The 136,353-nt window shown below is 37.9% G+C and overlaps 4 protein-coding genes and 1 long non-coding RNA gene across 9 annotated transcripts; 2 read left to right on the forward strand and 3 right to left on the reverse strand.

Annotated features, from left to right (window-relative positions):
• Window positions 1-4,522: 4,522 nt before the first annotated feature.
• Window positions 4,523-59,258, reverse strand: igl (IQ calmodulin-binding domain containing protein igloo). Of its 3 annotated transcripts, none has more exons than XM_018010634.2 (3): window positions 58,370-59,258; window positions 19,732-19,926; window positions 4,523-6,416 (listed from the first exon to the last, which is right to left on the reverse strand). In XM_018010634.2, the coding sequence occupies exons 1-3, from the start codon at window positions 58,674-58,676 to the stop codon at window positions 6,190-6,192; spliced, it is 729 nt and encodes a 242-aa protein (XP_017866123.1). In that variant the 5' UTR covers window positions 58,677-59,258; the 3' UTR covers window positions 4,523-6,189. The 3 variants fall into 3 exon arrangements, with proteins under 3 accessions (XP_017866123.1, XP_089325599.1, XP_017866125.1); XM_089469473.1 differs by lacking the exon at window positions 58,370-59,258 and adding an exon at window positions 44,745-44,858; XM_018010636.2 differs by lacking the exon at window positions 58,370-59,258 and adding an exon at window positions 43,479-43,697.
• On the forward strand, window positions 47,055-50,795 carry LOC149268589 (uncharacterized). The gene is made up of 3 exons (XR_016270391.1): window positions 47,055-47,683; window positions 49,507-49,640; window positions 50,045-50,795. It is a non-coding gene; the product is annotated as an uncharacterized LOC149268589 (long non-coding RNA).
• An 8,779-nt stretch (window positions 59,259-68,037) lies between the features above and the next one.
• LOC108615824 (U6 small nuclear RNA (adenine-(43)-N(6))-methyltransferase) lies at window positions 68,038-70,290 on the reverse strand. Its single transcript, XM_018010627.2, has 4 exons — window positions 70,071-70,290; window positions 69,797-70,007; window positions 69,327-69,744; window positions 68,038-69,256 (listed from the first exon to the last, which is right to left on the reverse strand). The coding sequence occupies exons 1-4, from the start codon at window positions 70,185-70,187 to the stop codon at window positions 69,082-69,084; spliced, it is 921 nt and encodes a 306-aa protein (XP_017866116.1). The 5' UTR covers window positions 70,188-70,290; the 3' UTR covers window positions 68,038-69,081.
• Window positions 70,291-70,336: 46 nt separating this feature from the next.
• Window positions 70,337-70,973, forward strand: Polr2K (DNA-directed RNA polymerases I, II, and III subunit Rpb12). The gene is made up of 3 exons (XM_018010646.2): window positions 70,337-70,497; window positions 70,632-70,724; window positions 70,803-70,973. Exons 1-3 carry the CDS (start codon window positions 70,440-70,442, stop codon window positions 70,823-70,825), a joined length of 174 nt encoding a protein of 57 aa, XP_017866135.1. The 5' UTR covers window positions 70,337-70,439; the 3' UTR covers window positions 70,826-70,973.
• A 1,977-nt stretch (window positions 70,974-72,950) lies between these two features.
• On the reverse strand, window positions 72,951-97,052 carry chn (zinc finger transcriptional factor charlatan). Of its 3 annotated transcripts, none has more exons than XM_018010611.2 (7): window positions 96,464-97,052; window positions 79,879-80,192; window positions 78,910-79,436; window positions 77,828-78,847; window positions 76,740-76,940; window positions 76,209-76,541; window positions 72,951-75,258 (listed from the first exon to the last, which is right to left on the reverse strand). In XM_018010611.2, exons 2-7 carry the CDS (start codon window positions 80,095-80,097, stop codon window positions 73,299-73,301), a joined length of 4,260 nt encoding a protein of 1,419 aa, XP_017866100.2. In that variant the 5' UTR covers window positions 80,098-80,192; window positions 96,464-97,052; the 3' UTR covers window positions 72,951-73,298. The 3 variants fall into 3 exon arrangements, with proteins under 3 accessions (XP_017866100.2, XP_017866099.2, XP_089328439.1); XM_018010610.2 differs by lacking the exon at window positions 96,464-97,052 and adding an exon at window positions 90,084-90,421; XM_089472313.1 differs by lacking the exons at window positions 76,209-76,541; window positions 76,740-76,940.
• Between the last annotated feature and the right edge of the window lie 39,301 nt (window positions 97,053-136,353).

A 136,353-nucleotide genomic window follows, 5' to 3' on the forward strand; every position in this document is an offset into this window, starting at 1 on the left:
ATAAGTATAAATTTAAAATTTTGAGACTCTAGCGTAAAGTGTGTAGGAGATATAATTTTATAACTGGGTTTCGATAAGGTTTTTATCGATACAAATAACGGAATGAGTTATCGATTTTGGATAAACTTAATATCGCTGTATATGCGCTCTACATACGGGCATTAAAAAAAATCGAAGTTTCTAGCTCTTATATCTTCTGAAGTCGACGCGTTCATGCATACGGACAGACGGACATTGAAAATGGGAAATCGGGGTATAATGGTTTTGTGAGAAGTATGTATGTAAAGAGCTACAGAGCTAAAATTTGGTATGCATACTCGTGTGTACCAAATTTAGTACAAGTTTATCATATTATTTCGGTAACTCGTCCGATAATTTTTTATCAAGAGTAATCGAAAAATTAATTTGGTTTTTTGCAGCCTATTTTGAACACATTTAGACCATGATACTTCAGATTTACTGTGTTTACACATATGATGAATACGAAAATTTTGTATTTTATAGATTTTGGATACGACCTCCCCTTCGCCACCAATTTGTAAAAAAGTACTAGAGACTTGTGCTTTGGAATGTACACACATTTAAATTATATAATCACAAATCTGAAAGTTTCATAAAGATAGTCTTACTACAAGAGAAATTATTCAACAAGTAAATTCTCATTCAATTCTTGCTGCGCAGTCGCTGCTTACTGCGCAAATAGCAGAGCGCGTGATTATAAGTATGTATGGATGCATGTGTATGTATGTGTGCATAAAAGAAGTGCAGAATGAGTAGAATATCAGCTTGGAGGGTACAGGGTATCTCCTAGTCGAGCAGTCTCGACTGGAGCCTTCTTGTTTTTTTTTTTTTTTTTTTTTTTTCAAGGCAATGACAATATAAATCAATACGCATGAATTACTTTACGCTTGGCGTAAATATGCATAAGAAATGGCTAAACAAGTATCCATAGCTGTAAGGAATTGGTTTTATTTATTATATTTATATTCAACTTTGCTTGGCTTGATTGACTAGTACAAAATGCGCCATCTACTTCATGTCATCCCTTGGTTGCTTCTGCTGCTTAGTCTGGCGTCACCACGAATAAAGTGCTATTGTGAGTAGAAATTGTTGTTGTCCATAGCAAAACACAAACAACATCATTTCGCTAATCGTTGATCGTGAAACAGATACTTGGGGTTACGACCCCGTTATTAAGAGATGCGTAGAGCCTTATCCGTATCTCAACTTGGGCAGAATAGGTAATTTGCCACCCACTATACTTATAAAACCTAACTGCGCTGATGGTCACGTCTGGCAGCAGGAACTAATGACCTGTGTGAAATGTCCGGAAACGGGCTGTAACCATCGTGTGAATAAACCACAACTTGTCTTCGAAAAAAATTGCCCTGATATGCAGTATCTGGACTTGGCGACCAACAAATGTGTAAAAATAGTACCACGTGTTAGTACCCATAAAGGTTGATCAAAGTATGGCTGTTCTTCAGACGTGGAATATCAATAAACTAACTGAAACAAAAAATAGCAAACAGATAAATATTTTCTATAATTTGTGACTTATTCAGTTTTGCTCACAGAGTCTGCAAAGGCAGGAAAATAAAATTGATTTCTGCTTGGGGATAAAAACAATTGCTTGGCAACTAATGAAAAGTATATATTTTGTACAGAGTATAGATAAAACTGAACTGGAAAATATATTCCCATGCTTATATAATTTAGCTCCAGGCACAGTTGTCAGACGAGGCGGACAGTCAGACAGTCAGGCAGGCAGGCAGCGTAATGAACAAACTGGTGCGCGTAGCAGGAGGCAAATTGTTTACGAGAGGAAGTGCCCTGGTGGCAGTTGTCCAACAAATTACGTATACGCCATGCTCGCCACGCTCGCCGCTAGCGAGTTGGTGTCAAGTGAACTGCGACAGGCGGAATGGCCAGAAAGACAGCTAAAGGACAGCTGTCGACCATGGAGGGGCTAAAACAAATGAAGTCGAATGGCAATTGCAGCGAGCGTTCGAATTGCACTGCATTACACTTGAGCGTGTTCTCCAAAATGCTTTTAGCTAAAAATCCGCTAACACTTTAGAGCAGAGCGAACTCGGCTAGTTTCCATATCTCTGACTGAGTGGAAACTGATTTTGGGGACTGCAGTTTAGCCATTTCTCATGGCAGTTGCAGTTGGCATTTTAATGCGCTTAAGTGCAACGGTTACAGTTAAACGAATATACTCTTATGTGTGTGTGCTCTGCTGGCATATTTTGCGGTTGCTATCCACACAAAAGGTGTGAAAAGCAGCAGCCAGCATGCGGCCCTTTTGATTGGATGCTGTTGCTTCTTTGGCACGGATTTCATTCGCCTTCCGCTCTGTCCCCATTCCACTTAAAGGGTTTTTTTTTAGAAATTGAAAGTTGACGTGTGCTGCATTTGCTGCCACTGCAAATGTGCGATAAATGTTGAGTGCAGCTTCTAGAGCGAGAGAGAGAGAGAGAGAGAGAGAGAGAGAGGGGGAACGATAAATGACTGTATGCAATTCCACACACATCCATTCCAAAGCTTAAATAGCTTTTCAAGTGTTGAAAAGGAAACAAAAATATATTCAATTAGCCCAAAGGCCCCAAAAGCCAGTGCTGAGTTCTAAGTTTGTTTTTTATTTTTTATTAACTCTAATGTCTAATAAAACGAAATGCTGAATAGGAAATCGAGGTGAAATTGCAATTGTAATAAACTTATTAGATATATATCTGCTCTTGATGCATCTGTTAAGTTCCTAATATTACCTCTCAAACTTTACTAAATAATAATAATTTGATTTAAATTTGCTGTTCAACAATCCTTTACCCTACTATCAACTATTCTCAAATTTAATCATCAACGAAAAATTCCTATAACTAATTCAATTGTAAACACAATCATTTGATGTACTTTTAAGGACTCCAATTACTTTCCTTTTACTATTGCCATTTCGTTCAATGTGCTTGCTAGTTGTGATCGCTGCTGGGTAGACAGACGCATTGCTCACTTAGTTGCCGGCTTTTGTTTATGCCCCGAGCACTTATACAACGCTTTGTTTTTAGAGCCTCATAAATTGCGCATACGCCATGCTGCACACGAGCAAGCCATATACACAGCCAGATAGCTTACAATTCGTTTTTCTCTCCCCCCTCTTTTTTGTCTTTTCGCGTGGAGACGGAAGCGCATAAATTTACCGTTGAAATATTTGTGAGCCGTGAAAAAGTCAGTAAAAAAACAAAGAGAAGAAAAAAGAGAACAGGTTTACTGAATACCAAACGCTTTCGTCTGTCCTCTGGTGCATAAAGAGGAGTGTTGGGAGCTCAAATTGACATGCAATTGCAATGGCATGTAAATTGCACCTGCCCCTGGGCCCCCTCCCCCCCTCGCCGACGCCACTGTCGACTGTCGACTGTGGCAAGTTCAATTTGGCAGTCACACCTACGTCATGTGGCACTCGTCCAATTTTGATGCGCTCCCCGCGGATTTGTGCATTTTGTAAACTTTATTGTTGCTGTTGTCGTGGATATGCACATTTTGTTGCCCAAGTGAAAGCAACTTAAATATATATAAAAAAAATATATATATAATATGAGAACAATTTTCATTTGTTTGTCAAATGGCACTTTTTTAAAGCACTTTAACTTTGACGTCTCAAGTGTTTGACTTGCCTGCATTTTGTGTGCTCACAGCTGCTCAGCGCTTTCTCTCTTTTTTGTGGGTCAAGCTGTCATACTCATTATGCTGTCTCATACTTTACCTTCCATCAGCATCATCTCCATCATCATCATCATCATCATCAGCATGAGTGGAAGCGGCAGCAGCAGCCGACGTGCTCTATTGTTGTAAAAGGACCTCGTGGCAACAGTGTCCGTGAAGTTCGCCTCGCAGCTTGTTTGTCTATCCTTGTCCAGCCTGCACTCGCTACCTGCACAACTTTCATCTGGCTGTTGCTGTTGCTGCTGCTGTTGTTACTCCTGTTACTCCTGCTGCTGCTGCTGGCAGTGCTGCAACCCACTTGGCAGCGTCGAGCTGTGTCTTTTGTGCCATCAATAAAATTACCAACGCTGATGATGGCCCTTCTCGCCCCATTCCAACTGAAATCAACGAGCAACTTTTGCATATTTATAGCACTCAACGAGCTGAGCTGAGCTGAGCTGAGAGAACATTTCCAAACTGATTTGTTAATTTTCTTATTTATAAACCACAAGCCTTAGCAGGAGTAGATGCATCAAAAGCAAATGTCAACTGCAGCAAAAAGACCTTGAATAGCAGCAGCAGGAGGAGGAGCAACAGCAGCAGCTACATCAGTAGCAGCAGCAGCAGCAGCAGGAGGACAAATCACTTTCAAACGTTGCCTGTGAAAATCCGAGATGTCTGACAAGTAGCTCTGTTACAGTGAACTAAATATATAATGCTCAATCAAGCAGCAAAGTGCAATTGCTTGTGGACTGTGAGAGAGCGGCAAGGAAAAAGAGAAATAGATCTTCCTTCAGTTGAATAAAAAAAATGTTCACAATTTTTGTTGCATTTTCTGAAGTTTTATTTATTTTTATTACTCAATTAAAATTTAGTTGGGACATTTTGTTGTATGTTTTCCATTTGCTGTTTTTAATTGTTTGGATGTATATATGTATATGCCTTCTGGATTTATGCTCATCAATAAGTTTTAGTCTCTTACAACTATTTACTTTGGTTTAATGTAGCTGTGTGTTATGCACTTTTAGTAGAATTTTTACTTTGATCTCTAATATAATTTAATGCTCTTCTTTATTTATTTATTTATTTAGTAGTAATTAATTTGAATTTTAAACATTTATTTGTAGTTTGCATTTTTGTCTTTGTTTATTTATTTATTTATTTATTTTTTTTTTTTTTTGTAACAATTTTTCTTTGCTGCAATTTCGACAGCATTTGAATTAGTTTTTAGTTGGTTTTAAATGTTGTTTTAATTTTGGTTTTTGTTTTTTTTCTTTCAATTCTCTATAATACTCGTACGTATGTTTATATATAAATATTTGTTGTTTGATAATATATATATTTGTTTTGAAGTAGACAAACTTGTAGTACACTTGGTAGAAAAACAAAAAATTGTGCCACCAGATTAGTTTTGAGTTCTTGTTGTTCAGTTTTTAAGTAGCTCGCTGAAAAAATTTGTTGACGTTTCGTAGCTGCTGTCGCTAGAGTACCCCTAATGTGCCTTGCGGGCTTGTTTCAATTTATTAACATCGAGTGTCAGTTACAAATTATGTTTATATATTTTTTATATTACTTTAATATTTTTTTTACTTCTTTTTTTTTAGTTTATCCTTATGTAGGTACAACAATACATTGCATTTGGTTTTTGGTTTTGGCTTTGGCCAGACAAACCGTTTAAATTTCAAAAATGTTTCAGCATTTTCCTTGGGTTTGTCTTCATTGTTTTGCCCTACAATAAATTTTGGAACATCGTGCCATTTTTTTTTTTTGTTCATAATATTTTTTTGTATTTTTTTTTTTTAATGCTTTGCAAATTAATTTTTAAAAACTGATTCGCCTTTGCCTTTTGTTTATTTGGATTTACTTAAGCAGAGTTTAAACAATACTCTAGAATATGAAATGATTTTAAATGTTTTATTTGGCAAATTATAAATATCTTGTTTTCTGTAGGCAAAAAGCTATGCATTTTTTAATTTTTGAAATATTTATTTAATGATGGAAATTACTAAACAAGGAAGTTTCCATTATAGGCTTCAGTTATAAGCTAATAATTGGCTCGGGTCGGCTTTACACATCATTTACGAATGGAATTCATATAGAGATACATATATGTATAGTTATACATATTCTAATTGATCTCTAGCAAATCCTTCCATACAACAAATCCAACTAGCTTATAGAATAAATCGATTGATTCTCTGACAGATTTCATTTAGTAGTAGAAATGAAGAACTCAAAACTTTCAATCAATTTAATTATTGCTTATAAAATAATGAATTATTCATATTATTAATTAATTAATTAACATATTTTCTAAAAGTTTACAAGAGTGCAGGCTTCATCAAACACTTTGCACAGTTACATTTTACCAATTTTTGTTTCTTGTTTTCTGTTTGTTTAATCAATTTTTTTTATGTTTTTAATATTTGTAGACTGCTCTGTGGTCAGCCGACACCAACAAATTGAAAAGTCTGCGCATTGGCCAGCTTATTCGGGATTGGTTTCCCTGCGGATCTTGTGGCCGCGGAACGATGCTTGGATTTTGGTGGCGGCCTTGTTTAGTTCCGGATCGGTTAGATCAATGTCCAGCTCCTCGGCCACCTTCTTGGTTATCTCCTGTATGTCCTCGTCCTCCGGCACATCCTTGTTGACCAGCTTGCGTGCCAGATGGCCACGGAAAGTGGACTGAATCTTCAGCGCAGCATGGCACAGCTCTAGAGCGAGAGAGAGAGAGAGAGAGAGAGAGAGAGAGAGAGAGGGATCAGAGCAGAGTCGAAATTTTACGTTAGTTGTATTTCTTTGCTTCTCATTGTGCTGACAGCCAAGTGGCCACTTGGCCAGCGCTTAATTGAAAAGTTTTGCCCCGCCCCTGAGTGCTTTCCCTTGACCACCCTAAGTACTAAATTAGTATTTGCTGCTCTGCCCCAATTGAAACTTTGCGCTAAACTCAAACAATTTCAACTAGTTTTAATTAAGTGCTGGTAATGTGGTGGCGCCAAACATGAACTAGTGGCTATTTATTATAGTTTTAATAGCTAAGCATGCGAGGTCTGTTTGAAAAGTTTCGCAGATGTTTTTTTTTTCCATTTGCAGTAATTTTTATTCAGATTTTATGTAGCTATACTTACTTATAGTTAATTATTTAGCTTCTTCAGCTTCTTCCTTCTCAATTCTAATGTATCCTCGTCTTTTCATTGACCTGCTGTAATACTGATGTTTCAGTTAGAGTCAAGCTTGTCCTCTTATCTCATATCAGTTCGCTTGAATCAAAACTGCCATAGTAAATTCAACCAAATTCAAATCCCATTGAAATTGCATTTGACACCCAGTTCATCTAGCTTAACTTAATATCGGACAAACCTATGTCAAATTGTCATTTGTCAGAATTTTAGGGGGCAAGCACAAATACAAACAAATGATGCTGCGTATCCAATTCCCCTCTGGTCCACGCTGGTCATAAATTTCGAATATTCCCAAATACATAAACACACGCAAAAAGAGAAGAAGAAGCACGCAATCAAAGCGAACAGCTCCCTAAGCGCTATTCAGAACTAGACAGAGATATGGCTGCCATGGCTGTAAGCGCGGTCAGGCTAATCGCATTACGTATACGCAATGTGTTCGCGTCGACGCTGTCCCCAAAGGGACGAGAGTGAAAGTTGTGCACTCCGTCGCATGTTGATTGCATATTTAATGCAAAAAAAAAAAAGTCGGACAGCAAATTAAGCTCTGCATTTGCAGGGCTCTGCGTGTGAATGTGGTTGCGGGCTCGGTCGGAGTCAGTTTACGTGCTTTACTATATTTTTTATTTGATAAAGATGCCTGACGGATGCAGCGCTGCCAAATGAGCTTATTCATTTGCGCAACGACGCCCCGGGCTAATTAGCAATTAACTGTGTCGAGTTGCCCAACTGCAGCTCACCAGGCGAGGCAGCCGTGGGTTACGTGTGATGCGATTTAATATGAGCTAATTGGCTGCGCAGGAGCAGCAGTTGATGGCAGTTAGGCGATTCTTTACTTGGCCAAAAGCTGCTCAAATCAAGTCTTAAGTCTGACAGCAGATTTACTCGAGTCACCTAAGGGCAACTGTGATAGACAAATGCAAAATGCATTGTGAATTGCTAAAGTGCAAAATCATTTATGTGAGATTTAATATTTTATATATGTGAATTAACGTCTCTCGAATGAGCTCGCAAAATAAAGCCTTTAATCGTAGTTGATAAAATAATCTAATTTTGGTTTTTGTCTTTGACAATTTATTTTGTTTTTGCTTACATGAGTTAAATCTTGGTATTTCCACTAGAAAATTAAAATTGTTTATATTTTATAGAAATGCTTGAATTTGATTTTGGTTGCGCAATATATATTGTGTTTGTGCTTGGAACGGCTGGATCTTATATGTAAGGCCAAAGAGAGACTGAAGAAGAGTGCGAGCGAGAGAGAACAATGATTTTTAGTCAGAGATTAGCATGAAAAATGTTCGCTGAGCAATTGCAATGATTGCAGGGAGAGTGAGAAAGAGAGAGAGTGTAAGAGAGAGGGAGAGAGAAATGAAACTGCATATTTAATGTTTGGCCTCAGATTTGCATGAGCAATGCTTGCTGAGAAATGGCTTTGGCCACAGAGAAAGAGATAGAGAGAGAGAGAGAGAGAGAGAGAGATAAATGGTAAATCTGATGTTTGGCCTGAGATTTGCATGAACTATGCTTCGCTGACCAATTCCTGTCTGAGGTTGACTCTTAATTCTTGTCCTGCTGAAGCCATCGTTTAACCTCCAACCTTTTAAATGGAAACAACTAACGAATGCCCATTAAAAATCGAAATTGCTTGAATTTGAATTTTGTATACACTCCTGCCTAAGTTCAATCTAAAAATCTCTTTCAGTTCTTCAGCCAACATTTTAAGCCAAGCGCAATTTGGGCCTTGCCAATAGCATTATTTCATATTTAACTACAATAAATTGCATACACATAAATTTATAAAATAATTCCTTTGTAAAATAATTCCCAGGCACGCTTTGTGTTCCAACTGTCAGCTGCAGCAGCAAAATAAATTTCATTCCGTTGTTCCATCCGTATGTACAGCATTTCTATTTTTTTTTTTTTTTTTCTTTTAAATTTTTCCTGCAGCCCAGAGAGACATTCGTGTCGCGTCAGATTTGCATTCATTTCGTTTACTACAAAATGATTTAGCGCTCATGCAAAATTCATCTTGTCCTGCTCATGACTGTAATCATTTCTTAGCTGCAAGTAACGCCTGCCCAGGTCCAGAGCTGCCTTCGCCTGCAATCTCTAGCTTATTTCCATTACTTTCTCTTTGTAGCTTCTTGAGTTTATGCAAATATTACAAAATTCTCATTTAAAATGTTTTGATTACATTTAGCTGCTGCTCGTTGGGATTTCGAGAAAAAAAGTGCTGAATTTTCGAAGCTCCTCTGGCTGCCGCTCAAGGACTCAAGGACTCGCACATGACAACGTTAAACGCAATTAAGCGCAAAAACTAAATTGGCTACTGGACTTTCATTTCTGGCTAACACTAATGCGTTAAGGAGCGACTGCTGCTAATTGTGGCTGAGTCATGACAGCACGGGCCGTAAATGTTGTAGAATTACGCATACGCAGTGCTGGCCACGTGCCCGGCTCCAGAGTCACGTGCCGCGTCAGGTTGTGCTGCGTTTGTGTTTATTTATAAAATATTTAAAATAAGCCCAAGACGTGCAAATAGCCAGCCAAGCCGAAGGGCCGCAGCTGTGACATCATTTACAGGCCAGCGGCAGGCGGAGGGGCAGCAGCTCATGTGCTTCAGCTTCTGAATATGCATGACATTCGTGCAGTTGCCACTGCCGCTGCCTCTGCCACTGCCACTGCTGCTGCTGCTGCCACTGCTGCTGCCACTGGCGCTGCCTCTACCACTGTTGCTGTTCTGCATAACTTAAGCCCACGTATGCTCTGAGGTGTTATCTTCAAATTATTTTATAAAAAAAGTTACGTATTTGCCAAGTTTTAACTAGATTCTTTTTATTCCGGCTTTATCTCACTTTCAGCTGGGCGAAACGAAGTCAGAATAGTTTTCAAGTACTGAAATTAGCCCTTTTCGTGCCTGTGACGCTATGGCAAGGGATTCGACTATGGATGTATCTGCGCGACTGTCACACACACACACACACACACACACATTTTTGGTATTTGCGCACGTACCGAGCGTGTCCTGTCACAGGACACGGCCCTAGCCAGTGTTGAACACTGTCTTAAATCTGAGCATGCACATGTGTGTGCTGTCGCCTCTGCTCAAGCTGCATATCAATTGAGTTTGCGTACCTGAGAGCGGGAGAGTGAGAGTGAGAGAGAGGGAGAAACAAAGGCGAAACTGCAAATTTGATGTTTGACCAGAGATTTGCATGAGCAACGCTCGCTAGCCAAACGCTGTCTGAGGCTGATTGAGTGACTATCACCAGAGCTCAAGACTTGCCGTCATCTCCACTGGCACTTGGAAACGACTGTCAATTAAAACTATGCCAGACTGCCAGCAGTAAAAGTCCACATCAATAAACATTTGATGGCCCTGCCCAGAGCAAAGTTTTAGAATGAGTCCAACTTTGTGTCTCTGGAGTATGCACATTATTGATTTACCTTCACGAACTCAATTAGCTGATTGGGCAGGCAGGTAAGCCGCATTTTCTCCCATTCTGCAATGCTCAACTATTCATCAAAATAATACGTCTGCCTCCATTTGACTCTATCGTAGTCATATTCTGGCTCTCCGGCTTGTTGATGGCGCATCAAAAAGCCTTCGTAGCTTTTCTGACCTTTTTTTTTTGAGATTTCATCACAGACTGCCCAATGCACAAAAGCAATCAATCATACGACGTGTGTGCGATTTGCTCTCCATTTTTTTGCACATGCCGCTGTCCTTGGCTACGATGATTATTGGTATTATTGAGAGTGCTTACGGGTTGCAAGCGTGGCTGCAACAAAACCAACGGCTCTTGGTCATGTGTTGGCACTTCTGTGTGGCATTCAATGCTCTTGACCCACATTCCACAGCAATGCGCAACAAAAACAATGCAAATTTTATATTAAAAATAAAACAATGCAAATGCATGAATGGCGCACACATGTCTGCGCGTGTGTGTGTGTGTGAGCGTGTCTCTGTGTGGGTCGCCGTGGGTCGCCGTGGGTGGCATTAACAAAAGTGAAAATCTGTGACGTGTGCTAAGTAATTGTGTCATATATGTATGTAGCGAGCACACACACGCGCATAATATGCGAGCATAATGAAGTAGATAACATTCCGCCAGGCCAGGCGCAACGAATTATGAATGCTCTATTAACAGTAATGAAAGAGTGCTTCTGGACAATCGGCCAATATTTATGATATACACAAGTTGACATGAGCCCCAGCTGCCATTTAGCCGAATGACCTCAATGTCCAACTGCTTTGTCCATATATAAATGTCTATATATATATATATGTGCATACTTAAAGGCATTACGCGTGTCCGAATTGTCAGAATTGTTATACCCCGTCCTCACAGACTGCCGAGTGTCCCACATAATGACAGGCTAAGTGGCTGTGTGGCTGCTGTCCTTGCCGAGCATGTTGTACTTAATAATCATTCGCGCCTCACTCACTCACTCACACACTCACTCACTCGCTCACTCACTCACTCAGTCTCGGCTAGCTGCCATAATAACTTTGTTAAGTCTTTGTCATAAATCTGAATTTTAATTACTTCTTGCCACACGTGCCCACAGGCGACAAAAACCAACACGTACACACACATACGCAGCGTAGAGAACAGTAAACGACTCCATTTTAAGCAGCTGCACAGGATATAATGCTCTCGTTGACACTTCCTTGACATTGCCAAAGCAGAGACCAAAAAAAAAAAAAAAAAAAGGAAAAAACAAAAAACCCAGAATTTACACTCTCATCTCGGCTTCAGCTTGAGTTAAACTTTTTGCGGTGAATAAATTTAGCATAAAAAGCAGAGAATGTTGAGAATTTAAATATCGTAATTGTTGCGATTTCTTTTTTTTTTTTTTGTGGGCAATGATATGCGAAAATATTTTAAATAAATAATGGATAAATATTAATGGAGGGAAATCTTGATACTTTAGCAAGATGAAGCAACTCATCAATATATGGGAGTATTTCAAATATTCATTCTTTAGCTACATGGAGACTGGCGAATGGACAGACATGGATATACAGCTGGGTGGGTTTTACACACAGCCAATTTGCTCAACTGACTTCCTGAATGAGCATACAAACATAGATTAAATAAATTCAAAAATTTTTGTTACTTATTTATTTCTTTTTGATACCTATTTCACAGCACCTGCAAAGATGACAAATTGTGAAAAATTGAGCCAAGACAAAGAGCTGGCAATGAAAGGAAGAAAAAACAATTGCTTGCCAAAGTTTTTGTGACCACACTCCAAGCAGAGAAAATGCCTTCGTTATGCCTCGCCACAGCTTGACCTTTTTTTCACTTTGCCCGAGCTTTGCGGTGGCCCAGAGCTCGCATTCTTAGACACTCAAACTGAGCCCATTTTTCAATTTCCGTTAACTAAGTCTTGTGGTTCGCCGAAGAGGATTCGTTGGCCAGCGAAATGGCCTTTTCATTTGCATAAGGCCATAAGTCTTGGCTGACAGTTGGGCTATCCAAGGATAACCAAAGATAATTGCGCATACGCACTGTGGTCCAAACAAATGATCGAAACAAGTTCGCAGCTTGGCATTAATGAATTCCAATTATTCATATAAATTTGAGCGTGCGACTAATTAAACTTCAAACAAGCATAAATTCTCTTGTGGTAATCGCATTTAAGCCCACAACCGAGCAATATTCACCCTCAGTCTCATCGGTGATTTGTATCGTCGAGCGGCTGGCTAACCCACAAATCCATGTGCGTATTATGGCCACAGCAAATCAAACAAAAAACTTTAATTAATATAAAGCCAGGCGCACAAAAGCGGCTTATTGGGAATGCTGCACCACACATGATGTGGGGAGGGGAACGGGTTGGGGTAGCTCTTCTGGGTCGATGCTGTGGCTTGGCAAACTAATTAAAAGTCAGCGGTGCCTTAAATAGAATCGCAGCCATAATTCAGCACTGGCTTAAAGATTAACAGCAAATTTATGATCGAGGCGTATTCAACTAGATTAACGAGATAATATTCTACCAGGTAAAGTCTACAAACAAGATTTATAATTTATTACAATTAAATTGCAATCATCTAGCGATTAGCATTCGGCTTAAATTTACTGCAAATTAATTTATAATGGCTATTTGAGTTAACATTTAAAATGACTCGGTCCAAAGCAATTTCGAGCTTAACGGACTATAAAATGGCTTGAGGCCAACTTTGGCTAACCCATCGAAAACACGGCAGACAGGTAAACAAGCCGAGCTCCCATTTGGCTGGCAACTAAACAAATAAGAGACTTAAGTATTGAAGCCGCAATTAAATATTTACAAAGTACAATTTTCAAGTCAACAATAAACTCGTTTATCTATGTGGGTGGGCGAAACCCAACTCGAAGAAGCTGAAGAAGAAGAAGAAGAAGAGGTGGCAAGTTGCTAAAATATTTAAAATGGCGACTAGGCGACAGAGCCAAGAAGTTTTGCCAACCGTTTAGTGGTTACTAAATAAATACAAAACAAAACTGTTTTGCAGTCACAGGAAAAGGCAGACACATACATGCACACGCACACTCGCATGCTTATCTGTGGCAGTATTTTTTGTACCCACTGTAAATTTACGGACCGACAACGAAATGTTGTTTGTTCGCATTTATTTTTAGGCTGCAAGCATTTGCGTCGCACCTGAGCCTAAGTCAAGGGGCACATGTGTGTGTGTGTGTGTGTTTATGGGTGTCACCGTGGGCACCAGAGAAAAGCGCCAATTCAGCGTCCAAAATGTGTTTGGTTCATGCTGCTTATTGCGTGTTCCATGTCGTTTCGGTTGTTGTTCGTTTTGTACTCCTTGCTCTCTTCATTTTGTTATACTCGTGCAGGTGGTCATAAGGGTATATTTGTTTGTGTTATGTGTGAGCAGCCTCACTGTCTTTAATTTATTAAAAATATGCGTACCTTTTGCTTTATTGCTTTACTGTTTGTTTTCATCATTGATTTCATGTGCTAGAGAGGGACAACTACTTTGTGTGGCTATCCACCACAGGACTGTTAAAGCTAGGTATGAAACTGTTAACAACATAGTGATGGCAATGTTAGCAGAATGGTAAATGTATTGAATGCTATTGGCCTGCATATATTCCCATTTTTATTTTTATTTTTGTATTCTGATATATATGCGTATTGGCAAAGGCAAATATTGAATGAACGCTCTTATTTATTTTAAAATTTCTTGTTTTCTACCCATCTACAACACTCTTAATCTATCAATCAACTCTATGCATCAGCACCCTTTCAAGGCTCAATCCAATTGTATCTTTTACAATTTCAAAGCTAAGACCCCCAAATATCGCTGCTCACACTCACTTCTTCTCATTCACTCACAATTGAATTAAACATGTTCACCCTTCTCCAAATAAGAACGAGTATTGTCAAGTCCAAACCGCCCGCTTGCAATTGTTTCACTTGTTTTATTTTATTTTTTTTGCTGGTGTTGTCTTTATACGCCGCATTATAGCGCGTGTTTTCCGTTTTCCGCCTTTTGTTTGTGCTGGCTGCTTGCGGCACACAGCTGTGAATAAGCAACAAGCCTAACGAGAGCTACAACATCCACGCACACACAAACACAAACACACACTTAACATTGTACTCAAATGTCTCGCCCTGTGGCTATGCTTGTGTGGTGTAAATGAAATTACAACTGCGCTTAAAGCCGAAAATCCAATTAGAAAAAGCGCGTTGCGCCGGGGCTTTATCGCAGATGTTTCCTTCATTTTTTTTGTTTTTGTTTTTTTTTGTTTGCTGCTATTGTTGTTATTGTCGACATCCGGCAAAACACGCACCGCAAGCCAGCTGTCGACCGAACGAGATTCATGCGTGACAGCCGAGACACCATAAACAAATGTTAAATGCCTTTCTAGGTAATTCTCAAAATGGTGCAGGTTTCATAGATGAGCTATCGATACCATAAATGAGTATTGGATCATACTAAAAGGATTTTTATGTTGATTGGAATTAATGTACATGCTTTTAAAGCTTTTCTTTGCCATATTATTTAATTAGGGTATAAAGTTGGTTTCTTTAAGCAGTATTTCAAAATTGATATTCTGAGGACTTTATATTTTGGAATTTATATTTTCTAAGTCAAAAGAGAGACTCTTTTCGAATATTTTGAAACACCTTTAGATTTTTGTTATTATTTATTCAAATATAATTTTCATAAATTTCATTCGGTTTAAAATTCCATAATAAATGAATGCGACTTAACATATATGATTCTCTCTCACTAAACCCATTCAAGCCACATTCATACATAATTGACCAGCCCTAATCAAGCTTATAATTTATAATAAATGTCATATGAAATGGCTTTGAAATTGAGGGGAAGTTGCTTGAAGCACAAATTATTGTGTTTAATTATTCGTGCTATTAGCCGTTGATATTAAATGAAATATGTTGTGTGCTCTTGCTTTATTGGCCAACCAATATTTACTTGGCTATCATAACAGGCAAACACACCAAGTTGTCATAGTTAACCATGTGCAGCACAATTGGCAGGGGACTAGAGCTCAAATGGCATTTAACATCACAGAACTTTGCCTGCAGTAAACAACAATTAGTGAGCGATGATTATGCAAGTGAAATGAGGTCAAAACTGCAATCGGCCTGGCCTGGCCGCAAAAACAAATTGGCAGACAACGGCAGAGTACGACCTTCGAAGGCATTAGGCCAAATGTTCTATGCGTTTGGCTGCGTAATGTGTGTGTGTGTTGGCGTGTGTGTTTGTGCTTTGGCCTAATGAATGTGTTTTATGCACAAAGCAAATGCTCGAAATACCAGAAAAGGAAAACACGCCAAAGCCGCAATATTTGGCCAAATATACGAATGCAACAAGAAAATATCCTTTAAAACCCCTTTGGCTTTCAATATTTGGGTGTGTGAGTGTCTGCGAGTATATGTGTGTGTGTGTGTGTGTATCTGTATTTGTGTTCATTTGCATATGCCCGGCCGCAAAGCTTTGTTGCATTCGCCTAAGCCAAACACGGGCTATATAATTTGCTTCGGACCCAATCTTCTCACTATTGTTGCTGTTGTTGTTGTGGCTGCTTGTTTATTATCGTTGTTAGCTACACATTTTAAAACTAGGCCAAAAACCAGCTGCTAGTCCATTGTTGTTATTGTTGCTAGTTTTCCTGCTGCTGCCAACTCTGAATAATGATGAAGTTCTAACTGTCGGCTTGCGTGGGTGCGGTTGCATTGCAGCAGGTGCAAAGCAGGTGTGAAATTGTTGTTGGCTGCAAACCGAAGGGAAGTGTAGCTGCAGTTGGGTGAAAATGTAAACGGAATTTATGTGCTGCAACACAGCAGAGAGAAATAATATAGAACAAAAAGGGAAAATGGAGAGAGACACAAAAGTTGATAGTAAACGAATCTTTAAATTGAAAAAGTTGAGATTTGCTGCAATTGTTAATGAAAACAAGAACTTTCTAAGGGTGTTGAGCTGAGTTGAGAAAACTTTGATATATCAATTGCTGAAGATTTGGATGTAAACTCTGAGGAGATTTGCATTATGTTGCAGTTGTGTTTGAAATTGAATTCTTGACGTTGGCAGAAAAATAAATAAGAAATGAAATAAAATGAGCTGTTGAAAGTCCCCCAATCGGGTGAATGATTGGTACATGAATGGTACATGATTGGTACATGAATGGTACATGAATGGCACATGATTGGTACATGAATGGTACAAGAGAACCAGAGATATTGAAAAGGTTCTACGGGCTCGTAAGATGTAATCTTTCATTTCAGTTTACCTTTCTGGAATGTTTATCCATGTACACCTCTTTCTACCCCCTCTAGCCATCTAGCTCTAATTTATGTATATTTCTTGAATAAAGTAGCTAGACAAGCGCATCAAGCAGACATGTGACACTCTCCGGTTGACTAGAAGTTGAAAAGTAGACCACATGCCACACCGGCTGACCTTCTTGACGTGTCTCTGGTTGCGCTCGTTCTTATGCAACATCAACTGTCTGCTCATGCATTTTCCCTGGCTTTGACTTGTGAGCCACGACTAATTAGCCTTGCCGTTCATTGTGGAATGCATATGAGATGCGCCCTTTGCCGTGCTGTTGAGCGGCATAATTAAGCTCAGCGGCAATTGCGCGCGACAGTGTCAGAGGCATGAGCCGAGTCCTTCTGTCTGTCTGTCTGTCCGTCTGTCCGGGTGTCTGCCTGTCTGCTTAGTTGTGAATTTGAGTGTGGAGTGTGACGTCGCCTTGATGACAGCCTCTAAGTTTTTAATGAGCAGCCAGCCTGCCAGCCTGCTAGCCTGCTAACCAGCTAACCTGGCTAAAAGCGCTCAGTGTTGGGGCTTAACAGGGTTAAATGTGCCCTGAGCAGATCTTTATAGGCAGTCGACACGGGCTCTCCTGGGGTTCGCTGTGCCAGTGTTGCTGGAAGTTTGTTGCGTTATTTATGAGCGTTGCGGATCTGTCACTGCCACGATTAAATACCCAATGGGGGCGTGGCCGGGCGGTGCTGTAAACTTTGCATGCCCATGCGGGCGTCGTTGTCGTTCGCAGGCCAACCTTAAGCTGCTGCGACGCAACTTTTGTTGCTGTGCGTTGCCAAGTGACAAATTTTTTCTTACACTTGAAAATTTATTGCGTAACGGTAATGCGAAAGTTTGCACTTCGCCCGAAAAGTTGTGGAAACTGTAATGCCAGCAGCGTGTAGTAAAGCTGTTTATTTGCCAACAATGTTTGCCCACCCCCCAACTCGAGTGCAACTCGTGTGGGGCAAGTGTCAAATTATGTACAGCGAAATTTTGTCAAGTGTAGCCATGATTAATGAGCGTGCAGTGTGTAAGCAGGTTAACAAGATAGCACTTAGTCAAAGGACTCGCATCTGTGTCACGGCTCGGGCTAATAATGACCAAAAAGCATCGCGCATGAAGTTCTCAAGTGTCTCTCCCTCTCTCTCTCTCTCTCGAGTGAGCATCTCACTTTCGCTCTGTGCATGAATGAAAAATGAAGACGCTCTCGCCTTGTGACACATTTCATTAAATTAAGTGCTACCCGAAAAAAGTGAAAGTCATTCGACTGACTTTTATGCAGCTCAAGGCAACGAACGCATCAACAAGTGAAAAGTGCTAAAAAAAAAAAAAAGAAATGACAAAAATGTTTCGATAAAAGTAACTATCCCTTTGAGTCAGTGAAAAGCCGAAATGGAATCTAATATAAGAAACATTCTTAATGTCTCGATGTCACATGCGGGCCATCTTGATGATGAATACAAATGATGCCAAGCCTGATATCTACATTCATTTATCTATTGTTTTTGGCCTTGCGGCTGGAGTTTCTGCTCTTGAAGTTTATTTTGAGCCTATCAGATCTGTGGGAAAACTATATTAATTGTGATTTATGTTGGTTTGTTTTGGCAGCTGCTTCAAAGTAAATTAAATTTGAGTGTTATTGTTAGTTCATATTGTTCTTATTATTATGAAATGATTTTATTATAGTATTATAAAATACATTATCCAAATTATGCTCAATAAATTGCTATCTCACTCTATCGAGTATAAATATTTATTATTGAATATTATTACATTTCTGCATTTTTATATGGAAACTATATTCATAAGTCGAATCAGACTGCACAGATCTCGGTTTATTGACCAATTAGCATGGTCCGAATGTAAAATAAATTACATGCATACATATATATCAAGTCAATAATATATGCATGTTTATAATCTCTGTGAGAGAGAAATATATACTATTTTACTTTTCTAATTATTTTATTTAAAGTAATGCAGTAAATAATTATTTATTATATTAATTATTAATATAACGAGGTAAGGAATAATTTATTATATTAAAAATTAATATAATAGTAAGCGTCTAGGAGAAGCAGCTTCGAGCGCCGACAGCAGCTTGAGATGCTTCCCAGTGGAAATTTGGCTTGCCTTTGGCTTTCACTTTTCACTTGCACATGCCTGAACTTGTCGACGGCTCTAGTAAAAGGGAAAGTATAGCAGCGCAGAGTCTTGCAGCGATGATTTCGTCTCTCGGGAAAATGCTCCAGCATGAGCATGGAATTTACATAAGTAATAAGAAAACCTTTTGTGCCCTACGCTTCACTTATACAATGTGGCCAACCATGGCAATCTAAATAAAATACTTTTATAAAAGGGTTTTATTTTTATTTATTTATTTTTTGTTTTTAAGACGGATTTTGCTTATTAGAGCTTTAAATAAATAGAAATTAATTTTTAATGAATGGAATTAAATGCAGCTGCAGCTAAATAATCTGATTTTAATATCAAAACTATTTATTAATTTTTTATTAAAAATTAAAAAATAAATGGCAGCAAATTCTGTATAGCTTCAGCTCCTTCTCTCATTCCAGTTTCTTTCAAGCTTTCCCATTTCAAAAAATAACTCAACAGATTCATCTACGTTTGTCATCTCATTCGCAGCTCTTCAAATGTTTCCTCACTATTTGTAGCCTTTCTTAAATTACTTAAGCCCTTTTCAGTTTCTAAGAACAAACTGTGCCACTTTAATTACGGCTTTCATTCAGTATTCAAATATTCAAGATCTTCCCATTTCATAACACCAAAAAATAGTTTTAAATTTCTTAAATTTTCATCAAGGTTTACTTTTTTTTTATCATTTCCAGAGTCTTGTCATACATATCCTATTACAAGAGTGCTGCAGTTTTCATTATTTTTTTTTTATTTGTATTTCTCTCAGGGCTTGCAACGCTTTCTCAGTTCGTGGCTTTGTCAAAGTAAATATTTGGCGTTTGTAAACGAATACCGCAGTCTCAGTCGGCTTCAGATATCCTTCACACTTTAAGAACTTCAGCTTTGGCATTCACTTACCTTTGTCGTTCGGATCGAACTCAGCCTCGAGCTCTGCTTTGGTGGGCTCCGGCTCGGCGGCAGCAGCAGAGGCAGGGGCAGGGGCAGAGGCAGAGGCGCTGCCATTGTTGGTTGTAGTTTTGGTTTCCGATTTTTTCATGGTTTCTCTCACTTTGTGGCCTCGAAATACGGCTTGAATCTTTGTGGCGGCTTTGGCTGCAATCAAATGTATCAAATCGCAAAAGATATTAGGGAAAAGTCTCATCTATTATGGACAACTTTAGAGATACTTAAACTGAAACTTAAGTAAAAAGTTGGATTTTAATAAGACGCGGCACAAGTTTCTGTCAAAACTCTGTGACAGCTTTTCTTCTACCAAGCATTCGTTGTTGTTGTTGTTGTTCTTTTTATTTTATTTTTTTTGTGCTTTCCTTTGCCTTGTAATAACTTTTGCGCTTTCAAGTTTCGCAAAGCAATTAACTTCTAGCAGCGGACAGCCCACAGCAAAATCGATCGATTTCTGATTGAGCCCGCAAATTGTTGGAGCGTTTTCTTTATATTTTGGGCTGCCTGCCAGCTTGGCTAATATACTTGAAGCGTAACATCGTGTGCGTGTTCGGATTTTTGGGCGGAGACCATGCATTAAATGGCAGCTGTAGAAAGTTTACTATAGTGCATGGAGATACCCTGGAATGTGGCGTGCGTAAGGGGAGTTTCTATTTTTTATTGTTTCTTTATTAAGTTTGCTTTCAATATAAATTGGATTGTTTGCTTTATCACTATGTGTGTGTAGCACAAAGGAATTGCAATATATACATATATGGGATATCTGAGGCTTTCCATGTGGCGGCTTTTAGCCGGGTCAGCGTTCAACTTTTATGGCATTTTTCACGCAGAAACAGATACCCAAATGGCTGGCCTTGAATAAGTTATAATAAATTGACACGTAAGGCCTTTTTCGCCAGCACTATCACTAAAAGCAGCAGCAGCAGGAGCGGCAGGAGCAGCAGCAGCAGCAGCAGGAGTAGTAGCAACAACAGCAGCAAGCCGAAACAGAAACAGTTTTGTGGCTTGAAAAATGGTGTTGTATTGTGCAAGGCTATGTGAAACTGTGTCAGGCAGCCGGCCAGATAGCCTGGCCAGGTGGGTGGCAGGTGGCATGTGTCAGGGCGTGGCCAGGTGATACAGGCCACATTTTGCTGATGGCTTTGCCGGCCCTGTCAAGTGGCAGCCAGCTGCCCAAAGTGCTCCAGTCGAGCCATTAAATCATTCAATGGCCAGTCGTTTTTTTTTTTTTTTTTTTTTTTTTGTTGCGGCCAGATGCAACTATCTGGCTCAGACAGTTAACCAATAAACAATTAAAATAACTTACACTATTTGTAGGGGAATTTAAAGTCAATCGAAGTGCTGTCGGGCATGAATATAAATATGTAAAATTCACTGCATCGAGTGATATGAAATATGAATTGCTGTCAGCCCTAATAGCTTGATAATGGAATTAAATATGAAATAATTGCATTAGCTCTGGGCCACTCTAATGAAATAAAGTTGGAAATTGCAGCGATGAGAGCTGTCTCTATACATGATTTATGTCAATTTGGAATATTTAAGCAGTGCATGCAAAAAACAGCTAAAAGCCCGACACATTACATGAGTCCAAATGAAATTTTACAGTCAGCTCGCTCCAGTTGATAGCCTCGATTTTAGGGCAGCCATAAAGCTGAAGGTTATTAAATAAATTTTGCATGCGGCTCATTAAACCTGGCAAATGGAAAGCAAAAATGAGCCGCAACCGAGTGCTGCCAGTTGTCAGTTGCCATTGGGACGGAGCACTCGAGTGGAAATTAAAATGAATAACCACAGACACACAGGTAACAAATTTACACGTGTGAACGTATACACTCCTTTCTAGAATTAAATGAAAAAAAAAAATAATAAAAAACTTAATGAACTGTATAAGAACCTAAGTAATGCCATGTTCACTTTGCCCAAGCGTCCAATTTCAACATTTTTCCGGCTGTACAACGTGGCGTATGTGCAATTTGCTGTGCGTAAAGTCAAAGCACATCAACGTCAAAATATATTTAATGCCTAATTAATGTCCAAGTATATTTGGGCGCCAGACATGGTCGAAGAGAGAATCGTTTCCGCCTCCTGCTGTCAGCATCTAATTCAATTCTGATGCCAAGTGGAGCTGCTGTCGCTCGTGCTGAGCTTTCTTTGTTTATTGTTGTTGCATTTACATTTTGTTGCTGTTTTTGCAACCACTTAATGGGCATAAGCACGCTTAACTGGCAGCGCGGAATGAGTGCGGCGAACGGCCAGCAACTCTGTCCAAGTTAACTTATTTACATAATTAAAATTCATTAGCTAACGTGCGCTTGTCTCTGGCAGCAGCCTCGCAGTTAGTTTTGCTTTCTCTCTCTCTCTCTCTCTCTCTCTCTCTCTCTCTCTCTCTGAAGTTTGCTTTTAGTGGACGTGAATACGCAGTATAAACAAAAACACAAACTCTGATTAAAATGCAGTTGGCAAATGCGATTTTAGGTCCGCTGTGCGTAAATAAACTGTGGCCAAAGAAAAATAAATACCAAACGGAAGCATATTTCAAATAACAGGATATTATATTATATAAAAATATAGTTGTAATCCAGCAAAATAATTAATTATAATTAGCAAGAGCTAGCTTTGACCTTGGGCGAGCAGAACTTCACCCAAGACTAGGCTTAAGCTGGAACAGAATTTAAATCGCTGAGCCCCTCCAAGAGCAGAGCAACATGTAATATCTCTTATATAAGTATAAGCCTTTCTTTGCCAAGTCGAGTTTGTATATCCTTTGCTCGCTCTACTCGAACTCGCCTCCTGCCAACTGCCAACTGCCAGCTAGATAGAGCCTTATTTGTGTACTGCGCCCTGTAGGATGGCAGGTGATACTGGACTTAAGCCTGTAATCGTTACTCAGGCCCACTAACTGTCTCGTTTTATGGCCAATTTCACAGGGCTGGCTGCACAAATGACGTGCAATTTATTACTTTAATTAAATTGTAGACGTTGTTGGCGCTCGCGTTGCATTTTTATTGTGATTTTGTTTGCGCGCGGCACGATTTTGCTTAAAGTTCTATCTGAGGAAGAAGTAACTGGAGAATATGAAAACGAATGAGCTATGGAGGAGCAAAGTTGAGGCAGTGCAGCAGCAAACATCGAGCAGCTGTTTCCTGTTCGTGTTATTATTCTACGACTATGAAATCACAGTCATGGCCTTACCCATAAACCGTATGCTCGGTCGTGCATGCACCTTAATGACAGTCTTAAATAAATAAGCAGCTGCCCTTAGCCACAGCAGGCAGCAGGCAACTGGCATCAGCTAAATGGCCATGTTTTAGTCCAGCTGCCGGCCTGGCTTGCACGACAAGTTGCGTGGCAATGCCAATTGATAAATTTTGAATATTTCATTGGCGAGCAGTTTGCATTTACAATAATTTTGCCATATCACGTTCTCATGCGATCAACTACATCCACAGACCGGATGCATATTAAAATTTGCATTTCATTTTCCATTTAATTGATTTATATACATTTTTTTCGCTTTAAAGTTGTCAGATTAAAAGTTGAGTTTGCTCGGCGGCACGTGCTGTAAATCCAAATACAAATAAAATTCATACATAACCAGACTTGGCCACGTTTCACTCTATTATTTGATACAGATTCAGCTGTTGTTCAGCTCACGGAATTCGATTATAATGACACACGGCCAGCTCCGTGGCAAATATTGGCACAGCTACTGCGACAATAACAATCCAATAATAACAAACTGTCGATGAAGCAACTATTGATTGCATTCATGCCGTGAGCGAATTTTTATGAGAGCTGCAAATGGGGCATAGAATTGATAAACAACAACGCCAAACAATATCTGAACTTGGCAACACTTTCGCTACTCGCCCGCTCATAAATTAGCAAAACTCGGAAAACTATGACAAGTTGCTCCCATAAATACTGAGCTGAGTTATTCGCTTAAGTCAAATTATCGACCTTAATATCTATATGTACATATATAAATATATACGAGTGTCCGTTAATGAAATTGCATGAACGTCAACGAGGTGTCATAGCGCTGCGTGCCACAAGTTCATATATATAATTCAGAAAAACTCTTGCCCCATGCTTCAAGCATGTCCATGTCGCTCGCCCCTTAAGTGAATCTTTATGGCTCCAAGTTTTACTCTCTGTTTTGTTTATGTTTTTGTTCTTCGCTTTGCTTAAGGTAATTGAGCGACGGGAACTTAAATAGCTCTGCTGGGATTAAATCAGAGCTGGCCGTGCGAGGGTACGTAATATCACAAATGAGATGCGTTTAAAAGTGAATAAATAAATAAATTGGAATGTCACCCCTTATCCAATGGCTTACAATTCTTACTATATTGATTTTGTATTGTTATATATTTTTGAGAGACAGAGCAACGAATGAGTTGTAATGTGATGGGAATAGTCATCTATTATATATGTGGGAGTTGAATAAAAATAGAAGTTAATTGACAGCATGTTCAACTGGGAATCAATTTAGATAAGTCAGTCGCTAAGTGGTAAAAACTGATGATAAGTGAGGACATTTATTGATAGCTGGGATAATAGGAGAAGACCGTTGATAACTATAGTTAGCAGCGAATAACCGTGGATAACATCGAATAGCAGCGGATAACAATGGACAACAGCGGATAGCTGCGGCTAACAGTGGATAAGCGCGGAAGCTAAGGATATCCGCGGATAACTGACTGGGAATAACGTGCTAAATATGGATACCTCAGGATAACTAGAGATAGCAGAGAGTAACAATGGATAAATGAGAACAGCTGCGGATAACTCAGGACAACCGTGAATTTCAGGGAAAACCGAAAGACATACCAATACTAATATATGTTGACTCTATTGAAATTTGTTTACAAATTCTATATCCAGACATGTTGCTCTTTACTTCCAACTGAATATGATATTATTATGAAATGAATGCGCATTTCATTATGAAATTGTTCATTGAGCATTTCCATAATTGTCAATGAAATAGAATGAAGGAAATACATGAATAAATTACAGATAAATAAGTAAGAAAGAAATTTTGCAGGAGAAAATACCCTGTAGCTTAAGATAGGAGTATATTGACTTGATGGTGTAAAAAGTATTTTTAGTAGAGATAATACTAAACTATAGCAACTAACTAACATTTATATATAATTCGAATAAAGAATAGAAAATCTATCTTTGTATAAACATAAATTTTATTTCATATATCAGACAAAAGATATACCTATGCTAAAAGTAGATAATAATTTGCCTCTCATCCACTCATTCCAGTGTGCACAAAAACAATATACATGCAAACCTATGTGCAGACAATCAATTTCAATTAGGCAGCAAGTTGAGCGCTTAATTCGACAGTCAACACTCGATCGATGCGCTGATTGGCAGGCTGTGTAAACTTTCGACAGCTGCTCGAAACGGGCTGCCCGTTGGCATTTAAATGCGCATACGCTCCGTATGCCAGCCAGCCAGCCAGCCAGCCTGCCTGCCACTCTGTCAGTCAGTCAGTCATAGAGAAGTTTCGAAAAGCAAACAAATGCCAGAACTATTTGATATGCAGTGCGCATGGTTTTATATTTTATTTTTGTTGAAATTATGAAGATGCCTCGGCGTGCAGGCAGCAGCTAGAAGCCTATTGGGCCAGGGTCACGTTGGTCACGTGCCAGGCCAAAGAAATCCATTTGTTGACAAAATTTGATTACGTGTTTTGGGGCGCTAAGCCTTAGCAGTTTTCTTAGCGATTTGTGAGGGAATATGGCGAAAAGTTTTCATTTTAACAGAAAACTCTACTTAATTTATTTTCGAACTGCAATTGCTTTGTTTAATTAGCGAATTTCGCTTAGAGTTTTTAGAGCCCACGCAAATTTAAATTTAAATTTATTTACTTTTCTTTTTAACAACTTTATCTACTTTAGCATGCGCAAAGCTGTTGCCTGCAAACCGAACGGAACTTTTTCCACTTCCTTGACCGTCCATTACAACATTTCCGGTCTATTTATGAACTCGGCAGCAACTAGAGAACAACAACACAACAACAAATGCTCGCACATATTTATTATTAAAATGTTGTTGCTCAAACCTCGCACTGGCAAAGTTTGCTGCCAAATTAAAAATGCCCAATGGCCAATGGGCAACGGGCGATGGGCGCCAGCGCTGCAAAAAAGTTGCCCAAAAACGAATATTTCGACAATTTATTTCCATTTCTGTGCTTATTTTTCCTTACTTTTAACTTTTTTTTAAACAACACGCGCTCGACCTTAGCCAAACTATGTGGTCTAAAAAGCGCTCAAACTTCAGTGGAAAAGGAAATAACATAACATAAAAGGCTTTGGGGCAGAGCTGGACGTAGACGACTTGCAGATACTTTGTAAGTGTGGGTAAAATAAAATAGAATTGAATGTTGAATATTATCCATAATGAAAAATAATAATAATAAAACTAAATAATATTAATAAAAAAAATAATAAAATATATAAATAAATAATAATTTTATATAAATATTATAAATAGACTAAAAGTTGTTATAAGTACAAAAAAAGGAAAAAAAAAAAACAAATATAGTTCATATATAACATATATATGTATATATATGATATAACATAAAGAACATAAAAAAAGTTTTTTAATTAAAAACAAGTAAGAAAGCTCCAGTCGAGACTGCTCGACTAGGAGATACCCTGAACCCTGCAAGCTGATATTCTAATCATTCTGCACTTCTTTTATGCACACATACATACACATGCATCCACACGCACGCATAAGCCTGCGCTCTGGGCTGCGCTGCAGTGTTGGCAATATTATGAGAATCTATTTGTTAAATAATTTCTTTTGTAGACATACGATCTTAATGAAACTTGTAGAGCGTAATCATATGGTGAATATGTTTGTATATTCCAAAGCCCAAGTCTCTAGTATTTGAAATACGCTTTTTACAAAAGTGATGGTGAGGGGGTGAATTTAAGGGTGGGGGGTAAATTTTAACAAAAACCGAAATTGTATAAATTGCATATAAGCATACATTAAAAATTTGGAGACTCTAGCAATAAGGGTGTAGAAGATATAATTTTATAACTGGTTTTCGATAAGGGTTTTTATCGATAAAAAAAGATCGGGATGAGTTATCGAATTTTAATGATAAACTTGATATGCGCGCTGTAATTACGGACATTTTAAAAAAAATTTGAAGTCTCTAGCTCTTATATCTTCTGAAATCGACGCGTTCATACATACGGACGGACGGACGGACGGACGGACGGACGGACGGACGGACGGACGGACAGACAGACGGACAGGGCCAAATCGACTCAGCTCGTCGCCCTGATCAAGAATATATATACTTTGTTGGGTCTGCCACGCCTCCTTCTGCCTGTTACATACTTTTAACAAAACCATTATACCCTGATTTCCCATTTTCAATGGGTTCAGGGTATAAAAATTGTATTAATAAATAAAATAAATAATAAGTAATAACTTGGCATAATAAATATTATAAATAAAAAATGTATTTTAAATAAACAATACAATTTTTGTTTAATTTTAAAATTTATTTATTTTGTTATCAAAAATAAAAAATAATTAATTATATAATAATAATTTTTTAAATATATCAATATATATTGCTTAATTTCAGATTTGTAGAATAATTCAGCAATTATTAAATAAATAATATTATAAAGAAATATCATTAAAATGTTTTATTATTTTGACTTATAATGTATGATTTCAAAAAATTTCACAATATATCATAATGAATATTCACACTCAGAAAACCTAGCATCAGCTGAGTCTCAGTTATACCCTCAACGCTCACTCAAAGGGTACACAAAAAAAAAAAAAAAACTGGCAAACAAATGTAAAAAACACTTCTGCTTCTGCTTTTGCTGCTGCTGTTTCTGTGGCTCTTATTAATAAAGAATACACTCAAATGCAAAGAGGGAAGTGGTTACGCTTATGACTGCTGTTGCTGCTGCTGGAGCAAGTGCCATTTGTGCTCCTCGAGCTGTTGGGCGTTCGTTGTTGGCGCGTTAAGGACAATTGAAACTGAAACTTATGACGCCGATGACACCAGCAGGGCCACATAAAAAGCAAAGTGCAGTGCTACAAAGGCCAAAGTTCAAGTAAAGGTAAACGTGCGCCAGGCATGCCAAAATGCAATTTGCTGGCCAGTTCTCATATTACCGTAATGTTTATGGAATTCCGCGAGAAAATTGCAATTGAAGCCTTTCGGCGGCTCATAAACGAAATTGTGCGACAACTGTTCCAGCAATCGCAAACTGCACCATTTCGCCAACTTATAAAATCAAGTTTTAGACTAATGAGAAAACACACAATTCTTAGACAATATTTACAAAAGTTTTTACTAAACCTTAAACTACATTTAATTGAACTTTAATATTTTTTTTAGAATTTAATTTTATTAGAATTTTTATTTTATTTATTTATTTCAATTTTCTTCATTAAAATTTGGAATTTATTCTTGAGTATTCAACGAGTTTTTATTATTAAAAAGTTTTTCAATCATTCAAAACGAACTGTCAACATAATTTAAATCCCAAATTCCATAGCTTCAGATTATAATACATGAATTCTATTTAGACTCCGATATAAACTGTCGCAACTTAAGAGTCGTTCTACCTGTCGCACCTGTTGATACACAAACTCATTGTGCCATCGAGCAGGTGAAATGGCTTCTCATTACGTAATGAGGGCAGCAAGAAAAAAAGTAAAGAAATGAAATTAATTTAACGCTGACATGCGAAAATTTAATTTTCACATCGTATAAAACTTACGACACGTCACGCTTGCATTGAAAATATGTTCTTCCTCTTCTTCTTCTTCTGCGTCACTTTGTCGGTTGCTTTTCATTTTCATTGCAAGCTGTAGAACAGTTTCCGTGGATTCTTTGTTCTTGCGGCCATTTCAGGAAAGGCGCTTGTGCGTAAGCACTTGGTTATTGTTGCTGTTGTTCTTGTTGTTGTTGCTGTTCTCTTACAATAGTTGCTGCCTTTGTAGTTGTTCAGCATTATTGTTGCTCGATGACCAAGTTTATATTTATTGTGGTAATTTATACCTAAACTTACAGCACGCGCACAGCTTTGCATTTCATTGTTTTATACCGCCATTTTGTATAGTCAGTGGCACGTGTATTACTGAATATATTACAGGTGAACATACACACACACATGTATGCACATACATATATCCATAGGCAAATGTGCCTACATTTATCAGAATGTGATTGCAAAATAGTTCTGAGCATATAATAACCTCTCCACTGAGGTTATTAAATCAAAGTTGAGTAACAAAATGCTGACAAGTGGAAGCAAGTGAGCATGACTGGTCTAAAAGAGTAGATTAAGTGGCTAGAGCATGGGTGAGAGCTTCAAGTTGATCAATTTAAGAGAGTCAAGGCTCTATTACAGACTTTTCTTTTTTTTTTTGCTCAATATTTTCCTTAATCTATTCTTGAATATAATGAATATATTATTTTATTTTATGTATTTATTTTTGCTTGTTATTTTTAACTCTTTTAAATAAAATAAAAAATATATATTTGACTCTCTTAAATATAATATAATATATAATATATAAATCAACTGTTTAAAATATTATATTACATATAAAATTAAAATTAACTTATTTATTTATTATTTATGAATTATAATTGTTTTAATGATTTTTGGAATCTATTAAACGATTTATAATGGTGTACCATATGATTAAAAAAAAAATTATTTTTTAGCTTTGACCACAATTATGAGTCTAAATGAGCCTGCCATCTCTCAAGCCAATTCAGATGAAATATGACATATCAAAAGCTGTTTACAATATGTTCTCAACAACCCTACTTATCCTTCCCTAAACTACACACGATTTGTATGTATGTATGTCTCGTTGACATAGACCCCATTGAAATGGTAACTAAATTAGATTAGCCATAGGTTATACGTATATAGTGTAAAGAGAATAGTAGAATAGTAAGCAGCCGAATGCCTGTTAAGCTTGATCTTGAGCCAAGCTGAATTCTAATGCACAATTTTGTTGTTGCGACATTTCAATTGCATTTGCTTTGCTACACAAGTTATATGGCTTGACCAGGCACTCAATTAGGCAGGAACACGGAATTAAATTAACTCGACGCTGTTTCCTGTGCCCCAAAAGAGTCATATCAAAAGTGCCAGCCATTCCGCTAAAACCGAGCGCCATTCGGGCCCTGATGTGGGCCAAGGCAAACATTGAAGTGTAAACAAACGTGGGCTGGCAGTTGAGAGCGGAACAAGTCTCAAGTGTCGCTTTATGGGGCATGCTACAACAATGGAAATGAAAGAACAACAGCTCATCAATAGCCCAGGACAATACTAACATCAAAATGGAATAGAGTGAACCATGGCAAAGGCAAGTGAAAGACGATGAAATACCCCGTACTTAAACGAATCGTATATTTTAAAGAATTTTAAAGTAAATATTTAATTTGAGTTAGATGATATCAATATAAAATTCCAGAAAATGTGCTTTAATAAAATAAATATAATCTAATAAGTATTTCTTGTCTTCTTGGTAACAGAAATCCACTGAGATTAGGTTAGCTAGAATACCCGACAGATAGCAAAACTTGTTAAACAAACTTTCATTCTGCTTATATACCCATGCACGCTTATAGGGTATAACTAAAGTAGTCCTTTAGTCAAAAGTGCTTACATAACAGCAACTCGTGAGAGAAACTAATATGTCATACAAGCACTTGTTAGCCTAAGCCCAAACTACTTCAATTTAAGTATGTTGCCTAGGCCCAGAAGCAAGCTAAAATGCCTTCTTTGCCAAGTTAACTCTAGGGTATCATAGCAAAAGCGACTCGCTTAGCAGGCGTAAAGCGGCAACGCATTATCAACACCAACTAACTAGATGGGCGTCGATATGGAGTACCCAGAGAGAGTGGGAGAGGGTGTGGGAGATGAGAGATACACATAGAGAGCATTATATTTTGATGGCTTAAAAATGCTTGCCAGCAGCGTTAACTAATTTCCGCGCAGCGCCGCAGAGTGGGCCCCATAAAGTGGCGGGCACTAAAGCTGGCAGCCTTTTGATTACCAGCTCTGCGCCCAGTCCAAACTAATCTCACACGCAACTGTATTTGTATTTATAATGTATGTGTATATTTGTTGCTGTAGCCATTGCTGTTGCTGTTGTTGTTGTTGTTGTTGCTGCTCTTGCAAAAGTCAACACACAGTGAGTTGGCTAGTTCGACTCCTGCACAGAGTCAACTGACGCCGCCTCGGAATGTTTGCCAACTGTTTGTCGTTGCCAGCGACATTTTGTGCAAATATTTTGCAAGTATGCGAAGCACATAATTTGTAAAATTCAATTCGACTAACTTAGTTTGATTCGACACTTTTAGCATGCCTTTCAGCATTAGAACGTGGTATTTGGCTTTCCATTTGAGTCAAAGAGCTAACCTTTTAGCCATGTCAATAAAATTGTTTAAATATATAGAATATTTTGTAAAATATAAATAATATTTTTAATAATACTTTTTAGATAGGAAATAAAATATATTTATTATATGCATAAATAAAAATTATTAATAGAACAAATTTTTACATTTTAATGGAATTTAAATTTATTAAAATTTTAGGAATTGTATTGATGTTTATTTTATATAAATCAGATGCCAGTATTTTAGTATTTTATAAAAAAATAAAAATTAAAAAAAAGTGTTATATAAAGAATTTTTTCTATATTTTAATTAAATCTAATTTCAATTTATTTCAGTCTTTGTTATAACTACAAATTTTTGTGAATAGTATTTTACGACAATTTAAGAGTTCAGGCTAAAAAATTTCTGCTAAGATATTTATTTACATACATACATAATTATTTGAAGAAAAAATAATTAAATTTAAATATATTGAAATTACGAACTACATTGATGTTTATTTTATATTAATGAATAACAATAAAAATATTCTAAAAATTTAATAAAAACTACTTAAAATGCAAAATTCTGCAACTTTTTCGGCATATTGTTTATTTTATATTAATTGAAAAAAAAAAAAAAAAAAAAAAAATGAGAAATATAAATGCAAATAATTTTACATAAATCAAATATACAAATTATATTTGGCAAATATGTAATTAATGCAAACAATGCAGAGAGAATGCTCTCAACATTCCACAAACTAAATAGCAAATATTTATACAAGTTGAATTTCTTTAATATCTTAATTCAAATGCCAACAAGACTACATTCCACAAATATAATACTGATTGATGTATTTCATTTAGCCATTGCAAGCATACATTATTTCAACACATTGAGCATGCCTGGAGACATATGTCGTCGAATTATCGAATTTAGTAGCCAAAACTATTCGAATGAATGCCAAAATAATATTTATTTCTTATTTGAATAGATAAGGTCCGCACTAATTGGCTTGCCTTTAAGCCTTCTATCTGTTCATTGCCCCTGGAGACTTTGAGCTGCATTTGGGAAATTGGGAATATTCTAGCACATTGATTTCGTGTGCGAAATTACAGTTTTCATTTTATTTGCATTTCATGTTTGCGCAATTAAATATTAAAATCAATTAAAGCCCTTGAGCTAGCTCTCCGTTTCTCCTGCGTAAGCCCACCCCCCCCCCCCCCTTCCTCCACCGCGCATGCATCTCTGTTTACACTGCAACAATTTTTTGTGAGCTCCGCCCCGTGGGCCATTTGCGCTCAGGTTTGTTTGCCGTATAATGAGAAAATGCAGCTTGCAGCTGTGTTTCAAATTTAAATGAAAAAACAAACAAGGACAACAAAATTGTTTGCTCAGCACTTTGAGGCGTGTTCCGAGCGAGAGTCGTGTCGGTCTTAAAGGCGATGAGGATGCAGGATTTGTCACAAAGGAATTTCTAATGACAGATGGCAAGAGTTTAGCTTAAAGCATAGCTGAAAATTCAATTTGATATATGATTTATGAATTTTGTTTAGTTTTTAGCCAACTAAATATTAAGCTCACAGACATTTTAGATATTTACTATTTGGCTTACAGAAAAGTGCTAAAGTTTTCTACATTGCCTTGAATATCTTCATCAATTTATTGCGCCACTTTAGTAAGAGCTTTTCATCTGAACCACTTCAAAGCAAATGCTTACAAATTCTTGCAAATTCTTGGCAAATTCTACCAAATTCTTTCCAATTAAGGCCGCTAAATCTGATTCGCAACACACTGAAAATCTGCCCTCCAAATCTTTAGCATAAATCACTCCCTAAGCATGGCCATAAACATAACCACGCTTCTAGCCATGTTTGCCTTTTCCTGCCATCTCGTGCATAGTTTCTGTTTGTGTTTTTATGAATTGTTATGCGCTTCCTGCTGTTTGTTGCTTCAAGAATTTGTAGTTACAAAAGTCAAACTGACTGAGAGAGAGAGAGAGAGAGAGAGAGCGAGAAAAAACGAACAAATAAATAAATATGAAGAAAATAAGTTGAAGTAGTGCTGAGCTGTCCGGGCTCAGCATTCAAGTTTATGGACAGCGGCATGCGCCAAATTTGTGGCCTCAAATGCTGGGTGAATAAACTCAGATATATGAATATACAAGTGAATGTGCTAGAGATACCCTGTACCCCAGGTTGCAAGTAGTGTGAGCAGTTGAAGGAATATTGATTAATGATATGGACTTTAGTTAAGGTTTTTATATCTTAAATATATTTAGCTTTATCATAGGTATTTATATTATAGGTATTTATATATTTATCTACCAACCAAAATGCCCTTTAACACATTGAAGCCTTAAGCACTGCTCACTAAACGCTAAGCATACCCACTAAGCTCACTCTGCTTAAAGGGCAAACACACACACACATACAGAGAGAAAATATGTGCAGAGCATTTGCTTTGGCTTGCCTGGGGCTTTTGGCATTACTGAGCCGGCTCATTTAAAAAACGAATAATAAAATGGGATTTACAGTTATGGGCGCAAACATGCCGTAAAGCAAATAAATGGCAGCAAGAGGAAATTCAAGAGAATTTGCCAAAACACCTGGAAAATAGTGGGGCAGGAGCAAGAGCTGGTGCTGAGGCAGTAGTAGGTATCCAAAAGCTGGCATACCTGCTCTAGCAGTGCTTAAGGCGGTGTCGCTAGGTGCGTGACCTTGACTAATAGAAACGACAACTCAAATCCAATTAATGTAAAAGCACATGAAAACTGCAGCGACACGAGCTCGTTTGTTTTCGAGTGATTGGGGAAAAGAAAGCGTACGCCTCGTAAGCTCTATTTAATTAGACGCTTAGCGGCCAGCAGGACAACAGGATAACAGCAGAAGAGACTTGTCGAGGGCGCTGCTGACAAAGGCCATTGTTGCATTGTCTGGCTGAAGAGCTGCCGTGGCTGGCAGTTGTTGCACTGCCAAGCCCGGCCACAGTGACAACATTGACTGATGGCAGAGTGGATAGGGCTCGCAAATGACACAGTTTATGCCCTTCCCCAAGCCGAAATCAGATAAGGCTAGCAAGTGAGTTAGCTACCCCATAAAATACATGGGAAATGCGCCACCAATCAAAGGCTGAATACTATTTGGGTTGAGGCCCGGCTCAAAAGAGTATTCCACTGTCGGCGTGTGCCCAATTCGCCTGCCTGCACCATATTGAGTTTATATTTGAATTGCCGCCTTATCGAAATGGGGCCGAGCCATTGGAGCATTATCAACGCTTGCATCGACGTCACTGCACATTAAAATTGCAAGCAACATGGCCGAGTGTGGCGGTGGTTGGGCTGCCTGCCTCCCTTCAGGTCCTTCAGTGTGCGACACACGCCGACAAGGGCCACATAAGTACGTAAGACTTTCAATCAGAGTGCATTGAAACGGAAATTCTGCGCTGCAGCGCAGAAAGGAAGGAAATACATGCTCGAGGGAATGGCTGACAGAATGAGTGAATGATGGACGGACGAGCGGACTGACTGACTGACTTGATGGACTCGCTGATGGCCTGATGGACTAGACAAGCAGCCGCCTTGCAAGCCAACTAACTGTATCGAATAACAGTCAATGCAATGCCTCGAGAGCTGCTTAAAGGCAGTTTATAGTTACCAGCGCTACTTGCCACATCTTAAATATACCCTTCACTTGTGTATATGTTAAGGTATATTGGCTTGTATAATAATAATTGAATTAAATTAGTTTGCACTGCCCAAAATTCGTTAGTTTAATATAGATTGTGATCAACTTTGTATATTAATTATTATTTTCTAAAAAAAAAAAAATAAAAGAATAATATTTAAAACTTAAAATTTTAAATTTTAAATTTAATTATTTATATGAAATATTTTTATTTGTATTAATACATTTTATTTGTACTTAAATTAAAAATATTATTATTTATATGAAATATTTTTATTTGTGTTAATATATTTTATTTTTATTTTATTATCATAAAATTAAAAAAAAAAATTTTATAAAAAAAATAATAATTTTTAAAACTTAAAATAAAACATTCAACTATTTATATGATTATATTATTGTATTTTAGTTTTTTTTTTCGTCATAAAATTCAAAAATTTATCTGAAATATTTTTATTTATTTATTTATTTTTTTAGTAAATTTTTTTAATTTTCTGTTATCCTCATCTAATTAAAATAAATAATAATTTCAACGAGATATATTTTAATATATTGTAAAATTTATATATTATGAAAATTAAAGTAAAATAATAATTTAAATGATGTATATATTTTAATTTTGTATTTTCTTTATATATATCTTTATAAAACTACAGTTTATAAAATATATGTAAAAATTGACGCTGACTCTAGATTTATGTACATAATTCTCCACTTGCTCAACAATATTAACGCTTTACAGGGTATCCCTCGGTCAAGCTCACTCCACCCGTGCCTATCTGCCACTGCTGCTGTTGCTGTCGTGCGAGAAACTGTTGATGCGGCGTTTATAACAAGGTTCCGCATCTAACTAGCTGCTGGCATGGACTTGCCTCAGACTTTGCATACTCTGAACTTTGCCAATATATTGTGTATTGAAGTATTAAAGTTGCGCCATTGTTGTATCGAATCCTTGACTTCATCCTTGCGAAGGAGGCAAATTATAACGAAATATCAAAAGTGCCGACAGCAAAATCAATGTCGATGTTAGCCATAAGCGGATCTCGATGGCTGTAAGTGGTATTCAAATATAGCTTCGCTGCTGCACAAAATGCAATAGAGTCGGAAGATAAGCAGGCAAGCTGTTTGGCCATCCAGAGCAGAGCCCAACACAATATGCTAATATCCCTCAGTTGATGGGTAAATTGTCTAAATTCTTTTCACATCTCTCACGAATCTTTGTGAATCGTGTAAGCCAAAACAAATAATTTACGCATCGATAAATTGCGAAATATTCGCTTTCGATTTCCTGGCTGACTGAATTAATGTTTGCGCTGTCGCTGCGGCTGAATATCAAAGCTCACGGCTGACGGCTAACGGTACACGGGCACTCTCCATACCATTTGTCAGCTCAAAAGGAATCCATTAATGGCCGAAAATCCGTAACAAAAATAAATTTGATTTTATTGACAGCGAATCAGCCGCAACGCATTTCCCATTTCCAGACAATGGGCCAGAGAAGGAAATTACATTTAGGCCTACATTGGCAGCACGGCAGGCAGCAAATGAATTATGATGTGCCCCAAATGAAGGGGTTCGCCTAGCACTCTAGCTCCAGGTGCGTACCTCGGACACCTGGCCGGGCCAGCGCGTCAGCGAGGCGCATAAATCTTGAAGGCTCGATTAGGGCTCGTTAAAGGTTTACGTGTGCCGTGGTGCTCCGGCGCCGTGCTGCGTGCGCCGTACTACATTGTTTATTAAATATTAAGGTAATTTGTAGATTTACACGGCTTCCGGCCAAAGTGGGTCATATTTATGGGCATGGCTGAAATAATGCCACACTAAAACTCTGCATTCGTGAGTAATTTATTAGCCTCGTGTTTCAATATTTAATTGAATACGCTGTCGCAGCATAGACAAATGGCCATCGTCGCCACGGTGTGTCCTGTGTCCCGTGTCCCGAGTCCTGTGTCCTCTCTTCCGTGTCCTGTGGCCTGGGTCAAGAGCATGCCAGCTGCCTGGGCAATGGGACAATGGAGCTTTGTGGCAGTCACCCCATGACATTTGTTGTTTTATTAATAGCTCCACACAATTAAACAAACAAACCTGATTGCCGTTGCTTGAATACAAACTATATAAGGGGCTTAACTAGCATGAGAAGGGGAATTAAGTTATACAAGCTTTCAGATACTAACTATTTGTAGCTATCTATACAAATAAACTTTTTTAATTGGTCTATAAATTTGCTATTATCTAATTATGTATAGATAGTAATTTCTACTGTTATAAAGTTTTTGGCTTTTTAGCCATAGATTAACTATAAGCAAACTTGTTGTGTCATCAATCTAATTTGGTAACAACTTCTGACTTTGCTTTCTCATCTGGCCAAACTTTAACTAAACAACTTCCAATAAGTTGAGCAACTAAAACAGCAGAACAACAAATACCCAAGTTCACTTACTTCTAGTCATTCTAATATAACTTTTACCTTAATTGTCACAGCTTGAAATTCGATAACTCAACTTTTGCTTGTGAGCTAATTGAATTAGCACACATGTTACCTGCGGCTGTTGGCCATATAAAATTAAACATAATTGATTAGCCCATTAAGTCTAATTTTGGCCAAGATTTAAACTTGGCTACACTAACAGTTTTAGCTATTTATTATTTATTTATTAGTATATTAAATATAGTAAAAGTAGTATAATCTTTCAAGTGGTTTATCTTGTTACATGAAAATTCTACACTAATTCATCTATCTATACACATTAAACTTATCATAGTTGAAAAGAAACCAAATTTAAATTAGTTGTAAAAAAATGACTATGAAAAACAATTATTAAAAAATTTAATTTTGTAATTAATTTAAATTTTTATATATTTATTAATTAATTTTTATTTGATAAATAATAATAAAATATTGTTAAACAAAATTTAAATTAGTTGTAAAAAATATACTATGAAAAACAATTATTAAATATTTAATTTTGTAATTAATTTAATTGTTTATATATTTATTTATATATTTTGTATTTGATAAATAATTATATAATATTGTTAAGGCCTTCGCATTACTAAAATATAACTAAGAAAAATATGAAGAGCATGTAGTAACACATATATAAACTTCTTCCAATTTCTTTGCTTGCCTCAAATATGGTCGAATATAATTCTTGAATCAATAGTATTATTAACTGCAACGCGCTAACTTCGTTGCAAACTATTTCCATTAAATAACTAGTTCAAGTCAGTTACAATTTGATTCACTCCGCACAAAACTCAGAAAATGTGTCGAGGTGAGACTCGTTCTTTATAGTAAGATTAACACCTGCCGCAGCTGTCTAATAAATGCAATTATCAAAATTAGACTAGCAGGTGGTAACTTTTAAATTTTGGCAGTTCATGCGAAATTTGTGGGCGTAAAAGTGAAAGTGAATTCCCCTGCGAGGAATGAGTATGAATGTGAGTGTGAGTAACTTGAGTTGCGAGTTGCTTGACTTGACTACAATGACCTACAATTCGCTATATGAGGAAGAGACTTGAAGAGACTATAATGCACACACACACACAAGCACACTTTGGCAACGTTTCATAAAGTTCAGCCAAGTTACTTGGGCACTTTGATGGGAAGCCGCGAGCCATGACAAGGCCAAGTGCGAGCGGGACCAGGGGCGAGCGTACTCAAAAGCCGCAGATATACAGTTGCTTGTGCGTGAGTGTGTATGTGTGAGTGTGGGTGTGTTGGACTGGCAGCTAAAACCGTTAGATATGCAAAGCCAAACACACCTATGCAAGCGGCCAGCGGCGCTTTTTGCGCAACAAACTCGGGCGCTTGAACGCTTGGGCTCAACTAGTTGGCACACACGACGTATGCGCAATGTATGCACTGCTGTTCGACAACGATTGCAGAACGGACTGGGGCGTTTCTGTACGTTGATTGACTCAATGAACGGACAGGGTGACAGCGAACTAACTGTTTACTCACTTCGCAATTATGAGTGCATAATAAGCTCAGAGCAGGTGTGAGTGCGTGTGTGTGTGTGTGTGTGCATGATAAATGGCTAACCACAAGGTACTACATGTTGACAGCTGTGCGGCATTAGCATTTGACATGATTTGACAGGCTTGTTAGGGTTTCTTTTTGGGTTCGCGCTGAAATAAAATACATGCATTTGGGTTGGATTGTTGTTGGATTTGTGTAGCAGGCAAACCACAAGCGTAATATGCACATAAGTATGCAATATATTATATAACACACACACATGTATTTCTCATTGATCAATGTGAACAAAAAATTGTGCATTTTGCTGGAATTATACGTTTCAAATTGAATTATCTCAAATCGAATACCCGACAAAAGTCAAAGCCACAGAGTCAGAGGCAAAGTTTTAGTTCGAATCATTGAATGCGACAGACACGTAGCCAATTTGTTATCTGTCTCTGCATATATACACATATAGGTATGTGTGTGTGTGTGTGTGAAGGCCAATTTAAAGGCTTCTGACATTTGTATATGCACAAACATACAGCCAATTGGAAATACAGTCAGAACAGTGCCAGTGAAATGTTTCTGTATGCTCAGCTCTTTGTGCGGCCTGAATGGATTCCTTTGTGGAATTGATAACTCCATGTGGGTGTACGATTTGTGTGTAGCATATTTAAAATTCTTTAGCTTTAGCTTAGGTTACCAAACGTTTTGTGGCGGGGTTTTTTGGCAAATTAAAGTCATGTACAGAGCTGCAGGGCAAACAGAACTTTGACAAGGCTTTTTCTTTTTTTTGCAAATATTATTGGATGTCATATGACATGATAAGTCAGCGACTTTTCTTTTTGCGCCCCAAAAATTGTGTGAGTTGCGGTTGCTGTGTCATCGCAGTTAGTCAGAATTTCAAAACGGAAAATCCTTAACATTTATATTCAATTGAATGACAACAAATATGATGTTGCTATAAAGTTGACAACATGTGAAGAGGCTTAAAAAACTAGTGAAAATAGCTGCAGGTCATGCTTAAGAGACAACACGAAGAAGAAAAAGAAGAAGAAGATAGACAAATTGATGGATTAAAGTGAGTGTGGTCATTTTACACAAGATAACAAATGGGCTGAAAAGTCTAACAAATAATTTTGGATAAGTTTATGATTTACCGTTTATTTCTTTTAGATAATCGCTGCTAAATAATATTTGATGAAATATTTGATAAACAATTGTAAAAGTGCCTTAAGTCATACGATACGTTTTACCCATATTATATTCGATCAAAAGTTTCGCATATGAATTAGATTTCCAAGACAGACATTTGAAGTTGACATTGTGAAAGTTTACATTGTAAAAATAAAAATATAGCCAATGCCAACGCTCCATCTCTTTGTGCTCGCTCTGCATATTTTAGTTTACTGATTGAATAAAATTATTATTAAATTTAAGACATAAATTCTATATTGGCGAATGCCTACATCAGAGCTAGAAGTTTTCTTATTTTAGGAAATTTCTAGATCAAAGGAAGAAGCTTTCGTATTTAAGCACAGTTGCTTGAAATATATTTGTTATAATTTCATTCAGAGCAGCTCCTAAAACAAATCCCAGGCTGTCACATGCGCACATTAGCACCTACCTATGCTGACCCCAAACGACATTTTAACAACTCACTTAGCGAGCACATTAAGAACTAAAACTTGCTGCTGCAGCAGCAATGCCAACGCCCCCAGCAGCAGCAGCAGCCGCAGCAGCTGAATTCGAGGGTGGCTTACGCAGTAACAAAGGCAATTTAGAGCGAAGGCTATAAACATTTTTGGCAAACCGCAAATGCAACGCCCCCTTAAAAGGCAGACCACAACGGCAACAACATCAGCAACAGCAGCAAAGACAACAACAGCAACAGCAGCCGCAGCAGCAATTGTATTTCCGACGTGGCCACGTGCTGAGCATAAACAACCTTCAGCCTTGTATTCCCCCTCTCGGCATAAGACAATTATTCGCGTATGACGCGCAAGTCGTATAATTTTTTATATTTATCACGCGCCCTCCATATTGATATTTGTATTGGTAATTTAGATTTGAAGCATACATCATCTGCGTAAATCATTTGTTAATATTAATTTTCATTTTAAAAAAAATTATGATTTTAATTTTGCGTATAACTCATAAATATTATTTCTTATTGCGTCCGCATATTATGCGCTAAATTGTAGTTGGCAATGATTGATGGGTAAGCCAAGAGGAAATGTTGGGCCAGGAATTCCGCTCTCCTTCTCTCTCTCTCTCCCTTGCTCTCTTTTCAGCTCGCTGCATGAAGCGCTGGCATGTTTACTTTGGGCCGAGCACACGTAAAGCAAGTCATAAAAATATTTCAGCGAAAGAATGAAAAGTGAGTGAAAAAAATACACACACACACACACACAACTAACAAAACGTTGTAGGTCATGTGTCATTTTCAGAGCCTCAGTGTCGCTCGTTCCTCACGTTGCATGTTGCTTATGTTATTTGTTTCCACTTTGTTGGCAGCCAGCGAAAACTTTAACAAACATTTTGCAACAAACATTTTTGGCGTCGTGGCAGCCAGCGGCTGAAATTGAATATTCAATTTTTGCTTTGTCTCCTTTGGTATTTTTTTTTTTTTTTTGCAATTTGTGGATGCGACAAGGCGAGCCGAGCCGAACTGAATGCATGGCAAATTGTTAATGAGTTCGGGAGTTGCGAGATGGAATTTTTAGGCGCAGATAACTTTCATAACAAAATATGCAAATTCTACAAAGCATATTTGAGCACTCCAAAATATATCTCAAAAGCAATGGGAGACTGGGAAAAATGTATATAAGCTTCTTATAAGCAGCTTTTAATTATTTAGATAGAGTTATTTAAAGTTTTCTGTGAGATTTGCTAACATTTGAAATTTTATGAATTTTAAATAAATTTATTATATCAAAAATACTCTACTGATATATATATTTATTTACTATTTATATTATTACTTTCTTTTTTGACCTAGCAGAACTAAAATTGTAACTTAACAACTTTAAAGTTTAAAGGTCTGCAATTGCAAATAAATCTAAAATAAGTTTAAATAAATATAAGACAAAAAGTAATATAGAAAAAAACATGTTCAATCAAATATAATTCAATATTTTTCTTTAAAAGCCTTTTTGACTGAACAAAATTAAACTGCAATCTAATTGTTGTGGAAGTAAGAACCTTGAAAATAAAAAAATAAATAAATAAAATTTAGAAAAAGTGACGATTTCAATCAATTATAAATCAATAATTCGTGGGAAATTTTATTAGCCCAACAGAACTATAATTAAGCTTAATTATTATGCAACTCAACAACAACAAAAGATGAAAAGTATTAAAACTAATTTAATAAAATATGATTTTCTGCCAAGCAGCCCTTAAAAGTAAAAAGCTTGTAATCGAACAAGAATAAAAGTTAATATATTCAATTTGGAAAACCTTTTTGACTTAAGCAAACAAAAATGAAACTTCATTAATATGCAAGAAAAAGGCTAGACATTATTAAAAAAAAAATGTGCTAAAATAATGATTTCAATTAAATATAATTATATACTCTATATTTCTTGGCAAACCTTTTTGACTTAAAACTAAAATGAAACCTAATTAATATGCAAGTGAAAACCATTTAACTGTAAAGTTATTTAAGTATAAAATTTGGCCAGAGACTTAAGCTGAAATTTCTCTAATACCAAAGGGTCGAAACAAGTGGGCTAAAAGCAGCAAAAGGGCGCATTTTTTGTTTACTCAGTTTGCCCTTTCAAGACCCACGACTTAATTAAACTACGCGCTTCATCGTGTTCCCAAAGCTCGCGGCCAATTTAAAATCCCTTTTCTCTTTTTCTGTACAAATTAAATCCACAACAAAATGTCAACACTCAATCATTAAGAAGTCAACATAAAAATTGAGGAGCTACAAAAAATGTGGCCCGGAAATAGGTCAGCCAATGTGTGCATAGGGCAGACAGAATATGCTTCGGCTGGGGTAGAATAACAAAAAGAAAGTACAACTTCTAATTGCCAGAGTATATATCGATATTGGGAATATACAATGGAATCACATCAAATATGCGAGCCTGTTAACGGTCGAAAGCACCAATTTTGAAGCTGTTTAGATGCAAATGGATGCGATAAGGAGTCGAGCGGAAACCAAACTATAGCCAAAGCCCAGGCCCAGGCCCAAGCCACAAACATGAGGCAACTGGCAACTGGCAGCAATTGAAAGGCAGGAAAGAAAAATTATTGCAAAACCCGAGCCAGATTTTATGTTATTTTTATGTTGAACTGAGGAGAAGAGGCAGCAGAGAGGAAAGGAAGTGGGCGGGCGGCACACACACACACACTCACACAGTTTTATTTATTCATGGGCACGCTGACTTGTACGTCAGAGCCCACTAAGACTCAGCTAGGATAACACAACTGGGCGTACAATTTAATAAAAAAATATATATTTCTATATTTGTGTATATTCCAATAAAATAAGAGAATTTTATATTTGAGTTTTATGTGCGGTCGTAAAGCGCCAGAGAAATTTTAAAAAATATGCAGCAAGTCTTAAAAATATAGTTAAATTGAAAACTTTATGAGAAAACTTAAGCGTAGCTCGTACCTCGTCCAATTGCTGTTTGCTTTTCCTCAGCACTAAAGTATGCAACACTTTTTGAATTTCAAAATATACTGAGAGTCGCGCGCACTTTCGCCTTTTAGCTGCTGAACAGAACCTATCGAACCGAACACCTCGCTTGATTTGTGAAACTGGCCTCGTTTGTTTCACGGGTTTGGTTAAAAACCGTCTCACGCTCGCTCAGCTCAACATTCGGGCGCCCGAATGTGTGTGGGCAAACGAGTGAGGTTTTTGGCCACTGTTAACTGGCTGCATTGACTTGAAACGCCCTGGAATTGAAACACACGCCTTACTAATGTGTGTGTGTGTGTGTGTGTTTGTGGGGACCAAGTAAAAAAAGTAGGTCTACTACGGCAGGCGAAATGAGTGGGAATGGAGCTGGCTTCTCTCACCTTGGCAGGATGAATCCTAACCCGCCGCAATGTGACTCAAATTGTGCGCTCGACTCGAAAGCTTTGAGCAAAGCTTTGATAATATTGGGTACTTTTTATATAAATTTCCCAATATTTTAAAAACATATATGTAGGTATATTTTAAGCTCTAAATACCTGTTATTTAAATTAAGCTGAATAAAATGCCAATATTTACCTGCAAATAAGAAAGTGAAATGAAAATTAGTTCCAAAACTAATGAAAACGGAACACAAAACGAAATCTAAGCTGAAATACACACATTTAAACACATGAACAAAAACAGCTTTGTTATACGTATGGAAGAAGGGAAATTCGCAGAGCGTATAACGAGTACGAAATACGAAAAGAGACAGAGAGAGAGAGAAAAAGTTATTACAGCTTAAAAGCTCTGCCGAGCTTTCCGACAGCATTGCCAGTTGTAATTTTATTAACTGCATATAAATTGCTTATTTGAATAAAAACCGTTAGAAAAACATGCCAATTGTGGTATTAAAAAAATCAACTTTTTATTTTAGATTATTAAAATACTGAATACATAAAGAAAACGTGCATACTTAGAGAACATGTTAGATTACTTAATTGATAAACACTTGTTAACAGCACTCTTCAACGCTTTACAACACTGACTATATATATTCAAATAGAGCAACAACACAGAAATTACAGTTAGACGTGCTCTCTAGGCCAATTATATTTATATACATATATAGGTTGCTAGGTTGCTTTGTTTGTTTATTGTCATTGTTTTTGTGTGGGATGCAAGCAACTGAAAAACAGCAACAACAGCAACAACAACGACAATAACAACAAATTACCCAGCTATCAAACACACACACACCAGTTGATAGTTTTGTTGTTGTGGTAAATTTGAGTGCTGGCTAAAACGAATTAACATCGAATTTAAAATCGAGATCCAAGTTTTTTAGAGGATTTCGACGGATTTTCTTGCTGCCATGATGATGATGGTGATGTGGTATTAGTATCTCCACCTCCGGCTCTTCATCTGCAGTATTACCGATAGGGATTTTTGATTTTTTATCAGATTTGGTTATAACAATTTTTAATTGAATTGTTTGTTTCGATTCGGTTTATATTTAAAAAGAAAACACAAAGACAAATACAAAGAGAAAAAGCCATTAAAAACAATATCGTGTTTAAAAATTTCTTTATTTATATATAAATATATAAATATATCGATATGGTCTGTGTGAAATGCATGAGCCATGTAACAAGCGTAACGAATACAATATCAAGGTGAACGTTATGAAATTTATGATCGAAATAAATGGAAAAAAGTTAAAGTAAAGTCGAAATAGCACACACACACTTAAGCACACTCACGCACACTCGCGCGCTCATTTACACTCACTTAATATGTAATACAGTGCGTATGCGTAATATTCGCGACTCAATTTCCCGTCAACACGCAGCGGCTTATTAGCATTGATTAGAGCCACGCAACTGTGTAGCATGTGCGATCCACTCGACCGCCCCCCACGGAGCCCATCAAAGTTCCAAATGCCTAAATAATATCCGCAAGACTTCGCGACATAAAAGCCCTTAATCATATGAAACTCTATAAAGGCAGCCATTCACAAGAAATTGGGGACACCGAAAATGTGGCGTGGCATATACCCTGTAGTTGGATAACAAATACCAAAAGCACATACTTCGAATCATATAGATAATAATAGAAATAATTATGAAATCTCCTTTAAAATAATAATACAAAGAAATATTATTCCATTTGCCCACTCATTTGAATATACCCAAGTACCTGTTCAACTACAGGATATATACTATGTAAAGCCCAAGAAATGATTTTCATAAGCAGCCAGAAAAACTTTGTGAGTGCGACGCGCCACACAAAGAAATAAAAAATAATAATAATATAATGGAACCGAGATAATAAAACGAAACTACGAAACTCTTGAAGTCAATGCTGAGTGCTGGCCCTCGAAAAGTTATACAATACGCCCAGTTATGGCAGTTGTTCGAGTGCAGTTGGCGGTTGGCAGTTGCTGGAGTCAGTGCTTAAGCCTGGCCAGCATTTGGCTGCCACCTGAGTGCCTGGATATGTTTATGAAACACTCAAAGTTGGCTAACAATGCCCAAAAGTCATAATGCATTGAATGGGGTTTAATAATATTTATAGAGAGTTGAGCATATATTTACTTATATTTATCTGATTTAATTGAAGTTTACATTGGGAAAATTCCATAATTGTAGAGCAAAATGTTTGTGGTTCATATAAATTTGTAATTTAAAGTTTAACGACCAGAAACTTAAAAAAAAATATATATATATATATATATATATATATATATATATATATATATATATATATAAATTAATTATAATAAATTATCAATAATAATAATATCAATAACAATAATAATAATAATATTAATAGAATTAAAATTTTATATTAATTCGGTTGTCCTTTTTTTATTATTACTATTTATTTATTATTATTATTTATTTTTTTCAGTATTTATTTTAATTAAAAATAAGCTATAATGCAAATAATAATAATACAAAAAAAAATATATATATAATATTAATACCAATAATAATAACTAATTATTAAATACAAAAAGAAAATTATCCCGTGAAAATTTTGCTTCCTTTACTATCATTACAATTATTTTTCATTTATCTGCCAAAATATACATTCTTCGCATTAAGTCCGAGTTTATATTAAATTTACTCACTCACTGGCCCAAAGGCAGGAAATAGCATTCGAAGGCTCTAATTGAATGAAATGCTCGAATGAGATTCAGGCTCATTGCTAATTTATATGACAATGCTCGACTCGCAGCTCAGCTGGTAAAATGTTGAATATCTGTGGCTCATTGGCATGCAGAGCCTGTAAAAAACTTGGCAATTGTGGTAGCCCACTCGGTGCTAAGGCGCACAGAGGCACAGGCAATGCCAAGGTAAGGGCAGACATGTACTCAATGAAACAAAGATATATATAGTGAGTGGGAGAGAGAGAGAGAGAGAGTGAGAGTGGGAGAGAGCAGGTCATACACATTCATGCGCGAACTAAGCAAAGTCTAGCTAAAGTTAGACGTCTGTCAGACTGTCGGCTGTCTTTGGGCTTTGCCTGCCTCAACTTGCTTGGCTCGGCGCTCGGCAACAACGAGTTGCCGCCTGGCTGGCTAAACTTTTAATCAGCATGAAAAAGTTACGTCCTGCTCGCGCAATTATTGCCAAATTTGAGCGCCAACAAAAACATAATCAAGTTAATTGCATATAGAATGCCATGCAAAGGCTTTCAAGAGCAAAGCAAAACAAAACAAAACAAAAACAAAATGAATAAATGGCGCCAAGTTTATTGTACTGCCGTCTACTATGTATATATAGCCGTGTACACACATAAGTATATATATATGTATATGTATATATATCCACTTGTGTGTTGACGCTTTATGCTGCCAACTAATATGGCTTATTGTTGCTGGTGTTACTTGGCTTGTTGTAATACAATCAATTTCCGCTTTTGTTTGTCAAGAAAAGTTGCCAACGAGAAAATGTTGTGCTGTTGCGACTTTATGTTGTTTTTCTTTGCTCGTTTTTTGTTTTGTTTTGTTTGTGTTTTTTTTTTTTTTTTTTTTTTTTTTTATTGCCGGTTATATTTTTATGAAGCGGAAGCAACAGCTCAGCTGCCAGTGCTGTTCAAACATGACGTATACGTAATATGCTGCGCCACACCAAAACAATTTATATTGATTGGCTGACACTGGTGCGGATGTTGGATGTTATGGTATATATGTAAGTACACACTTTTTAATTAAATTGGCTCTCCCCATATAATGCGCAATAACCATTATCATCTCTGTGCTGAGCAATTTTATTGGTCCAAGTGCCTGGGGGCAGCGTTTGAGATATGTGTGTCGCATTGGCTTTGTGCAATTAGCTTTTGTATTATGTGTGCTTGATTAAGGCAAGCAGGGAATGCTTTGCGCAATACAGAAACACAAACACACACACGCACACATACTCATGCACATTCATATTCAAGTAGGTCGACATAAATTTGATAGCACTCGAGACTTTGTCTTTGTTTTTGTTTGCTGCGTGTTCCTCGCCGTAGAAAAAAGAAAAGTTCGTCGGAATAAATTATGCATTTATCATTATTGGGACAGAGAGAGAGAGGGAGAGGGAGAGAGAAAGAAACGCCCTATTTATATCACTTTATTTTTAGCATCTGGCTGATATGAAAGGCCAAGTAAAAGCTCAAACGTTTCTCCTTATTTTTTTAGAAATCTACAAAGAGTTTCGGGTCAATTAAAGGGATTTCCACTTGATGATTAATGCCTTTGAGAATTTATTTATTCAGCTCTTGTGACGCAAAACAAATCTCTCACAAAAGTTTTCTTTCAGCCCAGTGACTTGGCAAGAAACGAGATAAGAGAGTGAAAAAGTAATTTAAATTTTATTGCCAACGTTTTGCTGCAGTTGTTAAAGCATTTACGATTTATATATGCCGGAAATTCATAAGCCATTAAGCAGCAGAAGAGAGACAGCGTGGGTAAATAATCACAGGCAATTATTATGGCTTAGGAATATGGCTAAGAATATGGCTGACATCGACGTGCAAGGACATTACTGATGTTTATTAATACATGCGCATATATTTGCGGCAAGTGACAAATGCTCAAAATGCCAGACAAACCCGGCTGAAAAAAAGAAGAAGAAGATGAAGTATAAAAGAAAAAATTCTTCGACTCGGCTGATTGACATCATATATAATATTGGGCATATCGCAAGGCTTCATAATAAATTCATAAGCAGCAGACGACAAATGGCAGACATTTTTATCGATGACGAACTTTTGTTTTTCAATTTCTATCTGATATAGTAGGAAGAGCAGCAAGCAAAGCAAAGTTAAATTTAGAAGCGCAAAAGATGTGGAAAAGATGAAGAAATGTTTGTGAAAAATGTGGGTTAACCCTGGCTCTCTAAATTAATTCTGCTGCAGAGCTTTTTGTATTGGAAATGCCTAACAAGCTTGCTCAGTTGTCTGTAGGTTATTTGCTTGGTTAGACATAACTTGCTTGAGTTGTGCGGTCTCTCATTGAAATGTGTTAATGGGAGGTCAGACAGCTGTTGTAGGGGTTAGTTGTTGTTTGAGAAAGTTGAAATAAATTCCAGCAGCTAAAAACGATGCTGACCCAAAACTGCGAAGCTATAAAAACTGAATGGATATATGTATATGAAATATATTATTATTTTTCAGTTTGATGAAAATAAAACATATAAAAAGAATTTTTATAGAACATGCTCGAGTATTAATGAATAGTTTGTTGGCTATATTACTTAATACTAAGAGACGGGAATTAGAGTTGACTGCATAGAACTAAAAGCTATATAGTATTAAAATGATTTTCTTATTTAATTTACATATTCATTTTGATTTTATATTTTTAATTAATTTGTTTATTAATTTATAGTTTTAAAAATTAATTACATTTTATTATTATTATTATTGAAATAAGAATCATATATTTAGTTATATATTTATTTTTAACTTATTTATTAAATTATTATTTTTTATTTTTTTTTATAAATTTTTTATTTTATTTTTTACTCAGCAATTGAGCTGTCTACGTTGATATTTTCATTGAACTTAAAGCATAAGCTGACAAATGAATGTGAAGTTATTTACTTGGCCAAATGAGTTTAGCCATAAAGTTTGAAGACAGTCAGGAATGCTCACGGTCTAATAGTAAGTGAATTTAATTAAAAATCAATATTTATATTTCTCAACAGATAAGACGACGAATGTGACTAAGTTTTTCTTTCGGCTTTACACGCCCAAAGTAAACACGAATATATTATTTTTAGTCAAATTAAAATACTATGTGCTATATATATAAATTACAAAGCTGCTAAAATTTGCTTACCATTAGCTTTAGTTTACATAGAAAAGAAAGGCCTAACTGAATTGCCACAACTTATCCCTAACCATATACACTTTCTAATCGTCATTTCCTGTTCCTATTACTCCATTACTAAGTTAGCCATTAAAAAAAGAAACATCTCTTAATTTGCATCTTTTGAATCATTATCATTTGATAATTTAAAATTCGATGCTAATGGCTTCGTTTGTTACGTTTATTTACTAAACAGACTGGGATTCTTTAGAAATTACAAACGTCGAGTCAATACGGAAATGTGAAAGAAACCGAGAAGCAAGCAATGATGACAGAAATGTAAACAAGACAGGAAATGGCAAACGGAATGGCAATGGAGCCGTGGAGCCGTGGAGCCATGGAGCAACGGGAAATCTTGAGAACATAACCGAGAAATGACAATTTATCATTTCCGTTCGTTAACGCGTCGCAAATTGTGCGCTCGCCTTCCAAGTGCAAAACGGAACAGCAATGGACGTTCGACGATGGGTGGGGGAGGATCTGGCTGGTTGGGGCCACACCCCAACTACTTGCTGCGCCCACGTCTGACAGTTATATATACATAAAGATATGCATAATTTGTGCGTGGCGCCAGTATTTATTTTTTTTTTTTATTATAATTTTTTTCCACTTGGTTTGGAGCGCGACTGTCACAGACAAAAATATCAAATAACATTCTGGCACGCATTTCTGGTATTTGTCCGGCGCTTTAATGCGACTCCAGTGTCCAATTTGGCCAGCGTTTAGCATTTTCATTTCATTTCGTTCGTTTATGCATTTCTTTCGTGTAAATATGCAGCATTTGGCCACATAACGACATGGCCGCTAAACCCCATCCTCGAGCTTTGGCTCATCGCTTGGCTTTTATAATTTTCTGTTTTTTTTTTTTTTTTTCTGTTTTTGGGCAAGGCCGTTCTACGCCTATTTTTAGCCAGACGGACGCACCTTTTATGGCAAATTAAAATAAATGCCAACACACGGGCTCGCCACGGCGTATTCATAATATTGTTATGGCTGTTCGGCATCGGCGGCGAGCAAACGAGCTGTGAATAGTCCCCATGTGGAGACGCCAAATTTGTATTTCAATGTGCTCCACTGCCTCCGGCTCCTTTTTATTTTTTTGCCTAGCGGTTCTAAAAATTTATGGCCAACAATTTGTGGCGAAAGAGAACATTTGTAAAAGTTAGATGAAAATAATGGCTCACTAAGTGAACACGGGCAACGATACGCGGGCCGAAATGGCCACAGATATTTGGGTATGCAATACATTAAACCAAACTATGTGGAGCCAGTGCAGACCCGAACCATATTACATATATATATATATATATATTTATATATATTATATGCCCACACAAACTCTTTCATTATGCATTAAGTATACGTGTTGTTGCCCTGGCTTACCCAATGTGGGAGACCAATTTCAGTTGGCAAGTGCGTTCACACCTTAAAAAGGTGCTTTAATTAACCAGGCAACGTAGCGAACTGCGAACACATAAAACACGTCAACACGATGGCCAAAAGCCAACGCGGGCCACACCTCAAGACAGGCAGGGGGCGCAGAGCAAACAAACTATCAAATGGAAATCATTAGCCGCCAATAAATCAAGCCAGCTGACGGCAGCAGGCAAAACGTCTTATTTACTCTCAATTAGCCGTACATTAGCCAAATTTCAGGCCAGTCATATTGGGCTGGCAAGCGTAACATAATTAGCAACTGGGGCCAAGGGCCATCGACACGCGGCCAAGCCTGTGAGCCAGGTTGTACTAATGGCTTGATACTTTGAGTGTATTGAGTGCCCGCCTGGTAATTGAAACCGCTTTGAAGCAACTCAAAAGCTTTGAGCCCAACTCGCAGCTTAGCCGTTTTAATTAAAATTATGCAAATAGCTATGATAAGCCCAAAATATGAAGCATACGCCCGGGTATTGAGCTGGCAACCAAACGCCGAACACAAACAAATTGTTTTGCGTGCTTTTGTGCGCACAATGCTAATGCTCACTCTTAATTCCATTTAAAAACGCGCTATAGCAGCAGAGTCCATGAGTTTGTGTATGTAATTTAATATGAATTCTTAATTGAATTGCTGGTTGAACAAAGCAAATTGTTCGTAGAAAAAGAAATTTACTATTATTTACATGTATTTACATTATTTATATGAAAATTCTCGATAGTTGTGTGTATGGCAGAGAAAAGAATATATTGTAACTGTTGTATATGAAAAACTAACAGTTTATAGTATCAATTCTTGATAGTTTTTCCAATACAAAAGTTACAATATTTTCTTTTTTATTTGGTAGTTTTATATATAACAAATAGAAAAACAAATTATGGAAACTTCTGTAACGAAACTTTTCATATAAATAATAATTTCACAAATTAATTATTATTATTGTTTTAAAATATTTAAATATATAACAATTAAAATATATATATGTAAAATTTATTTAAATTATAATAAATTTATTAAAAATTAAATTTATTTAATTATATAATAATTTTAAAAGCATAAATAATTTTATATTTCATACATATAAATAAATAAATGTGATTTTCCAATATTTAAATATAAATAATCAAATATTTTATTAAATATTTAAGATTTTTATCTTTACTAGCTATAATAAAAAAAAATAAATAAAAAATAAAAAAAATTATTAATTTAGCTTGAAACTTTCAGCTTTATTTTTTTATATTAATTTATAATATTTATTAAATTTTTAAACGCATTTTTGTTAGCATTCATATACATTTTATTTTATTTTATTTTTATTTTTTTGTTTATATTACTTGATTGTTACATTATAATAAGCTTCAAGCTTCAACCGTTCAAGCAATAAAAATGTGGTGTATACTCAATTCGGTGATATGAAATCATCACAGATATAATCTAACAGCGCTTACGAATGGCTTAATTGCTTGTATACAACAACAACAACAACGACAACAGGAACATGAACAACAACATTTAGAGCTCTAGCAACAATGGAAGCATACCTCTCGGGCGTTTATTTGTATTACACATTAGCACAAAAGCAGCTCACAGATACTTTGGAGCTTAGCACGAGGCAAAGTGTTTTATTGTACACGCTTTCCACTTTCCATCTTCCGCTTTCCTTGCACCGCCTTCCGCTATGGGATGCCATTGTATTTGTTTAAATTTTTTTTTTTTTTTTTTTTTTGGTGCCCAGACTTCAGTGTGTGTTGCGTAGATTTACGCATGAGCTGACAACTTTATTGCTAATTTATGTGCAGAGTTGTGTGCGGCTGCCATGCCGCGCCGCGCCCCTGGCCAACTAATGTTCGTATAATTTGGAAGCATACGTAATGTAGTTTTGGTTAGGTGCGGCCGGTCATAAAGATAAGCATGGCTCATCAAGTCATGTAGTACTCGGACTACTCTCGACTACATCGTCATCAGCATTTATTAATTAGTTGATAATGCGTCAAAGGCTGTCAGGCACATTCTCGGCATTCTCAACACTCGCGGGTTGAATAAACCTCATGGCCAGGCCTGGGCCAAGTTTGCAGTTTTCTCATTCTGCTGGCAGCGCATTTCCTCTTTTAATTTCATATTCTTTTATTTTTTGATTTGCAGCCAAGAGTAGAACGCAAACAGACTCCGAATGCGTTGAGCCTGGCTACGTGTTTATAATATGAAATTTTTCTTGGCATAGCTCGGCCAAAGCAAAACCAGAAGCAGCCGCAGCCGCAGCCGCAGCAGCAGCAGCCGTAGAAAGGCAAAAAGCGACGACGACTTAAAAGGCATTTGTATGGCTGGTTTGCTTTATAGTAGTTGTATTTTATGTCTTTTGCAGCTGCCCTTATTTATGTCGCTGGCGGCATTTAAAAAAACCGGCAGAAGCACAAAAATGGAGCATACAAATATAAAGCAAACAAACTATTTCGACAGCCAAGCCCAAAGACAACAATTTAATACCTAACGAAAGACTATAAACATTTTTGAAGCAGGCAAATTTGATGAAAATGCTAGATAAACATATTACATGTCCTTTTATTTACAAAGGTCTCAAAGAAAAAGGTCACATGGCATATAAAAGACTCTTTCATAGTGTAACTATGAAATGTTTATTTTGCAACAAGATTTCATTTTCTACGCCATTACCATGACAATTTTGAGCATCAGTAGCTCAGCTTTATAGCCAAGTGTGCAAAGAATTCAAAAATCTACTCAAGCTACATTTCATTTTATGGGTCTTAAATAGAAATAGTAATTCATATTTGAGTGAAGAATACTGAAGAAGAATAGTTAAATAAAAAAAAAATACATTCGATTAAATTTAGTTAATAATGTTTTATTTTTTGGCATTAAAATTTATTTTTTATTTTTATTTCCCTTTTGTTACATTGAAATTTATTTTAGGCAAATGATTTAATTTATATATATTTTATATATCTAAATTTTATTTTAAATAAAATATTTATTTTATATGTATTTTACATAAATTGATTTTATTTACTATTTATTTATAAATAAATCATTTCGTTTAGAAATTCAAAAAATGTTGTATATATTTTATAAATATATAATTATTATATATTTTATAAAAAATATATTTTTTCTATTTGAAATTCTATTTAAAATAGACAAATTACAAAATATATACATTTTATAAGATTGGAATCAAATATAAAATTATTTAATAATGATAATAATATTAATCTATATGTCAAGTAATCAATCACTCGATGCATTTATATATTTATAATATTCAATATTTATTTTCACATTTTCCAAGAACTGTAGTAAAAGTCAAGTCAAGCCTCAGGGAAGCAGCCATAATATGCTGAATTTATGAAAAATACTTTCGACGAATTTCATTTTAATTTCATGATATACCAAAATTCTATGTGATTTTAGAAATTACTAAAAATATTTTCAGACATATGTACACATAATAAATATTTATTTTTGTTCATTTCAAAACATAAATTTTATTAAATTATGCAAAACAAATTTGCTTTTAGTAAATATTATTTTACACAAAAATTTTGTTTTAATTTTGCTGCCACTATTTGTTCAGCAATATTTATTTAAGGCAGCAAAATATTTTTTTAAGCGCTGCAGTTGTGGATAAAATAACTGAAGAGAGTACGTGTATAAATTTATGTATATATGAATATATATTAAAACACTCAGCCATCCCCATCATCATCATCATCATCCAGCTAACCGCAAACCTCAACCACATATGAACTCCTACTATCAAGAAAGGCAGAAATTGATATGCTTGTCGTTGCTATGGCATTCCAGCTAACAAAGTTCATGGCGAATAGCAACAATTAAGCCGCCTTTGAAGCATTTTATAATTAAGTTCATTGTGAATAGCGATGTGTTTTGCGGCCATCATTAAGAAAGGGAAATTCGCCGCTGAATGGGAAGGCAGCATGAAAAAAGGCATTTATCAAGCTCTAATTAGAGCAGCCAACCAAAATTTCGCGCATTTGTATAATTTGCACGAGAAAATTCTTGAAAAGGCAGCTGTGCCCCTTCAAGGGCAACGCGTAATGAAAATCTGCCAACGCATGCATGAAAATGTTTTTAGCAATTTAAACACGGCCCCAGCGACAGACGACAGGCGACATTAACAACAACGAAATTACTAAACAATAATCATAATTTGTGGTATTAAGCGACAGCAGAGCAGGACTGCGAGAGACCTCGTCGTCGTCCTCGCTTTACGGCCAGCGCTGATAAAGTGTCGCTGTGCAATTTATCTGAGCTGTGAGGGAGCTGGTGGCCAGGTGGCCGGGTGGCCAGGTGCCCAGTGTCTGGTGGCTCGCGGCTCGCGGTGCTCGGTGCTCGCTTGTCGGTGCCTGGGGATCCAATCCAAATACCAAGTCGGACGGTGCGGAGCGACTGCACCTGTCACGTGGGAAAACACGTTCCAGTAATTTATGAGTCATACATTTGAGTTCTGCACTTTTATTTGGCCTGCGGTTGGGTGGCACTGCTCACGCGCGAATTTTATTCACATTTTTTGTTTTTGTTTTCCCTTTGTAGGCAAACAAACCGCAAAAGTTTTTCACTGCTGAATTCCTAAAAATAACACCGCTTCTGCAGTTATGAGCAACATACATATATGTAGCTACATACGAGCAGGGAGAACGGGCAACGAGAGATTGACGAGCAAATTCACAAGTAAAAGTTTTGGGTAATGATTTATTCTGCCAAATGTTTTCCTTTGTTACAAATTGTGAACTTTATTCGCGGAATACATGAAGCAAGAGTATCAACAGTAATGAGGTAAACAAAACACATAACTAATTGTATATTTGTTCAATGTTGTTTCCTAGCAAAATATTTGCATTACAATTCAGCTGAGTTGACCTCACCCAACAAAAGCGGTTTTGGTTAAGGAGAAAACTGATTGGAAATTTATTTTAATTTGTTATTACATTAAAGGGATTTTGAGTTACTTAAGCAATTGCTACTTTGATTTTAATATTATACTTAATTAAACAATTAAATATTCTATGTTGATTAAATGTCAATAGAAAACAATAGTTTGAAGGAATAAACTCTTTTCCATAAAACTGAAATAAAGCAAGGAATTTTATAATAATATATAAAATTTGTTCAGCTGCCAAGATTTTTCATTTATCTTAAATCATCTCAAATAAATTTAAGATTTTATATGTGCAATTTATTGCTTGTATAAGGGGTTTTCAATTTGTTCTTAGACTGCCTATATATATATATATATATTCTAAAAACCTTTCAGAGCAAATGATGCACACACAGCTACATAATTTCAACGATAATTAATTATAGTCTTAGATTTCAAGCCAGTGACAATGATTGCTGTTCATACATAAAAAAGCTTTCTATAAAATGCAAAAAAAAAAAAATGTGACTAAAAAAATGCTTTACATTAGTGGGAAAATTTGTAAATGACTGTATTCATTTTATTGAAAGCATTTTTATATATTTATTAAGTGTAGAATCTGTACATCATAAACTAGTAGCTTAACAACGCATGAGTTGGAATAAAAAAAAAATAATAATAATAATAATAATAAAAAATATATAAATATTTAAAATAATAAATAACCATATTTTTAAACACATATATATTTAAACACAGTGTTTAAAATTGGCCTTAAAAAAAGGGTGTAAATATGTACATAACTGACCCTTTCAATGACATGAATGACTTTAAAAATGCCTAATTTACATATATTGGACTAGCATTTTAAAGAAGCAACTAAAAGGCAGTTGAGATCATGAAATGTTAAGCTGCTGTTGCCCATGAAGCTCTAAGCAAGACTGACTCAGAAAAGGTCCAATGGAATTGAGAACAGAACAAAAGTGAAACACAACTGCTCGCCTCTTGTTTCAGTTTCAAGGTGATTCGTATTAGCTCGTTTTAGCTCTTTAGCTGTTCAAGCTGACCTCAGTGAAGATCATAATGGGAGTGTTTCAGTGCTCGCTCTTATGAGTTAAAAATATATTCAAAATGCTATACCCAAGCAAAGAGCTTCCCCTCAGCAATGATCCGTACCTACTACGTCTGGTAAGAAACTTTGTTATATAATTGATGATATATGATGATATATAGGCACAAACCAAATGCTTAAGGCATTTGTATTTTTTATTGCTTTTAAACTCTATTTACACCTAGTTCAATCAAAAATTGTTTCATTCACTAACTTTAAATATTCAACAACAAACGCCATGAATCACGAACTAAGCCAAGATGTATCACGTATTCACAATCTCAGTGCCAAACGCCTGGCTACTTCTTAGCAACGCAGCAGCCCGAATACGTTGGCAATAAATAGATGCCTCTAGTTAATAATATATTTATGTTATGCTCTTAGCACGGACATAAAGATATATTTATGTGGCGCTTATTAGATAACATAAACTGTGAAACATGCCCTGTTATAATGCCCATTAGGGCAAATGTTGGGCTTGGAGTCAGCGCAAGATTGGCAACAGTGCGGCTACTTAACCAAGCTAAGTGCTGCACAAATTCGCCGAAGGACATAGCAATTTGCAAAGAACATATACGCACACACACACACAACACTAGCACAAGCAATCATGAATGTACAAAAGTCATCAAAGGACATAAGGTATAAAAATGTGCTCGAATGTGTAGCAGAGTGTAATGTTGTAGTGCAGTGTAGTGCGCATTAAGCAGTCATGTATGCCCTCTCCACATGTGTATTTGTATATATGTATATGTTTAAGGCAATTTATATTTGCGACACCATTAAGCGCGTTATTGGATTAGAATGGGACGGAGAGGGAGAGAGAGAGAGAGATGAAATTGAGGGGCACTGCGATAGGGATTTGCCACACACAGCCATACACACTTGATAAATACAAAAAATACAATAAATAATAATGAAGGTAACACACACACGCACACACTCACACACACATAATACGAATAGAAGCTCACACACGCACACATACACACTGAAGAGCTATGTAATATGAATGTATTTCTTTTCTTTTTTTTTGGGATATTTGTCGTATTGTATTTGATATGTAGTATTTGGGTCTTACCTTCCTCCTCGACATCATCGTTGAATTCTGTGATTTCCGCCTTATCGCATGAACGGTCGACGCCATTTGTTGCCGCGCTGGCTCCTTTGGTGATGGCTGCGACGGCTGCCGCCTTGGCATCGCCATTGGAGATAATTGAATTTGATTTTGCGTGATTTGTATGATTGTTGGAGGATTTCGCCGAGCAGGAGTTGCCACCGTCGTCCAGCTCCATTTGTGGTGCACTCGGCTCCGTTTCGCCATTGCTGACAGCATCGATGGCGCCGCCGTCCTTTGTCTTCAGCTCCTGACTGGTGTTGCAGCCCATTGTGTGTTGGCTTAGACTCTGTTGCTTGGTCTCTGTACTTTGAGTTGGCCCAGGTAACCAGACCAGAACCAGGCAATCGCTGTTGTTTAATCAATTGCAGTGGCAACAACAAAGTCGACACACACACACATGCACACCGACACCCACACACACACACACACACACTCACGACAACAAATCCTTTACGCAGACACACGCGGGCTTCAACTTTTTGTATGAACTTTTGTTGGAGTTTGTTTGGTTTTTTTTTTTTTTGCACTTTGACTTTTGTTTGGCTGAAACCTTTTTGTACTAAACTCTGTTCAAAAAATATGTTTTTATTGTTTAAAACTTTTCTTTACTGTTGCATTTGTTGTAATCGTAATCAAAAGAGCTACAAAAAGGTTCACAACCACAAAAATATCAGCCAGTTTTTGTTATATTTGGTATTTTTTTTTTTCTAAATAATTTTTTGTGCTGAGCGTTGGAAAATGCTAATCGGAACTTGAAAAACTCTGTAGCTGACGTTAAATTTGACTGACTGACGCTGGCACAAGCTCAGGCACAACTGACAAACGCAAGCGACGCGTCCACACTAAGAATGAATAGCGGCTGTTAACCTGCAGGAGCAAGGCTCAACAGTCGACAACAGGAGCAATGGCAGCGCCAGCAGAGGCAGAAGCAGCGACAGAGGCAGCGGCAGCGGCAGCGGCAGAGGCAGTGAAGTCAACGTCAACGTCACCGTCAGCCGGCAGTCAACAACTAGCCAAAAAGGAGCCCCAGAAATCGAGCAAAGAGCGCAAAAACCCAGTCAGGCAGTGAGAGAGCACACGTCTACTCATTTTATTGGCTGCACAGTGGCACCAGAAGCGACAAGCAAGGCAGATGAAAAGCTTTAATAATATTTTATGCAAATTTTGTTTTAATTACGAATATATTTAATATAATTATAAGGCTTTATGCAATGCTTTAACATAATAATTCCTATTACTTCCTTCCTGAATCTTAATTTTAAAATTTTCTAATGCAAAATGTATTCTAATATATTCTGAATCTTTACAGACAAAAGCATTTATGTATTCATATTTTTATATATTATATATACTTCTGAATAATATAGTATAGTAATATTATTTTATTTTTATTCCTTATTATATTTTAACTCTATAAAAAAAAGAAGAAAAAAAAAATATATATATATATATATTTATTTATTTTATTTTATAACAAATTAAAATTATTTATTAATCAACATTTTATACATTAATATTATTATTAATATTATTATTATCTACTCTTTTTAAATTAATAAAATATTACAAATTATAATTGATATTGTATTATATGTAATATATTCTCAAAAAGAAATTACTTTAATATTAATAATTATTAATTTAAAGGCCAATAATTTAATTTTAATTTATATGCGATTAAATTATTTTGCAGTTAGTTTTGGTTCAACTTTATTAGATATTGCTTCACGGCGCCTATGCTTCAAGAGCTGAGAGCTGAGAGAGAGCAAGAGTGAGAGAGAACAAACCAAGGGAGAGCCATGACAATACAACAGCTGATGTCTGCTTGGCTGCAGAGTTTTTTTCGCAAATAAACAAAGCGGACTGGCAAAGCCGACAGTCAGCGCACCCACAGACACACACATATATATTCTTATATATATATATGTAGCACCACAAAGCCACATCACAGCAGCAGCAGAGTCAGAGGAACAGCGCCGACAGCAGCAGCCATTGCTGTGAAGTTGCTAAGGCAATGGCATCATCATCTATTGGGACGTTTGCACGCACCAACTTTACTAAAGCACACACACACAGACACACACACACACAGAATTTGCCATACCTTTTGACAGCCATAAATAGCTACACAATGCTCAAACCAAAAACCATATAAAAAATTTCGCCATAAAAATATCAATGAAGCATTTTTCTGGTATCTTTGCCATTCCGTTTGTCCTTAGCATAACTCATATACCTAAGCAGCTAACTAGCTATATTTTTTGTTGTTTTTATTTTGGTGTGTTTTGTTTCTGTTTTTTGTTTTGCCTTCGTTGCTTATTCCTGCTATATGCCACGCTTTTTGCCACAATGTTGATGTGCCGCTATGTTTTTGTGCAACTTTTTGTGTGCTGCTCTACGGTACCCTGTAATCATTTTTAGGAATGGGCCTATGAAACTAGTTAACATGTTATGATGTCAATATATTATAAGTATATATTTATTAAGGTATTAAAATCTTGATAAGTAATTGATATATAGGAATATTCAAATATATTTATATGTACTGATATATTGATATATTCATATTTTGAAATATTAATATAATGATAAATTAAAATATACACTTAGATTATTGATAATACAGAATAAATGTATTTTCCGATCAATGTATTAATAAAAAAAGCCTTAGTGAGATCTTGGAATGCGTAGATATTTATTTATTTAGATATTGATGTATCTTTGATCTTCGGTCATAATAAAAAATGTCAAATTTATTATAAATGTATCTAGCTAAATGGAAATATTTTTTTGCCTAGCATAAACATAAGTATGTAAACTATTTTCTTTTCCCTATAGAGTATCTGCTAATCGAACACTTTCTCAATAGAGTGAGCCCTCGTTCTTCCTCTTTCTTTTTTCAGTTTTTCAACTTTTTGTTTTGCTACTTTTCCCATTTGGGAGTTTGCTCTGCGTGTGCGTGTGTTATTCGTATGTGCCTGTGTGATTCACTCCGACCAATGGTCTGCTCTTATTCCGGCACGCCCATTCACCCACCCACTCGGCCACCTGCCCATCGAGAGGCACGGCACACAGGGTGTCATTATCATAAAGTCAAATGTGAGCAGAAAAAGAAAACTCAACTGCATATGTAAATAGTAAATTTGCCACTTCAACTGACATTTGACTTTTGCCAGGACGCAACACGATGTCCGCCCTCTTGTAGCCCCTCCTCTTTAGGGCGTCAGCTGGCAAAGATCTAATCAAAGGTGACTGCGAGACAGAGGAAAGTGCCCTAACTAGAGCAATACGCATACTATATGCAAATGAGTGTCACATTTTATTTATTATGCCCCGCATAAAAAGTCAAATAACTGAATGAGGACACCCTTTATGCCTGTATCCGGTAAATATTTAACAATTATGCAAAAATACTTCAGAGCTGGCAAAAAAATGCATGGCACGCAAAAAATAACTGTCATTAAATGCATTCGGAGAGAGTCTATTTAAAATATATTATGTTGCCATCGGGCTGGAGCATTATAAATCAAGGAAATTCCATGGGGAATGCATTATATATGCGATCCTAATCTGAACAATGGATTAGTGTTATGTGTTTATCTTTTATTATTTTTATTTTATTTTTTATTTATTTATTTAATTTATTTAGCTTTAAGCCTTAGCTAGTTTTACATTTAAGGAAAATTAAAAGTAATGCAAAGAATATTCTCCGATTGGCAGGTGAACTGTGGAGAGCCCATTCTGGCAAAGAGTGAATCTCATTCCGTGCGTTCCAATCTGCTTCTCCACTGTATGCAGATTCAGGTCACGAGGCGGGGTGTTACCACACACACACACACACAGCAGTGTCAGCTCGTAATTTGTCACATGGCACGATTCTGTAAAGCCTGTATGAGTTTATAATTGGATTTTGCAGTTATTCATCAGAACTGCACACATACATATTATATGTGCATAAATGGCTTTGGCTTTGCTGTTTAAAGTTGCCTTTCTGGAAGCCCCATCATCCCATATCATATATTTATGTTTGTATAGCTATTTTGTTTGAATAATATTAGTTTGTTTTTATCATTATTAAATAGCAACTTTCAATGATAATATATTTTATTTTATATTTATTTTCAATTTAAAGAGTCATTCCTATTCAATTCAATGCAACGCCAAAGAAACTTCCTCGGTTCACAACTCAATCAACATGTACTTGCAGCTCTTTCGTCTTCGTCTCTGTAATCTCTCTTGGCACAACAGACTCATCTAATTAGATTCAACTATAATTGAGATGCACACTAATACGCCGGTTAGGTTCATTCAGTTAGGAAACTTTGCTGCGCCCCAAACTATGCAACACAAAAGAGTTAAGACTTCATTTAAGTCTGGGGCTCTTATCTTGTTGTCGTGCTTGCATTTTGCCAGTCAGCAGCAGGCGGCAAGACAAGTGAGTGGGTGTCAAGTGAACAATGCTAAACTGAGAGATACCCTGTAAATTGCATTGTTGTTGCCTTGTGTGATTTCCAATCAGAGTAGAATAAAAGCCAAGAACAACTGACTGCACTTGAAAGAACCTTTCTCCTCCTCCTCCTGCTGCTGCTGCTGCTGCTGCTGCTGCTGCTCCTGCTGCTCCTGCCGCTTCAATTGTAAGTAATGCGTGAATTTCCACATTTCACAGCTTCCGCAATAGACCGAACAACAACAGATTGCATTGCCGCTGTCAAGACAGTTTTAAGACCTCGCATTGGCGACAAAAACTTTCAGTCAGAGCTGTGAATGCGTTGGGCGTGCGAAAATGCATTGCAAGTTTTTGCCTGGAATTTTCGATGCTCCTGCTTCTGCTGTACAATCCACTCGACGGCTACAGCACAATTTTCGGGCATTCCGGCATTGTTGTGGGCCGGAGCACTGGCATGACAAATGGCGACACATAAACCCTTCGCCGAGGTTGATAAAGTGACAGACAACGAGTTGTCCCAAGTGCCAGAGCTCACAGCCATAATTGGAGAAGGAGCGAAGGGGAGAAGAGGCCTGAAAGGCTTTTAGTTTGCGCATCATTTGGCCGGCGAAATGCAAAGTCATTATTTTGGCAAAAGATAAAAATACTTGATGCTTTGTTTTTAAGGGTTTCAGCTGCCGATCTGAGAACATTTCGATTTTCCTAGCTGCCTAACGGAAGGGCACGAATACAAAACTTACCCAGCCGAATTACGTATACGCCGTGTTGCTCGGCCTATGACACAGACACAACTACAGAGAAGGCAGCAGCACAGCTCTGCCTCTTTTGTATCTCTTTATGGGAGTGTGTCTGTCTCTCCCTCTCCCCGTTTCTGCCTCTCGCTCTCTGGGGACCGTTGCCAAGTGGAAAGTTTTCGCGTCCTTTTTGTCTGAAGTTCAACGGTGCGCAACAACTTTCTGGGGGCTGCACAAATTGACAGCAGACCAACAACAAATTCTATGTGGAAATTTATGTTTTTAAAGTGCTTTGGCTTTAAATAGCGCCCGAGTCGCAGCAGCTCAGCCAGGTTAGGCTCAGTCAGTAAACATGGCCCACGGCCAAAGCCACTTGCTGTTTGCCCAGCCAAATCAAATTTTGACTTTCAAACTTTTGTCAGCTTGGCAAACACTGAAGGCGACGTTTATGACGGCCCAAGATTAGTTTTAGCTCTCAAATGTGTGGCCTCTAAGAAAGTTAGCTGTTCTCCAGCTAACTTAACTAACTTTAGTTGACAACAATGCGAAATTGCCAGTGCCAAATGCTGCACCTTTCCCGTGTAGAATTTATGCTTTGCTGATTTGTGTGGCTTTCGGTTTGGCTACAGCAAAAGTCGCTCAGTTTAATTGAATACGCGCTGACATGATAAATGATCTATCAGCGAATTGTTTACAAAAATATTTATCACACGCCTACAGCTGCGGGGAAATATTTAATGCGCTTAAATAAATGAATAAAGCTAAAAATTAATTGAAGTGATTAAGAGTCTAAATGCTAGCCGAAGACGTCCTGGAGTTGGGAAAATTAAATTTGTTTTTTATGTATTTTTATGTAATCTAATCTATGAATATGAAGGATTGGCCTTTTTCAATTTTTTTTATTTGAGATATATATTTTTTTTATTAAAAATTTGCTCTGAGTTTGCTTTACAGCTAAACAGAAATTTTATTGAGGCAGTTCCAATTCGGGCATAAGCTTTTTCTGCTTTGGTGCAATTGATCTATTGATACTATTCATGTTTTTACCAAAACTAATATTGAAAATATTTTAAAATATATACCTACATATCCAAAATAAGCTTTTTTTATTCCCAATTGAATCTCATATTTTAATTATGTTTAGAGCTTCAAAGCAAATGGAAAAAATTTAATTTTTCTCTAAAAAGCTTGACTACGCAGATTTATGTCTATTGAAATAAATGTATTTATTTTTTATTTATTTTTATTTTATTTTTGTATATATATATATTTTTTTTTATTTTATTTTTTTAGACAAATCAGATTGAAATAAATGTATTTTTTTTTTATATTTATTTTTTAATTATTGTTTATTATTTGTATATATTATTTTTTAAAACTGCTTTGTTGCACATATTGTCATAAATAATAGCAACAATTATGTGGGAGTGAATTAGACAATTTTATTTTCAATCAAAATATAAATTTTAATTACTAAATATTAATTAGTTTATTTTCAAATCAACTTTTTATATCGCATTTAAAGTTTACGATATGCATGTATTTTTATATCGCATTTAAAATATATGGCATATATATAATGTTTTTATCGTATCTGAAATGCTTTTATTATTGCATTGAGCTAGGTTCGTTTGCGTTTACAACGCTGATGAGCGCTCCCACATGTGTGCTTTTTGTAATTTTCTAGCTATTACCTTAATTTGGAACACACACACACACACACACACACTCGCACACCTCAAAACCCACACGTGTCCTGTAACTGCCTCGCCACCGTAATTGTTAATTAAAAACCCGGCGAGGGCACGACTTGTTTGCACAATACCCACGAAAATGTTTGTCGGCCATGAAACCGCTGACCATGGTCGGTGAAAGGTGTTGAATAATGTCATAAAGCCGAAACAAGACACAAACAGAATTACATTAGGAAGCGCATCACATTCGATGGAGTCGGAATTGGAGTTGCTCCGCTTTTGCGTTTTATCGACATCATAAACAGGTTTAGAAAAAAGGTTTATGGCCAAACATAACACGAATATTATGTTATGGACTAATACATTTTTAATGCGAATTTGTTTTGTTTTTTTCTTTCTTTTTCTGGGACATGGCTAAGTAATTGAGTGGCCAGGCCAACAAGTCGCCTGATTGGATTGCAGTTGAATCATCATCGGGGCAGGTTCTATAGAAATAATAGACGACAAATGATATATGGCATTAATGTGTTAGTTTTGGAGCTGCAGCCTGGTTAATATAGTTGACAAGGCTCATATATATATATGTATATTATATATGTATATTTAGTTAGCAAAACTCTCGGCACAAATCTTTGTCAACCTTGACAATTGCGTGCCAACACACATCAATCACTTGGCCTGAATGCGACAGAACATCAATCACAGCTGCTTTGCTCCACTCTGCTCTGACTCTTGGCCAGCATCTTGGGTTAAAGCAGCATGGCCGATAGAAACAACGCACTCAAAATGGCGTCCATGTCAGTCAAAATTGAAAAGTCCCATTTAAATGCAAGGCATCGACTCGTGTTTCCTCTTTTTTTTTGTGATGAAAACAACAAAAATCGAATTCGGTTTAGGGTTTTGGGTTTGCTCTTGTACCTGCGTGACTGCACGTAACCAGCCACAAGAGTGGAGTGCTGGGAGCTAAGAGAAGGGCTGCCTGGCTGCCTGTTAGAGTTGCAATTGTCTGGCTGGCAGCTCGTGCGCCTAAATGCTATGCTATTGTCATGACACATGGCAATCCGAGCACATTCACTTAGTGCAATGAGCAGAACCAACCAAAAACCAGGCGTATGACAGGCAAATGACACAAAACACTCACTCACACAATCATACACACACACATGCAAATAATGCAAATACTCCATGTTGCCGTGTCTGTGGCGTGTGTCTCGCTCATGTAAAGCCTCTTCAATAACCAAGTGAGTGAATAAGCGAGGTGTTCTGCTGGAGTATCACTACTTTATTTATTACAATTATTTATTTATACATCAATTTAAGTGTGTGTGTCCTAGAAAGTGATCCCCATTATCGACTTACATCAGAGCATAGCGCGCCTGTCTTCTACTCACACTCTGAGAAAAACACAGAGAGCAAAAACTTCGTTCACGATCGGCCAGAAATCATTTCATTTTTTTTTTTTAATATTACGCTCTGCTTGCTTCCCGTTCGTTTGCTTGAGCTAAATGAACCAAAAAGTTGTTTGTGTTTGTTGCTATTTACGCGAAGGCTCAACACATCAATAGCGTAGATGAATTGAGTAGGTGTATGTGTATGTGAATGTGAAGACCATTTGCATTGACTTTCGCTCATTTGCTCACACTCTCTGTCTCCGTCAATCGTGTCTCTCCCGAAACGATGCTCGTTGAAAGAGCGCGACACGAATAGATCACGAAGCTCAACAGAAAACAAGAACGAAAAGAACTGAAGTCTCTTGCTTAGAGCGAGAGCGAGTGAGCATGATTTTTTTCTGTTGGCACAACAAGCTGTGTAGCAGAGACATGGACATTAACATAACACATACAAAATAGCAGATACATGTATGCATATATACATATGTACATATGCACGCAGAAATAAATAAATCGCGACATTTATTGAACAGACCTCGCCCTTAGCTGCCAGAGCAGAGCCCGCCGCAACGAGTAATTGAACTGGCTAACTGTCTACGTGGATATATGTTTGTGTGTGTGTGTGTGTATGTGTCTGCCTGTGTGTGTGTGTGTATTTGTATGCAACTCTTAAATGTGATTTTAAAGTCAACATTGAGTCCCCCTGACATACGAGCTGCCAGTTTTGGTTTGCCGCTTGTCTGCCAGTTGCCTTTTGGTTTTCGTGTCGATATCCACTTCCGGACTCCGCACTCCGACTCCAACTCCAGTTCCTGCACTGTCATCTATCGCCTGTGATAATGGTCATGTTGTATACAATGCGATATGATAGCATTGCCATTTGCAATTATAACCTTAACCGTCTACGGCTACGATCTGCCCATATTGCCGCTTAATATTGTTGCCCTGGCTTGGCATGAAGCCAGGAGGCGTCGGGCGCCAACCACTGCCTGGATAGGCAATTGGGTGGCAGACGTGTCTATCTATGATACACAGCTTGTGGGGCCACGGACTTTAGTATAAGTATTGAGATTTCTTTGTGCCCATTGACAATGTGAAGAGCTCTTAAATTTTTTTAGTTGAACTTAAAGTTCAAGAGACAAACAAATAAAATTGAAATAAAGCCAAATTAAATAAGTAAAAAAATTCTGAGTGGGAGATACCCTGAATTTGGTAAATACTTTAAGGGGTCTGTCACGCCTCCTTATGTCTGCTACATACATTTTCATTATAAACTGATTTGACATTGTCAATAGATTTAGGATATAAAAACTTATCAAAAGCAAATTTTTACTTAAATTTGAAGTCAAAAACTTTTTAAATATAAATTTACCAAACAAATTTATTTACACACAAAAATGAATTTTCTTTGCTATAGAAACATATTTGCATATTCTGTTCTAAGAACAGTCTAGACAAAGTTTTTACTCCAATTAACTTTTTACTTTGTCGCCATTATTCGAATTATCATTATCCATTTTAAGTCTTGGCAAGAAAAAACAACTCAAGCTAATTTTATTTGCCATATAAATGGAAAATTCCAGCTAACACACAAAAAGCAATAACATGAATTTGTCGAAAGGCGACCTTAGCTGTGTTTATAAGAAACGATGCCAAGTTGAACCCAAGGACTACCGAGTCGACTCGACTCGCCTTTTAATTACATTGTTTTTAACACCTTAACGTGTTGAAATGCTATAAAAGAAAATGGCAAAGCGTCTAGCTGCTGCTGGCAAAAAGAAAAGTCGAGGAACTAATAGCATTCACCTCTAAGAGAACACAACTGTGGAATACTCTCTTAGGTCTGAGAAATGTTTAAATATTAATTTGGGACTTTACATTTAACATTTAAACTATAACTTAATGATGGGATTGCTTAAAAAATTTGTAAACTAAAATGAATTAATCGTGTAAAAATGCAATTACTTTTGCCTTAGAATTTACATTTAACATTTATACTATTAAATGCTTAATTTGTAAAATAATTTAACAAGTTATGTAAAAAATTCTGTTTAATTGCATTTCATTTTCTAGCTGGGATATGCCAGAGCTTAGATTACCAATCGCCAATTGCTCTTCGTGTGTGTTTGCGTTGGGCAACTTTTCCGCCGGTCAATATGATATAAACGAAACGATAATTTCCGCTAGTTTTGTTGCTCGACTGCCTTTGGCAGCGGCAGCAAATGGCGCGCTGACATGCAAATATCCATTTAGTGGAAAAGGTTCGACTTTTTCAGAACATGTCGACATGCCACGAGCTCAACAGCTTATTAATATTCTAGCTTAAAATATACTTTTACTTAATGCGAGCTATGTACACATATTTACATATATACACATATATATGTATATAGATAGAGCCGGTAAATTATTTGGCCGTGTCTATTTGCAGGGATGTTTGCTGATAGCTCCACGCAACGGCCCAGCGTGTGGTGTGTCCCTGATGGAACTCCGTGGTGGAGACATTGCTGATTTGGCGCTCACGCAAATAGCCCAAAATCTTGGGCACGTTGGCTTTGACGCCCAGCATGCTGGTAAAAATGCTGAAAGAATTAAATATGTTATTTATATTAACCACTGATTTAGTTTAAATGCTGTTGCAGCTGCTCTTACAGCACACGCTCCTTGTACGCCTCGCTCTCGTCGACAATGCGCTGCACGAAGGACACCTCGCCGCCGGCACAGGTCAACTCCTCGTCAGTGCCGGTGCGCACGTTGTTTGGCGCTGGGCGACGCTCTGGATTACGCGTGTTCGCGTCAAAGGGATTCTTGGCATTCGAGTCAAAGAAGGGCGGATTGCAGAGGCAGAAGTGAAACTGTTCCTTGGCCAGTGCACTGGACGACTCAAAGAAGCTCTTGAAGATGCTCTGCTTGTCGGGCTGCTCAAAGACCTCCACAAGATGCTGCAGCTCATTGCGCTTCACATTCTCACGTGCAAATTCAATATTTTCTCGCTTCGACTCCAGAGCCAGCATTTTCCATTGATTCTTCTTGGCGGCCAGCAACGAGTAAATGCACGAGGAGCCGCAACCTGGAAAGAATACTTAAATGACAGTTCTCTTCACTTAAGAGTATCTACTTGCCAATATCAATGCCATTTACTGCAGCCAATTCGAGTGGCGCCAGCAAATCCTCCAGCCACAAAATGTAATTCAAACGCAGCGCCAAAGTTGGCACCAAACTGCCCGGTGCGAAATCCACGTGCAGGCCAAAATACTCAAGCAGCAGCATTTTGGTTAATTCACGCAAAGTGCGCTCATTACGGAAATTGATCGACACCTTGCCATTGAGCTCCTGCAAAGCATTAAATACATTTATATTTGTTTACCCTATTTATATCCTCAATTTGCAACTCACCAATTGACAAACCTGTCGAAAGTCCTTGTACTTAATAGCCAGCTTGGTGTAGTCAGGCGCTGTGCGCAGCACATTGCGTGGATGCATTACAAACTTTTTATTATTTCTTCTACTCATTGTTTTACCAAAATAAGAAACTAATCAACAAATAAACGTTTCAGCCAAATTCAATGCAGCTAGTGTGACCGTTTTGTAGCGCGTAAATAACAATACCAAAAAATACCAAAACAAAATCTACTGCTAGCCAAAGTGCGATTTTCTGACTGTTAATTAACATAGCTATGTTATAGAACATTTAACGCATTGTGAAAACAATAATTCGCATAGGCAAAACGTTTTCAAGTTATTATTTAATTAATTAAACAAAAAATGTCAGAAACAAGCTCCAAGGAAAATGTGAAGACCGCAATGACTTACATTTGTGGCGGTAAGTTAGCACATAAATCTAAATACACATAAAACAAGCTACAGCATGTTGTCGCACAGACGCGCACATGTTTCCATACAATTACAAATGATTTCTGTACATAAATAAACATTTTTTATAATATTTACAAACAGAATGTCATCATGAGAACGAGATGCGTCCACGTGATCCCATACGTTGCCGCGAGTGTGGCTACCGCATCATGTACAAGAAGCGCACCAAGCGTCGTAAGTATTGAGGCTCCGGCCTCTCTGTGCAGTGCTGCCCAAACTGTATGCAGCATTTAAGTTTTATTTTTCTTGCAGTTGTCGTCTTTGATGCACGATAAAGTTGTCTGGATACGAATATGGAAAACTAACATAGAATTTAGCTTGTAATTGGAAAACATATATATTTATAAATATAAGGAATTGTAAGCGGATAAAATGTGTTTTTTATTATTTAAGGCAACTTTTGATTAAATGGTAAATACAAAATTCCACAAGTGTATTAGCTTTAAATGATAAAATGCTTTTTGCTTGTAAATTATAGGGCTTAATATATTATGAAGGCGTAACTTATATTCAAATGTAATGTGTGCTTATAAATGCATCTAAATACTTCGTGTAAATCTCAGCATGAATATTATAGCCATATAAATATGTAAGGAACTGCTGTAAGAGCGATTTGTAGATAGGCTAGCTCACCTAACATTTGACACCTGTTTCCGTTCCTGTACAAATTTATATATAGAGCAGAAGTGAAAGGCGAGTGCTAATATCAGCAGAAGAAAATAGAATATAGAGAAGTAATCTCTATCGATGAATATTTACGGTCTCTAAAATAGAAATAAATTATTGATAAATTTGTTTTCTGATGGACTCTATAAAAGAGTAGTACTCTTCATTATATACTGTGTAAAATATTATCAGAGAAACACGGAGCTCGGTCTGCCTTTTCTTGGCTTAGAATCTAGTCTGGTTATAATTTAAGGAACCTGACGTACATCTTTTTGCCTCGTTACCTAAAAATCCGAGCTCTATTTAAACGTAAGTACAATATTTATAAAGCAACATGAGAAATAAAAGTTGAAAGTCGAGTAAAACATCCATAATTTTTCATTATATAAATATGTACATATATGTATATGTATGTATTACCACAATTCTCCCTTTCCCTCTCCGAATTAAAACAAATTGTTTTTTCAAATTTTTGTTTAAACTAATTTTACTTTTATTTGAATGTTTTTGGAAATATAATTTTTAAACTAAAAACACTTATATTTGTTTATATTACTCATTTGTTATATTTTTTTGTTGTTTTTTTTTTTTTTTTCATTTCTTTTGCAACATGTGCTTAAATAAAATGTAAAGTAAATTTGTTCTTTTGTTTTGTTGCTTTTTATTTATTTATTTTTTTTTTTTTGCTTTACTCATAAATGTCTTTTTTTGTCTCAAAAATTTTGTCTAAATGGCATTTGTCATCCAAAAATTTACTTTACTTAAGATTTTTCTCATTTTTATTTTTGTTTTTTTTTTTTTTTTAGTTTTCTTTTGTTTTGCGTTAGTTTATCGTTTGGTGTAATAAATTTACGTTTAAGTTTACCACATTTAGCAAAAACACACATTTTACACTAGAAATTGTTTATAGCATTGTTTATTTGTTATTTTATTTGCAACTTCTGTTGCTACTTCTTCGTCTTCTTCATCTTCTCTTAATATTTTCCCCGACACATTTCAGTCAAATATTTCCTTCTTGTTCAGTGTGTGGTAAAAAGTTATTCCATATATGTATATATATACTATATATATATTGTATTTTCTTTGAGTATTTTGTATTTGTTTTTGTTGTTGTTGTTGATAAAATCATAAGTACAACTACACGTTTAATAATAATAATAATAATAATGATAATCATATACTTTATGTTTTGTTTCTTTATCCATAAGCATTAAATTCTATTAACTGAATGCTTGCTGTATTATTTGAGGGCATTTCGTGGGCGTGGCTGTTGCTCAAGCAACTGAACTAAAGCTACAAACTAAATAAATGTTCATTATGTTAAAGCTTAATTTAAAAATAATAAAGAAATAAGGCATTGAGGTTTTGCATTCCATATTTTAAATTAAATACATGTATTTATATGTATATGTGTGTATATATATGTATGTATGTGTGTGTTTAGCGAATAATAGAACTTAAACATCTAGTAAATAACATGGCAAAAATTATACTCGTATTAAGTAACTAAAATATGAAGTTTCTTGTTGTTTTTTCGTTTTCTTTAAATGGCAAATTAAAGCTATTTCACTTCACAAATGATTTTTGTTTTCTTTTTTGCAACAAAATTGAAGATATTTGACAAATGCTCATCGGATATCTTCCTAAATTCTATTAAGTGTTTCATTATTATAATATAATATATTAGTGTACTTGTTGTTGTCTTTTTGCCTTTTGTTTAAACACTACAATGTGAGTTTGTTTTGTGAGTGTGTATGTGTGTGTGTCTTTTACATAACCTCAATTGTACAATTAATATAATGTGAAATTGATCGAAATTTGGGGAAACTTTCTACAGTGTTATCTTTTTTTTTTTGTGTTTTTTAGTTTTTTTTTTTTTTTTAAGAGAAATCATATTTCAGGTACATCACAACTTAAAATTTAACAAATAAATGCAAACTTGTTCTTTAATGAATTTTCAATGTTAATGCCTAATGCATAAGAAATGTATATGGCAAGCAAAACATTTGCTAAGATTAATGAGAAATTGGTTCGCTCTAAACTAAATAAAAAGAGAGGGAGTGCGGGAGAGCGAGCGAGTTTTTACAGTTTGGCATGCTTTAGGCGACGATGTAACTGCAAGCTGTAGCGCCGCTCAAACTGTGCGCTGCACTGACGACAGCTGCGCGACGCAACCTTCAGAGCACGATGCTTCCAAAACCGATGCAGCGCCAGAGAGCCAAGCGTGTGATAGTTGAAGCTAATGCCGCCGCCGCCATTGCGCCTTCGACTGGCCGTGCAGCTGGCGCAGCCCAATCTCTGGTGCACCAGCTTATTGAGATGCTTGTCGCGCAGCATGGCAACCACCGCCTCCGGAGAGAGGCGTATTTTCTTTGGCTGCGCCTGCTTACGCGAACTGCGCGCCGTCTCTGCATCGGACTTTTTGCTAAAGTCTAACGGTGCTGTTAAATACTCCTGTTTGCTGGCAGCATCGGCCAACAGAGGCAATAGCGTTGCCAACTGATTCAAGGACTTGCGCGAGGCGCTAGCAGCGCAGCTGTTATTGGCGCTGTTATTGATGTTGTTGTTATTGATGTTGCTGTTGCAGCTGCTGCTGTTGCTGTTGCTGTTCAGAGTATGTTGACTAACAGCCGGCTTCTTGGGGCTTTTACGCGGTGCTGCCAGATCTAGTTGACGCTTGAGCAGCGACTGGGGCTGCGATGCCGGCGCCACTGTTAACTTTGGCGGCGCAGCGCTGCTGCTGTTGCCGTTGCTGCTGCCGGTAGGCACCTTGGGTGTTATGGTCAGTGTAATGTCCTCCTTGTTGCGCAGATACTCAATATACTCCTCGGTCTCGCTCATCAGACGTCGTCGCTTGCCGGGCGACAACTGTTGCTGGCCCGTCGTAGTTGCTGTCGGCAGCGCTGCTGCGGCGGCGGCCAGCATCAAAGGCGTCTCAGCTGCATAGTATTTGTTTATAATGTCTTTAACATAATTCTGAAACTGTGTGCCAATGCGATTGAGATTCTGATATTCCATTTGGGTGAGAAAGGGTGTGTTGTTGCTGTTGTTGTTGTTGCCGTTGGGTGTTGATGTTACTGCAGCCACTGCTGCAGTGCCAACAGCGGCAGCTGCAGCTGCAGCAGCTGTTGCTGTTGCCATGGCTGCTGCTGCCGCTGCTGCAGCCGTTGCCTCAGACCTGCTGGTGTTGTTCTCCTTATCATCCTGAGGACAATGATGCACGGCATTTCTGTGAGATTTCTCTTTGTAATAGCTGTGACTGTTGTTGTTGTTGTTGTTATTATTGTGGTTGTTGTTGTTATTGTTAAGTTTATACGCGGGAGACGATTTAATAAGCTGCACTCGCTGCTGCTGCTGTTGCTGTTGCTGTAGCTGCAGTTGTTGTTGCTGCTGATTCTCTTGATCTTCGTCATACTCAATTTTGAGCTTTCGCTTGCTGGCGAGCAGCTCAATGGCCGTCTGCTCGTAGGCTGCCGCTTCCAGAAATGCCGATGCCATCAGCGCCTTGTTGTTGTTGTTGTTGTTGTTACTCTGCTCCTTCAGCTCGCTCTCATGCTCGTGCTCGCTCGACGAGCGCAAGCTTTTGCCATTGCTGTTGGCATGACGCGACATTTTCATGGGTGAACTAGCGCCCGACATGTTGTACTCGTCGCCCGAGTACGAGGAGGAGGATGCCGATGACGGTGTATTCTCATCATCCTCGCCCGTCGAGTGTTGCCTGGCACGCATAACGCCAAACTTTTGACGCTGGCCAATGTTGCTGTGGCTGCTGTTGCTGTTGCTGTTGTTGTTGCCGCCGTTGCTGCTGCTGTTGTTGTTGATGTTGCTGCCGCTGTTACTGTTGCTGCTGTGATGGCCGCCCATGCTGCTCAGGCTGTGCAATAGCGCTGCAGCCTCTCGTGTCGTCCATTGCGAAGGCAGTTTATTATTGAACAGGAGTTGATGATTTGCTGGTATTTTCAACTCGTGCACGCCTCCCGCTTTATGAAAATCCTGAGCGACCGAAGCTGTATTGCGACTAATTGCGTCCATTTTTAGCAGACTGCGGAAGAAGAGAGCAAAAGAAAGGAGAGATTAGATGAAGCAATTACATTGGGTAAATTATAGAAAAATTATGAAAACTCTAAAGATAAAACTGAATCAAAACTTGAAGAAATTTGGGAATCATATAAAACCAAAGTTGAATAAAACTTGATAAATTGCAAGAAAAATTCAAGAAAAACAAATAAAAAAAAATTGAATAAAAGCTCATCAACACCCAAAAACACAAGATTTAGATCATTATTATTCGATTAACAATGAAACAAATCAACAAAAATTTGGAAAAAAAAAATAATAATAATTATATACAAATAAGTAATCAAATTTTGCAATAAATTTTTGTATATATATTAAAATGTAATCGTGAAAAAAATGAAACAAGTAAACAATTATATTTGGCAACAACGTAAAGATAAATATAATAATATATAATGAGCTTTGGAAAATATGCGAAAAACATGGACAAAACAATTTAATAAAAACCCATCAAAACAGACTGGGAACAACAATGAAAGAAATCAGAAAATATTAAAAAAAAGAAGCTATGAAATTTGGCAACAAGTCATGAATAGTTAACCAAAAACGAACCTATGAAAATTGGCATCAGTGCATCAATAAACACATTTTGGAATATAAACCAAACAGAAAAGCAGCAAATACTTAAAAATAAATTAAAAATGAATTTTCAAATAAATAATAAATTTTGGCAACAAACTTTGGTTCCAAAACGAAACAAACAATGAAAGCAGAAAACATAATGAATATAAATATTCTTTAATCATTAATGAAGCTTTCCATCAATTGTTGAAATATATACCAAAACAGAAATCAGCCTATATTTAAATAAAAACCAAGAAAGGAAATCATGAAAATGGACAAGACAACAACAAACGAATTGAGGACAACACAAAAGTGATAAATGAGGGACAACAAAAGTGGGTCAGCAAATACCGCGCATAGTCCTCCGGATCGCTGCCCTCGGCTTCGAGGTATTGAAATAAACGCTCCGAGCCGCGTTTCTGTGTCGCTGCATTCGGCAGGCTGCCGGTGAGCAGATCATGCGGCGGTATCAGGGAGCCATTGGCACTGAGACGCCAGCCCACCATCGAGGTGGGATTCACGATGATCTCCTGCAGGGGGCCGCCGGTGATGTTGCCGCTGCTGCCGCCACCGCCACCGCCGCCGCCGCCTCCAGACACGCCCTCATTGGTGGTGGTGGTGTAGATGGTAACGGCGCCGCTGCCGCTCACATTGCCAACGGTTTGGCCGCCGCCGCTCGACGTGCTGCAGTGCGTGTTCAGGGTATGCGTATGTGTGTGTGTGTGTGGGCGTAGGTGTTCGAGTGTGTTTGTGTGTGTGAGTTGAGAGAACAAGAGAACGAGGGTAGTAACGAGAGTTAGAGGAGCTTTGTGCGCGCTTGTGGAGCAATGGGAGTTCGGGGGCTGGAGGGAGGGGTTCAAGAATTGGGTCTGAGAACGTTACCCAAAAGCATTGCCGGCATTGTGAAACGTGTTCAGCTGATTGTTGGCCACGAGCGTGTTGCCAATCGTACGCAAGACATTCAAGTTTTGGCTATGCGTTGCATTGTTGCTGCCATTGTTGTTGTTGCTGCCGCCGTTGTTATTGTTGTTGCTGCCGCTGTTGTTGCTGCTGCTGCTGCGCGCTGGACGATTATCGTGCGGACTGCATTTGGTTTAAAGAGAAACAACATTTCACTCAGGTGGGCAATGAGAGAAGCAAATTGTCTATCACATAGATCATAGGACATGGACTCTAACAACCAATTGCTATATATGATTATCTAGATCTTCTATCCAAGATCTCCCTCAAATTAAATAGAATGTCATATCAGAGAAGCTAATTGGCTATCACATACATACATAAATCATAGGACATGAACTATATAAAAACTAATTGCGATAGATCCTTATCTAAATCCCTCTTCTATCCAAGATCTTAAATAGGATGTCATATCAGCACATCATCGTATATCAGAGGCTTTAACAGCTAATTGTTATAGATCCTCATTTAGATCTCTCCTCTATCTATTTATAAACGTATAATGTCGTATCAGCTATGCGATCGCTGAAATCTTATAGCATATATCACCTATCTTTGGCTCTTTTCTTCTTACACATTCCTATCTATCCATACCCTATCTATGACATTAAATTGGCTCTCGTAGATCTTAGACTCCAACGGCTACTAAATGATATATTATATATTATTATATTATATTATAGATTATCGTTTACATATATCACCATCTAGATCTCTCGTATATCTAAGATGCTTTAACAGACAAGCGATCGATTGACTCTCGCTAAGATCATGGACTCTATAAAAACAAACGACCGTAGATCAGCAGCCAGATCATTATCTATATCACTTTACTCTCTATCCCAGCAACCCATCTAAGTAAACCCAAAGTCAATCCTTCTGTTCGACTCTCAAATAGATAAATCAACTCTAACAACAACTAAATACTAAAAATCATCATCGAAATCTCTTATCAAATCCCTACTTAGCCTATCTTAACAACTGAATAGAAATCAATTAGCTCTACTTACTGCACATCACTCATGTGAATTTGGTATTCCTCCTGGGTGTCGGCCAGGTAGGAGCACTTGCTGCACGCCCGCTTGTTGTGCACCTTGAGCACGTGGGTGGCCAGGCGCTCGGAGCGCGCCGCCTTGTAATCGCAGAGCAGGCAAACGAAGGGCTTTGTGTGGGTGTTGAGGTGACGCTTGAGGCCCCACTTGTCGGCGCCCGACCAGGGACAGTAGCAGCAGGTGAAGCGCTTCTCGCGCTTCGGCTTCAGCAGGCCGGAGCCGCCGGCACTGCTGCTGCCCGAGCCCGAACTGGAGCTGGCCACCGGCTGCTGGGCGCTGTTCATCACGGCGGCCACATGCAGCGGCAGCACTGAGCCATCGTCCAACTTCTCCTGCTTCAGCTGGGCGAGCGGCATGTCCGCAGCGGAGGCCACCGCTTCGATGGTCTCCGCAATGCTCATGCTGGTCGAGGTGGGATGTCGTTGTGCCTCCAGGAAGGCATTATCAATGTTCACGCCCGTCGCATTGATCGTCACGTTGCCACGGCCGCCCGCATGATGTGAGCCGACGCCGGAGCCACTGCCGCCACCCCCACTTCCGGCGGGCACATGCCGGCGCGTCTTATTGATGTCGTACTGCAGCTCGCGATGCATGCGCAGAAAATGCTTCTTGACGTGATCGGCGCGATTGAACTGCTTGAGGCAGGCATAGCACTGAAAGGGCTTCTCGTCCTTGTGGATGTTCTCGTGGCGTGTGTACAGATCCCGGCGATCCGTCGAGTAGGGGCAATGGGTGCACGCATAGCGCTTCACGATGTGCACTCCATTGGCTGCGGCAGCGGCGGCCGCTGCCTGGGCTTGGGAGGATTTCTTGCTGCGACTGCCGCCGCCAGAGCCAGAGCTGCTGCCGCCGCCGCTGCTGCTGCTCGAATTGGTGGGCGCTGAGGTGGGCGTGGATTGGGCCAGGTTCTGGGCCGCATTGGCCGATGTGGAGGGACTGGCATAGATCAGCTCCGCCGAGTGCTCCTGACGATGTTTCCTAAGGGAATAACAAAAGATTGAAATACTTTTCCATATCCATGTACACCGCTAGCTACTCACTTGGACTTGGGCGTGCTCTGATGCTGTTGTTGCTGCTGTTGTTGTTGTTGCTGCTGCTGTTGTTGCTGTTGCTGTTGTTGCTGCTGCTGCTGTTGCTGCTGCTGACTCACTTGCGCATAGCTCTGCAGCTTACCGCCCGTTGTCCACTGCACCAGCTGCGGCTGCTGTTGCTCCGCTGCGCCCGTCTCCTGCGCCCAGCGCTGCTGCTGCTCGCCGGCCTTGAGCAGGCCCGCCTGTCCGGCGGCAAAACCATTCTGCATCAGGGCAGCCAGACCGAAAGCTGTGCTCAAATGATCCTCGGACTTGAAGCTGCCCACGGCTGCAACGCTGGGCGCCGGCACCACTGAGCCGCCGCTGCCGCTGGCGCTGACCACCACAGAGTTACCCGACTCTGATTGCTGCTGCTGCTGCTGTTGTTGTTGGATAACATTGGCCTGGGTTGTGGCCACGTTGTTGCCGCTGCCGCCGCCCGCAGCACCAGTTGCTTCGTACTCAATGCTGGGCGCGGCGGTGCGATCAATTTGTTGCTATTGAGAGAAAGGAGAAAATAAGAAAAAAAGTATTAAATTATTTAAGTACTTTATATTTTGTACTCATATTTTTTATTTAATAATTTTTTCTTTTATTATTTTTATTATTATTTTCTTTTATTATAATTTATTTATTTATTTTTTTATTTATTTTTTTATTTTATTTTATTTTTTTATAATTTTTATTTATTTTCTTTTATTACAATTTTTTATTTTTTATAATTTTATTTATTTATTTGTTTAATTTTTATATAAATTTTTTTTTGGGTATATATTTCTTTTTTTTTTATTATTATTATTTTATGTCTTATTGCTAATCCAAGATCACTAACGAAAATTATATAAATCACGGCAAATGGGAATCTAATAATTTTCTTTAATGTTTCGATTTAATTTCAATGGTCATCGAACCTCTATATCGCCCCTTCCCTTTACTTACCAAATTCGTAAACGAGCGCTGCTCGCCCTCGGGCACCGCTGTGGGTCCACTGGTGGCCACCTGAGCCACCGGCGTACCGAGCGTATGCAAACCGTTGCCGGTCTCCTCGCCGTATAGTTTACGTGTGATTTCTTTGAACATATCTTCATATGTGGCCTCAACATTTGAGGACTGTGCGCTCGCTGTGTTGCATCCTGTCGCTGGGATTAGTGTTGCCATTGCTGCGACTGTTTGGCCTTGGCTTGCGGCGGCGTTGCACGAAAATTGCAGCGACTACTTCTCTCGCTGTTGCCTCCACGTATGCGCTTCGAAAACTGCAAAGATAAACCAAGGGAGAGAGAGTCAGTAACGGAGAGTGAGATAAGAGAGAGAGAGGGGGCTGACTGACCACATTTAGTTAGTCAGTGTGCCTAAGCTTAACGCACATTCACATCCGGCACACAAAATACCCAATGCCCACACAAAGCCCCCCAATCCCAATCGACGTCAGTTCGAAGAACTGTCTGTTGACACACCAACGGTTGCCGACGACGGCCTGGAACCTGCCTGCCTTGGGCCCTAGCCATGCGGGTGGGCCCCAGGGGGGGTTTTCTTTTTCGATTGATGCTGACGTCGTTCGAAGCAGCATCAGCTGAGTCAGCGCCAGCTCAGGCAGCAAGCAGCGATTTGAGCCCACTTTTTGTTAACGACATTTTTATTCGCCACTTGTCGGACTGGTGACAAAAGTGAATGGTTTGGAATAAATATTCTTATATATAAATATGTAGATATAGAGTGAATATCATAAACTTAATTTCCTTTCTTTTATATTTATTTAGAATAAAGCCTATATTATTTACCTTATTGGTTTGATTTATTTACTTTTAAATTTAATTGGTAAATTTAACTGTGTTTTATATACACAAGTCTAAATTATTTAATTAATTAATTAATTTTATATTTAAATGATTTCATTTGGTTTTTTATGGTGCTTTTTTGTCATTTATTAACTATTCATTATTTTTGATTCATTATTAATTAGTTTCTATTATTTATTTCTTATTGCTTTATATTATTTCTTTTTTATATATCTAATAATTTTCAGTATTTATTTTTTATTATATATTTTTCAGTTTGATTCGCACACTCATAACACTTTCGACACTTTTGTCGCCTGATCGCAGCGTCTGTTTTGCTGCATACATTAATAAAATGACTGCAACAACACTTAGGCTTGTTAGCAGAAGAGGAAGCAGAGGAAGAAATTTCATTGCGAAAACTCGACGCGCCCAAAAACTTTGCACCTTTATAGGATATCTAGGCGCATCTCTCACTCTAAATACAACACAAATTGCTAAGCAACAGCAACAACAACAATAACTATTGTAATTTTGGCGGCCCGTTTGTTGTTATTGGTGGGTGGCTCTACGTTGCTGCTGTTGTTGTTGTTGTTGTTGCCGCTGCTGGCCCACATGTTGCTGATGGCTGCGCCTCATTTTTCAAGTGAGATGCTGAACAAAAAACAAACAATTTTTGTATGGCGACAAAATTGTTTTTGTTATGGGCATGGAGCATGGGACATGGGCACGTTTCTTTCGATGGCCCAGAGCCAACACAGTGGGAGCCACCCACACGCGCCTAGGCCCAGGCCCATGTGGCAAATGAGCAAGGGGGGCGGGGCGGGCCTGGCCTGGCCTGCCGGGGAGTGCTCTGTCGGTCTGTCTGTGTGTGTAAGGAATGAGAGAATTATAGTCTGTGTGTGTGTGTGTGTCTGTGACCGGACCGAAGCGTGTTTTCTTTCGTCTCTTTTCGCGTCATATTTCGTATGGTTATTTGTTGTTGTTGTTGTTGTTGTTGCTGTTTGCATATTTGATTTTATGCTTTGTGTGCTTTTTACAGTTGTTGCCCACACTTTGCGCCACTGGGGGCGTTTGAGTCTTCTGCTTTACTTCGTTTCTCATTCGTTTGCTTTGCATTTGCTTTCGCGGCTGCGGCTGCGGCTTCAGCTTTGGTTTGTTGTGTCTCGTTGGGTAGGTCTACAAAGCCTGCAGATCTCAGCCCAGCTGCTCCCCTCCACGCCCCCTCGCTTGCCTTGCCAACCGCCCACGCCCTTTGAGTGACTCGCTGCGTGTGGCTTTTCAAGCCAAGGGCATTGTTATTGATGTTGATTTGATTGTGGTTGTTGTTGTTGGTGTTGTTGTTGGGTGGGTGACTTGATTTTTGTCTCAGCTCAAGATCAATGTATACAAAATTATCTCTATGGTATATATGTATGTACATATGTATGTTTATAATACTATTTAATATATTATCGCTAAGCACTCTCTGGAAACCCTCTTAAATTCAAGAGAAATATTAATCAATTTTACATTATCTTCAGTCTTCATTTGCAATTTTATCAATTTTTGCAATATCTTTCGTCATTCAAATGTTTTGCAAAAACTTAATAAAGTAAAAAAAAAAAATACCCGATAAGAAAGGGCTAAGCGATGGGGTCAACATTTGTGGGCGAGCGATAGACGCATAAACACACACACAACAAAAAGTGCCATGCGTTGCCAACAACAGCGGCAGAGTGTGTGGGTGCTCGGTTGGGGCCAGGCACTGAAATAACAGCAACAACATCCGCTTTGCTAATAGCAGGCAGCTAAAAAAAAATAACTGAAAAAAAAAACCCCAGAGACAGCAAACCAAACGGCGGCGTCAAATGGGCGCGTCAGCGAGTGGGCTGAAAATGGGCGCAACAGTCGTCGCCGCTAGCAGCAGCACTAGCACCAGCAGCAACAGCAACAAAATCAATTTACAACAACTCTAACACGCGCACCATCAAGAACAAATACAGCGATCGGTCGCCGTCAGCGACAGCGACGCCGACGCCACCGCCGCCTGTGGTGGGTGTGCAAAAAAACCGACATCAGCATTGGCATCCGCAGCAGCTGCGACGCTCTGCTGCTGCCCGCAATGACAACGCAATTTGGGGGAGTCAGCGAGAGTGAAAGAGCGCGCGAGAGCGCGCAAAACCGGTTGGCAGCTGAACATAAAAATGCCGGTTGCGGAGCTTTTGCTGTAGTAATAATTGAAGTGAGAGCGCAAGCGAAGCAAGCAAAGAGAGCAAAGATATGACAGGGCGCACGTCTGCCGATCGTTGTCGCTCTTCTTCTTTTGTCCAGCTGTCGGCTGTTGTCTTTCGTGGTGCAGATGCCGGACGATTGACTGTTAACGGTAAACGCATTATTGGGTGGCTTCTCTTCAAATAAGGCAGCAGAGTCAATTGCTGTTGTTGTTTGTTTTTTTTTTTTTTATGTTCTTTTTTGCTGATAATATTTTTTCAGAATTGCGCGTTGCGTGTGCTACATATGTACGCGTATGTATGTGTGTGCATATACGTATGTATATTTGTTAGGGGGCGGGTGTCACACAGCTAAATTGCCAAAGCAAAGTCGTACTTCTGACTGAGCGTATGTATGTAAGCATACATATGTATGTATGTGCAGTTAAATGTATATTTGTAAACACACACATAGACAGTTTAACACCCGTGGGCTGAGCCGACCCGATGGCAGCTCAGGGTGAGCCACAACATTACTGAAAGCTGTTGTTGTTGCGGTGAACGGTGAAAGGCCAAGATACGCGGGAGAAGCGAAGAGAGAGAGGAGAGGCGCACCGATTGGGAGGAGGGCGACCAGCAGAGAACAAGCAATGGACAACGGCATCGGCAGCGGCTGCGACTGCGACTGCGGCAGCTAATGACATGTTAACGCCAAGCAGCAGCCGTCTGTCGGTGGCAAAGCCACACGCAGTTATTAAAAAGTGCTTTTGCGCGATGGCCTGCACAGTGGGGCGAGTTAATTGGAAGGGCGGCACCAGGCCAAACACACATAGAAGTGAGCAAAGCGAACAACTTGAGTGGCACACGCAATGCAAACAACTTTTTAATCTTTACATATTTGTGCATATTAACACTTAGTTTACAAATATATCTATTTAAATTAAATTGAAGGCACTGAATGTGTTTTGGAAGTTAGAGCTTGTCTAAGTTAAAGTGAAATTGTAATAAATGTATGGGAATATAAATTTAGAAATAACAAAAGTTCTTCTATAAATGTTATTCACATGGACTTAATATTTCAGCTGAGCAAAGTATTTTAATATTTGTAAAATGATTTTTTTTTTTTTTTTTTTTGCAAATAAGTATACAATCAATGAAGTTAAAATGCGATTCATCTGCTGATTATAAAATAAGAATTATAGCTTATCTAATGAAACAATAATCCACATTTGTAAGTTTGCAAAGTCCTATTGTTGGTTTAATAAGTATTTTATACATTAATGATAACTATAAACTTATTATTTCAATAATTTAATCAATTGTTGTAATATTAAAAAATAAGTGGGTATGTTTTTTTTCATCTTAGATAACAGTTTATTTATTTTCAATCAGAAAAAATAATTTTAGTATTTCTAGCGCTTGCAACTTGTCCCACTGTCTCGCGTCTCTGTCTGGCGACCGATACGTCGATACACAACAACAACAACAGCAACAAGTTGTTAAAGTGGGTGGCTGTCTAACAGCTGTTGTGTCCAGCTAAATTCAACGATCGCTCGAACGACAGCAATATAAAATCTTCAATTTTATATGCGCAACAGCAGCAACAACAACAACAGCAACCAGGGGACGCAACGTAAATGATTTTCTTGGCTGCTTCACACGCCTACGCAGCAGCAGCAGCAGCAGCGCATGCGTGTGGGCTGCTTGCATTGGTATTGTTGTTGTTGTTGTTGCGTGGGAGGGAGTGGGGTGGCCACAGCAAATTTGACAAAAAATAAAACAAAGGGGAACTAAGCAAAATAGCTAAATATATGTATGTATGTATGCTTGTGTAGGCAATATGTAAACGCTGCGTTTACGATACGTCTTCATTTTGGTTGTTGTTGTTGTTGTTGCTTTGCACTTTTGGCAGCTGCGCCACAGACATCCGCCAGCGTCGCGACGCTGCGGGCTCTGCCTATGTGTGCGTGTGCCTCTCGGTGTCTCTGTGTGTGTGAAGGCGCAGAGGGCAGCTTTATATGGGCGGCAGGTGGTAATTTTTGTGACCAGTCGAAGACAACAGCAAAACGATGCGACGGCAGCTGCTGCTGCTATTTTTTTTATTTTTTTTTTTTTTGCCTCTCTTTTTTGGCGTCTTCTTTTCGAGCTGAGCTTTGGCCCAAGATGAGCGGACAGACAACAAAGCAATAAGCGCAGCGCTTTAAAGCTGGTTTCTTAAAGTATGTTAGTGTGTGTGTGTGTGAGTGGTTGTTTATGTGTGTGTCTCTCTGTCTGCTTGTTGATTTTTGGGTGGTGCTGGTAGCATTGCCTTGTGGGCGTTTGCTGCAGCACCAATAACAACAGCAACATTCACCGCAGCAGCAGCAGCAACAGCAACATTCACAGCAGCAACTTCTTCAAGGGCAGCCATTAGTTCAGTTCAGTTCAGTTCGCTTCATTTCGAACCAAGTCATATATAGCATTTTAGTTGTCTCTCCACTGACTTCAGCTTTTGGCTATGCTTATTATTATTGCTGCCGCTGTTGTTGTTGTTGTTGTTGCTGTTGCTGTTGTCTTATTTTTTTGCTGGCAGCTGTTGGCAGGTGCGCGCCCTCATAAAACGTTGTCGAACGACCCAAAATGCAGGCGCTGCTGCAACAGCAACAGCAGCAGCAGCAGCAAAAGGAAAAAGAAAATGGCGATCTCTGCGTCTGGCGTCCCTCTTTCAAGTGCCAGTTGCACCCTCCTACGTGGTCTTCACCTCCCCTACTCCTCCTACTTCTCATCCTCCTCCTCCTTCTTCTTCTCTCGCTTTTCTTATGAAATCTTTGCCTCTTACTTAAAATGCTGCCCAAGCAACATGTGCATCGATCCTCAGCACTGACTGTCTGCCTGTCTGTCCTACGATCTCTGCCCCTCCTGGGGTAGCAATTTATGCCGTTGTTGTTTCACATTTAGGGGTGGGTTTTTTCCTTCGTGTTCAATGTTAGTTCTGGTCGCAGGGTTGGCGAGCAGGTTGCAGCTGCCGCCAGAGGGAGCGACTCCTTTGCCAGCCTGTTGCTGGACTATTAGCCTGCAGTGCGTGCATCGGCACTTGCGCTTAGGGGTTGAGCCATACCAGCTGACAAGTGGATAAGCCAGGCCAGAAGGGATGACCAATTATGCGATGGCATGCAGACATATGCACATATTATTATACTACATTCGGATTTGTTACACCTGACAGGCCGGTTCTATGCATTACATTTGCCCGGAGCATATTAACATTTTTAATGGAGCTAACAACATTTTCTTCTTTGAATTAGAATATAAAGGATTTTGACAAAGCTTTACTTTTGCGAAAAGGGAATAAAATAAATAAGTCAGTAAATCTGAAATCTAATCTAAATCTAAAAACATTATTACTTTATCAGGATAAATCCATTATATCTTTCAGTTTAGGTTCCAGTGGAACACATCTATAGAGCTGATTATCCTTAATTTTGATGAACTGAATATGAATATGGTTTATCAACTAATCAAGTAATTAAAGTCTATATGCTCATCATCATTGAATCAATAACATCTTAGAGCTGATGTCTAAATTCTAGATCTGAGCCCAATCGAAATATCTCGAAAACTACAATGTAGTTGCTATTGACAGGCTTTATTATTCGAGCGGATCTTAGGGTTGTTCTTCCGATTAGTTATACTATAGACATACATACTCACAAAACGGATAGATATACATATATGTATACGTATGTATATCTATCCGTTTTCATGTGTATGTATAAGCATGTGCTCTAAACCCAACCCAAAATTTTAACGTTGAGTTGTTGACGCTGGACGCCTCTTAAAATTAACAGCAACAACAACCAGAAGCAGCAGCAGCAGGCAGTCACACACACACACACACATTCATACTCAACCTCCGACAGAAACAGACCCAATAATGAAATTTCACAACAACCTTCGTCGACGACTCGTGTGTTTTTTTTTTTTCTTTTCTTGATTTTTGGTTTTTTGGGCCGTCCCAACGTTGAATATTGAAAAACGGTTGAGGTTTTTAGGCAAATTGTAGTAGGAGGAGGCGATGGCAATGGCGATGGCGATGCGCCGGCAGCAGTGCGAGGCCCCGACCCCAGTCACAGTCGCAGTCGCAGTCACCGCCACTGCCACCGCCACAGCCCCATAGAATGAGGCAGCGAAACGCAGATAATGATGATCACAAAGCGCACAAAGAGCAGCGCGACTGAGCTGAGGAGGGGGCGACGACTGAAGACGAGTTTCTCGTTTTCGGGCCACGCCAACAAAGTGACTGGCCTGATAAAACGAGCAAACCCAACCGAAAACCAAAAACCAAAATATAATCAAGCCAACAGCTCTAACCCCTCCCCCAACACACTGAGAGGGACTGAGCCCTGGCCCAACCCAAGTTTGAAAGCGGCGAATGGTCCACAAATGAAATGAAATGAAATGGAATCCTACGCAATGGGGTGGCTGCTGTGGCTGTCGCTGCTGCTGTTGCTGTTGCTTCAGCTTCTACTTCTGCAAAGGGGACGCGACTCAAAGACGCCACAGGTAAAAAGTAGAAACCTTGAAAGCCGCAAAACAAACAGCTGCTGCTATGTGGAACAGGTAAACTCTCTCGGGCAGGTAAGCTGCAGCATGGTCAGGCCGGGTCGGCCCGGGGGAGGCAACGGCGCTGTAACAGGAAATTCCTATGTGATTTTTGGTGAGATTGTTCGGCCGGTGCAGCCAGCGAACAACCCTCTTGGCAGGCAGGTACCGATCTACCGATCGTCGATCGTCCCGTTGTCTTTCCGCAAGCCACCCTCCCCTATAGATCGCCATCCGTCCATTGGGCCCCGACGGGAAGTGCGTAATTTAGTTTGTGAAGTTTGCGCTCTGGCTGCGTTTTGGGGTCGCGCCTTTGTTCATGGGAACTTGAACTTAGCAGAGCAAAGGGAGAGATAGCTTGATGCGAGTCTGAATATGCCTGTGTGGGTCTATCTTTTTAACTGGGGTGTGTCACCATAAAGAGATCTAGCATGATAGATAATTGTCTAATTGGCAAGAAATTTTATCCTGTTATAAATAAGAATATAAATAAAATATTATTACTGAGTCATTAGCTATGAGATAGCATAATGTTAACATAACTGAATCCTTAAGCTCAGCTATTAACACTCTTAATTTCAAAATCATTGCTCATAAAAGAGAGTAGAGGAGAGAGTTTTATTTATAACTGCGCAGTTGACTCTCTGAGAATCAAGCTCATGCACACCTACAAACATGTATGGATCTCTATATGTATATTATGTATGTGTGTGTGCATGCATGTGTGTCTGTAACCGAAAAACGATCGCCGCATTGACAACTCCTTGCTTGAAAATGATGAAAGCGCAGCAAAAAGTGCTAAAGTAAACGAAGGGGAGACGACGCTGCATAAACAACAAAATGTGAGCAACAAAAACAACAACGCGCAAATTATAGGGGGCCGAATTGTGTGGGGGCGGTAACGCAGACAGCAGCAGCCAAGCAAAGCAAAAACGAAGTAAACGAACGCAGCAGGAAGAAGGAGAGGAGGAGAGCAGAGTAATGCAAAAGTTGTTGTTGCTGTTGGGTGGGTGTAAGAAATTCATCAGAAGTCGTCGTCGCTGGGCAGGCCGAGGCGAAACTGCAGGCAGGCAGGCAAACGGCAGTGGGCAAGCAAAGAATTTGTGTGCGATAAACTAACAAAAGGGTGTGAAGGCAAAAATAAAAAATAAAATAAAATAAAACAGAAAACGAGAGCCGAGGGCCGAGGGCCGCTGTTTAGGCAGTGGACGCCAAAATAAAAACCTAAAAAATCAACATACGAAACAGCAGGCGGTAGAAGCAAACGACGGGCGACGGTCAGTCGCGTCGCTTGCTGTGAGAGACAGACAGCGAGAGAGCGAGCCGAAAGTCGGGAGTTGAGCCAAGCGAGGCGGCAATTAAAGAGCGCAACGGCTATGCGACAAAGCAAAAGAATAAATAGGGCTGAGGTAGGCGTCGAGTCGAGTCGGGTCGAATCGCGCTGTGTCGCGCCGTTCGCCCCGGGGGAAACGGGCAAGCAAGATTTTCAAACATCACCCACTCACACAAGACTCTCTACGTGTGCGTGTGCATGTACATAAGTGTGTGTGCGAGTGCGTTGCGCATTTGGTAAAGAAGAAACACGAGAGCGCAGGCAGACGGATGAAAAGAAAGTAGGATAATGTAGGCGCAGGGTTGCCAGACCAACTTACTACAAATGCGAAGCTACAAGTGTGCGTGACAGAAAGAGAGGGCGGCAGGCAGTCAGACAGCCAGACAGCCAGACAGTTAATGTGGGAGCAGGAGGAAGATTGTACCCAACACACACGCAAGCTGTCAAGGATGTTGTTGCTGTTGGGTTTGGCGGTGGTGGTGGGTTTCACATCATTCATTATCGTTGCCCCTTGCAGAGCGAGGGAGGGCCAACTGCTATGGCGACCGAGGCTCGATTTTCATCTGCCGGTATGAGTGTGTCTGTGCTGGCATCTCTTTTGTGATTGCCACAGGCGGGCCCAGACCCAAGGCACGAAAGGGGTGCCCACTCTTCGCGGGCATTCTTTGTATTTTTTTTTCGGTTTTTGGGAGTGTTGTCTGAGTGTTGGTGCGTTTTTTGGGCGTTGGAGTGGCTGTTTTTTTTTTTGGGTTGTCTGTGTATAATTGGAAATTGGGTAACCGGTTTTTGAGCCGCCAGCTACCTGTGGGCTGTGGTTGTTGGCTGTGGCCTTCGGAATGATTTTTGTCGATGGGTCTATGTAATGTGTGCAAGTATTAGTGCCTCGATGTCTGTGTGAATATACATATCTGTTAGCCACATGCGTTCTAAGCGTTAACATGTGTCCAGCTAAAACAGACAACCCTAACTATTATTTAAAAACCATATATATCTTTGCTAATATCCTGTCTACATTATAATCCCAATATGCAAAAGTCTGGCAACGTCCTTCCAAAAACTGTGCCCTTGAACATTGGTCACATTCATTCCAAAAAACTGGCACACATACACAGCCAGACACACGTACACATACAAGCATACCACTGCAAGTGCTCAGAAATCTCATTATCAATAATTATTAATAGCCACCAAGACGGCATTAAATCTGCGCCCTTAATTATTAATTATTTTGAATTATTAATTATTATGTTTATTAATATGTACCTTTGATTGTTTGTAATGAGTCCGTGTTCTTTGGACTTTAAGCCATTTCTATACGCCGCAAAACGTCCTTTTATTGTTATTGCTGTTCTCGTTGTGTCACTTGTTACACTCACACACAATTTGTTTACTATTTGGAGATATGCAATTAGTTGCATACACACACATTAAATTGTGCACTTTAATTAATCAAAACACTGGCCAAAAATCTTTAAAAACACGCGCCGGCCAATATACAAGAAATTGTTTGTGGTGCTGTGCTGTTATAATGCACGCGATGCGAGCTAACGAACCGAACGCCACGAAAAATTCCAACAGACTGCGAGAGCGTCACCGACACCAGGCAGAATGTGGGAGAGAAGCATGGAACGATGACGCAGCCAGCTGCTGCTGAAACGACCGCGCTCGGGCAGCGTCAGTGCTGTTGCACAGTGGGCTGAATCGCCTATATGACAATACAAAATTGATTTCCTTGATTTGCGTGAGTGATATGAGGCTTATTATTATCATGGCTTAATTGTGGGTAGTTTAGTTTAAAATACTGTTTAGTTTTATTTACAATTTTATATTATAAAAAATTTAATAATTTAGGTACTTTTATGTACTGGAATCAACTTATTATGACAAGTGCACTTAAGTTCTTAGTATTCCACTGTTCCCAGCCGCCGGGGGCCCAAGCAGCCACCTTATACAGCGAATGATCGAATAAAAGAGAAATTGCAACAAACAATCGACGGCGTCGCCGGCGTCTCTGTCGCTGTTGGCGTCGACAGCAACAGCCAAGGCACGGCCAGGCAAGCCACCCGCTCATTCACGTTTTTGCTGTTGTTGTGTGGGCCTTAGTGAGAGCATCAGAGAGCAACAGTGGGAGCGGGGGTAGCATAGACGCTGCTATTGCCTTTGCTGTTGTTGTTGTTTATTGCGTAGGGTGGGTTGGCTTGTAGAATTTCTGGACAATATTGTTGTTGGCTCAGGCGCTGCGCAGTCGCGCAGAAGCAGGTCAGTTTGTGTGGCGTCCGCCGCTGCGCAACTTGATTTTTGTTGTATTTTTATGCGCGGCCGTCGGCGTCGGCGGGTTGACTGTTGGTAATGATCTTCGTGCATGTGGGTTGCTGCTTGTGGCTGTTTTTGTAGCCGCCGTTGTTGCTGTTGTTGCTTGTGCTGTTACTGTTGGCGGCGTCGGCTACGGGGGACGATTGACTGTTGCGTTCATTAGCGTGGCCGCGGCTTTTTGGGCTCGTTTCCGAGGAGGTGCTGATATATATGTACATACATAGTCCAGGTAGATACAATACAAATGTATTTATATATGTATGTACATCTATGTATGTACATAAGGTTGGGCAGGTAGTTGGCAGCTGGGTGGCGCTGGCTGCAGCGTGGGCAGCACAGCTGAAATTGAGGTTAGGCTGAAGTCAAAGCCAAACGAAAAACTCGGCTTGAATAATCTGTCAATGCTATGCAAATGTGCATGACTCACAGGGAAATACCTCAATAGTGCAAGACTTGCACTCGACGTCGCCACTCGCAACAACAAAATCACGAGCAACGCGACGCAGTCAATGAAATTGAAAGTTGAATGCAATCAATGGCTGAAAGAAGAAGCATCGCATCAAGCTGCGCTGCAACTGAGCTGCTCTGCTCAGATATTGTTCTGTTGCTGTTGCCTCGCTGTTGTTGCTGTTCTTCTTATTACTTTTATTGTAGCGAAAAGTTACGGTTCTTGTGATTGTTGTTTTAATCAGTGAGTATCGAAGCGGGTGAATCAATTAGTGAAACGACTATGGACTAAAATGCATTTAGATGAGAGTGTATAGGAACCCAACAGTTACTCGGCAGACAGATGCGCTACAGAATAAAAAACGTATAAGATAAGAAATATATAAAAGAGGAAACAAGTTATAATATTATATATTTAATAAAAACAATGCATAATAATAAATAATAAAATATATAATAATAATTGAAGCAACTCGAAAAAAAAAAAAACAAAAAACATACAAACAAAAATATTATATATTTTTATTTTTATTTTTACAAAATATTTTAAGTAAAACTACTTATTAATATTTATAAACTTAAACTAGTTTTTAGCATAAACATTAAATGTTTATATAATTAAATAATTAAAATTTATTATGCAAAATATATTAAAAAAAAAAAAAAAAAAAAAAAAAACATATCACTATTTTTCAAGTTTTTAAAGCATTTTATGTTTTTAGATAAAACATTTAACAAAATATTGATTTTATTTTAATAATTACGATTTTATAAATATTTATATTTATTAATCAAACGAGTTCTAAAGTTTTCCAAAAAAGTATGAACTACAAAAAAATTGCTTAAAATATAAATCAATCTTTCAATTGGCTTTGCCCTTAATAAAATTGTTAAAGTCCACATCATTCCAAATATATATACTCTTACAGTTATTTACGCTCCCATAAACTCCCTTAACAAAGCCCAGCCTCAGGCAAAACCATTTCAGAAATGCCTTCAGTGCGGCGCAATGCGTCAGATTACGGATCAAGAGACAAAACAGGTTAGTCAGTGAAATGGAGCACCCTACTTTTAGACTTCATTGCCACTCAAGTGGCGATGGTGGCTGATGACGAGACTGTTGCCGCTGCAAAGGAGCACTGGCTAGTGAACCGGTTTGAAGCAGCCGCAGCAGCAGCAGCCCTAACTAACGAGGCCCGAGACGTGAGCATGTGGCCCACTAGCCGAAGGAAAGCAGCAGACGCACACAGCCAACACAGTCGATCGACATCGAACTCTGGCAATGCCAAATGATGCTCGGCGAGCGATATCACAGCTGTTGCACTTGTCGGGTGGACCGACGCCTCGACCCGTCAACCGCTAACCTCTGGCCATCCTTGGTCGCACGAACTTGTGTGCGCTGTGGTGATATAACGAAAGCTGCGTAATGAGCAGAGCCAATTACAAAACGAGCTGGGTGGAAACCTGTTGCTGGTCACTGGGCGAAGCCCTTCCTCAGTCAGGAGAAAGTATCGCTGGGTAGGGCTTCATCCATAAGGCGCCAGGCGGAGATCACAAAAAAATCCCTTAACATGGACGTACCCAATGCCCCCTTTTGCCGATCGTCACGATTTGCTTGCACTTTGTCACGTCTCATTTAACAAAAAAAAAAAAAAAAATGTATATATACATAAAAAGTGGAGTGTCGCCGAACAGAGGGGCCCAACCTGACCCTCTCGCCAAGGCAACAGCAACAACCACAGCACAGACAATGGCCATAGGGTGGGTTGCGATCGTCGTTCTCTCACTCGCTCACTCGTACGGCGCTCTCACTTATTCAATATGGCGTAGCCTAGCGTGGGACGGACATGGGCTGGAGTAGGCGGCGGGGTAGAGGCAGCGGTAGGGGTAGGGGCAGTGTCTGAGAGACGAGGGTACGGTAACGCATGCGCAATTCGCCGACTGTAAAAACTCGAAAACGTGGGCGTGGGTGGGCCGAACATCTATTCAGCCGTTGTCTAGCTAACTGTGTGTATATGTATATGTATGTGTGTGTTTGTTTGTTTGTATATGTGCTTGGATACAGTTCCCGGCATTTGCTTTTGCGGTCGGCCTTTGCTCACTTGTGAGTCACGGGCTTCTGGGCTCTGGGTGAATTCGTGTTTTCGGCTAGTGGGGGCAACTCTGGTGGCGGGTCGAAACTGGAATGTGATCAACAGGAAATGGTCAGCAGTTTAGCTGCCCCACGCCACCACCACTCCAAATGAAGTAATTTCTCTGTATGAAATTTCTATACAATTCTAGAAAAATTCGACGGTTACTGAAATGTGAGAGGTTTTGTATAGATAGCATTTGTTAAAAGGCAATGCTACAACTCTTTTAGCTAAAGTAGTCTATTACTAAGATTATCAGACTATATTTACTTATATTGTTATTATTATTATTTTAATTATATTATAAGTATTCTATGGTCATGTAGTCTATGTTCAAATTATTTCCTTAGAGAAGGCAGACGCAAAGAAGACACGCAGGACGGAAGGTCGGAAAAGGGATAGAGTTTGCCTTAAGATAGAGAAGGAACGAAATGAGGAAGAAAGCCAGGAAAGGAAGAGTTAGCCTTAAGGTAGAGAAAGAAGGAAGTAGAAAAGGAAGCAAGTAAGAATAAAGAGAGTTAGCCTTAAGTTACAATTGATCAATTAGCAGATAACTCAAATTTAGGTCATGTTAATAAGGGAGTCATTATGGCCGTGTTTTTTTTTTAAGAGGCTCACAAATTTTAATAGAATTAAGCTTGAAAATTATTGAAGGGCAGACAAGCTTGTCTCTATGGACATATCTTAACAGCACACTCTCTTTAGGCACAAATAACTCCCATTACTTTTATGTAAATCTAAAGATATTGTCTTTAAGAAACAATTTGATACCTTTAATTTAAACTAAAACTGAAACTGTTATGGATATTTTATATATTATTATATATTTTATATATCTGATTTGTTTAAAGAATCGGTTGGAATCCTCATGCCATTCATAGATATTTATCTTTTTGTTTATAATATGATTTTTCTTTTTAAACGAGGCTCTCTAGAATTATCTATTTTAATTGAAAGTTATATACATATATAATCTTTATGTATTATATATAAGCCATGAGACGTCTGACAAATTGTAATTGAATTTGATGCATGTTTTTGCAGCAACCACCACAAAAACTTTTAGATGCATTTAATATTTAAATATATAGACATACAAATTTTTCTCATTCCACCAACTAAATAATATATATATGTATATGTCCATATAAATCAATGTCTATATTTGTATGTATATAGGAAATCCTTTATAATTTGAATGCACACACAGACATTCACATATGTTTAATCCCATGCAGCAAAATTGGAATGCATAAAGCTTTGCATTTTATATAAGGTATAAATCATGTACATATGTATTTGTGTGTGTGTGTGTAATATACTAATAAAATCCTCAACTCAAACTAACGGAATTCGTAATTCGCCCGCTTACGTTGCACTCCCTCTGCAGGAGGTTTATTTGCATTGCCTAGCAACAACAGGAAAAATAAAAGCTAGAAAGAATTTTAGTTTCACCAAATACATGAGCATAAATAACAAAATACAAATTATATAATAAAAACACAGACACAAACATACGTATATATTAATATATGTATGTATATATATACACACACACACACACACACACATGTTTGCATATGCCGCATATGTTGTATAAAAAGCTAAAGCACAAAAACCATATGCAATCAGCGCCCAACTCACGCCCACAAAAATCAAATAGTGCTTGAGCGAGACAAGGAGAGCGAGTGCCTGAGCGAGAGAGACGGAGCAAATGCAATTGCATATTGCGAACGCAGCTGGACAGCAGAGAAGAGGAAGCACGCACACAAACTACATATTTTACACTATGCGAGAGAAAACTTATGCTCGCTCTCTCTCACTCACTCATTCTCTCTTACTCTTTCACTCACTCTCTCGCTCTCTTTTTGAGCTGGATTTGAAAACTGCAACAATAATTCCTTTGCAGTTTTTTGATGCGATTGAGCGATGGCTGGGGGGTGCTGGGCGGTGGGGGGTTGTTTTGGAAGGGGGGTGTGTGGGTGGTGGGAGAACCAAAAATTGTTATAGACACAAAATTTATGATATGCGCCGCCTGGTGGTAGGAAAAACAACCACCCAACCCAATGCGAAAAGTCGTTCGCTTGTAGTTTTCAAAATGCCAAAGCAGCTAAAGCTTCAATATCTATGTGTGTGTGTGTGGGCGTGGGTGTGAGTGTGTGCATTGTTTTGGGGGTTGGTATTTTTGCTGCATAGAGCGCCTGCTCGAATACCAATACCAATGACAAAAAAGCCATGGCAAATGCTTCCATGTGGAGCAAGCCAGCCCATCGTATTGATGATGGAAAAATAGAAGTTGGCTCTGTTTTTAGTTTGTGGGGGTTGTTTGGAGCCCGACAATAGTTGACGCTGTCGTTGCCGTTGCCGTTGCTGTTGCTGTTTCTGTTTTCGTTTCTGTTGCTGTTGCTCTTCGTGCCGTGCGGTGGGGTGATTCTCTGGAAAAAGTGCATACCGAAAAATATATACGCACACAGACAGGCAAAACGCTCACACTCACAGTTACACTCACACTCGCACTCACACAAACGCAGTGCGGAAAAATCAATAAATCATTTGTTGGAAAATTTTTTAATTGCCCTCTACTATGGATTTATATAGAATCCAATCCAATTGAATGTTCCCCCTTTTTGGCAGCTGTCGCTAAATACGCTCTGCGCGGCATATGCAACTCCCCCATGCAACGGTATTTGCACGTATTTCATGTAATTTTGGGCGAAATGTCATTGCATACTTTTATGCGCTGCAACTTACCAACATGTTCGCAGAGATTTTCGCGGCCAGCCAAGAAGTATGCAACAGAAATTGTCGTCGACGAGCGCAAGCAGCGTGACTCGCAGGCAAAACTTTTGGGAATCCTTTTCAGCCGTAGTTTCTTCAGCTTCTGCTCTTTATTTTTTCTTCTCTATTTTCCTTTTTTTCGTCACTTTTTTCAGTTGTTCTTTGACTTGGTTACGCACTGCACTTTAAGCATTTGACGCGACACAATGGGCTTTCACAACTAACCTCATCAACACTCACACACTGAATGAATATTCGAATGAATGGGAGTGGAACAGAGCCGAGCGCCTAGAATGCAAAGCGGCGACTGGCGACTGGCGTAGTTGCCGTTAGACTTGTGTTGCTGTGCTGTGCGCCAGCCCTGGCGTCGGTGCCGACGTTTTAGGAGGCGGCGCGACCAACCGCCTCTTTTACGCACTCACACATACACACACGACAGTATTTAACCGTTATTATTATTTGCTGTGTAATCGTTTGTCTGTGTTTTGTTTTTGGCGGCTGCAGCAGCGTTTCGTTTTTGCTGTTGTTGCCGCGCCGATTGCCAGTCGCGCAATAATTGCGCTCCGAGTTGTGCAATCGCACAAAAAGCTTCCTGTTTATGGTGCGCCTTGTTGTTGTTGCTGTTGTTGGTAGCACAAAAAAGCGCGCGCATTCCAGAGCTCTCCCACACGCACAGTTAGCAAGCGCCTTTGTTCTATCTCCCTCGCTCTCACTCTCACTCTCTCTGTCTTTGTCTCTCTCACTCTGTCGTTCACTCGCTCTCTTATGTTTTCATTCGATGCGCTTCGCTCTCTGACAAGCTCATACCATGGCAGCCATGTTTATTTACAAAAAGTTTACCGTTATTTGTGCGGTACTTGAAACAGGGCATTTGGGAGTTTATGAATGTTTTGCATGTTGTGTAGAGTAACTGGTGATTTGCTTTTAAATTTAAATATAGGTAAAATTAAATTTTTTTTTATACTTGCAGTAGAATTATTTGAAATTGATTATAAATTATATTATTGTTCTTATTATTAATATAGTATTCTTATATAAAGTTAAATATCATTTAATATAATTTATTTAATATAACAGAACATGCAAACGTTTCTCATGTAATTAAGAAAAAAAAAAAAAAAAAAAAAAAAAAAAAGTTTATAGTCAAAAAACAATTTGTACTTAATTCAACTCTTCTTTGCTTCTTAAGAGCGAGCTTAGTGCTATTTAAATTGTCGCGCCCTTGCAGGGAAGAATCTGGCAGCACTGAGCAGTTATTGGCTAGCCTTGCCAGAGCTACATAATATGAACACCAGCTTGCTGTTAATATGCTGCTTGCTATGACACTCAATGTGCTGCGTAGTCGTTAATTTGAATGATTTGCAGAGACAGATTTGAGGTGTTTTAAAAAGGAATAAAGAGAAAGTGAGCAATTTTCTGATTTGTATATATGGATAAATTAACTGAGATACATAGTAAATATGTATATCATACATAAAATGAGTGTGTCACGCACACTAGACTTGCTTGGCATTGAAATTGGACTTATTAAATTTTTAGCTGTTTTAGCGATGCACAAATTTCAAAGCTAAAAGCAGAGACTCTTATTCAATTTAAATTGAAGTCAGGGCACCTCGGGAGAAGGCACAGCCTACTCAAAGCCCATTTCACCTTGCCTTCTTTCTTATATAGGGCTCTATAAAGTTTTAATCAAATTGCATATGTGACCATAAATGCCCATACCCATTCGCCCCACTCATATAGACAGCCAGTGGTGCTGCGACCATCCCGAGCACCTCAACCACTCTCCAGGCACCCCAGGCCAATTCAGCCAGTGGCGCCCCGCTACTAACCTAATTTCCCAGGCTATGTGCGGCGCGGGGGGTGGCACAAGAGTTTCCCTCGCTTTTTTTACATTATTTTCGGAGTGTTTTCGTGCAACGTCAACTGTCTCGAAAAGTTTTTAATCATCGTCAACTGGCGGCAAATTTTTTCAATTTTATTTAGCTCGTTTTTGTTTTTTTTTTTTTTTTGTACTTAAGATTTTCCATATATACAATCAGAGAGGCGTTTGGTTTAATTTTCTCGCTGTCGTTGTTGTTGTTGGCCCCGATTTTAGTTTCACAAGCTTTGCTGCTTGCAACATTGTCTTTTACATATTTTTGCCCTTTTTCTTCTTTTTTGCTTTTTGTTTTTGTTTTTTGCTCTGGCAGCAAAAATTCAATACAATTAAAAACAATTCATAATACGCTCTGGCCGCCTTTTCCATATGCAGCCTCAGCCTCAGTCTCTCCACTGTGTGTGTAATTTGTCTCTCATTTTGTTGGATTATAGCAGCAGCAACAGCAGCCACCTCCCTCCGGGCCCCTACCCATCATAACTTTTGCCTCGTTTGTTTTACGAAAATGATTTTTAATATAACAATTTTGATGGCTTTTTGGGTTTTGTGCATTTAATTAAAGCCGTTGCCGCAGCTCACAGCAAAAGCCAAATGAAAATGCAATGCAATAAAATCTAAATAAACCAAACTCAGAGCAGAGAAAGAGACGTAGACGGAGAGCGGGGCAGGAGAGAGGGGGGAGTAGGAAGTGTGTGGAGTGTGGAGAGTCGACAAACGGATTGGTTAAAATATGCAAACAAGAAACGGAAAAACTTATTTAGACGCCGCTGTGATACAGAACAACAACAACAACAACAACAACAACAAAGAAGCGCAACATAAGCAACAACAATAACAACAACAACTGTGGAGCATATACAATGGGGCCAGAGACAAAATGTTGCTGCGGCTGCTTATGAAAATGGCGTCAGCAACGGAAAAACTGAAACAAATACACAGAAAGAGGGAGAGAGAGAGAAGGAGACAACCACACACACACACACTTGCACACATTGGCATAAAATACGCAGCAAGTGCAGCAGTGGCTCCCACGCGTGCTTTTAGCTCTTGCCCCAAAGTGTGGCACAATGGGCGAGCAGCCGCAAAAAAGACAAACTACAAAAAAAAAAAAAAAAAAAAAAAAAAGAGAAAGAAAAAAATACAACAAAAAAAAGTTAAAATATAAATATTATGTTAATGCCACAAAGGTAAACACAGAGATTAAATATTAAATGCGTTCGTAGTTAGCCTTTATTAGAACTTAAAAAAATGCAAAATTAAATAAATATTATTTCTTAAATTGTGCAAAATATTTTGCGTGAGTTTTAATAATAAAACTAATATGTGTAAAGGGCTAAACAAACAATAGCTAAATAAATAAAGTTTAAAATAAGTATTTTGCTTAAAGTTCTCTGAAAAATTGCTTTAAGCATAAGCGTGGATTTAAATTAGTAGTAGTTGTAGCTAATTAGAGCATGCGCTTAAGGCTTAGATTAAATCATATAACTAAATAGAAATGATCTTAAGGCTTTAGGCACTACTCAAAGTGTACAGACATTTATTGAAATTATTTATTTTATTTAATATTCATTAAAAAGAATGAAGGCTAGTTTTGGGAAGCTAAGCAAAAACTTACAAAGTTCTTAAAAATATTAGAATTCAACGCAAGTTTCTTCGACTTACCATTTAAATACTTTAACAACTCTACTCAAATGCAAAGCTCTTCAAATATCTCTCGATTCCCAACTTCAATCCGAAAGCTTCTCAGTCGAAGCTTTAAGTTGCTTTTGTGCTGTTCTAGCTAATATTTGCTCAATAAATTGGCCCATTGTACGTGGCGTTGGCGACCTGCTGTTGCATGTGGCAAAAGAGTTTGCACCCAGCCCCTAGCCCTGTTCTCATACGAAAAGCTCTCCCCTAGCCCCACTCCCCCCACCAGCTGCTTTGATTGTTGTGTTGCCAATGGAAAAGCATTCAAAAATTCTCCCACTATTGTTGGGCGCGTGGGAAGCGTTTCAATGTTTTGTTTGTTGTATGAAAATGTTGCCGCTGCTGCTTCTTCTTCTTCATGCTGTTGCTGAAGCAGTGAATATATTTTTCTTTTACTTATTTTTTTTCCTTTGCTCAGACAACTCCAAAGAAACAGAAACAGATCTTAGTCAGCTTGCTGAATCACAGTTTAGTTCAAGTTTTTTTTTTTCTTTTTCAAGTTCCTCTTTGCATTGTTATTTTTTTTTCTGGTCAAAGAAATTATTAATACATAATTTATGTTTAATTGTCTGTTGGCTTTTAATTACCTCAGAGGTGTGGGTGGGTGCTGTTGGGGGTGGTTTGGGGCTGTAGCCCAAAACCTACATGTCGAAACTTGAGGAAAAACTTTCGCTGATTGAGTTGCATTTAGTTTTTGCGATCGATTCGCGTTGACAGACATTTCAATTAGCTCGCGTGGTGGTTCGATGAGCCACACAACTTTGGCGAATGTTAAGAAAAATCGGCGTGGGTACGTGGACTGGGGGCGTGGCAGTTGTCTAACGGGCCAAAGTTGTCAGTTGCAAACATTTGTTGGGTGGCCCCTGCGGGCTGAATGAAAATTAGATGAGCAGTTGACGAGTTGAATGCGGCGCGTTTTAATGCACACAAACAGATAGAGCGAGACAGAGACAGAGAGAGAGAGAGAGAGAGTGGAGTAGAGGCAGCGCGAGTCTAGGGTTAAAGTTGAGCGGGTAAGGATTTATCTACCCCAGGGCGCCATACAAAGTAAAAGACTACAAAACGAGGGCGACTCGAGCAGCCTTCGTCTTGGATCCGGCTAATTCTATAAGTAAGTCAAAGTCGACTCAATCAGCTTTGCGCGCATTCAAAGGTGAATTTGAATTCGAGAGCAGAATTTTCTTTTTTATTATGAGAACATTATATATTATATTTTTTTTTTAAAAGAGTTTTATTCCCATAATAATAAAAGACATTTGTGTTAATAATGACGGATCAGCTGCTCAGCAATTGGTATCAATAGATTTGAGGTGAATATTAAAGATATATTTAGATATATTTTAAGCGTATAAATTTGTGAATTTTTAACAAGATTAACATCAATCTGAGGCTGCCTACAAATATATTACTTCAATAAAAATATAATCGAAGTTAATGTATTTATTTTCAATTTTAATTATTATGAATCTGTGAATTGAAAAAAAAGAAAAAAAAAAAAAACAAAAAAAACAAAACATAAACATAAAGCCTTCCAAAGATCTATTATTTCAATAAAATTATAATCGAAGTGAATGTATTTATTTTATAATATATAATATTGTTTAATTTATATTTTAGTTTTGTTGTTGTTATATATTATTTTATTTAATTTCTATTTAACTTGTTTTTTTTTTTAATTAAATTATTTTTTTTTGTTTGTATTATTATTATTTATTTATATTTTATAGTTTTAAAATACAGTCGAGAATTAATAAATCAAAATGGCAAGGAGATCAGTTTACTGAAACGAGGTGATAGAATTTTCGTCAAGGGAATAGATTTTTTTTCGATTTCTGCAATTTCCGATTTAGTGGAGTATAAATTATTAAATTATCGAGACTCGACTGTAGCTTGTGCATTGCTGAGCCTTTTTTAAAATGCAAAATGAGCAGCCTCCAATATACATATGTATATATCACTATATCTCGCTTGCCATCTAAGCTGATTTAGTTAACAAACCTGTTTGGCCGTCCATAAACTTATTCCGGCAAACAATTAAGGATATCGCGCACAAAACAGAATAACAAATAAACAAATATTCTCTATGGAAACTATATAGCATACACGCTGGCTGCTCTCGCTCTCTCCCTCTCGCTCCCTCCCCCCCCCCACTCTCTCTGTCTCTCACTCAAATATATACATCAAATTGTAATTGCCAAACTCCCCTCGTAAAGTAACTTTTATTGACGCGCTGCGGGTTAACGAAAAACTGAAAAACTAAAAGAAAAAAATAAAATAAGTTGCGGGTGGTCACGGCGCAGCGCTCGAAACGGAAGCAAATGCAACAGCTGTCTCCCTCTCACTCTGCTCCTCTCTCTCTCTCTCTCTCTAGCTTGCCCTTTTCCCACTCATTTAGTTTTCTGTTAGTTTTTGGGTGCAGTTCGAGCATTTCAAGTGCAACTGCAGTCAAATGCAACAACTGACGAGCTGCAGCTCGCATTGACCAGGGCGACTCACATCTGGGCAGCTCCAGTTGAGGCTCGCCTCGGGCATTTGACTATTATTCTGATTAGGATTCAGATTCAGATTCAGATACAGATTTTGATTTTTAGTTTGTATATGAATGCTCTTTGTGTGTGTGTGTGTGTGTGTGTGTGCATTTACCCTTTTGCATATGATGTGGTTGTTAGCAGCAGCCAAAAAAAAAAAAAAAAAAAAGGAATAACTCGACAAGTGCTGGTGTGTGTGGGTGGATGTGTGTGTGTGTGTGTGTTTCTCTATGTGTGCACGCTGCGGGTGTTTAATTTGCTGTAAAGAAATATGTGCGCTATAGAAAATTATGTTTTCATTTTTCATGCGTGTGGCTGAAGCTAATACCAATTTGTGATTGGCCCGAAAACTGCCCGAGCGCTTGGCCAAAATGTTGAAATTAAAATTTGAAAAAAAAAAGCAAACGTGCAAGTTGAAAAATATGTAATATAATTGGTAAAATCTCGTCAAATTTGACTTAAATGCTCATAGAGACTTTATTTCTGTCTCATAGCACTCGATTAGTTTATGAGATTCTCTATCTGAAGAATTTCTGGTTTCTGATTTGAAAATTAAAAAAAAAAAAAGTTTGGATATTTATTTGTTTATTTGCAATGTGGAATTCAAATATATTTAATGATATTTTATTGTATATAAACATTGTAAAAACATTTATTTGTGTTTTGGAGTTGCAGCTGTCTCTTAAAGATTTTTCATAATGGAACGAATTTGAGTTTGCTTTAATATAATAATAATATAATTAACCAAATATTTTTTAATTTTTTAGTTTTCTATAGGTTTTGTATATAATATATGTATATGCATGCAAAAATATAACAAATTTTAATTTGATTATTGTTTTTCATTATATAAATATTATTAAATATATCATATAATTTAATTATATTTTATTATCTACGTTTTATTATATTTGTATTATATTTAATAACCTATTTTTAAAATGCTATTTATTATTTAACATTAAAATTGTTATATTTTATTTTATTTTATTTTATTTTTAAGTATTAATTCAGCACATCCATAAAAGTTGCTTTATTTTATTATTTTGTCTTAAAATCAAACAGTGAAGATATTTCATTTTAAATTAAATAAAGAATTCGCTATAAATTCATTTGTTAAACAATTAAATATAAAAAATTCTAAAGCCTTTTGAATTCTTTTTGCTCTTCCTGAATTTTTTCTTTACCAAAAGAGAAACAACTTCATTTAATTTGAAATAAATTTTGTTTTGTTGCTTATCAGATGATTGCGAGTGAAATAGTTGACATGTTGAAATATTTGTGTGACAAATAATAGGCTTAAATGTATGCGCATGTGTGTGTATTAATAATAAAAGCTTTGTTTTATATTATATTTTGATTTCCTTATATTTTGATTTGTAGAGTAAATAATAATCTCCATCTCTCTCTCACTCTACTAGCTATCATAAATTCGAGCTTATTTAGACATTACTAAATTGATATATTTTCAAGCTTTAACTTTTAACTTTATGAATCAAACTGTTTGAGTAGTATGAGGTTTGCAGACAACAGGTTGCAGGTTCGATGTCCGTTTGACTGGCAACATGTGTGCGCATGTTGCGTAGAAGGGGCTTGTCCTTGCTAAGTCAATGCATTTATTGACCATGATACATAAAAATGATAAACAATCATGCCTAAAGCAGCTCAGTACATGCTTCGGCTTAGCAAAGACAGGTACCTTCTATGCAACATCCACACATGTTGCTAGGCAAATGTACAAATTTATATTCATGCTGAAATATTATTTCTTATATAATTTTTGTTTATTTTATATATTATTATTTTTTTTTTTTATAATAGCGTATTACATTTTTTAAATATAATTTATGAAAATTATGTAAACTATATTGATTCTTCATCTTATAATCAAATCTATGCTTATACGCCTACTTTATAAGACTTAAGCCCAACAAGTGTTAGTAGTAATTTTATTACTGCACCCAACCCAATACGAATCTCACCAAACCAAAAAACATCGCATGCAACTTGCTATGTACAACTTATACGTATCTTTCGTATAAGTATTGGTGAAAACTGTTATATTATACGTATCAGCATAGACTTATACCCAGCTACTATACGTATAAGTTTCGAGTTCGACTTTTAGCAGTACGAATTTATATAAGTAGAGCTTATAATAATATAAGCTTAGTTTGTGCTCAGCTCTGCTATTCGAACTTGCAGAGTTTCGAAGTGGATTTGGACGAAGTCTGTATAAGGCCGCTTATCATAGACAGCAACCACGAACGCAACGTCAAACCTGCTGCCACTCGAACGTTGGACGAACCTGCAACGTGTTGCAAGTCAAGTAGTTGTTGCGGACTAATAATGCAACATTAAAGAACTAAAAACAAATAAAAAAAATTTCAATATACTGAGAAAATTAAAACTATAAATAATAAATAATTAGAGATTAATTTAAATAATATTTGTTTGTTGCAATTTTGCACTATTGCATTGTAATGCAGCTCCACTGGCCACTCCCTGCCGCCCCCTGCCTTTGCACGACTTTTGACTTTAGTTTGCTGATATTTTTTAGCTATTTTAATATTTATGAAAAAAAAAAAAGGCGAAAGGCGAACGACTAGCGTCGAGTGTTGAGCGCTGAGCGTCGCGCATTGCAAGCCGCATAAATATCCACTAAGTCCCATGCACGCTCACACAGAGGCACAGACAGCAGTGTGAGTGTGTGGTGCTATGTGCTACCCTTAAGTGAAAACTGAAGAAGACCTGACAACAACAACAACAACAGCAACAGAAGCTTCTATATGTGCGTCCCCTTTTGAGTTGCTCTCTGGGCTGTCAAGCGTAAATTCAATAAATATGAATATAAGATCACACACACTCACACATACACACACACACACACAGACACTTTCACATGCCGCACTTGTTACATTTTTCACTCACTTGGACTAACTTGGCTAACAGCTCTTGGCCCGTTCAACCCCCTCCAAGGCGCGTCGCGCTCTTTCAATGCAAACGCTGACGTTGTGAAGTACGAACGGCTCGAGAATTTTTCTTCTTCATTTCGTTTTTTTTTTTTTTTGTCATCTTATTTACTTGATATCGAAATCTTTGTTTGTGCTTATTATTTGTAGCTCGTCCTTTTCTTATATATATTTTGTTTTGTTCAGCTACTGGAATTTTACGATTGACAATGACAAAGAGCGATTGACTAGCACGAATGATATAAGTGAGAGCGAGTGCGATGCGTGTGTGTATGTATGTGAGCGTGTGCGGAGTAAAAGCCACGAGATGGGCTCATAAAGTGCTGGCTTTTCCGATGAAAATCTTTGATATGTTATCCATGGGGAAAATGGGTTACATTTCAATCAAAGAATTGATTGGCCAGGCAACAATTAAATGTGAGCTGAGCTGGCGGAAAATTGTAAAGGTCAATTCAACTACGTTTAGAATGTAATATTTTCTGTTTTCTTTTCTTTAATAAATACAAATTAACTATTAAATAATAAAAATAATGCTTGAGAAATATACATATGTTGATAAGAAACTGAAACGGATTTGAGATGGGAAATCAATCAATATTTAGCTTTATTATATGATAAATATTTTTAAGTGATAATTAAAAGTGATAATTAATTTAGTCTTATGTTTCTATTTCTGAATTTATGTATATTTTAATTTATTTATTTTTTATTTGCTATGCAATGAATGTATTTGTTTATTTGCTTACTTTTTTTTAATATATTAACTAATAAATTTATTTATGTATTTATTTATTTCTTTATTTCTTTATTTATTTACTTACTTATTTATTTACTTACTTATTTATTTACTTACTTATTTATTTACGTATTTATTTATATATTTATTTATTTATTTATTTTATTATTTATATATTTGCATTTTTATTTTTTATTTATTAATTATTTTCGATTTTTTTTATTTACTTATAGATGCTAGAATTTATATTCTTGATTTTATTTATTTAATTATTATAATTTTTTTAATTTGCTTATAGTATAAATATTTATTTACATACTAACAATTTTATTTACTTTCCTAATATTTATTCTTTTATTTTAAAACCGATTCAAAAATGTATTTATTTAACTATTTTTGTGCTTCTTCTCATCCGTTAAAAATTACATTATAATCATATCATCATAAGACTTCACCTTAGTTTTTAACGTGTTTTAAATAATTTAAATAATTATTTTTAAAAATTGAATGCAATTTATTTTACTATATTTCTGTTCTTATTAATAAAAATTTTCCTTAACAGATTTATGTCAGCCTTGCTTAAAGTTGATTTGCATTTAACAACTCTGAAGCAGCCCTCGTTGCTGCGACTGCTGCTGCTGTTGGGTGACTTGAGAAAATTCGAAAATAATTCATTGCTCTACAAAACTGAAAGTGTGCAGCCGGCAGTCTGGCAATAAAGTCAATGGAGCTATCAAAAATCGTCAACGCAATGTAGCTAAAACTTGCCAAAGTGCCGCGTCGCATATGTGTGGAGGGCAGCACAAGTGGAAGAGGTAAGAGCGAAAGAGAGTGAGAAAGAGAGCGAGAGAGAAACGAGAGCATAGATGTGTGCATGTGAGTTTTAGTATGGATGTTTATGCTCACGAACGGTTTGAGTTAATGCAATGGCCAATGGCTTGTAGCCAGCTTGGCTAGTAAAAGTGGCTACAAGTGCTGCATTGATGGCTCTTCGGGCTCCGTTACCAGCCATATGAAATATGTAAGCCGTGAGTAACGGATATTGTCGAGCAGTTCAGGGCAAAGCAGGGAAGGGCAGCGCGGTATTTGATGAAGAGCATCAAGCACTAAGACTGATACTGTTGATAGTTGAGACGAGAGCACGATAAGCAGGCGACTTAATATGGCTAATGGTTCCACTGTGCAAAGTAGACAAACATAAGCAAATGAGCTAATGTGAAAGAAGAATGGCTAAACCAAGAGTGCAAGCGAATTTTGAGATAACTAAAAGAGAATAATGAATGTTACAAGTCGAATAATAAATGCCCTTAGATTCAGGAGAGTTGTTTTTGAAAGTAGTCTTATAGGAAAATCATGATGTAACAATAATAATACTCATTTCAATATGTGAAACTAAAAATATCAAATTGTTCTTTAATTTGTATTAAAGTAGAGACGGAGCTAATGAATTTTTTTATCATAGGATTAGTCCGATTTAAAGATTTCAAATTAGTCTTATAAGAATATCAAATTATAGCCCAATTCAGTAAAAATATGGATAGAGTTATAGAATTTATATATAATATCAGAGAGCAGATATGGAAAGCTTAAATTGTTTTTTTTTTTTTTTTATAAAAATATCAAATCGTCGGATAATTTCTATACAAATATGGATATAGTTATAGAATGCATATAGAAATTAATATTAATTAAAAAATCAATAGAGTTATCAAATCTACATAAAATATAAGAATTGAAATATAAAATGTAATATTTGGGTTTTGAAAGGGCTTTCTAGACATCTTGGGAAGCTTTAAATATAAAACTTGTAATGCAAAAATGATTGATTTGATGCTTCATAAAAGATATATAAAATCTATGTCCAATTGGGGTAGGTTAGATGTTATGTTATATGTTTGACTTATCCCGAATCGGAGCTGAATTTTACATATCTTGCAAGTGCAACTGCTTTACATATTCTTCTATTCCCATAAAGCTAGGACGACTCCTACAATTACACAGCCCAAGAAGCAGCAAGCAAGTTGGCAGCCAAGCGGAATTTGATGGTGCAGCATTCGGATAATACGGAACAAGGTATAAAACTACCTTTATAGTTTTTGCTGTTGTTGCTCAATGCATTTGAAGGCATATCTGGGGGCAGAGTTCTCGCCTCAAAGTTGCGGACAAAGCCATAAAGGCATATTGGATGTGATGCAAGTTTCAAAGCAAATAAAATACTGGAAGGGTTCATCCAGTAAAGCCCAAACTTTGGGCAGCGTCGCAAATTTGGCGAAAAAAGAGGGGGCAGCGTGGACAGCGGGGAGCCAGTGTGAGTCACGTTGGTTGCGAATGGCCAGCGTTAAGGGTTTGGCCAATGGCAATGGACACTTTGATGGCCGAAATTAAGCGAGAGATAGGCCCAAAGTATAACAACAAAATAAGATAGCCAACTTAATAGTGCAAAGTGTAAATTCCGAGTAATTCAAGTTGGCCAAGCAGGAAAGCAAAACGGTTTCAGCCAGGGTTAACTGTACTCCAAAGGATTCACCAAACTTGGCGAGGCCAAAAAGCTGCTGAAACTTGTTAAGAGGCTGCTGCCTAAGTAACACTAAGAAAAACAGCTAAGGCGAGAGAGCAAAACTAGAACAAACTTTGCCAGCGAGCAAAATGAAAGAGTTGGTCTAAATCAATTGGGCCCGGCCAACGTTGTTGGCCGCCGTTAGCCGCCTTAAAGCAAGCGCTCGCCTATCTCAAATTGTGCAAATTTAAGCTGCAAAATGGGCCAAACTTTAGAAATACTTGAAGTTTGCTTCGCTTATGCTCAGCTCTTGCTTCCGGCTTCAATCTATTGGAAAACTCCTTAAACTATTGAAGAAGTAAATTTATTGATGATCGACTATCGAGCAGAGAGCTAAACTATTTATTAGTTGCAATCAAATCTACATCTAAATTTTCCTTTTTTTTTTTATAAAAAAAAATTTGATATTGGAATTTTTTAGTAATATATTAATAAATTGAATAAATAAATAAATTTGCTATGCATCTGACGTTACTCAAATTCATCAATGAATAGTTTCCCCAACATTGAAGTTCTTGGAACACTTACATTTTCTTAATTTCCAGGAATTTAGCCTTGGCATCCTTTGAAGATTATCTATTTATCATCAATATTTATAATCAAATAAAAAATAAAATGAATATTTTTTTGTGTCATATCTACAAGAATATATGACGCATTGATACTTCTATTTAATAAATAGAATGAAATTTATGTGTATATAAAAAAAAAAAAATAGTTTTGCCATCTTCGTAGTTCGTGGAAAATTGATTGCTTATTCATTTTCACGAAAGAACTGCTTGTCATGGCTTGTTTTCAAGTGGAGAGTAGAGAGAGTGTTTTCGAGTGGAGTATTAAGACTATTGCAAATCTATTTATTATTAGCTAGTAATAATATAGTACCTATTGGAAAATATCTAAAGAGATTATTGCACAATTCAATATATTTTATAGGTAAATTAAACATTTATTTTGTGCTTTTTAGAAGTTTAAGAAATGTATATTTTCTATAGAATGTTCTTTAAATATATGTATATATGGCCATATTAAATTATTTTGCATGCAGCTTAAATTCCAATGAGTCGAAATGATGTACCCAGCTTCGTAGTTCCTGGAATTCTCAACGCTAATTAATTTTCATTGATTTGTTAAATTTGTTGGAAATTTCCAGGAATTTAATGAAAAGTCCTAGGTCTGGGTTCAAGGCTTCACTTTAAGCATTTAATACTATTATATCAGAGGAATCTCTTTAAAGTCACCCCAAGCACAATCTGTTTTCGCCTCCATTTATAACAGAAAATTTCGTTCGCCGAACTCCATTATTTTTCGATTTATTTGCAACTGTCGACAACATTCGAGAATATGTTTGGGCTTTGGCCTTGGGGGTGCTTCAACTCCATAAGCTGTCATCATTTTGCCCTTAACAACGGCTATAGCTGAGCCGGCATTAACATTGGCTACAGCCAATTATAGTTCCACCCGCCAACCAGTTGCAGGCAGGTGGACCTCCCTCCCCCCGTTCATCCAGAAACGAGTCTCTGTGCGACAACTACGCATTTGGAAGTCCACTCCAAGCGTTCCATCTCTCTGCCTCTCTCTCTGTTGCTACAAGCTCAAGCAACCCTTTACTCCGCTGCCCTTACCCCCCACCCGCGTCCCTTACCTTCGTTCCCACTAAGTCCCCACAACTAAGCTCAGTTGACGAGCAAATTTTCAGGGTTACTCGAATTCTCCTCTTTTATTTTTTTTTTTTGCCCAGCTTGTCCCGGTTTCTATTTTCTTTTTGCTCTCTTTTTTGTTGGTGTGGGTGCGGGTGGGGCTAGACGTGGGGGCATTGTGTGACTGACATGCACTTGAAGGGTCGGAGTTTGCCCGAAACCCGGCAGACGCACGTCAAACTCAAACTTATTTTCGGGGCTAACTGGGAGCAGGTCTTTAAAAGTGCTACGACAATTCTTTTATCAAAAAGAAATAGAATGTAAATCTGGTAAACAAAGTAAACGCCGGCACAGGGGCTGAACAATGTGTATATATGTACATGTATATGTACCGTCTTCCTTATAGAACAGCAGAAAAGTGCTGGAAGTTAGTGAAAAGTTGTCAGTTGTTGCTATTGTCTGCCTGATGGGGATGCGATTCTGTGGCCTGTTCCTGGCAACAACTTGAAAATTAAATTTAATGCGCCAGTTCTATTTCCATTCTTCACAAACGAAACAGAGACGAGGAAAAGAAACAGAAAAAAAAAAAACAACTAAGCAAACAAATATTTATTTATTTAAACTTTTTTCTTTCATAGTTCTCTTCTGGGTCTACCTAATTTATGGCACGCGCCCTTCTAAGCCGATGTGTTCTATAAAAGAAAAGTAAATATTTTATTACACACATTTATGACGCACTTTGGCGCAGCGCTGGCGCAAAACTTTTGGGACGCAAAACTGCCAAGTGGAACTATTAAAGCTGTAAAAAACTTTACCAACACACAGACGCGCTAACCAACTAGGAATGCCCTACGGCACATAGCGCATCATTGATAGGTAAAGAGAGAGAGAGAGACGGAGAGAGGGAGAGGGAGAGGGAGAGAGTGAGTGAGCGAATGGGGGCGAGGGGCACGCAAACATGCGGCTGGCGTTGTCAGCAGTCGCGTCGTCGTCATTTTGACCGGAAATGCGCAGTTTTTAGTGAAGTGCATGCCATTTTGAATTGCCAACACACAGAGAGAAAGAGAGTGAGAGACAGAGAGAATGAGTGAGAGAGAGAGAGAGGCACACATACATATGTACAAACACACACACACACTAACCATTCGCGTTTGTCAACACAGTTCGCGCTCACTTTGGCTAAAAACAAAACGAGTGGGCAGCATCCCCACATCCCCCTCCCCACTCGCCTACCCATCCCACAAAAAGCCCGAGTCATCCGGCCGATCCGCGCTTGTCCGCTCGCTCCATCTGCAAATGCTTGCTCACTGCACACTACACTCAGTTGGTCAATATGGCGGTTTTTTCGACTCGGACACATAAGTTGTCGCCGGGACATGTTGTGCCCAGAGATGAGCGCGTGAGAGCCGCAATTGGAGCGTTCTATTTGAAATTGGACTGAGTTCTGTATCATGCTAAAGGTAGGTATAATTCGAGAAAAGCTATTTGTATGACTGCTAATGAATTTGAGAGAATAGGCTCCATGGGAACGCTTGAATCTGAAGGAACAGACATATTGGCACGCACTCTCCCCTAACACCATGCTCTCCATTTATGTATCAATACTAAGAACACTTTGAGTTTGAAGCTTGAGGCGGACGGTCGTGTTTTCACAAGTGCTAGGCCAGATGAAGAAGAGTCCGCCTATTGATGATTCATCCACAAGCGTGAATCATTTTTCACTGATTATCAACTCTTAAAGCTGGCTTATTTAGTCTTTTAATATTATATAATATTCAATGTATATAATTTAAAATATTAAATAATATTTTATTATAAACGAATACGTTTGCAAACTGATTTTCATTTATTTCAAAATGTAGTAGTATTTATGCAAAGTAGAGCTTGTCTCGAGGCTTTACTGAACTCCAAAGTAGGCTTGAGAGAATGATCAGGTTAGCATCTGTTGATATTAATATCTATATATATACTATATGTATATACTATGGTCGGCTTTCTGTTCGTGTCACGCTTCCATCTCTGGTCAGCGTGGTCAGTGAACCTTTCGGTCATATGTTTAAGCTGTAAACTGGAATATTGTGTGAGTGTGTCCTCTGCCATTTGCCGATGCCGATGCCGATGCTGCTGCTGCTGCTGCCAGGCTCTGCAGTCGCAATGCTTACTATATATCGACATTTCCGTTTAGGATTCAGTCTGTTGGGCCAGCCGTTAGTTGTTGGTTTTTTCTTCATTTCGTTTCTTTTTTACTTTTGTTTTTCTTTTCAACATTTCGCCACGCTTGTATGTATGCATGTGTGTGTGTGTGTGTGTTTATTGCATTTTGACCCAGGGATAATTTTCAGCAGTGTTTGTGTGTGTGCGTGTTGCCCGTTTCACTTTGCTTAACGCGCTTTATTTTGTTTTCATTAGTTTTTCGTTCTCGATTTGGCAACTGCAAATCTTCTGGTTACAACAATTGTTTTTCCTGTGCGTGTGTGTGTGTGTGTGTGTGTGTGTGTGTGTGTGTGTGTGTGTGTGTGTGGATGGCCAGAAACCAAAACAAGTGCAGTTAACAGCTTTTGCTGTTGTTGTTGTCCTTTCCACCGCCGGCCAAATGTGCAGCTATATTAATTGCAATGAATAAAAGAATACGAATAGCAAATACAATTAAATTATTTACAGTGCTGCTGCCGCAAAACAAAATATGTTCAAAAGCATAGAAATCTCTTATTCGACTCCAATAAAAAAGGCGTGCGCAAAAAATGTATTAAACAATTTATATCGTTGTTAATACAATTTACCCTCGGCTATTTGCATTTCGAAGTGAATAATAATTTTTCATTTGGTTTCACTTAATTTCGTTGATGACTTAAAGCTAAAAAAGAGTAATAAATAAAAATAGAGGAAGAAAAAACAACACACTCGCATGTTATTATGAATTCTCAGAGATGCCAGAAATTCAGTTATATATTTTCCATTTGGAAGTCGAACAAAAAACTTGATAAATATCCATGAATAATTAATTGCCGATGAAGAACTAAAAACTATAAGAGAAATGCAATAAAATGCTTAAAATATTTATAAGAGTATAAATAATGAAATAAGACCAAATAATAATATTGTAATGTGAGAGAGATGTTAAGTATATGCAGTTGAGAGATACCTAGCGAAAGCCATATTAAGTATACGACTCGCAATTCCAATTGGAATTCGCATTTTGGTGAATTTGCTGCCAGCATGAATAATGAGCAGCGACTAGAAATATTTAATGAAAAATTTGATTCATTCTAGCATATGCTGACATATCGTATAATATTTGCATTTACAAGTTTTATTTTCAATTGAAAATCTCATGTGGATTTAGCTTATTGATTCTCCTGTTTGACTATGAATCTCTTTGGCATAGCACACACATATATATATATATATATATATATGTACATATTTATATGTATAAAAAATGATTTTGGAGCTCTATCAAACCGGAAACTCATTTCGTGCATATTTCCACAAAAACTCTGCAATAACAGTTAATATGAAAATGAATGAAAAACAAAGCTCAGATTTTACAAACGCAGATTTTAATTTGAAATCTTCGTTCGCTGTATTTGATAAGAGTTTAAAAATAAAAGCGAGAATGTACGCTAAGCTGCAACAACAAATCGAAATCCTCTTATTGCATTTCCGCGCATCAATTAGATATTTTCCCAATAAGGTGGCAAATGGGCGGGGCGGGGCGGGGCAGCCGAAAATTGGCTAGAAAATCAACAGCTCGTCCGGCGCAGTCCATTCGTTCAACTCTCAGCGGCAAGCGGAAAAATCAACAAAAGCCAGCGTTGGTCAGAATCAAAGTCAACGCTAACGGATTGCCCATCCACGGTTGATGGTCGCTGGCAGGGGGGCTTCACTGTAGCTGTTTGGCGCACAGCTGAGAGGCAGCCAAGCGCCGTTTGGCAGCTTATTAAAAACTACTTGTTAAGTTTGTTGTTTTCGCTGTTTTTCCAATTTTTTCCTCCTCTTTCACTCGCTCTGTTTGTTTTTCTCTCTTTTTTGTTTTGTTCGAGTTAGTTTGTTTGTTTGTTGGGCTAAAATGGCGGTAGGAAATAGAAAACGTATAAAGCCAAATGGCTGAGCAAAGTAGAGGGGAAGAGGAAGGGGAAGGCGAATTGGAGGTGGCTTTGCACAAAATTATAGCATAATTGTTGCAAAAGCAGTTTTCTTTCTCATTTTGGTTTTTATTGTTGTTCAAATACAAGTTTATTGCTCTCTCTCTCTCTCTCTAGGAAGTAAATAAGGGCAGGAAGCATTAAGGAGGGGCGTGGCGAAGGGTATCTGATATGTTGAGGTTTCGATTAAGTTTTAATTGAAAATAAATGTAGAGCGCGCGCCCGTTGCTTTGCTTAAATAATCAAGCAATCGAGGCATTTCATAAAAGACCAATAGAGCAATAGCTACTGTAAATAATTAGCCAGCGATGGTTAGTGTTTTACGCACTCTAAAATTGCAGAATTGAAAAATATTACTTAAGGTGCTTAATTCAACGTAGTATACAAGCAATTTATATTCAAATTATAATAATAATATTTTTTCGAATGTGAAATAAAACATAAAAACTATTAATTTTATATATGAATTGTTAATAGTAATAAATATAAAATATATTAGATATAAATGTAAGGAAAACAGCGTTAGAAGTTTTCCTAGTGAGAATTCAAAAGTGTCAAGTTGAATAATAAATATATAGTCTCTTATAACTTTCTTTAATTAAAATTAAAAAAAAAAAATAAGAATATACCCTGATTTCCCAACTTCAACGGGATCAGGGAATAAATAGAATAATATAGCATAAAAAAAATTAAGAAAATAAAATAAATAAATGTAAATGTAATTTTCTAGTCTAATGTCTTAATAGAATAGAATAATATAGCATAAAAAAAATTAAGAAAATAAAATAAATAAATGTAAATGTAATTTTCTAGTCTAATGTCTTAATACTAACTAATAAAATATAATTTATTTTTGAAGTATTTTTATTATTATTATAGTATTATTACAAGCTGATGCAATAATTAAAAAAAAAAAAAACGTAGCTTATAATAACTCACAGATTATTTCAATATCTTATATTACTAAATTATAAGATAATTTCAAAATATCTATGTGAGCTAATATTTGAGTTAAAATATATTTTAGATTAGTAACTTGTATTTACATATTCCTTCCGATATCTCTTTTCAATTAGATTTATTAAATCAATCATTTAAAAGGTGCATTAAGAAAGAAGCTGTGAATACCTGCATATACTTACTCATATTATACGCACATAATACATCTAATATGAATCTAATATAACTTATCTATATGAGAGTTTATCCTAAACAACTGATATTTACATTTCTAAATGTCTTCCGAGGCAAGCGGCTGCCCATGCATAATATTTGCCCAATCACTTGTCTACTCCCAGACACACCACGGCAGGCCCAACAAATCCAGCAGGCTCACACTTCAGAAAATGTGCCATAGAGTCTCTGGCTGGGGTCTTAGGTGGTTTTTCCCAGGTGTATTAGCATTGATGGGGTACCCGAAAAGGAGAACGTACGACTGCAACACAATAATCATGGTAATTAACATGCAAACGAAATTATGAACGAGAGCAAAAGGTAAACAGCTGAAGAAGGTAGAATGAATGAAATATCATTGTGGAAAACCCGCAAGCTGAGGCTGCTGCTCTGAGGCATTGCTTAAATAAACAGGGCACACACAACGTGGCCTTTAAATGGGATGCCATCGATGTCTGAGAACCAAATGCCAAGACGTGATGTGACAGATACGTTGCGTTGCGTTACGATGCGATGCGGTCTCTATTGGCATTGTCATCTTTTGGTCGTGGCGAGGGCAGAGGCGGGTGCGAGGTGAAGCAATGATTGGCAAAGAGTCAAAGTCCCGACTAGGCGACCTTTGTGCGTGTCTGTGTGAACGCGTTAATTAAGCAAAGTGAGCGAGACACACGTAGGCAGCGCCGGGGGAGTGGGAAATGCAACTGTGAGGCATTCAAATGAAATGCACAGACACAAATGCACAGGACAAGGTTAAGCAGCGCACACAAAGGACGAACTCAAACCCGAACACGAACCAGAACCTGAAGACGACAAAGTCGTGGTCCCGTGGCCGCTGCCAGGGGTTGTCTACCTGCAGTCAAGTCAGGCAGGTTAAGAATTATAAAAAAAAAAAGAAAAAAATAGAATATATAGAACGTAGCAAAGATGCATTGAAGCGTAAGGCAGTGATAATCACGGCAAGGCGACGCCTCAACACGTAACGTCAAATGCCACGACACGGCCAGCACACAGGACGGGAGCAGACAGGAGCTGCTGCAGCAGCAGCAGCAGCAGCTGCAATGGCAGAGGCGGCGGCAGAAGGCGGCAGCTATTGTCATCATCCAGCGAAATTGCACGATAATCACAGCAACTTGAGCTCTCGAGTGTGGCAAGGGGCACGCAGCTGGGGAGGGCAAGTCTTCAGTATCAAGCTTTTGAGTCTCGAGTCTGTTTATGCGTGGTAAGCCAATTTGGATATGGAAGCGCTAACCAAAAAAAAAAAAAGAAAGAAATTTAGAAGGAAAGAAAGAAAAAAGAGCGAGCCGAGGGCGTTGCCATTGTCAAAGTGCATGCCAAGTCATCTAAGGACGAGGCGACTGCGACTGCGGCTGAGGCAAATGATGTCGCCGACAGAGTAATGACATTCAGAGCTATTGTTGCTCTAGGCTGAGAGTCTGAGTCTGTCACTCTGTTGTGAAAGCGAAAATCTTTGCCTTTAATTGTTTTGTTTTTGTTTTCGCTTCGAGTCTAAGCCAGACGAGCCAATCTGCATAACTCGCCTTTAAGTCCTTAAATTACTTTCATTTGAATGGACTAGAGAATTTCTGTTGCACAAAATATGCCAACTCAACGGAAAAATGCCAAAGTAAAACTTGGTATTTCAACTCTTTCATTCCGTTTCCTATTTCCATGTAAGAATTGCAGAATTTGTATCAAATATTTTTTGAGCTGATGCTGCAATTAATTTGCTTGCCTGGCCCAGAGAGGAATTCACAATTCCTTGAGTGGCAGAATTTGCACAGCAGCAACAAAATAAGAAAAGAATTGAATGAAAAGGGAAAATAAAATAGATAGATAGATGTGTAATCCCAAAATGCAGAATGCACATTTTAAATAAAATTCGATGTCAATTTGCCGCTTGGCTAGAAAAAAAAACCTAAAAATTGCAATCTGTGATGCAGCTTAAGCTGAAATTGAAAAATGGCTTGAGCTTAAATCGAATGCTGTCAGCAGGAATCCAGTTGCTGCTGAATTAGTGCTAATGTGAAAGGATACTCGATTCTAATTACCAAGTGATTCAGATTGCATCAATAGTTTATCAATCCACTTTATATGCATACGTATGGGAGCTCTACTTTCAGATCTAATTGATAGCCATGCCACGAAGGGGCAACACGGCAGCAAATCAACTTTCATGCCACAAAATCATGTCCAAGCTGATTTGACCCACATCATCCGCTTAGTCGGCCTGGGACCTACCTCAAAATCAGACAACATTGATGGGGGAAAGAGAGTGAAGTGGCAGAGAGAGAGAGAGAGAGACACAGAGAGGGAGCGATACACACACACACACACAGTTGATAGGGCGCGTATCTATGACAAGTTCAATATTATAATTTGTTTACGAACTTTCGGCTGCATTAAAAATAAACGATAACAAGAAATGCCGCGCCTCTTCAGATAAGGAGCAACAGCAAGGACAATACAAGGCGCAGAACAAGAAGAAAGAGAGAGAAAGAGAGAGAGAGAGAGAGAGAGAGAGAGAGAGAAAAAAACGCCCGCAAACGAAACTCAATTTTCGTGAAATAAAATCAAATTTAAATAATACAATAGGGGAAACCCTAAACGCCAGCGAAACCAGCAAAGAGACAGAGGCAACAAAAACAACAACAACAAACACAAGAAGGACAACAACAACAACAAGAACAACAACTCAATGGCAGCCGTGAGCGCGACAAGAGCAACAAGGACATCATCAAGTATATCGCTGCTTATTTATCTTTATCGCAATTCGTTCCATAACACAACTTCTTCCGCCTCCTGCCTCCCACCTCCCGCCTCCCGCCTCCAGCCGGGCATCTCTCCACTCAGCCATGGCAATCCATAGCCTTTTCGCTCAGCGTCTATCGTTTTCATGCTGCGGGCATCCTTTTATATTGCAGCAGCAGACGGGCGCAGGGTGCGATTGTATATCAGTGTGTGTGTGTGTGGGCGTGGCTGTTGGGCTCTCGGTGAGTCAAAGACGACATCAATATTATTGCCATAAGTTTCATATTTGCAGGCTTTAGATGCCGTTTAAAATTTCGCTGGCAACGTCTTCGTCTTCGTCTTTGTCCTCATGCTCCTCCCCATCGTCCTGTGTCCTTACTAGCATCTTACAGGACGAAAGTGGCGGGCAGTTTGTTTTTCATTTCGCTGTGGCTTGGGATTCGTTTACTTTTGCCTTTGCCAGCGAGTTTGCCCCGCTTTCTATACATTATATAGCATAATTTTTTATTGATTTATTTGGCTTACGCGTCTCTGCCTGCCGCCGAGCCCCATCCAAAAATATAATGGAAAAAATGTTTGCTGAATTACGTGGGGCTCGAGCTCGGTCTGTGAGTGCAGGCAAAATCAAACGTAGACAAGTGAAAATTTGAAACGATTTACACGCAATTTACGGAAATTGCAGTGGGGCATATCAAATTGACAACGGCAGAGGGCGTGGATGCTATGCCGAAGGATCCTCCAGCAGGGCCACAAAATATGGGGGCGAATAAAAAAAATAAATATATTGAAGTAAAACTAATAGCAAACGAATGAATGAATGACTGAGCGCATGAATGTACACAAATGACAGCGAATGACAGGCAGGCCGGAAAGCGAGTGAGCATGAGAAGTTGGTGAATCGAAATGAAAAATTCTGCAAAAATTGGCATATTGACAATATTCAATATTTACATGTAATTACCAAGCATATTTCAGTGCGTATTTATGCACTGGCAATTGCATAAATTATATATGGATGGAATATTTGAAATATATCAAATATTCTCGCATTAACATTTAATGAGCTGCATAGCAAAGCTGGCCCCAGGTCAGGTCGGCTTGGAATAGCTTGGATGACTTGACGAATTAATTGAAAGTTTTATGAAATATATCTGAAATGTTTAATATTTACAAATTCCAAATACTCGATAGTTGTTGGGGTATTCGAGTGAATTATCGATGATATCATTAAGAGAGCCATTTGTATATGAGTGAAATAGAAATTCCTATTTCAAATGATGGAGCGAGCATATTGGCGCACTCTCCACTCTGCACTCTGAAATGAAATGATTTCAGAGGCGCCTTCTCCACTTTCATTTGGAATGTTGTGAACTGGAACACTTTGAAATTGAAGCCAGAGGCGATCGGTCGTGTTTTATTTGGGCTGTTAGAGAACAGAGGCCGGAGTTGGGCAATAAAATAGAAGCAATGTTTGGTGGGACATTCGAGGAGAGCAATGCTATTTGGGCTATAATATTTATTAATAATTTATCTTATATATATATAAGATAAGATTATATATACTTTACATGTAAACAATTATTCTACATAGAATAAAATTTAATTATGTTATTATTGTATATACATTTGTTATACTTATTGAATGTAGGTCATTCGAAGTGCTAACAATATATATTATATATATGTATACATATATAAATATAATTTAACCGTCGAGTATATGGGAATATAGTATTGCAGATTATGGTACTAATTATGGCCTATAATTTAAAAATCTATTTAATGATTGGTTGACTGAATCGTATTTGAGACTTCTCAAGTACTGGAATTTTACTTCAATTTATTTAAAATACTCTAAAAATTAAAAAAAAAAAAATAAAATTAAATAAAAAATAAAATTAATAAATTAATGTACATAAGTTTCCCAACCATAAAAATGCTTGCTCTATATCAAGGCCAAATACATATATCAATAACATGTAATTCAACGAAAATAATATTACCTATAAATGATAAAATAAAAATTACCAAACTCTATTGGCCCAGCTCCTATTGCTTCATTAAGCACCTGAGTTAGGTGAAATTTAAGCTGAGCAGATTTATCAGACTTCAACACGGTAAAACTTGAACAAGTCTGCTTGGTCTGTCGATTAATTGTGGAAGCATAGATAATGGGCAAGGGCTGAGCATTGACCAATCTAAGCTGACCTTTCATCATTGTAACCAGCTTGAAGATCAACAGGTAACATTGTAATTAACTTTGAGCACCCAAAAAATGTTTACCTTCGTTTTTATTTTTGGGGCCAATTACGAATTTAACATTTTGTTCAAGGTGAGCTCAAATTAGCCTAAGAGAAGGATGAAAAAAAATCTAAAGGCTTGACCAAATGATATCCTGGAAAGCTCAAACGCTGCACGCACATATAAATGAAAGTATTTGAGTAAATGATTAATTGTAGTTGCCGGTTAGCTTTATTTACCCATTAGCATATTACGAGCAGGGCATTGAAAAAGTCAATTAAAAGTCTGCTTAAGCAATCTGCCGCGTAACGTAATTGTATTTATTTTGAACAATTTCGTAATCAAACGCGGCCCAGCAAACAATCAACATTACTTTGACCAAAAACTGTACCTAGCTGGTAATGATAAAAAACGAGTAGGAAAAATAAATACTAAATACAGCAGAAAAGTTCGCACGCTGCCAAAGACACAAAGCAGAAGAAGAAGAAAAAAGAATGAAAGAAAATGCGCCAAATTAATGAAAAGCACAAATGACAGTGCGAAAAAATAAAACACACACACACAGAAATGTTCCTGAATTTAAAACGGCGTAAAAAATGTCCGACAGGAAAACGCTGAAAACGAACAACTCTTTGAAATTTAATTTCGAAATAAGTACGAGAGACAACCAAGGCAAACAAAATGTGAACGAGGCAAACGAAAAAGAAAGTATGCCCTGCACTTTCGCCATACAAATAGCAAAAGCAGCAGAGACAGATGGCGAAGGGGGCTGAAGGGGGGTCGGAGGCTGAGGCGTTGGCCGAGGCAATGCGTACAAATTCCGGAAAACGCAAATTTATTTCAGCATTTTTTGTTTTTTTTTTTTCGCTGTGCAGAAAAAGTTGGTGAGCAGAGAAAAAAGAGCGAGCGCATTAAATAAGTAATAAAGAAATCAAGAGAAGTTAAGTTAAAATATAAAAATCAGTTGGCTCAGTTGTTGGACAACGCTAACAAAGTTGCCACTTGTCAGACGTCAGTTGTCAGTTGTCAGTAAATGTTTATGAGTTAATCAACTTGTAATGACCAAAGGAGGCCCCCAAACCAAAAGGCAGGCGGACAGTGGGACAGTGAGACAGCCAGATGGATAAACAGACGGACGCAGTCGCTTTAAGTGCGGGCAAAAAGCGTACGCAGTGCTGCTGGCAGAGAGTGTTCGGCGCGTATTCAGGCACAACACAAACTGTTGAAAAATAAAACTTAATTAGCTTTCATTTAAGAGGCAGAGCTGGAGAGCAGCAAACTGCAGATAGCAACAAAAGCCGACGCCAAGACCGGGTCCAAGCTGCAAATGATGAAAAAACATCAACATCAACTGAAATGAGCGACAAATAAACAAAAGCAAAGTAAACTTTTATCCAACAACAGCAGCAGCAGCAGCGGAAATGCGCAATGCGCGTTTGTTAACACAAAATGTGGCAAAGGCAATGGACAAAGGCAAAGGCGGGGCAGCAGGCTGTTGGGGGCGTGGCTTGGGGTCTGCGCCACAGCGTAGCATGCACCGACTTGTGCCGGCCCTGCTATGGGGCACAAATGTCATCTAAAAGTTTTTGGTCTCAGCCATTTATGGAATTTCTAAAATGCCACTCGACAATTTGCACTTTTACAGATGCAATTGGCCAGGAAATTAGAACCAGTTATCTAGAGAGGGCCAATACAGCAGATCCCTTGGGTGCAGTTCATGTTAAAGACTTTCAGTAAACTGAGCAACACAAATATTTACATTTCCCCAATAATATTTAAAATGAAACAAATCAAATGAAGTACTTGAATTTCAAGACAATTTGTTATTGAGTCAACTAAGTCGGCTTAAGCATTAAATGACAAGAAATTTTGCTATTTCAATTTCTTTCGAACTTTTGCGAATTTGATCTGCAATTTTTGCTTATTTATTGCTCTGCTGTCTTATGGCAATTTTTCAATCAATTTTTGATGCAATGAACAGAAAAATATTTACAAATTGTTGCCAAGTTGCGAGTAAGAGTATTAAAGAAAACTACAGGGAAAACTTTCATGTTATATAAATATTTATTTGATATCTATACGATATCACATTCATAGTGAATCCTTTTGGAGATACTCTTAAAATTCACAAGTTGTTTTACTAAATTTCCTCCTTTACTTAATTAAAAGCCACAGGTAGCAACCTGTCTAAATATGAGATAATAGTGTTTGTTAGCATATAAAGCAATTAGCAGGGAGCTAAGCTAAATTAAGGCAAAGTAAATTTCAATAAGATCTGTGGCGCAACCACAGACCCTTATCCATTACCGGCATTAAAAAGTAAATTATATTGTAAGCATATGAAGCAATTTACAGGTAAACAGCCGTTCTTAGTGCACGCCCACGCTCCGGTCCGGAATTGTTAACAAAATGTCGCTACTCGGCGTCCCAATAAAACGTTGAGAAATTTGCACAAGCGTCGACAATTTGCTCAGGTAACAACATTAAACAGTTAGCATAGTTCGTTGGCAGTTTTACCTGGCGGACCGGGCCTCACCCCCTCAGCCCTCAGCCTCGAGCGGCTGTCTGCCATTTAAAGCGCTCCAAAAGGTTTTTGACAAAAACACAACAATTACTTTTACGATGTTGCGCTGTGCGGGTGGCTGTTGGAGATTTGGGGTGTGGATGCTGGATACTGGATGCTGGATACTGACTGCTGGTGTCCTGGCAGCCAGTAGTTGGGTAAAGGGCGCGTGCACACTAATTTCTACAAAAGATAATCAAGAGTGATAATTATTTTTGTTGGAGTTGGACGATGGGAACCGCAGCTAACTGCGAGCACCTGCTGTGTGAATTACTTGAGCGGCGACAATAAGTTGGCATCCCAGCAGCAACAGCAGGAGCAGCCCGTTTAGCTCAACCCCTAACTCCCAAGCATGATTTGGGTTTGAGGTTTGGCAATGCTCCTGCCACAGCCACTGCTGATGCTGCTGCTGCTGCTGTTGCTGCTTCTGCTGTTTCTGTTGATGATGATAACAATTTTGCCATAACGTTGACAACGACCAGCGTTTATATTCAGAGCTGAGCGCCAAAAACTTTCGTAATTACATAAAATTTTTGGGGGTAAATAACTTTGAACTACGGGCTGCGATGCCGACCGCCCAACGATACCCATACTTCCCCAATAGCCCCGCGGGCAGCGGCTACTCTGGGCACCTGCCAGTTCAACTCTCTGTATCGGCGCCCAGCTGACCCCGCAAAATGTTCTCTAAGTGCGCCCGCACATTTGAAGTAATTAAAATTTTGTGTTTATGTTTCGTAGGCAATGGACACGCAGAGCGACAGCAGTAGCAACAGAATACAACAACAACATGAACAACAATAACAACAGCAACAGCATCGACCATGAAAAATGTTAAAATAATTCTTGGAAAAACTTAAATTATTGAAACGAGCGTAAAATGTTTATAGACACATATTTTCACGCTATCACAAGTTCTTAAGAACTAAGCGCATAACTTTTTATTTTATGGAAGGGTATAGCTCGGTAGGTTAAATAGATGAAATTTTTAATATTAATAGGGCACAATTATTTATTTTTAGTTGCTGGTCTTGCGATTTAAGTTAAATGAGAAAATTTACAATAAAATAAAGTAAAGTTGCTAAATTTAAATTAAATAAATTTTAATGTAAACTCGTACTATTTAATTCTTTATACTAAATAAATGTTGAACATATCAAATATATATATTTAAATACCATTTTAAATAATATATGATATGATGATATGATATAATAGTTATTCATATTCATGTATAATAAAGTATAATTATTTTTTAGAAATATTTTATATCAATTTGCAAGTTGTCTTGAAATTGATTTTTATTAAAAATTAGGCCTTTTAAGATGAAATTTTTATATATTTTTTTATAGGAAATTCGCATATAGCTTAGCTTATATCAATATCTTCTCTCGACTAATTTCAATGACTTTTCATTTCACATTAACTCAATTTACTATTTCCGTAAGTGCATTCCCTCTTCGTCTAGTCATCTTTAATTGTATATTTATACTTATTAAATACCCAGCACACATTGAACGTATTCGGAGCAGACGCCGCTTGATGGCTGTCTGTTCGGGGGTTCAGCTGGAAGTGATACGCTGTCAAGAGTTGAGTTAAGTCAGAGTCACTTGTTTCGTTGCTTTGTTGTGTGCAGCAAGGAGCACGCGAGGCGCGACAATTAAATTAAAAATAATTAAAAATTATGATAATGGACAAGTCGATGGCAAGTGCGGGGCCATTGACCCAGCGGGCGTGGTCAGCCCAACTCAACTCAACTCAACTCAACCCAGTTCAGTTCGGTTCAGCATATCCCTGAAACTTTACATTTGACTGTAGACAGTTGCTTGGCTGCGCATTTAATGAAAATTTATTCTATGCAATTTGCGACGGCGTCGGATGCCAAGTGATAAGTGTTAGGGGCTGTGGGATGAGGGAATGAGGAGACAAGGGAATGGGGGAAGTGGTCAGCGGCAGCACTGCTCGTGCTCAGCCCATCGCTTGTCTCGTGTCAATCCAAATGTCTTTTGCCTTAATTAGAATTGCTGGGACTGCAACTGCAGAGCGGAAATAATTTTATGCATTGACAGTGGAATGAAATGGGGCGAGGGAGTGAGTGGACAGGCAGCGGGTTACGCTGGGCAGTTCGGCTGCCCTTTGATGCCAAATGTCGCCAGCAATTGTCGCCTGTCTTCTCCTGGCACGCTGGACGCTCTGCATGTGGCGTTATGTTTTCTGCAATTAAATGGGCGTGCCATTTCGTTTTGCGGTTACTCTTTCTCTTGCTCTCTCTCCCGCTCTCTCCCGCTCTCTCCCGCTCTCTCTCTCTCTCTCTCTCTCTTGGCTGTCTGCCTGTCCGACTGCTCGTCTGTTGATCTTTATCTAATTGTTGCCGCCAACAATGTCTGCAAGCATTGCAACAGGCTGGGCCCTGCCACTCGGCCATCACCTCTGAGGTCCCGCGGGGCGTTTTGATGTGGTGCCAATGCCGACTCTATTGGCCCCTTGCGGTGAGCGGCCCGTGGCGTTTATAGTTACAAACTGGGCTAGCTGGGGGTTGTTGCACCAAGGTGCGGTCTACTCTAGTCGCCAACGAGGCATCATGTCATCGCCGCTCGCCCAACTCATAAATGTCTTACTTGCGGTAAGGCGCCACTACTATGTACATAAATACTTGTAAGCAACTAGCAACTATTTCCTCCGCTGCCGACCTCACTGCACAAAGGTCGTGTAACTGCGAAGTGGGCAGGAGAAACAAGTTTGTAAAGGAAATGCACTGTTTATTTACTCCCAATGACTTATTTGCGCTTATGCAATACTGTTCATGCACTAATTTCTGTAAATACATATAATTGATCTATAAACTATATATGTATATGCATAACTTAAATTATTTTATTAAAAATTTACACAAGGTTCAACAATAATGTAAATTATAATTAATTATGAAATGATAATAAGTAAATAGTTATCTAAATGAAATAAATTATCGAAATGATATTTTATATTTTTATTTATTATAATTTTATATATTTGGCTTGAAATTTTAATACAAAATAAATTAAATCATAATTAAATGATTAAAAATACATAAATATATTTGACTTAGAATTTTAATCTACTTACAGTCAGACTTACTGGATTTCTTCATTGAACTTACATATCAATATTAGCAGAACGTCTGACCTCGGCTAAAAGCCCCGTCTAGACAAACTTTACTTGTGTAAAGTTTTACAACTCATCAACAGCAATGTCATGCTTTTCCAGCAGTTAAAGCTGAAAATTGTAAATCAAATTTAATTTAAAAAAAAATATATTTGAAATGTGAGCTCAGTTACAAGTTATAAATTAGCTTAGCCAAATAATTATACATTTGTGTTTTTGAATTTATGTTCGTATTCATCTAGACCTTTAGGCTAGAATTTGCATTGCTATTCACAGCCCATCAATCAACTATAAAACAGATATCAAGAATACTCAAACCGTAGATAATTGATGGAAAACAGTAGTCAATTTAGCTAATCAAATGTAAATTTGACTAAGCAATGGCCCGCAGCAAAATGAATAATAAAATAAAATCGATTCTTTCTTTTAGCAATCTCTTAACAACTTTAATCAACTAACATAAGTAAGCCATCTCAACAATCTCTCCACTTAATGGGCTGCTTTCAATTGACCTAATTCTCACAAAGGCCAGTTAAAATAGTTTCTTCAAATTAAGCACTGTCAAACCAAAAGTAATTTTGTCCAATTGTTAACTAGCTTCACTCACAGGACCACAACTAGAAACTGTGTGCATATCAAGTGTCTTGTGCTTTGTGACAGCTCCGTAGGCAACCTCAACTTGGGGACAATGCTGCAATGTTGAGGAGGCTCCACCTCCTGCTGTCGATGCTGCAAAGGTGCCACACAATTACAATAATTAAGTTTTAATGCATCTCTTTTGTTGGGCAATTAGGCATGGCAAAGGCAGCAGCTCAAAAGTGCTGCCACATGCACATTTCAAATTAAACAAATGCATCGACATTTGAGTTATGGCCTCAGGCATTTGAACATTTTTAATTTGTGCTGCAGCAGCAGCAACAAGCAGCAGCAGCAGTTATAATAACACTGCAACATACATAAATCAAACAGCTGACTGCTGTCGACATCGGATGCGGAAAGGGTCGGTGGCGGGGTCGCTGCCGATGCCGATGCCGATGCCGATGCCGTGTTCGGGGTCAGGTGGCAAGGCTGAGTTCCAACTGGCAGCCCTTTGTTCCACCTGCAAAGCTTCTGCATCTACACCTCAGCAATTTTGTGACAACCTGTGGCCATGTGCGCCGGAAACATTTGGTCAAGTGCTTGCATGTTTAGTAGGCCCCTCCTCCTTGTGTGTGTGTGTAAGGGGCGTGGTAATTCTAGAGCATGTCCAAAACTAAGCGAGCCAAAGCATATAGACCCGTCGCCTTGTTATGGTGTGTTATAAATTTGTTAACCGCAACAGCAGCACCACTGCAATTATATTGGAAGTCCACGATTGTTGCTGCTGCTGATGTTGTTGTTGTTGTTGTGGCTGTTGTTGTTGCATTTGCTGTTGCTGCTGTTATTGGATTGGAGTTTTCATGTCATTCGACTCGCATGTTGTTTTATTGCATGTTATGGCATTCGCATATCATTGAAATTATTCCGCATATTACTATTATTATTATTATTATTATTATGGCTGGTGTTGCATTTGTTTAACGTGGCTGTTATTTATTTTTGGCATTAATGCGCCTCCAGCGTCCTGCCAGTGCTGATATAATGTCGAGCTCTATCTGTTGATATCGCGGCAGGCGTTTAATTAACCCCTAGCAACAAACAACCATTTTTTCCCTGTAGTTATTTTAACTGCTTTATTGCCGCCAAATAAAGCCCCATTACATTCGGCCCTTGGCCGATTCGATATAAACCCAAACCGAGCCAGACACAGAAGCAGAAACTGAAACTGAAACCGAAACCGAAACCGAGTCGCAACGGCACTCAGGCGAAACATTAAAAACCGCAGCGGAAATTCAGCGTTCATATATGAGATTTTTAAGTTGTAAATTAAATGAACTCATAAATGTTGGCCGTGTTTTATGAGAAATTTTAAGCGCTGGGGATAGATTTCAACTTGCCTCCCCCAACCCAGCCAGCAGAACTTCGAAGTTGAGAACAGTTGGAAACAGTCAATTAAAATGAGCCGTCAACTATTCAAACTGGCGTGACTTTAATTAAATAAGTTCAGAAATTGTGGAGAGATACATATACATATATAAATATAAATATAAGTATAAATATAAGTATAAATATAAGTATAAATATAGATACAGATACAGATACAGATACAGATACAGATACAGATACAGATACAGATACAGATACAGATACAGATACAGATACAGATACAGATACAGATACAGATACAGATACAGATACAGATACAGATACAGATACAGATACAGATACAGATACAGATACAGATACAGATACAGATACAGATACAGATACAGATACAGATACAGATACAGATACAGATACAGATACAGATACAGATACAGATACAGATACAGATACAGATACAGATACAGATACAGATACAGATACAGATACAGATACAGATACAGATACAGATACAGATACAGATACAGATACAGATACAGATACAGATACAGATACAGATACAGATACAGATACAGATACAGATACAGATACAGATACAGATACAGATACAGATACAGATACAGATACAGATACAGATACAGATACAGATACAGATACAGATACAGATACAGATACAGATACAGATACAGATACAGATACAGATACAGATACAGATACAGATACAGATACAGATACAGATACAGATACAGATACAGATACAGATACAGATACAGATACAGATACAGATACAGATACAGATACAAATTTCCTGGAGTCACTCAAATTCGATTAAGGCAGCTTAGTTAGGCCAATACTTGGAAAACGTTAAGAGGACAGATATCTTAGCCATTGTGGAATAAATAAGATATATACAGTTGCTGTACTGCAATTGATAATTGTTTGCTTGTGTTCATATTTTTTGTGTTTATCTGCAAATATTGTCTAGGTGACTAGAAGCAATTGGAGCAATGGTAGCCACTTGTTGAAATCGCTAACCAAAACGATCCAATTGAATGGAAATAATCGAAATGTTCGTCCAAGCGCACAGCAAACAGAAAAAAAAGAAGAAAAATAAAATAAAAATAAAACGAGAAACGATGAAGAAGATGCGAAATAAAAGACAGTCAGCAGCTGCGGCGCATAAAAAGGGCAGCAGAAAATTGGAAAAGTGGAATAAAAACAATTTTCCATTTGCCAATAGGCAACGAATTGGGCTAAGCCCCGGGTCATAGTGAATAGCTCAGCTGTCGAAGCGTCGAGCCTGCGTCCGAGGTTGCGAAACGCTAAGGCTGAGGCCAGGCCAAAGTCTGATTCAATCTGATAAGATATCGCCAGGATTTGGCAGGCGCAATCCGCTAAGCCAACTGAACTCGAATAGTATGCTTAAGCCGGGGCGATTTCAGTTTTTTATGTGCCGAAATAAGCTTTGTTTCTTAAATATTTATAAAGAGATGGCTATTAAATTGATTAAATTTATATATAGAGAGATGAGTGAATTCCATTTCAAGTATTATTCATTTTAAATTTTCCTCATTTTTGGCAAACATATTTGTTTATTTTAAAGATAAAATTTATGTATCTATGTTGGCATACTTCCAATATTTGTGATGTAGGTATTACATATTAGTTGTCTGTCGAAGGTACCATTGCTCGAACCTTGAGTTACACTGAATATTTATATTTACTTATGCAAATGCAAATGGAGCCCTCATTGCATAAAATGTATATCGAAATCTTCTGCTGCTGTCTCTAAAATGTTTATATGTTTATAAAATGTGTGTTGAATTTTCATTTTCCACAAAATCAATACTAAATGTTAAACGATTGTTTTTAAAAAGCATATCTCAAAGCTCATGAGACCAAAAGTTAGCTGTATTTGCATTCCATCAACATATGGCATATTTGAATATATATATTTTATTTACAAATAAATATACGCTGGTATTTCTGAATCGATGTTTTGCTTAATATTTTAAAGTAAATATTAAATTAATATTAAACGATTCAAATCAGTAAATCCATACAATCCAAAATCCAAACTTATATATTAATGTATATACAAATTTGTATTAAATGGAATTAAATTAATACATTTAATTTTCGTATTTTGTTGCAAATTATTATTATAATATTGTTTACGAATAAATAAAAAATTAAGGAATAATAAATAACAAAAATAAGAAATTAAAAATAAATATACAAATATGATTTGATATTTATACAAAACAATTTAATTTTGATATTTATCTGCTTTTATTTTAGTTTTAGTTCATGCATAGCTCAAACAGAAATGTTAGTTTCACTTAAATAACAAATAAGACAAAAAGAAATTGTAATATCAAAACCTATGCTTCATTTGCAACATAAATGAAGCGCCAGGTTAAAAATAAATCAAATAGTATTATTTACAGGGAAACAAACTCAACACAAATGAGTCTAACTTTTTTGTTGAAAGAGTTTCTATAAAACATTTTCCTTTGTATTTCCTTGAAAATGCTCTTTTTGAATCAAAGTGCAAATGATTTATTGATTACATTTTTTTGTAGCCCTATCTGGCGAAATTTGCTGGCTGCAGCTGCACTCGATTGTGTGCTGTAACCTGAACCAATCCAAAAAGCAACAATGGCAACAACAACGCAAACAAACTGCCAACTGGCTGCGAGTTATGAGCATCAAGCGACAGTCATCAGGCGTCTCATCAGCTCTGCTTGACAGCAACAGGAGCTGCTTCAGTGGCTGCTCGATGTCATTGTTTTTGTTGTTGCTGTTGCTGTAGCCATTGTTGTAGCTGCTGCTGCTGTGGCTGTTGTAGCTGTTGCTGTTGCTGCTGGGCTCTTTTAAGTGCCCAACTGTCTGGCCTGCCCATGCCCCAAACGCTCTTTGTGTACGTGCCACGTCGCTAAAAATCATGGCCCGCATTTCTTTTTAAATAAACAGCGGCAGCAGCAACACCAATTCGCATATTTATTTGTTTATTGCATGCAGAGCCGTCCTGCTGCTGCTGATGCTACACGTGCGATATGAGTCCCCACAAGCTCCGACACCCTCGGCACTCCTTGCCCGGCTAAATGGATCGTTCGCTGATGGTGTTGCTGATTTTGCTGTTGTTGCTGCTGTTGCTGTTGCTGATTTCAGTCGCCCAGACTGACGGCTTTTATGCCAGGCTGATTTATTTCAGCAGCTATTTAATGTCAAATGTAAAAGCCTGTGAAAAAATATCGTTGCCTACATCTCTGCGTCTATGGGCAAGAGAACTGTATGTGCCTGTGTGTGTGTGGGCGTGAGTGGAAACCAATTGAAACGTATATACATATATATAGGTTTGTGTTCTGCGGCTGGCGGTGCCTTTGAAACAACAGCTGACCATATGAATCACATTTTAGCAACTGATTCAAACCGCCAATCTGGTTTACAATAGTCGAACAACATTTTTGTGGTTTTACAGCTTACGGAAACGTATTAGCTACTGTTTCAACTGCATGCACCACTCTATGTATTATATACAGCGTGTGATTTGTAATACTGCCATGTGGTAACTCCCTTTTGTATTTGAATCATCAAATTGTAAAGAACACTCATTTTTATTGAAACATTTCATTTTTATATGCAATTGAGATGTCTAAATCAAAACATTTCATTTAACATTAATGGGTAATTAATCATGAGTTTGTATGTTAGCTCAATGATGTATTAATTTATGCATTTAAATATTAATACACCTAAAGAAAACTGCAAAGAGAACTTCTTAAAATAATACAATTTGAATAAAAGACATTTTAATTCTTTAACTCTTGAAAAAAGTAGAGGTCAAGTCTTCAAATGACCTATGAGATCTTTTAACGCATAGATTTTTTAAGTCAGTTAATCGAATATATATATTCGAAGGAACTTACTTGTCAACTTACTTGTCACGACAATAAAATACAGACAAATAACTCAGATTATCTCTGATTAAAAAACCAAACCCTAAAAATTACAACCCAAAGTTGATTAAAAGGAGACAGAAAATAAATAACAAATTCAAAACAATGCTCAAATTGTATTTTCTTTTTTTAAGCCATATGTCTACAAGGGTATTTAATATTCGCAGAGGTGATTCTTCATTGTTAAAAATTTTGTTCTGAGGCGATGGCTTTGTTTGCAGCCAACTTTCAACCCCTGATCAACTGGTTATTATTCAAATTTGAATTTGATACATTTGGCATGAGTGCTGAAAATGTTTGCACAGTGCCAGCCAGGCAGTGGGCAGCGGGAAGCGGGCGGCGGGCAGTGGGTGGTCGTGTGTGGGTGCATTAATGACGGTCATTGCTGGGCATGCGGCCAAGCGATTCAGTGCTGGTCCGTGGTCCGACAAACTCTGTGCCACAGCCAATCCATAGGGCTGCTGTTGCTGTTGCTGTGGCTGTGGCTGTGGCTGTGGCTGGCTTTGTCAGGCATTGTCTAGACTTTATTCGAGTGCCTGCGTTGATTTATAATTATTGTGTGTGGCTATGGCTGAGTGGAGCGAGGATGACAGGCATCAGGCAGCAGCACTGCTGACAGTGTATGAATGCCTGGGCCACACCTAGCCGGCAGCGACGCCCCTTGTCTTTGTCAACGTGCCGCGCTGACTAATAACCAAATTTCATTTCCTCAATTTTTGATTTCCTGCACTATGCGGTCAGGACAGTCTCAGAGCCACATCAGGACTCTGCTGTCTAGTACTCGCACACACACTCACACTTACACACACACAGCAGCAACATATTTTATTATTTCAGCACGCGCAAAAGTCAGCCATAGATGGTAAATGGTAAATTTTTGGCACGCACTCGAGCGGCCCGGAGCCGCAGGGTCGTTTGCCAGTGCAAGGGTTAACAGCTGCAGCCACACCCGGCGCCAGAAGGCGGACGGTAGACGGTGGACGACGGACGACGGACGACGGACGACGAGCGACGGACGACAGACGACGGGTTGAGATTGGTTCTCACATTTGTATGAGTTTGTCAAACCAAAATTTTTGGATTTTATTATATGGCGAATGCTGGGCGCTATTGTTTGTTGCCAGAAATCATATTCATAAATAAAATTTGCATTTGGCATTTGGGAGAGACGGGCGGCGAGGAGAGCGGAGGAGGTGCGCCTGGTCGCATGTGTTGCCAGGACGAGTGGCCATGGCCTAGCATTTGACACTCACACGATTGCCAGTGGCTTGAGCCGAGGACGAGCAAGGATAACCGCTGGCCTCCCTTTCAGACTTTCTTTTCAGCCATCTGTGTGCAAGTCCCAGTTTGTGTGTGTGTGTGCTAACTGCCTGACATTATGGCACAAAGGAATGTCCTTTTTACTTACGTGCCAGGCTAATATATATAAATTTGGTCGCCGGGCTCTGACCTGACCTTTCATAATGCTGTCAATTTGTGCGCTTGCTTGCACAAATGTTCTTGTAAATAAATATGTATGAATATATATAAATGTATATATTGTATATATACACATATATATAAGTTAGGAAGGATTTTTTTATTTTTATTACGACGATTTGAAAATACGCTAGTAATGAAAAATTAATATTAATAGTAATAAATTATTTATAAATAATTCCAATGAAAAATCAATCAGCTTTCAGCAAAAAGGAAAAGTCAAAATATTGTAATGGAAGAAAACTAATTTTTGATTTAACAATACAAATATTCTGGTCTCAAAAGTTAACAAAAAAAAAAAAAAAGAATAATAATAATAATAATAATAAATAATACAAAAATTATAAATAAATAAATGAAAATAATAAGAAAATAATATCTAAATAAAAATAATTAAATAATTAATATGTTATGTCATGTTACATTTTAAATGCGTTTATATATTTTGCAGAAGTTTTATCTTTCTCATAAATTCCATAAAATCATTATTTATATATTAAAATTTTGTACATGATTTTCGTTTTTTATTTTTATAAGAAAATAAATTTTTTGTATATATATTTCCATTCATTCGCTTGTTTTTCCATGACAACCTATTCCGCATAGCCAACTAGCCCTTGTGTAGCGTATTGAATACGAAAACGATGTCATTTTATACAAATCGTATAATAATAATAGAATTATGAATAATTTACATAAATAATATTCCCTTTTACTGTTGGCCAATGGGAATGGGAATGGACCGGTCGTTAGGCTGGAAAAAAATAAATTTCGGATTTTATTTCTTAGAAACATAATTGTGCCATTTTGTAGGCAAACTCAAAGTTAGATTTGGACTCTTTAGTTAATGTCTGTCAGAGCGCAGCACATGCGAGCACACACATACACACTTCGTTACAATGGATGCATTCATGTAGAATGTGCGTATAAGTTGATACGAAAACTTAAACATTCAACAGCAAACTAAACAAAACTGTGCAAGGAAAACTGTCATAGGAAGATTTCCAGCAAGTATGTAAGTTCCTCTGAACCCAAACAGCAAAACTTATTATGAAGCACAGTGGAAAATTTCGAGAGTATTGTTTATATATATTTTTGCATAGATAACTAATTACATTAATACGCATATTGTCAAACATATATTCATTAGTTAGATTCCCTTGAACTGATGAAGAGTGGCTTCAATCAAGTCAACGCATACATAGAAATAACTTTTGCAATAAGCTGAAAAAGTATTTTAAACTAATATTTCGGCTTGCATGAAATCCACTGTGCCACAATGTTAGAGTCGAGCTGTGGTAGCGGAAGCGGATGAGCGCGGCAGGAACAGCTCGAAGAACATATCAAAAGTTGTAGCGCGACTTTAATTAAACTTTGTAGTGAGAATGCAGAGCCCAGAAGTACTTTTGGCAGTTCAAGCACAAACACACACACATACATACACACAGGCACATTTATACGAATTTGGATGCAGGGATTGGCAACAATAAGTAGGCGTGGCAGGCGGCTCAGCTAGGCTAGGACTCGGCTAGGGCCTGGCTAGGGCACGGCTCTAAGAGCCGCACAATGGCTGTGTCTAGTGCCGGCTAACAATGAGCCGAGGCAGCTGAAGCTGAAGGAGGAGTACATGCACACCAGGTGCCAGCGCTCGGGTTTTGTAACCAGAGCTGATGCCACACAATGTCATCGTCATTATCGTTGTCTGATTTGAAACAAACTGTTGATGGCTTGTGGCAGGCAGTGTGGCAAGCTGGCTGAACGGGGCGACCTCGTTGTGTATTAGTGTGACACCCAAGACAGTTAAGGATTAAATAGTAAAATACCACAAATTGCTGAAAATGTCGCAAAGTTTGCTGGATCTACTACTGCCTGTTGTTGTTGCCGCCGCCACCTCACTTTTCGTCATACCCCATAGCCCCCATCCACCCGCGACTGGCACCCCTGTCATGGCACATGCTAAACGCTTGCAGTTCTCGCACAACTCGACTCCAGTCGACTCGGCTCTCATGTCGTTGATGTTGATGGCAGTTGAAGTTTGTCTAGGTCTGCATGAATGCTTCATGTGCATGTGCATGTATCTGTCTCTGAGCGTGTGTGTGTGTGAGTTGCAACAATGTTGCAAGTGTATAAAACAAACACAAAATTAGTTGCAACGTGTGCTGCTTTTAATTTTTTTTTATCATACCCTGTAGCCATTTAGAATGGGTAAATATATCTAAAACAATGTTGTTGCAGTACGTGAGAGATAAGACAGGGCAAGACTTGAGCTCTGTGTAATATATATATGTACCTTTGTCAGATATGCTAGGTTGAGTTATTAGCAAATTGCTATAAGAACAAGAGCTTGGCTAGGGGACTTTTCAGATATTCATCTGAAATAATTATAATTACTAAATTCAAATATTTTATAAGCATTATAAATATTATAAAATAAGTATAAATAAAATAGAT

Source organism: Drosophila arizonae, chromosome 5 (genome assembly GCF_054131065.1).
Source record: "Drosophila arizonae isolate 15081-1271.41 chromosome 5, UAZ_ARI_1.0, whole genome shotgun sequence".
NCBI lineage: Eukaryota > Metazoa > Arthropoda > Insecta > Diptera > Drosophilidae > Drosophila > Drosophila arizonae.

Coding starts and splice junctions, on each gene's coding strand:
- igl (XM_018010634.2), bottom strand. CDS start 58,676: ATGGGCTGCAACACCAGTCAGGAGCTGAAGACAAAGGACGGCGGCGCC. Junction 19,927..58,369: donor CGATGATGTCGAGGAGGAAG/GTAAGACCCAAA, acceptor ATTTGATTGCAG/CCAAAGCCGCCACAAAGATT. Junction 6,417..19,731: donor GTTCGATCCGAACGACAAAG/GTAAGTGAATGC, acceptor CTCTCGCTCTAG/AGCTGTGCCATGCTGCGCTG.
- LOC108615824 (XM_018010627.2), bottom strand. CDS start 70,187: ATGAGTAGAAGAAATAATAAAAAGTTTGTAATGCATCCACGCAATGTG. Junction 70,008..70,070: donor TTCGACAGGTTTGTCAATTG/GTGAGTTGCAAA, acceptor AATGCTTTGCAG/GAGCTCAATGGCAAGGTGTC. Junction 69,745..69,796: donor AGTAAATGGCATTGATATTG/GCAAGTAGATAC, acceptor TATTCTTTCCAG/GTTGCGGCTCCTCGTGCATT.
- Polr2K (XM_018010646.2), top strand. CDS start 70,440: ATGTCAGAAACAAGCTCCAAGGAAAATGTGAAGACCGCAATGACTTAC. Junction 70,498..70,631: donor AATGACTTACATTTGTGGCG/GTAAGTTAGCAC, acceptor ATTTACAAACAG/AATGTCATCATGAGAACGAG. Junction 70,725..70,802: donor CAAGAAGCGCACCAAGCGTC/GTAAGTATTGAG, acceptor TTTTTCTTGCAG/TTGTCGTCTTTGATGCACGA.
- chn (XM_018010611.2), bottom strand. CDS start 80,097: ATGGCAACACTAATCCCAGCGACAGGATGCAACACAGCGAGCGCACAG. Junction 76,941..77,827: donor ATTCACATGAGTGATGTGCA/GTAAGTAGAGCT, acceptor AACCAAATGCAG/TCCGCACGATAATCGTCCAG. Junction 76,542..76,739: donor AATGCCGGCAATGCTTTTGG/GTAACGTTCTCA, acceptor CACGCACTGCAG/CACGTCGAGCGGCGGCGGCC.